This window comes from Phoca vitulina, unplaced genomic scaffold (assembly GCF_004348235.1).
Source record: "Phoca vitulina isolate PV1807 unplaced genomic scaffold, GSC_HSeal_1.0 scaffold8, whole genome shotgun sequence".
NCBI classification, from domain to species: Eukaryota; Metazoa; Chordata; class Mammalia; order Carnivora; family Phocidae; genus Phoca; species Phoca vitulina.
Genome location: NW_022589711.1, coordinates 6805709 through 6943052, shown reverse-complemented (window position 1 = coordinate 6943052; position 137344 = coordinate 6805709). Strand labels below are relative to the sequence as shown.

Sequence of the window (137344 nt, the reverse complement as noted above, 5' to 3'; positions counted from 1 at the left end):
TCGGGCTCCCTGCTCGGCAGGAAGCTTGCTTCTCCCTCTCCCTCTCCCCCTGCTTGTGTTCCCTCTCTCGCTGTGTCTCTCTCTGTCAAATAAATAAATAAAATATTTTTTAAAAAAGGAAATAAAGACTTTAAAGCAAACACTATTATACACGATAAAGTGGGCACTTGAAAATAATAAAAGGTTCAATTCTTTAGCTTGATATAAATCTCAAATTGTATGTACCTAATATCATCCTCAAAACACATAAAGCAAAGCATTGCCAGAGATACGAAAAGAAATAGACAAAGTCACAATTATACTGGGAGAATTTTTACACCTTCATACATAATATAAAGAAGCACATACACAAATCAATCAAGGATTTAGAAAAGTTGAACAATGCAATTATCAATTGTAATTAATTGATACTGATATCAAAATATTGATAATTCCTATTTGCTATTGATAGCAATTATAACTGATAATTCAATTTTTGACTATTTGTCTCTCTGTATCCATCTATCATCATATCAACAAGAACACTAAACAATTAAGAAAGCTGAACTTACACTGGGTCATAAAACAAGTCATTAAAAACTATAAAGATTTATATCACATATATCAGGGGTTGGTAAATTATGAACCACAGGCCACATTGAGCTTGCTGCTTATTTTTCTAAATAAATGTTTGTTGTAATAGAGCCACACGGTCGTCTATGGCTGCTTCCATACTGCAATGGCGGCATTGAGTGGTTTTGTCCTTAGGGCCCTCAGGATTTGTGCTTCTGCTAATTTCGTGATCTTGGCTCCCAATGGAGTAATTCTTTCACTGGGGGACCCAATCATTTTGTGCCATTAAATTGGAAATTGAGCCTACCACCTGGCCACTTTGAGCTCCTCATGCCTGTACATCAACAGGCAAAAAAGGCGGTAAATGTCCTGAGTGGGCAATTAATTCTGACTAGGTAGAGAAAATGGATTGCTACTACACGAGGCGGAAGTGGAATTCAGGAGTTCTCCCCGCATGTATCTCAGCATTCTGGAGTTCACAGCAAATGGAGTATTACTTAAAGTGTCCAGCAGATGGTGCCCAAGTAACATGCATAGTTAATTTGGGGGCTCCTGCAGGCTAGTCCGACTTGATTTGCTCCCACCGCCAGCTGTCCTTTGCCTTAGAGGGTAAAGTCTGCATTTGCAATTGAAAATGCTAGCTGGACAGCCTCCTGCCTCTATATAGAAGCTGAAAGTAATTGCCGGTTTTACTTTGGGTGTAGAAAGAATAAAGGTTAAACCAAGTATCTTCTAGCTTTTATAGACTTACTGATACAGTTTTTATAGAACCATAAAATATTCTTGAAATTAAATCAAAAGTGTGTGGGCATAAAGACAATACTTTATAGCCATATATCATATATTTTAATTGAAAAGTCACTTTTGAAAGATGTGCTCAATTTTTAATCCATACTGTGCATACGATTTTGTTCTACGGTTAGTGTTTAATCCTGAACAAGAACACTTGTTAAGCTTTATTTGATCTTTTATAGGAATTCCCCCATCAGCTGAAATGAATAGCTGAGATTTTATAAGGGATTTAATTTAAATTTACAAAGCTATAGATAATCAAAAGCACTTGTTCAATAAAGTTGAAGTTATAGTGTATAAAGGATTTAATTGTTTGGGGCAAAATGGTTGAAAGCAAAGGCTCAGGAGACAACCTGGGTTCATACACTTCTGTACAATTTGGAGCAAGGTTCTTAGACTGGCTTTATGCCTCAGTTTCCCCAGCTATAAAATGAAAATAATTATAGTTTCTTCTTCATAGTATTATCCTGAGATAACATGAGTACAAATAAAGCACTTAGAATATGTCTGGCACATAAGAAGCACTAAATAAATGCTGATAATATTATCACTATTATTTAACAAATTTAAATTTCATGAACGTGTGTCTAAAATATTAAAATTTTACTGTATAATTTGGACCACTCATTTAGGGTAAATGTGTCCTTATTTCTTATTTGAATATTTTATGCAAATCAAATTTCTTTGTGGGTGGAATGCAATGTTATTATCTTTCATTTAAGTAGCATGACAGAGTATATGTAATTAAATTTAAATGAATTTCAGGTAAATCAGGATTTAATTCAGGAATCAGAATTAATTTCCTCTTTCTATTTTATAAATGGTACATTCTGGCTCAGTATACCAATATTTACATTCTTGATAATTGAAATATAGTTGCAAATTTTATATTTAAATGTAATAAACAGTTTGGAATGCATACCTTATATATTTCAAATAAGGTATCCAATTTAATATATTTCAGTTAATTCTATAGCTACAATCATATAATTCTATAGCTATAATCATATAATCATACCATATAGCTGCCATAGTTATAAAAGTTTATTCAAGTGACTTTGATGGGAGCACCAGAAGGTTCCTTACTCCCCAACAGTCTCATTTAGGGAGATTGCTGCACCTGTGTTACATTGAGAACCTAGCAACAAGACCTTAACAATTTCATTTTGGTTATATTGAAAACATTTCAATACTCCTGACGTTAACATATACATTTAACACAATCCCACCCTGTACACTTATTTTACAACTGAAGAAATTTTCTGGTAAAAATAAATTTGCAAAACCAAAGAATGTATAGCCTACCAAAGAATGAAACATATTTTGATCCAATAGTTACTAAAGTATTATTGTACAGCCATAAGAATATATCAATTAAAAAGAATAGAAATTTTAGAAGTAGATACAACTGTATATGAAAATTTAGAATATAAGGAAGTATATAACACTAAATAATGGCAAAAGGGATTACTTAATTAGCAATGTTGTGATAAATGAAAAACTTATCTAAAAGAATTACATTCATGTATTTTAACATATTAAAAATAAATTCCAGTTAGATTAAAGGGGTAGATTTTTTAAAAATTCAAGTCTTAAGAAAACCAATTCTCTCAAAAATCCTGCAAGATTTTTAAGTACTAATTGCATAGCATAACTGGGGAAACTTAGCTCAAAGAGATTAAGTAACCTACCTAAGGTCACTGAGCTCATTAGAAAAGTAAAGAATCCAACACAAGTTCATTTGAATATAAAATCTGTAATTTTCCATTACAATTCTATATAAGGTGCTTAGAATAGTGCCTGGCATATTTTGAACTAGATTAAGGTTGTCATTGTTAGCCGTATCCACAGAGCTGGAGGAGTGTTGCAGAACCAGGTAAAATAATATGTTAGTATATAACATATAACATATAACATATAACAAAAGTATATACTTTTGCATAATGTTGCCAAAGTTAACTAGAGCCATTGAATGTTTAAACCTCCTGAACTAATAATTCTTGGTAATTCATTTCAAGGAAGTAATGAAAAGACGTGTATGAAAACACTTTCTGCACAAAGAGTCCTTTGTGACGGTAAAAATTTGAAAATAATCTAAAATTTACTCCATTACTTCATTAATTAAATTATGCCTCATTAGCCATAGAATATTGGGTAGTTATTAAAATAATTATGTAGAAAATGTAGCAAAAGGAAGAACATAAATGTAATCCTGGTAAAATTGCAACTAAATTCAGTAATGGTGCTTATAGAGAGAACTAGAACATAAAAAAATCATATATAGAGTGGCCATTAGAGGAGGATGGAATTTGGGTGATTTTTTTCTTTGCTTTTTAAACATCTTCTTTATGATTGTTCAATTCATAAAACTGTGAGATAATACATTCAGGTTATTTGCCTAATATATTTATAAGCATAATTATTTCAAACGTGAACATAGGTATATTTGACATTTAAATTCAAAATGATGTGACCTTTAAATAGATAGTGTTAGCTATTAAGAAGAAATAAATTTAACATATTAAATAATACGTATTTTCATTTTCTCTTCCATTTTGTCCAAATCAGATAAAAAAATTTTTTTCTCTTTAATCCTTAAATTAACTCTCAATTAACAACTAATCATTGCAGGGAGAACCCATGTCTAAATTTTTGTAGGATCTACTACAATTAAGGCTAGATAATAGTCTTGGAAGAATCTAAAGCTTTTTTTACTTCTCTCTGTTCATTAATGTGCATTTTAAAAGCCAAATTAATAAAACTCTTGCTTCTACGGCTCATCCTTATCCCACAAATTCATCTTGTTAATGTTAATGGGAAGATAATGACTACTTTCTTGTGTCGTAACCACCACCTTTTCTTTAATAGATAAAGATTGATGGTGATTCTGAGTAAGAGAATATTGGTCAAGCAGGGGACAGGGAAAGAGGCAGAAATTGTGCACAGCCTGTCATGACCCCTTTTCACGCTTTTAAATACATGTGATTTTATCATTTCTACTTCTAGGTACTTGAAAATCATTAGCTTTATTTCAAAAAGATGTCTTTTTAATAAGAAGCCTCGTTTGCAAATCTCTATCCTTTATAGAATTCCACTATCTGCTGTTCCCAAAACTGTAATTCATTGGATCTAAGATGTCAATGATTAGGCATTTACCATTATTTCACAGACCTCTAAGGAAAAACGATATTACCAACTAAACTATGAAACAATGTTTTCTTACCTAGCAGATGTGTTCTTTTATATGTACATAGAGAATATTTTTAGGCTTTAGACCGAGGTTTTATTTATCACTCTTGTGCCTACAAGAAAATGATATACAGAAGTAAACCAAATCAATTGACACATTTCTAAAACTTCTTTGTCCTCAGATCCAACTTTTATGAATCTCTCTTCCAGTCAGAGCTGCTGTGGTCCTCTTTGTCTGCACCCTATCGGCCTCTGTGCCAACAAGAACTGGTGTGGGTGGACGTTCTGATAAGTGTTCCACTGTTGTCCCAGTTTCTTCCAAACCGCAGACGCCCATTCTGCAAATTTTCATTGCAGTTTCCTTGAATTTTGCCAGATACCACATTCCTTCTTTCTCTTTTCCCTTAGGTATTTGCTTAAAATCCTTTTTCAGAGAGACCTTTGCTGATCACCACATATAAATTGCAACAACATCACTCATCTTCCTTTGCCTCTTCCCCTCAGCATTTCTCCCCATAGCATGCTATCTGACATCAAAACATTTCTTTATGTGTGTGTTCATTGTCCCCACAAACATAAGACTTATAAGTTTTATGTGGGCAGGATTTGACTGCCTTTTCTAATTTTTTTAAAAACTTGTATCCAACACCTAACACAGTGCCTACTCCGTAATAGATATTCAATGAATAACAGATGAATGACTAAATGACCATTCACCTGCACTGGAAAATTCAGAAAAGGTATTCGTAGTTGGCAGGAATTGCCCTCCCCTTGAAATGCTGGGTTTATGCACTGAGAAAATGTCTTCCTCTCTGAACCCTATTCTCTGATAACAACCCCACCCCTTTGTGCTGACACCATCTTCCCCCAGCTGTATTAATATCACTGTGCACTCAAGCTGTTCCAGCCTTTGGGCTTTGCTTGCACGGTTACCCTCTATTCTAAAGAGCTTGATGGTAAAACCGCTTCTGGTTGGGCGCCTGGGTGGCTCAGTTGGTTAAGCGACTGCCTTCAGCTCAGGTCATGATCCTGGAGTCCCTGGATCGAGTCCCGCATCGGGCTCCCTGCTCGGCAGGGAGTCTGCTTCTCCCTCTGCCCCTCCCCCCTCTGAGTTCTCTCTCATTCTCTCTCTCTCACATATATATATATAATCTCTTTAAAAAAAAAAAAAACTGCTTCTGGTCAATTCTTAAGTTTATCAGCCGGTGACTCTTCAAGTTACTTAGTTTCTCAAAAATTCATGGGTTTTGGGGCGCCTGGGTGGCTCAGTCGTTAAGCGTCTGCCTTCGGCTCAGGTCATGATCCCAGGGTCCTGGGATCGAGCCCCGCATCGGGCTCCCTGCTCCGCGGGAAGCCTGCTTCTCCCTCTCCCACTCCCCCTGCTTGTGTTCCCTCTCTCGCTGTGTCTCTCTCTGTCAAATAAATAAAATCTTAAAAAAAAAAAAAAAAATTCATGGGTTTGGTTGTGTGGACTTAGATTATAAGTGTAAATAGTATGCCAACGGGCATAATAAGTGCACTATAAATATTAGCTATTATTAAGTTTGGAGCTTAAAGTCTTCAGGGTTCTGTCCTAGCGTCTTACATGAGTTTGATGAAAAGTCTTCGAATCTATTGTAATAGATGTGCACTATGCATGACGCACAGAATGTACAGAAAGACACATGTGCAGACGTGTGTAATGTGGCTCAATAAATGTTCATTTAAAAAAGATAAATGTGGACTTTGCCCCACATATGTCTCTTTGGAAACCAAATAATGATTCAGGCAATGGTGGGGAAAGATAGAGAAATAAAGAATACAGTCCTGGGAGTGCCTGAGTGGCTCAGTTGCTTAAGTGTTTGCCTTCCGCTGGGGTCATGATCCCTGGGTCCTAGGATTGAGCCCCTGCTGGGTGGGGTGTCTGTTCCTCCCTCTCCCTCTGCCCCTCCCTGCCCCACTCATGCTCTTTCTATCTCAAATAAATAAAATCTTAAAAAAAAAAAAAAAGAATACAGTTCTGCTGCAGGTTTAGCAATACCTAGTCATGGGCAGATTATATGTTTTATATGTTTTCAAGTAATTTGCATCATAAAAAGCATGAAAAAAAACACAAAGAAAACGTGTTTAGGTTTCTGCCTACAGTATTTCCTTACCTGAAATTGATTGCCTCCTGCTATTCCTGTGGCTGGCTATAGTTTATCATTATGTTCTAACCTGTGAGCCTTCCCCAACTAATTTGGAAGGTGATCCATATCTTGATTCATTGTTCTCTAATATTGCATCTTGTTCATTTTCTTCATAGCACCATGCATTTTGTAGTTATTTATTTACTTGGTGTACTTGTTTCTTCTTGGTCTCTCCCTCTAGTGTATAATCCAGTGAGGATAAGGACAATTCACTACATTTCCAGCACCTACCAGAATGCCTGGCACATAGAAGTAGTCATTTAATGCTTGTTAAATACATTAATTAAATAAAGCAGTGCATATTTGAAGAAATTCTCTGGAAAATATTTGGAAATTTCTTTTTGCTAAATGATGTGCATACAACTTTGGGGGGTCAAAAAAATATGATCACAAATAAATTGTACCAGAAGATGAGCAGACTTAGTAGCTTCTCTTACACATTTGCAAATCACTAGTTTTTTGAAGAAAAATGAAAGCGTAGCATATTGGTATGGCGGCACAAAGAATCCTGGATTCAAGGAAATCTAATACTTTGCCCTGGTTTTCTTTCTAACGCTAATGGTGGGAAAGTCATTGAACTCTCTCCTGGCCTCTCTACCTCTGTGACATGGTGGATTTAGAATAAATCCTTTGAGGGGCGTCTGGGTGGCTCAGTCGTTAAGCATCTGCCTTCGGCTCAGGCCATGGTCCCAGGGTCCTGGGATCAAGCCCCACATCGGGCTCTCTGCTTGGTGGGAAGCCTGCTTCTCCCTCTCCCACTCCCCCTGCTTGTGTTCCCTCTCTCTCTGTGTCTCTGTCAAATAAATAAAATTAAAAAAAAAAAAAATAGAATAAATCCTTCGAAACTTGAGACCTTTTCTACTATTGCTTAGTTTTTAACTTCTCTGGTGTTGATTTTTAGCTTTTGTAATGCAGTCGAAAGCAGAGCAACTTGCACTTGCTTTTAATATATGGAATTAATAAGTGATTTGACTATTTCGACTATTATTTTTGAAAAATATGTAAAAGAAGCCGCATTTAAAATGGAGTCAAGAAGCCCTGAAGGGGGCGCTCTCGTGCACTACAACTCAATGAAAGAAGCATACTTCACATTCCCCAACTGAAAGAAACTTGCTTTACATAACCCAGCAAGAGGAAGGATTTCTCTATGCCCAGCCAATGAGAAACTGCCACACTGAGCCAATGAGAAGCCATCACCACCTGAACGCAACAAAACAGCCCCGCCCAGCTTCTTCCTTGCCCCTCTCTTGTGTTCTCCAGGCGTGTCTCTGCTTTGCCAAGGTTTGCTCGTCCCAAGTTGCAATTCCTCCGCTGTTCTTGAATTAACTCATTTTGCTGGTAAAATGACTGGCTCTTTTGTTTTTTAAGGCCAAGATGTTCTGCTCACTTCATTTTGCTATTGGCTGTCATTTTAGGAAGAATGCAGGGATGAAAAAGTTGGCCATTTTCTCAATGGTGTCAGATTCTGAGGTCTGAGCTTCATAGAGAAAAACCTGTGCATAGTCAATAGAAATAAACCAAGGCATTCTAACTTTAAAAATGTTTGATTCTCCCTGTCAAAATCAATACCTGCCCTTTTGCTGCTAAATGCTATTGTGATCAGTATGGAAATTCTGAAGAGATTTGGTTATGCTTACTACTGGGAAAAAAACAGTAGCCATGTTCAATCAAGAATAAAGCTATCAACTCCAAATGAGGTACCTGCACATACCTTTCCATGTATGTAAAAGAAAGCCAAGTTCACCTTTAACAGGCAGCAGTCTGTTGGCTGACTCAGGTGGAAAGTTGTTCCATCTATCCCTCCAAGGGCATATTTGGAATTGCGATCTGGTGACTGTTTAAATATAACTCATAAAGGTTTATACTCTGAGATGTTTCCATCTCCAGTTGCCTATCACTTTTCTATCCAATCTGGACAGCCACAGTGACACTTGCAAACATTTTCAATTCTTGCGTCTTAATATATTACAGGTTCTCTTTGTTGAGTGAATTCAATCATTCCTTTAAATACTCTTGTTCTCCTTTTGAGAAGCAGATCTGGAAAGACAGCCTCATAATTCTGCACACTGGCCGTGCTTTACATTTCTGGTTTCCAATCCGAGCTGAGCCCTAACCTTTAGACTTTTGAGATACGGCTCTAAATGTAATATGATTGCAATATTTACTGACTACTGAACCACATGCCAGGTTCTGTGCGTAACATTTTAATCCGGTTTCTAATTCAGTTTCTAATATAGTACTTTTGGTGCCCTGTGAGGTAAAAGTTAGGCTGAAAAACTGAGGCTAAGAAACAAGAAGCTAGGTGATTTGCGTAGTTTCACACAGCTAGCAAATGCAAACTGAGATTCTACCTCTGGTCTCAAATTCAAGCCCTGCTTTCACCCGGCCCTCAATCATCTCCTCCTTTCCTACGCTGATAAGTCATTTGGGGAAACGTGAGCCCTGGAGGTGCAAAGCTTGTGTTGAAGAATTATGTGCCTGTTTATAAACACATCTGCCTATTGACGAAACCGCCCTTTTTTTTAACATTTATTTTTGTCTACTTTAAAAACTAATGCAGGGGCGCCAGGGACGCTCAGTCATTAAGCGTCTGCCTTCGGTTCAGGTCATGATCCAGGGTCCTGCTCTGTTGGGCTCCCTGCTCCGTGGGAGGCTTGTTTCTCCCTCTCCCACTCCCCCTGCTTGTGTTCCCTCTCTCGCTATGTCTCTCTCTGTCAAATAAATAAAATCTTAAAAAAAAAAAAAAAAACAAAAACTAATGCATGCTTGCTATAGGGAATTTTGAAAATATATAAATACAGAGAATAAAAATCTTTCATAATCTCACTATCCAATGGGGACCACTACAAACATCTGATTATTTGCAAACAGTAAATAATTTAACATTTTAAATAATTTAACATTTTTATACTATAGTAATTTAATTAATTACATATACTTTATAGTTGATATCATCTATAAAGTCTATATCATTTAAAATTATATAATTATATTGTCATGTTCAGATATTAACTTTTATCATAAATGTCATTTTTTATCATGACATAATATTGCATCATGTGGATGTATTTATAATTAACTCAACGGTTGTCCTATTGTTATAATTTACTTTTTCTTTGTTCCAAATATATACATAATGACCCAGTGAAAATATTTAGCAATGAAGTATTTGACTTCATTGCTGTTTATTCTCTTGGGAGAGAATATGAATCAATGGTGAATTTTGTTATTTAAAATTAAATTTTAAATTTACATTTAAATTTAATGTAAACCCTCTTCAGAACTTTCTTGGATGGTAGTCTTGTTATGCACCACAGACAAATAACTAGTCTTAGTACCTAGTCTTTTTTCACCTATCTTTCTCACTTTGTTAACATTTGGACCCATGAGGCGAAAGTAATCATGGGTAAAACTGCTGGCTCTTTAGAACAAATAAATGCAGCAAAGCCAAGTACAAGTAGTCATCACATTCTTTACCACTGTGGATTCACAGTAAGTTAAAATGTGTGTGTGTACAGCTCTTCAGTCTTGACCCTTGAGTATGTATTTCTAATATTTTGTGTGATGAAATTCAAAGTACCCACAAAGCACTCCTGCTGCATGACAAAGTACGATGGTAGCTTTGAGGAAAAACACTTAGACAATAGTTTGAATGGAAGCTGAACTGGCCACTATTTCATGGAACACCATTTTTACACGAAAGAATGACTGAAGACAAAGTATGGTTATTCAGATTTGGATATCTGGCAGAATTTGCTCAAGAGAAAATAAACTGATTCTGCCATTTCAAGGGATACAACTGACGGTGTTTGTTGCCAGTGAAAAATTCAAGGTTTTTCGAGAAAGTTATATTTTTATTTTTTTTTTTTTTAAAGATTTTATTTATTTATTTGAGACAGAATGAGAGAGAGAGAGAGAGCACATGAGAGGGGGGAGGGTCAGAGGGAGAAGCAGACCCCCTGCCAAGCAGGGAGCCCGATGCGGGACTCGATCCAGGGACTCCAGGATCATGACCTGAGCCGAAGGCAGTCGCTTAACCAACTGAGCCACCCAGGCGCCCCAAGAAAGTTATATTTTTAGACTACCAGTATCCAGCATTATGAGCTTGACAGCTTTCCAATATTTAAAGAATTTTTTGATGACATTGGTGGTGATATCAATAAACTTTTTTTGATATTACATAATGATATGTGTCAACATTTGGAAGATATTCATTACTCAGGGAACTAATATATTCCAAATAACCAAGACATCATGTTACAAAATCATACAGTTATAAAAGACTCATTTAAAATGCAAGAGACACCAGTGAATTTTAATGTAGCACAAAAGGTTTACTGATAGGGCTTCAGCTTCTACATTGCAACTAACTTTTAAGAAACTAACAGAGTTTTGCTGTTATATCCAAGAAAAATACCCAGAACTACCCGAAAAGCAACAAATTAATCCACCTCTTCTAACTACATATGTGTGGGAAGCCAGATTTTCTTCATCTACTTCAATCAAAAGCATATATTATAATAGGTTGAACGCAGACGCAGGTATGGGAGTCCCACCATCTTTTACCAAACCAGACGTTAAAATGTAAAATAATGGGATGCCTGGGTGGCTCAGTTGGTTAAGCAGCTGCCTTTGGCTCAGGTCATGATCCCAGCGTCCTGGGATAGAGTCCTGCATCGGCCTCCTTGCTCAGCAGAGCACCTGCTTCTGCCTCTGCCTGCCACTCCTGCTTGTGCTCTCTCTCTCTGACAAATAAATAAACAAAACCTTTAACAACAACAAAAACAGATTCTCTCTCTCCCTCTCCCTGCTCCCCACCCATCTCACTCTCACATCTCTTTCTAAAAAAAAGAAAAGAAGATGTAAAACAATGTCAGTATTCTCCGAAAAAATTTTCATTCTTTAAATATAGCTACTTTTCATAAATAACCTATCATTAATGAAAACATGTAATGGGTTTCTTATTATCTTTAAATAAATTGATAAGTAAAAAATTTTAGTCTCAACTAATTTCTAACATAGTGAATATCCATAGAGATATTCCATATACACAGAAGTTAGTTAAGTACTCAATAATTTTGAAGAATGTAAAGAGTTCCCGAGTCCAAAAAGTTTGAGTTAGATCTCTCGGTCTAAGAGAAAGTCGCACACCAGTCTTCAGAGAGATATTCCTCACAGCACTGACCATGGGAGCAAGGAGTTGGACTTAGCCTACATCTTGTTCACTAGGTGACTAGGTAAGTCATAATCATCATAATAATTCATTCAATATACACCATGTGCTCTTGCTGTTCTAAGTGCTTTACTTATTATATGATTGAATTATGTCATCCTTACAACAAATCTATGAAGAAGGCATCTCTATCACTTTCATTTTATAGATGGGAAAGTGAGCCCTGAGAAGTTAAATGACTTGCTTTCATCTTCCACTTCTTAAATGGTGGAGCTGAACTTCAACCTGAAGTCTTACTTCAGAGTCTATGTGCTTAATCACATTCAAGTTCCTCTAAATTGTGGTATTTGCATAGAACAAAGCACCACAGAGAAGTCAGGAACAATAGGTGAGTACTGCATGGCCTCACAATAATAAGTTAAAAAATAAGGGGCGGAGGGAAGGAATTGTATTGTAGTGACTGCATAAGAAAATGCCATTTGTATACTTTTGTGTCACTCCGGATAAATGACTTACGGTGGGTAATAAATGGATTGGAAATTGAGTCAGTGGGGAAGTAAAAAGAAAAGAAAACAAAATAAAAATGGTGCTTCACAAAATGATGGTAGTATGCCATGAACTGAAGAGTACTGTTAATTCAATTTTTAATACCAAGGTTAACAAGAACAGTGAAAATACTGTCTACTCCAGACTCCACCCCGTATACGCACACAACCTACAGTTGCCTTGAGGAAAAGAATTCTCCCCTCTCTGCCATGGAGACAACCATTTGCTCAGCTAACTATGGGAAACACGCAGCTCTTTCTTTCCAGCTTTATTCTAATCAGCCTCAGAGATTCTGACCCTGATCTGTGAAGCCCTCAACAAGAAAGGAAGAGCTGAGTGCCTGCAGAACTTGTAAAGTAAGAACAGAATCCCTGGGAGGATAAGAATCCTCAAAATTGGGGCGCCTGGGTGGCTCAGTCGGTTAAGCGTCTGCCTTTGACTCAGGTCATGATCCCAGGGTCCTGGGATCGAGTCCCTCATCGGGTTCCTCTGCTTCTCTCTCTCTCCCTCTGCTGCCCCCTCTGCTTGTGTGCTCTCCCTCTCTCTCAAATAAATAAATAAAATCTTAAAAAAAAAATCCTCAAAATGAACCTAAAAAAATGGAATACTGTGACATAAAACATGCTCCACCCATTACTAAATCCATATGCCCTTTTATTCCATCTCTCCATGATTTTTTTTCCTGAGGAGGAAATATTTATTTCACAATTCAGCTAGTGTGAGAATTCAGCGATAGAATGCTAACTTTGCAGCAATGCTTTGCTTATGTCAAGGTCATTTTATTTTATACTTTCTGTTGCCTAGGCAAATCTGAATATTTTACTGTTTTTTCTTTGAAGCAAAGAAAATGGTCATTCCTTTCTTGAAAACTCATGCCTTCCTTCTTATTAGCATAGTCTTACCTTGAGCCTCCTTCAAAATGGAGAAACTTAAAATGGAATCCTGTGGGGCTCCCAGAGATTTTTCCCCCAATTCCTTTGAGTGGAGACTTCATCATTCCAGTTCCCCAATACACCTATAGCCCTCTCTCACCTTTAATAATAACTACTAATAATTAATTACCTTGGGGATCTCTGTCTCCTCCCACTGATCAGTGGATTGTGTGTCTATATGGAGTGTGTATAGAAATCTGTCTGCTTTCAGCTGCCAGAACACCAGCCTTTTCTGAGGGGACTGATTCCAAGAAGAGGGAGGAAAACACATGTTGAATTTAAAGCCTGAGCTATTTTTAGGCCTCTTCTTCCTGGCTTCCTCCTCCAAGGCACAGGTTCCAAGTTCCTTCTTTCCTTGTATCTGAAAAGCAAGGACTAACTCTACAAAGATCTCGTATTTTCCACATGGAATCCACACAGTGAGCATTTTAAAAGTACAGATGGAGCAGGGGCCCCTCAGGCTGAGGCTGTTGAATATGAAATGTCCCCAGATTGCACTTGAGTTTGTGTAAAGTTCTGGAAGAAGTGAGACAAAGTTTCTAAATCCCAAGCTGCAACCTCAAATTTTCACAGACACATTTGTTTCAAACTAAAATCTACAACTTCCTCTTTGCAAAGGGCCAGACAAATATGGTCTAAAGAGAGGAAGAAAGCCAAATAAACTGTATTCTAAACATCCCCCAGAACTTTAATTCTATGATGAATCATTTAGTCTAATCCTCATATAGAAATTGTCTGGTTCCTCACAGCTTGGCCCATTCTATGGGCAAGCCAAAATTTCCTCCAGGTATCATCTATGGGCCTTTTTTCTCCAGGAAACAGGCTTTCTTCAATCCTAAATCTCAACTCTTTTTTTTTTTTTTTTAAAGATTTTATTTATTTATTTGACAGAGACACAGCAAGAGAGGGAACACAAACAGGGGGAGTGGTAGAGGGAGAAGCAGGCTCCCCACTGAGCAGGGAGCCCGATGCGGGGCTTGATCCCGGGACCCTGGGACCATGACCTGAGCCAAAGGCAGACACAACGACTGAGCCACCCAGGCCCACCTAAATCTCAATTCTTTCCATTTACCTCTAACATTAATTTCAAGGTGCAGACAGAATCTCCCTTAGTCCTGAAACATAATTACCCATCCTTGTGAAATTATCACATTGCTTTATCTTTATCCCATTATTCAGAATTTCTAAAATTACTCCCTCTTAGGATGCCTGGCTGGCTCAGTCTTGGAGCATGCCACTCTTGATCTCAGGGTCAAGAGTTCAAGCAAAAATAAAATAAAATTACTCCTGTTGCTTCAGGTCCTAAGTAAATTGAAACAAAATATTTTCTCAGACCAATGACACATCTCAGGGGTCAGCAGATCTTTCTCAAAGGACTGCATACATCAGTACTTTATACAAGGCTACTGTTTGTCAAGTTATTAAAACTCAAGTGCCATCCTTAATATTCATATTCCCTTTTATATGTCATGTTTCTCATTTAGCCCTTTGCTGATTCTAGTTACTACGAAGTTTTTCATTTATTATGTTGCTTTATAACTAATTTGAAGAGTAAAATTTAGATTTCATATACTGTTATGGTTTCCTAATATTAGGAAGTATTAAGGGAAGTATTTCATTTGTTCTAATTTTAAGTCATTGCAATAAAATTCTCTCCATAAAGTTCTACTGACACCTGTTGTCCTTAACAGTTTTCTGTTCCGGACCGCTGTAATATTCTGTTTATAAACATGTCATCCCAGGGAGAAATGAGTTTTGTGCTTCTATCATAAAGAAGGGGCGCCTGGGTGGCTCAGTCGGTTGAGCCTCTGCCTTCGGCTCAGGTCATGATCCCAGGGACCTGGGATGGAGCCCCGTGTTGGGCTCCTTGCTCAGTGGGGAGCCTGCTTCTCCCTCTCCCTCTGCCCCTCCCCTCCGCCTGTGCTCTTTCTGTCAAATAAATAAATAAAATCTACAGAAAGAAAGAAGGAAAGAAAGAAAGAAGGAAAGAGAGAGAGAGGAAGGAAGGAAGGAAGGAAGGAAGAAAGAAAGAAAGAAAGAAAGAAAGAAAGAAAGAAAGAAAGAAAGAAAGAAAGAAAGAAAAGAAAGAAACATTTTCTAACAAAGCAATCCTGCAAAGTGAAGAGGGGAGAACTTAACTGAGTCAAGTGCAAACTGCCCCAGAGGCAGAGATCATCGCCCTCTACAGAAGGTCCCGCCACTGCCCATTCCGCCCCTTCCCCCCACCTCCCCCCGCCCGGCGCCGGTCCGCCCGCCTCGCTCCCGCCCCCTGCCTCGCCCGGGGCGCGCTCCCGGGAAGGGCCGGCTCAGGGCAGGGCGACAGCCGGCTAGGTCTGGCTGAGTGCTCGCGTCCTCCCAACTTCTGGGCGCCGGAGCGGCGGACCCCAGCCGAGAGGGAACAGCCTCGGTACCTCCCCCCGCCTCCCCTCGCCAGGCGCCCGCGGACCATGTTTTCCATCCCGCGGAGGTGGGGCGCCGGCAGCAACTACGAGCGGGTCCCCGAGGGGCCTGAAGCGCAGGTAATGCTCCTTGGTCCTGGGGACCCTGGGGGGAGGCGGGCGGTCTTCGCCACTCTGGGTGGGGAGAGGGAGGTGGGGGAGAGCCGCCGGTTCGGACGCTGGCCTGTGAACTGATGTTTTAGAGCCCCCGTTTTAGTAGTAATCACACACAGACGGACGGACACACACAGGCGCGCAGTCGTGAGAGCGGACACCAGTCCTCAGGATGATGTGAAATCTGAACCATCAAGATCTCAGTCAAGGTGGCTGCTGGAGGAGAGAAAGAGGCTTCTTTGAAGGGGTGAAACACTCCCCGTCAACAGAAACAAGCGTTTGAGAAAAGAATGAATGGACCTGGCATCAGTGAAGGAGGAGAGGTTGGGATGGAATTCCACCAGCAGTGGCAGAACCCACCGAAACTGCAGGGGAGATTCGGGGTAAATACCACGGGGTTAACTGACAGGTGTTAACTGACCGGGTACTGGGAGACTGCGGTTGGGGCAATCCAGAAACTGCGGACACTTAACTGTGCCTTGCTCTGCTCCCATGATTAACACGTGCTTCTTCCACAATAGAAGTCATGTGCTAGGACCCTAGTACAGGGCGACCAACCCTGCAGTGGTGTGTTAGGAGTAATTTCCCTAACAAAAATTCCACTTGTTTTGCTTTTCACCACTGTACAAGACGAAGTCTTAGAAATAGCCCCTCACATAAGTAGTTCTGTAATTCTAAAAAGGAGAAAGAAAAATTCAGGTTCAGGGGATCTTGTTTTAATCCTGGTTCTTGTTAGTGGCTCCAAGTGTCAAATATGACAGCATTCTTCTAATTACATATAAAATGAAACTATAAATGTTTTTAAAAGTAAAGCAAATTATATGTAAAGTATCCTTTTAAAAGTCTATAAAATATAGATGTTGAATAAATCCCTTGAAAATGTGAAAGAGCTCCACCAGGACAATACACCTTTTTTTTTTTTATTTTTTACTTTACAGGAGAGATGGCAGTTTTAAGCAGGGAAATGGGTTTAACATCATTGGTGCAACTACGGAAGTGGCCAAAGGCAGTGAATCACAAACTTAATAGGGTGGGAAATTATAAAACTCAAACAATTGTCTCACCCAAAATTGTAGTCAGTTCTTCCTGTAGGATTCCAACAATGTTTATATCCTTGACTATTATTCAACCTGGATAGCTTTATGGACCAGGAATCCATTTAGACAGGATTGAAAATACTAGTTTTAATCGCATTTTCTTTTTGTTACTTCATGATGCCAATTAAAAAAAAAAATAGTTGATGGCTTCAAAGCATATTGAAAACCTTATGTGATTACATTTCATTGCTGAGACTTTATATTTTGACATAATAGATCTCAGACAAAAATCCCACCTACTTATAAGCTAAGAACATGCTTTCTGATAGTTTCTAGGGTTGGCATGGTGACCTATGAATAGAATACTTCTAAATACTTGTGATTAGCAGGGGCCATTCATTCACCCCCCCCCCCCCCCGCCCCCAACATGTTTATTATGAGCTAGGCCCTGGGCTAAACCTGAAAATATAAAGATAAATTGAATCAGTTTTCTGTCTTCCAGAGGAACTAAGTCTAGCAAGAGAGAAGTACCTGTCAGCAAATGTTTTGATAGTCAGGAAAGAGTGAGGGTACATTCAGTGAAGACAGTTCTGAAGAGTCCCTTAAATCCTCCCTGAGGCATATGTTGAGATTGCTATGGTAACCCAGAACAAGAATATAAGCCCTAAAAAAAAAAAAAAAAAAAAAGAATATAAGCCTTGGAGGCTGGGATGGGAGGAAAGGAATTACCAAAGGCAGTAAATTTTTTTTCTTTCCCCAAAGGCAATAAATCTTAAATAGGATTGAAGTGCAAGTGAGAATTAGCCAGAAGTGAAGTAGAAGGATGTGGGCAGGAGGAAAGATATCTCAGTAGCTGCAGCGTGTAACAGAGTTGAGGATGTGGAATTACGACTGGAAGATACAATGGGCTAACTGGATTAGATCCTATCTCTTAAACTTCTTTAAGTTTCTTAAACTCTGGGCCTTAGTTTCCTCCTCTGTAAAATGGAGTTGACAAAAATGGTTTCACCACAAAGACATATATATATATATATATATATATATATATATATATATATACACACACATATATATATATAATTTTATTTATTTATTTGAGAAAGAGAGAGGAAGTATGAGCAGGGGGGAGAGGCAGAGGGAGAAGCAGACTCCCCACTGAGCAGGGAGCCTGTCGGGGCTTGATCCCAGGACTTGAGCCAAAGGCAGCCGCTTAACCGGCTGAGCAGCCTGGGAGCCCCACAGACATGTTGTATTTAATGAGATAATATACTTCATACAGAATCTGGCACATAATAAGTGATTAAGAAACAAATTATTTTTGCTTTCTGGATGTTTTCCCTTCCCCACGAGGCTGTCCTTCCACTTCCCCTAACTTCCTCCACCAATCCCAGAACCCTGCTCCAGTATGCACAAAGGAAGCTCCTGAAGTTAGGGGTTATGAGATACTGTTAAATGTAGCAGTCGCACAAACCATATCCTCGTGGGACCACATCTCAAGGTTGAACCCAAGGAAGATTGAAAGCAAAACACTTCACTAATCCTGGACCCTGGCTATGCTGTGGTCTCATGGTCTAAAAATTTCCTGCTCCTCCATCATCATCCAGAAATAACAGGACCTCTGTTCAAATGAAAATTGCCCTTAAGTCTGCCGTGTTAAGGTATGTTGATAGGACACCTGCTATACCTGCAATGGTAGATAAGTATAATAGATAAGAAAATGGACTAGAAAACAAAGGCCTGTAGTGGGCTTGGGGCAACAAGGGAAGTGGGAAACATTGGGGTCAGTTCGGTCTGCAGACCAGAAGTGCTGTCAGAGTGAGATAAGTGAGTTAGAAGGATTGAGAAATGTTTAATGGAGAAGATGGGAGTAAATTAAGACACTGAAAGATACTCTTGTTACGGAACTTGGACTGGATCGCCTGACGGAAGAACCAAGCGGCACTCAGAGATCTTGGAGGATAGGAGGTTTATTTAACGCCGGGGTGCTCAGAGGAGAGTGATCTCCAAAGGTCTGAGCCCTGAGCACGAAGGGGGTAATTTATACACTTCTACTTCCTCATACTTGGCACATTTGGCGCGCGCGTGAATCAGGGCAAGGAGAAGAACCCGCGCAGGAAGCAGAGCAGGGAGAAGAACCCGGAAGAGCCTCGGGGCAAGGACTGGGACTCTCTCACTGGCTGGGTGGGCCATCCTAGGACACAGATTTTCCTTATCACTCTTAGAATTGTCCTGTCTTGGTTTTCTACATAGAAGTTACTTTATAGCAATATATCAATAATGAACTCAGTGAGACCCATGCTATGAATTCAGTATTTATTGAAAAGTCATTTGTATATCCTTGGTGCTTGATAAGGCTTATTACCTTCACCAGATATTTTACCTGTCTACTGTAATTTTTTTCTGGGAGGTAAATTTGGAATTTACTGTGATAAATTCAGTGTAAGAAGCCTGGCCCACATCTAAGGAGGCTATTTACCAAAGGACTCAAAGGGCTTCATATAAGATGCTTTCTTTTTTTTACTTAGCTCATGATTCTCTGGATCAGTTGAGTCATGACCTGGTTTGGGTCAGCTTGGCTGATCTTTGCTGATCTCTTTCAGGCACTAAAGCCAACTGGAAAAGGATCGTCTAGGACTAATTTACTCCTATGTCTAGTACTTGTTCCAAGCCAGGATGACAGACCTGTCAGATGAGCACCTCAGTTCTCTCCTATGGGGTCTCTCATCCTCTAGCAGGCCAGCTCAGGATCAGACACATGGTGCACTCAGGGTTCTGAGCACAGCAAGCCTCTCGACACTTAGAATCGGAGCTCTTTTGGTGTCACTCTTGTGGCATTTTCATGATCAAAATTTTCAAGGGGTGGAGACTAGCGTTTACCTCTTGATGGGAAAAGCTGCTAAGGATCTGTAGCCATTTGCAATCTGCCACAGAAATACACGTGTTTTGGAGGTGAATACGATCTCTGCTTTGGTGGTAAATTATCAAGTTGGCAACTCCCTGTGAAATAAAATGTGACTTGCAGGTTAATTCAAGAATTTTCAGAATATTCTCCACAATATGTGCACTTATTTTCCAAATAATATGTTTGGTAATAGTAGTGATGATGATATAGTTCACATGTATGAGTTGTTGTTTTGGGCCAAGTATGGTGATGGTTTTACATCTGTCACTGCATTTACTTTTTGCAACAATAATATAAGGATAGATAGCAATTGAGTAAATGATTTATAGTAGATCATTACTGTAACTCAGAGAACAGATGTGGAGTGAACAATGTTTTCTCAGGACATTTGCTGTATAGGTTGGAATTTTGTTGCACAAATTCCTTCTAGGATAAGAATTTTTTAAAACATAGTGAACACTTTATGTATGAGATCAGAACTGGATTAGAGAGGGTCAGTGCTAAAATTGTTAAATATGGGACAATTTCTCATAATGAACTTTACTGTGGTGATCAGTTTTACTTTTTAAAATATAGACATTGGTGCTGACTCTAAAAATATAAAATGATTACTTTTGAGGCCTTTTTAAGCCCTTCTTTTGGTTGAACTCACCAGGTCAACAGGAAGAATTTTATGGTAATGTTGTAAACTCCCAAAATAATATGTAATTGTGATAAATAAATGTTTATATATTTATACCTTTATACTAAAATATGTAATTAAGCACACAGATGTAAACCAAATGCCTATTATATTCTCTTATTTTTATGTTTTTAGAAAAAAAAACAAAACTATCTTTAATTTAGTGATTAAAATGTTTTAAATTTAGCCTATATAGAGAGCTAAATTATGTATGTATACATAAGCAAATACATACATATATACAGTCATAGAAATTCAAGGAGATATATATATAGAGAGAGAGAGAGAATGAGAAGTAGAAATTTCAGAAATGATTTCCCTTTCCTACATGATTTCTTGCTATGTAAACAGAGTCATAATGATAATGTTGGGAGAAATCTTAAAATGCCTCTAGTCCAACCACCATTCTCATATCTTCATTTTATTCCTTAGGGATTATGATAGCAACACAGCTGCAACTATTGGTAGAGGAAATTATTTCATGTTTACTTTTCCACCTGTTGACAAAGATATTTCAAATTTGAAATAAAGGCATATTCTTCATAGACTACTTGTTATATTTTTCTTTTTAGAAATGCAATCCAGAGAAAAGTGCTTCATTCTTCAGTAGGATGACATATTCCTGGTTTAGCAGGTAGGAATTGTACTGATTTGTTTGTAGCATACCATTCTGAGGAAGATTCCAAGGAAAATGACACCTAAATGTTATTCCTCCAGTCTAAAGCATGGATATTTTTATAAATTGACTTTGTTAAGACTTTTTTCTTATTTTATTACAGAGAAATCACAAGACAGTAACATACAAAGTAGTTCCACAGATAAGATTGCTAATACTCCTGCAATATGTCTGTCCCTTCATAAGATTTGTAACCCTGTTAGGACTAAACAAGGAGAGAAATTTGAATTTTTTTTTTTTAAGATTCTATTTATTTATTTGAGAGAGACAGAGGAAGAGAGAGAGAGAGCACACACGAGCGATTCGGGGGGGGCACAGAGGGAGAGGGATAAGTGGAGAATCTCAAGCATACTCCGTGCTGAGTGGGGAGTTCGTGGGGAGGCTATCCCACGACCCTGAGATCATGACCTGAGCCGAAACCAAGAGTCAGGTGCTTAACTGACTGAGCCACCCAGACACCCCAGAAATTTGAATTTTTTTTAACATCCAGTATATATGTGCATATAATTTCACTTAATTCTCCCCCAAGTCTTATGAGATAGGCATTTACATATAAGAAAATTGAAAATTGAAGCTTAGGGAAAGGAATTAACTTGTCCATTGATACCCAAGAAGGAGCGCACCAAGTTGGTGTTGGAAGTCAGTTTCTTTGAGTCCCTGTTTCATGCTTTTTTTCACTTGGATAGTCTACTCTTTACTAGGAATGCTCCCACAAATATGTGTGTGTATATATATATACTGCTATTAAAACACATACATAGTCATTTTTATAAGACGTATAATGTGGTTTATCTCACAGAATAATTCATCTATAATGTGTGATGAGGGCTTTAACCCAGAATTAAATCATATTAAAAGAGAAGAATTGATTTTTCCAATTTTATAAATTCAGAAGCTTTCTTTAGAAATGTATTTCTTTCCCCCCATAACAGAAAGATTATGATACAAAAAACTATTATCTTAACTTTATGCCCCTTGTTTTAGGGTTAGTAGAAACAAAATTGCCCAATATGATCTACAAATATGCTCTCAATAGTAGATGAATGCTTAAAAAAAAAAAGAAAAAGAAAAGGTTGATCGTGTGCTGGATGCCCTGCATTATGCTAACCTTTAAGAATGCAGAGACAGGGGCACCTGGGTGGCTCAGTCCTTAAGCATCTGCCTTTGGCTCAGGTCATGATCTCAGGGTCCTGTGATTGAGCCACGCATCGGGGCTCCCTGCTTGGCGGGAAGCCTGCTTCTCCCTCTCGCACTCCCCCTGCTTGTATTCCCTCTCTCGCTGTCTCTCTCTCTGTCAGATAAATAAATAAAATCCTAAAAAAAAAAAAAAAAGAATGCAGAGATAAATGCCCTAGTTCGTATCTTCCAGGAATTCATAGATTTAGAAAGATTAAAAAGTATGCTGTCAATTACCCAAAAAAGGCAAAAGGCAATATAAGCATGATAGAGAAACACAGTTTTCAGGAATGCCATCTAACCACATTTGCACAGTTAGGGAATGTTTTACAAGTAATTAATGTTTGAACCCAACATGTAACAATGTAAGAGTGAACCAAGTGGCATTCCAAGTTGAGCAAATACTGTATGCAAACCAGAGAGGCAAGCGTGGACTGACCCCTCCCACACTGCAGCCTGTTGACGTTTAAGAGATTAAGCAGAGTGTCATGTAATTCTTGCTCGCACTTCAGAAAATCCCCTTTGCAGTTGTGTGGATATGGTATGTACCAGGTGAGAATGGAGACAAAGGGAGTGGTTAGGAGGTTCTTCAATTATGCTGTAAATTTATGCTTATGGTCTGAACTATGGTAAAGAGGATGAAGAGGAAGGAACAGATTCAAAAGCTAATGAACGATTAGATAAAGAAATTGAAGAACTGGGAAAAATGTTAATCAGTTTCTGGCTCAGATAACCACCCGATTCAGGTGTGGCGGAAAAACTGTATGTTCAGTTTGGAGAAGCTTCAATTTGAGATGTCGGACTCATCCCCGTAAAAAATATCTAATAGGTGTTTGGATATATAGGCTTTTGATCTATTGATACGGATTTGGGAGTCATTGACTGTATGTCAGTCGTTGAAGCCATGAGTATGAATGAGATCATCCAGAAGGGAGAGCCTATTGAACGGGATGAACAAACAGAACATTGAGAATCCTCAGTATTAAATGGTGAAAGGAGGGGTAATCTACCGAGGAAGCTAAGGAAAAGCATTCCGAATGTAGGAGACAAACCAAGGAAAGAGTGTGTTTGAAAGCTAAGGAAACTGTCAAAAAAGGAGGAAAATAAGGTGGTCAATAGCGCCAAATACTGAAAAGGGGTAGATTAAAAAAAGAACTGAGTATTCTTCATTGAATTTGGCAATGTAAAGGTCATTGGTGATTTTTATGAAAGCAGTTTAAGTAGAAAACTGATATACTTGGTCAGCAAATAATTGGGCAGAAGCAAATAGATTGCATTAAGTTATAAGAATTTCAAGTTAACACAAATCTAAGAATCACTTAAAGAGGATGGCAAAAATTTTACATCAATATGCTACATTAAGTTACACACTAGAAAAAAGAATGGTTAAATAGGAATTATGTAAATGTGGGCTATTTACATTTAATGATTTTGATTTTTCAAATTTGTGTATGTATAAATATATTTTCCAAACCTGAGTTATATTTCATTCATGTGTTGAGAGGAAGAGTGATGTCTATTCTGGCTTTAAAAATTTCAGACTATCATTTTTAAGTCACAGGATATCATAGAATTTAAATAATGCAAATAAAATTAATTTTAAGGAAATTAACTTTTAAAACTTTATCAGACTATAAAGACTATGCATTTATTTTAAATATTACAAACACCACTTTAGGAGGCCTAAAATATGAGCTAAAATTAAATTTAATAAGCAAGATAAGGCTTAGCAAATTTTAAAATATAACAACTCAATGTCTTGAACAAACCAATAAGCTGTAATTGTTGACTATCACATTTATTTTCTGTTAAGATTTAACATCTCAGAACTAGATAGGAAATATTTTTATAGCATGCTGCTATCTGGAACTGTCACTGGCATGAATCTAATTTGATTTCTTATCTGGTAATTAAACATTTGCAGCTAAAATATAGCTATTGTTTAAGAGAATGTCTCTTTGAAGACAGTGGTTAATTGTGTTCTCAGATCTTCTCTTTGAGTTACAGAATAAAGTCAGAAATTATTTCCTAGGCCAAATTCAAGCTCCCATAATTATATGAATAATCCAATTAAAATGTGCTCAGATGATACAAATAATCAGGGAATTATATGCTTATGATCCTTAATTCCTAAGGCAGGAACTGTCTAGATAGTTTTGATGATCAAATAATTATGAAGCCTTTATTAGCAAATATAATCTGTCATCAGTGTATAATAATCATTGTCATAGAATAATCCCCTTGACATACATGGAAAAATCTAGTTAAAGTTTTTTTTTTTTCTTTAAGATTTTATTTATTTTTTTGACAGAAAGAGACACAGCGAGAGAGGGAACACAGCAGGGGGAGTGGGAGAGGGAGAAACAGGCTTCCCGCCAACACGGGGCTCAATCACAGGACCCTGGGATCATGACCTGAGCCAAAGGCAGATGCTTAACAACTGAGCCACCCAGGCGCCCCTAGTTAAAGTTTTTATAGGTCACAGTTGAGTCACTGTTTTAACCAGGGATACACTATTCAGTCTGTCCTCCCTTTCCTCACATATTAATAAAACATATATTACCTATGTCGTATCTTGTAAGTTTTGGATAGACTGACCTTTTGCCATTTTCCATAACACAGTCACCCTTTTCCAGAAATGTTTTAAAAAGTGATTAACAGTAATGAAATTGATGATGCAACTATATATCTATGTTTTCCAAGTTTTCCAATGTTACTCATCTACAAAATTTATATTTCATCTCATCTTCCTAGCGAACTGCTACTGGTTTGCTGCTCTTAAGATCAGTTGGATGAGATCTTTACTCGCACTTGTTAATGTCAATATCAAATATACGCAAAATTCTCTCTAAGATCACAAAATTGAAAGCAGAGTGGAATATTACACTTAACGGCATTGTCTGCCTTTGGTTAAGTTAGCCTTGGTTTATGTCACATTTAAAAAACTGACCAGTCTCTGGAGTTCTTGGTGTTTAACCACCTGTAATAATGGGAAATTAATACTGCTCTACCTCTTTTAGAGAGCTGCGAGGATCAAATTAATTTAACTGAATGACCTTTGAAAAGAAGTATCAGTCTAAAAAATACAAGATGCACTTAGGAATCAAGTCCACAAGTTTATGGGACCTGGTGCATGCTACATTCCCCTTATTGGGACAGTCAGCTCTTGGTCCCAGTTCTTCCCAAAAAGCTGCCTCATCATTTGCTTTAAAAAGAAGCACTCCTTCCTCTTTTCCTGGATGCTTATGTGTGATAGAAAGACCAGCCAGGGTGATGAGAGTATTTAAATTTACCAAGGGAGAGCAAAAAGAGGAGGAGGAAGCACACACCTGGGGAAAGGCAAGTCACAGTAGTTAAACAGCTGAACCACGTGCATCACAATCAATTCATTTGAAGTGTCACTTTTAGATGCTGCATTATTTGGAGACTCAGCATGAAAGCCAGGGGTCACTTATCCCCGTGAACCAAAACCGCTGAGTTTTTCACAGTTCTAACTCAAAATGCTGAGGCAGTAAATGTTATTAAAAATGCTTTTGTGAAAATCAATGCAATCTTATTTTGAAAATGAATATTTATTTTGTGGAATGGAATAGAAAGACTTAATATGACATAAAAGTAGTTTATTGCTTAATGTGTTTTTGAAAGTGCACTGCAGGAAAATGTCCAGGGTATTTGAGCCGACAGAAACATGATTATCGAAGGTCCTTTCTTACTACATTTAAACCTTTTTGTTAAATGTGAATTGTAATATGATATTATGTAGTATAATAAAAGTGAAATTGAATCCAGTGCAGACTCTGGTTACCATAGGGTTTAAATCCATCTCAGGGTCAATCAATAGAGATTGTTCAGTAATAATGACAATGAAACCAGTCCCAGTGTGGAGTAGTGTAATACTTTGTTATGGTCTCTTGGACTAATAATGTACTTTATAATGGAAAGAACAGAAACTATTGAGTCAAAAGGCCTGGGTTTAAACGTGGGTTTAATTTCTTCCTGAACAAGTCCTGTCACCAAGCTCATAAACTGAGGATATCTGAACTACATCACTTAGGAACTTGGCTGGCTTTTATATCCTTTGGGTAAATACCTAGTAATGCAATTGCTGGGTCCTAGGGTAGTTCTATTTTCAACTTTTTGAGGAACCTCCATACTGTTTTCCAGAGTGGCTGCACCAGCTTGCATTCCCACCAACAGTGTAAGAGGGTTCTCCTTTCTCCACATCCTCACTAAGTGAAATAAGTCAGTCAGAGAAAAACAAATACCATACCGTACGATTTCACTCATGTGTAGAATTTAAGAAACAAAACAGATAAACATATGGGAAGGAAAAAAGAGAGAGAGAGAGAGAGAAGCAAACCATAAGAGACTCTTGACAGAGAACAGACTGAGGGTTGATGGAGGGAAGTGGGTGGGGGGTGGGCTAAATGGGTGATGGGTATTAAAGAGGTCACTTGTTATGATAAGCACTGGGTGTTATACGTTAAGTATAACTAATCACTAAATTCTACTCCAAAAACAGATATTACACTGTATATTAACTAACTAGAATTTAATAAAAATTTGAAAAGAAAGAAAAAAATCAAGGAACATATCAAGCAACAGAGTAGCCAAATAATAACAGCTGAAACAAATAGGTATTTATTTTCTTGTTATTGGGCAGAACGCTAGGAATAAGCGGGTAAACTATGTTATAAGGGGCCCAGAGTTTTTCTCTCTTTCCACTTCCCTTCCTTATTATTTGGCATTTTGCCGATGGTGGAAAAGTTGGCTTCTCTATGTCAGAGCATTATACCTCCAGTGCCGGCAGAAAGGAGGAGGGGAAGGGAAAAAGGAGGCAGAACATTTTTTCCTCTTGAAGTTTTGTGCCTCCTTTTGAAAAAGAAAGTTCTCCTCAGCAGACTTTTGTTTAGGTATCCCTAACCATAACTGAGTTAAATTATTAATGCTTAGCAAAAGATACTGAGATTACCAGGACTACCTTAGACCAATCATAAGTTATGACTCTGTGGCTGGGATAAGGACTTACCCTGAGTTTGAGAGATTTTCACCTGAATAAGTATCAGATTCCTGGTGGTAAGAAGATGATGGGGCAGAAGGATGGCTGTAAGGTAAGTATAATTTATTGTCTGCCACAACATTTGTGGTGTAACTAGACCATGAATCATAGTTTGCCAGGGACAGTCCTGATTTAGACCCATTGTTTTTGCATAATTATTCACAGTGTCCTTTGGGGTAAACTCACTGAATGGGGGAGAGTGGAAGTACTGAGATGCGCAGTAACTTGCCATACTTCTTTTTTTTTTTTAAAGATTTTATTTATTTATTTGACAGAGAGAGACACAGCAAGAGAGGGAACACAAGCAGGGGGAGTGGGAGAGGGAGAAGCAGGCTTCTGCCGAGCAGGGAGCCCGATGCGGGGCTCGATCCCAGGACCCTGGGATCATGACCTGAGCCAAAGGCAGACGCTTAACTAAGCCACCCAGGCGCCCCAACTTGCCATACTTCTTAAGGCATCTTAAGAAACAGCACTGTCACACTGGCTCATATTCTGTTGGCCAAAGTAGGTCATATGGCCAAGGCTAAAGATTATGGGGCAGAGACAGGTATTCCACATCTAGTTGGACAATTTGTAAAGTCAAGTGGCAAAGGGTATATAATGTCCCAGTGGAATAGGAGAAGTTGCAAATGCAGAGGTTAGATCCATTTCTCCTCTGATACAAGACAGAGGAGTTGTAGTTTTTTTTTTTTTTTTAAGATTTTATTTATTTATTTGACAGAGAGAGACACAGCGAGAGAGGGAACACAAGCAGGGGGGAGCGGGAGAGGGAGAAGCAAGCTCCCTGCTGAGCAGGGAGCCCAACAGGGGGCTCAGTCCCAGGACCCCAGGATCATGACCTGAGCCGAAGGCAGACGCTTAACCATCTGAGCCACCCAGGCGCCCCAGGAGTTGGGGTTTTGAAGTGAACACCTGACTGTGAAAGTTAGCTATGTAAATTTCAGTAAGGGAGTAAAGTAGTAGGTGCTTCCAATATGAGATGAGTAAAGGAAGTTAGTGTTTCACTGAATAATCCAAGTAATTCTTCTAAAAGCTACAAATGATTATTGCACATTATTGAACTGCAGGATATGTTGTATGATTTTTCACAATACAATCTAGTCATTGCATCCTGATTTAAAAAATAATTTATAAATCAAAGAATAAGATAAATGCATGCAAAATTATTTTTAACTTGATTATTGGTTTTGCTGAATTGTTTACCTTACTCTTTCATTTTTAGAATAATTGTTTTAGGCTATAAGAAACCTTTGGAAAGAGAGGATCTTTTTGAACTAAATGAAAGTGATTCTTCCTATATTGTGTGTCCCATCTTTGAAAAACAATGGAGGAAGGAAGTTTTAAGGAATCAAGAGAGGCAAGAAGTAAAGGTAATTAATTCTTAAAACCTAATTACTACCTAATTAGGTAGTACCTAATTACTACCTAAAACTAGAAAGAGTTCTTCCAAACATGAGATATTATTATTATGAATTTAGAAAGTCCTTAAAATATGTGCAATGACAAGCCATTTTCATAAGTACAGTTGGTTGTTATTGCAACGAATTTCTGTCATCAAATTATTCGGCAACCCCTCCCTTTAATATCAGGAACAATGTGTTGATATGTTATCTTTGGCTTTTTACCAGTATCTTTTGCTCAACTATCATGGCAAAGATGGGTTCTATATCTCATGGCCTCATATCTGTTGGTCCAACTAATAACATGGTGACCAAGAGCAAAGCTTATGGAGCAAGGACGGTTACTCCTTATCTGTCTAGTATCATATATACACACATATATATCCTCTTTAGAATTCCCAAAAAATACAATTTGAAGATAAAACTGTATTTATATTAATTAATTACATTAATGAAACAGTTTCAGCATTCACAAAATAAAATACAACTGTTTCTCTTGCCCATTTATACCACGTGGTGTAAATAATACCAGGTGGTCTGGAGACATACAGTTCCAATGATATATAGGTCATATTTTCAAGTTTAACTGAATTTATCCCTTCTTACCTTATTATCTCTGGAGTACAGTACTAATTTTATGGTTGGTGTATATATATATTTCATTTTTTACCTCTATTAGCTCTGTCCAATTTTCTCATTGTTTCTTATTTTCTTTCATTATGTAGGCATCCTTTCATAAAGAGGCACATGCCAGGAAACCATCTCTGGTCTATGCATTGTGGAACACCTTTAAGTTTGTCCTGATTCAAGTTGCTTTATTCAGAGTGTTTGCTGATATTTTGTCCTTCACTAGCCCACTCATAATGAAGTAAGTTGTAGTCTTGTTTTTTTGTTTTTTTTAATCTCCCCACAGGTAAATGATAAGCAAGTGTTCCACTCTCAAAGTTGTAATAAAAAAGAGTAGGGAAGGTCCTTATTGCAAATTTTATGTAGGATATGGACATTCTGTTAGCTTTGCTATAATACAAATGTGAATGATGGTAATATAGTCAATATTTACTGAAGTCAGCCATGTACTAAACACTGTTCTAAAATCTTTATATTAATTATCTTATTTAATCTTTACAACAATCCTATGAGACGGGAAATATTATTACACTCATTATCACGATGCAGAAAAAGAGGTTCAAGTAATTTGCCTAAGTTCACATAGCTAGAAAATTCCAGAGTTATGATTAAAAGCTAGGAAGTCGGTCTTGAATATATATTTAGAAAATGAAATGATACATACCCTTACTATTTTTCTTAGCTGTGGCCTTTTGGGAGTTGAACTTTATCAACCAGGGTAGTAATATATAAATATAAATAAATATAAATGCATACGTATATATATATACATACACACACATATACATAGAGAGAGACATAATATTTGAAGAATTTCCTTGATATTTCTTTAATATCTATATGCAAGGGTTTTTTTGTGTGTTTTGTGTGACCCTACTGAGAGAGGACTTTTGGAAGCCTGTGTCTGTTTTCTCCTGGACCCATGTATCTTTTCTCTTTGTTGATTTTTTTTTTTTTTGTATCCTTTCAACATAATAAGTCATAGTCATTAGTATGACTAGATGCTGACTGTTACAAGTCCTTCTAATGAATCATTTAACTAGGGAGTGGCCTTGGGGATCCCTGACAGCTATCTAGCCAATCCAAAAAGATTGTGTGAGTAATTGTCTACATAAGCCTGGAGTTAACAAAAATATTGGCCGGAGTAATAAACTGAGGAACTGTTCCAAATTATACTGGGTATGACAAACTGTTTTTCTGGATGAGACCACCTTAGCATGGATAAGGAGAAGTAAAGACATCTATAGACAAACAATCCAGCTATTCCAATTTGTGGAGTTAGTGAAGACAGGGAAATCCACCAAAGGACAGTGAGAAGGAGTGCTAGTGCAGAGAGGAAAACCAAGAGAGCATGGTGTCAGGGAATCTAAGGCAAGAAGGTGTTCCTTTGTTGTCAGAAAATGTGCTGTCATTTTTCACTCCAAGGTCTGTTTGGCTCCCTTGTCTATGGAAATATAAGCCAAATGTCTCCTGGATTAAAACCCCCCACAGACAAGGTAACATACCTCTTCTTCCCCTGCCTCTCTGCCTCTCACCTTTGTATATCACAGCTATTTTTAAGGAGTTGCCATAGAGTTCTCTCATCTGTGGCCAGAAATCTCTCTCTCAGAAATGTATTGACCAGCATCTTCCTCTCCTGCCCTCTTCTGGTGATCTGTTGCTGTAGTATTAAGATTGTCAAAGTTTAGTGGCATAAAACAATGATCATTTTATTATGTTCACACCAAAATCTATGAGGCAAACATGATAACCACTAAGCTAGAGAAACAAGGCATGATTTTATGGATCTGAACTTCAGAGAGGGATGGATTTTCTTTGATCCACCATGATGGGGGCCCTAGCTGATTAGCAGGGCAGGCGATAGCTCTAGAGGTTCAAATAGAGACGAATGTTTGGGGCCTTGGTTTTGGCTGTCAGCTGGGTTACCTTGGTTCTTTTTTATGTGTGCTGGTGCTGGAATGTCCACAATGGCTACTTAGCTTACATATTCATGCCTGGGCTAAGATAGCCAGATATCCATCTCTGTCTGTCTGTCTGTCTCTCTCTCCAAGCCTCTCCAAATGGTTAGCTTGAGCACAGAAGTCTCAGAGCAGTTGAACTTCTTACATAGCAGCTGGATTTTTTTCAGAGTGAACATGCCAAGAGGCTCAGACAAGTCTTTTTATGATCTAGGCTTGGAAGCCCCAGAATGTCACTTCTGCAACATTATTTTGGTCAAGCAAGCCCCTAAATCAGCCCAGATCCAAGGGGAGGAGACTTAGAATGGTTAGGTTTGACTTCTGAGTGGAAGGAGTAGCAAGAGATTCCCAGCCATTTTTAGTCATGCTCTGATTCCTAGTTTTCAATGTCTACTGCTCAAAAAACTCATTCTAGAATCTCACCGTGGCCACTTTTTTCTAAAATAGCTACAGGTCATGGTAATTCAGTGTCTCCAAATATTTGCAGTCTACAGGGTGCTAAATAATTACTAAGTCCTTGTCTATGGGGTAAGGAATGGTCTCCCTAATTTTGTGACACACTTTTGTAACAGACTAGCCTGACCATACCTGCAAAATAGTAATGTCAATATCGCATTGAAATCAGTTGGTTGATGTATCTTTCTTCCTGCCTAAACTATGAGCTCCTCATGGTAACGGATTCTGTGTTACTCAGTGTCAGCGTCCTTACTGCCTAGCACAGAGCCTGGCACATAGAACTCAAATACATTTCCTGAATGCAATACTGAATAAATGGGCTTATCCAAAGTCACACTTTTTCAAGAGATTCTCATTCTAGAGTAGCTGAATAGCCTTAATATTTCCACATTGAGGATTAAAGGATCAGAAATAATTTTATGGGTTTAACGTTAGAATTTAAATAAAAACTTGAAACATAAAGAATTTTATGAGTTTACATGATCATAAACTGAGCCTGGGGGAGCTAATTTTATAAGCTAATTTTGAGATGTATATTTTTCCTTTTGATAAGGGAAATTACTAGAGACTACTATCTTTAAGGATGAGAATACATTGTTGTGTTATCATGACTCATATGTGTAGTAATCAAATATATAAAAATAATACTTTCATTAACATACTATTAGAAGAAATGTTTCTTGTTGATTGTTATGCTTACTCATTTTCCCCTTTTCTATGAATTTTATTATTATATTAGTCAAACCAATGAGTGTTCATAAACGATATGAGGATTTTGGTTTTATGGTCTTCACCATTTCTTGATCACAGATTATTTTTAATATTTCCAGATTTATATGTGTAGAACCACTAAGGTACCTGTTGATAGTCATTTAGTTGTTTTATTTTATGAGAAAGGAAAAAAGTCTAATTGGTAGATATATCCACAATAAGAAGAATAGTGCACCTCTTTCAGGAAATTTAATTCATAGACCGAGAAGACATTTAGTAAGTTGCTCTTGTAAAAATAATTCGGTGTCCCAATGGAAGGCATCTGATACAGATCCACTAAGAAATACAGAATTTCCTGTTATTTCATGTAGGTGAGCTGTGGTATAATTCAATACTGTCCTTGAGAATACACAATGCTCTCAATAATTTTCAGTGACTAGAGGTTTTAATAGTAATTTTAGAAACACTGGTATATATTTGATTCCAAAGTACAATTCCAATAAAGTTAATCTCTTGAAGTACTTGGTTTATAAAGCAATTTGGGAAACACAATTGCTTTTAATTTTTTTACCCATAAGTTGTCCAAGCTGCAAATAAAATAGATCAAGGCTTAGACATTAATTTTTTATTTTTAAAAAATGTAAACTTTAAAAACATAAACTCACATAAAGAATCAGTTTTTAAAGTCAATGTTCTTAAAAAAAATTTAGATATAGTCTTACCTAATTACATGTGGCTTCCTTCTGGTTATAATCTTAAGTTAACTCAAAATGGCTGTTTACAATAACAAGCACATTTCTGCATTTCCAGAACTCAGAGTAAAAAAAAAAAATGTACATTTCTAAAACATCTAATATTATACTTTTTACCTATAAAATAAATAACAGGAACTACTTAAACCAACCAAGAATTGAGCCTGCAAAATAAATGACATATTAATCTGTAGTATCTGAGAGAATATATCCAAGTTGTTTTCACCATGATGTAGAGTATATGTAGACTTTTTACATTAGTATTATTATTAGTCACACAGATGCAGTTTAAAAAAAGTTGAGAGCATGTATATAATATTAACAATGACATAAGGCATTTTAACCAGTGTTTACAGTTGAAGGGCAATAAGCAACCAACAGAGCTATGATTAGAACTATCCCCATTGTCTAGCTGTACCCCAGCATTGACCATGATCATCATGACCATGCTATTGCCAAACTTAAGAGAAAATAAGGGAAGATAGAGTAGAGAGAAACTGGATATGGATAAAAGTAATAAGAGGTGAGATATAATTCAGGTCTTTGAAAAAACTGTGTGCCATTCTGAGAGATTCACTACTTAACGTTCTGTCATGTTTCCCTATATTTAACAAAATGTATGATTATGATAAAAAAGAAGCTTTAAAGGTCTTTGTGTCTCAACTTGTATGATGAAGTTAGACCAGAACAGTTAGTTGGTGAGATTTCCATATGAAAACTAGAAATTAACCGTGTACTCAGAAGCCTCTGAAAGTAACTGTTGATTCCATGTACTTTATATCATAATTGAATTAAAAATAAAGTGGGGGCGCTGGGTGGGTCAGTCATTAAGCGTCTGCCTTTGGCTCAGGTCATGTTCCCAGGGTCCTGGGATCGAGCCCTGCATCACTGGGCTCCCTGCTCAGCGGGAAGCCTGCTTCTCCCTCTCTCACTCCCCTTGCTTGTGTTCCTTCTCTCGCTGTGTCACTCTCTGTCAAATAAATAAATAAAATCTTTAAAAAAATAAATAAATAAAAAATAAAGGGGCGGGGGGAAGAAGCCAAATTGGCAAGAAGAGAAAAAGAGCAGGTAAACATGTGAGTGTGTGTAACATTTTGACAACATTTAACTTTCATAAGCACTTAACTACTTTAGATGTTTAACATTTCTTACCCTTTCTCAATTTCTATATGACGTTCAGGCAAATGATCATTTTCTGTGAACATCGCCCAGATTTTGGATGGAGTGGCTATGGTTATGCTTTGGCACTTTTTGTTGTAGTCTTTTTGCAAACCTTGATCCTTCAGCAATACCAACGTTTTAACATGCTCACTTCAGCAAAAATTAAGACGGCCGTAATTGGACTCATCTACAAAAAGGTAAAAAATTAAGGAATTCTCAGTTTGTAAATGGATTCTTTCCTTGCATACTTTAAAATAGGAGAGTACGTTAAAATGTTCCTAGGGTGCCCTTTGAGTGTACATTTGTTTTTCCTTAAAAGAACTTTGACTCATCAATGTTGGTTGTATTAATTTCTCTATAGGACTCTCTATAGTCCTTACAGCCCCTCCAACTTCCGGTGAGCCCTAATCCATGAAAGTAGATGATGGTTTCTGTCCGCTGTTGTGTCACTGAACTCCTCCCCCCAAAGTGAATGGCAATGAATGTTTTCATGTTGTCTATGTTTATGTATTAATAAAGTTTCTTCTTTTCATGATTATTTTCATTCTGCATACTACTTTTTTCTTCTTCCTCTGCTGACTCTACTTCACTTTCTCATGCAACAAAGCCATCTTTCTCTATATAATCATTATCTACTTCTCTTTCACTCTAAGCCCTGCCTCTGCACCCACTCACCCACCCTTCAGAACAACCTGGCTGATTCTTATACCTGTGATAACACTGAAGTTCAATTTGTTCTTTCTTGAAAATGCAATTTTAAATACCACTTCTTTACCATCCAGAGCCTTTTATTTACATCATAATTATAAACAATTGAAGAGTTTCTTCCTTCCTGTAGTTATCACCTGAGTTAGTCAATCAAGTGTATTTTGCATTCTTACTCTGTACCCTTCTGTAGATTGTGGGCCCTTTAAGATTTGCAATAGAAACCTCTTTACCTATTGTACCTTTATCATCTGGGAAAGTGACTTTTATACATTTTTATAAAAGTTGGATGACTGAGTAAATGAGTAAATGAGCCACTGCCTTCAAGAAATTGGGGGGAATTATTAGCATACATAATAAATGTGTGGAACTAAATGCAGGTTTTATAAGAGGTCAGATGAGCGGGAAATCTACAGTGATTGTGTGCAGTTAAAGAAGGTTTCACATAGAAAGAAAGACTTGAAATGGTCTTTGGGAGAGATGTAGAATTTGTATTAGTGGAAGGAAGTATTATAATTTGGGCTGAGCTGTGCATGAAGCGTATAGGCCATTTGGCTATATTGGGCCAAAATGGGGGTATAGAATGGCCTTAGCCCAAATGCAGGGACATGCTGCTATGGTCGTAATTCTAGAGGCTGTAAATTCCAAGCAATCCTAATATGGATGAAGGATATCAAGGAGTCTAAGAATCAGTTTAAATGTTAACACTTGTTTTTGATATACAGTCCATATGGAATAGGATTTCATTCAGTGATTAAAGCATTGGAGCTTGGGAATAGGATTTGGATGGATTTACAAATATAAAAGAGTGGACTGCAGTAGAAATTAGAACAAGCTGTCAAATAAAAAAAGAAAATCAAGCGTTGTGGGTGAGTCTATTACAAGGGCAGGGAGACCCCGGAGATAATAATGGAATAGGTAACACTGACTATAGGGATGAAACCATAGATTCCTTAGAGAGATTGTTTAAGAACAAAGAGCACTCTGGATCAAAGGAGTACAGCAATCAAGCCAGCTCAGTAGAGCTTGCTGTATGGATTACTGTTTAATGCCAAGTCCATCAAACAAGCAGTAGAAGACCTAGCCTGTGTTGTTATAACCTGTATTGATGCACTGAGATAGCATGTGCAGGTGGCACTGATGTAAGGCTGGCCTTTTTTCTTTGTCTCGTATCCTACACCTGTTTTCCAGAGAGTCTATCTCTGTGGGACTAATGAGGGTAGTTAGATTTCCATTCTCTTTACGGGTTGTAGAATTCTGATTTTTATCATATTTAGAGACCTTCAGTATCCAAAATGGCTTTCATAGTGGCACCAGATGACCCATATTAATCTGACATTGGCTCTACTTCATCAGGGACTTGTTATTAGAGTGGGGTAAACGTGGTCTCAGATCCTTTTCTTGGTGAGGAAGGGAGATGTTAGGACTTTCTTGTTCTCGACCCATCCACATGACTGCTCTAGTTTGGAATAGGAATATCATTTTTAAGGTTTGTGGGAAAAACATGGGCCCCATTCCACTTGATCACTTTAAGAGTTCATGAGTCTCAAAGCTCAGATTTTGTTACCTGTTAGCTCACAGGTGCAGGCCCCATGACAATTTTTGAGGACTAAGAAACGGGATATGCTTCAAAAGCAGCATCAGTTAGTCCTGGGTTTACTATGGGAAGTCTGGGGGCATTCTTCCACCAAACAATAGAATCTTTGTGATTTTAAAAATGGGTAAAGGTGATCAGAAGGTACAAAACTTCTAATTAAACAATAAATGTCATGAGGATGTATTGTGCAGCATGGCAATTATAGTTAATAATACTGTATTGTGATGGGCACTTGGGTGGCTCAGTCGGTTAAATGTCTGCCTTCAGCTCAGGTCATGATCCAGGGTCCTGGGATCCAGCCCCGCATCGGGCTCCCTGCTCAGCTCAGAAGGGGAGTCTGCTTCTCCCTTTCTCTCTCCCTCTGCCTCTCCCCATGCTTGTGCTTTCTCTCTCTCTCTCTCTCAAATAAATAAATAAAATCCTTAAAAAAAATACCATATTGTATATTTGACAGCTGCTAAGAGAGTAGATCTTAAAAGTTCTAATCACAAGAAATAAAACTTTTGTAACTATGTGTAGTGATGGATGTTAACTAGACTTGTGGTGATCATTTGACAATGTCATTTTGTATTGTATATCATTTTGCAATATATACAAATACCGAATAATTTTGTTACACACCTGAAACTATATATGTCAATTAAATATGTCACAATTTTTAAAAAAGGGGGGAGGTAGGAAAAACAGGAGAGATTTGGAGCATGGGGTGCTGACAAAGAGAACAGGTTTGAGTTAGAGACCAAAGTATTGTTTTATGTTGAAGGAGGTATCTGAAAAAAAAAAAAAAAATGAAATAAAGTAAAATAAAGCAAAATACAATAAAAACTTCCTGACTTCTAAAACATTTTTTTAACTAAACAAAAGTAATATATCCACATTATCCAGTTTGGCAGCCACTAGTCACATATGACTCTTGAGCCCTTGAACTGTGGCTCTTAAGACTAAGGAAGTGAATTTTTAATTTTAATGAAATTTAATAACAACACATAGCTAGTTGCTACCATTATTGGACAGTAGTGCAGTGTCTAAACTGTCTATATTTGTAGTTTAAAGATTTGTTCTTAACCTTAATTGGGATAATTCTAAAATGCAAGAAAATTAATAAAATTTAGTACATTTAAAAAAATAAAAACATGTAAGTGTAGTCAGGAAGAGGAGAAGCAGAATCCAAATCCTGCACTTAGAGTCAGAAAGAGAATCCTGGCATACTTTTTTTGCGTACAAAAGAACTGAAGAAGAATGAGTTCTTATAAATGTTATGAGGGTCCGCCTTTAGGTCCACCACATCTCTTTAGAAGTATAGTAACTGCTGGTTTAGAATCACTGGGTGAGGAATTTTTAGGACCCTTCCAGCTCTAAATTCTGTGATTTCTATGACTTATAGCTAGGATGGTCAGGAAAAATGTAATGATTAGTATTGCATAGTACTGCATGATTTAAGTCAGAAGGATGAATTGCACGAGGCAAAGACTCTACTGTGGAAATATATTGTGGGAGGGAGTACACAGATGAATACATGGCTTGCTCAGAAAATGATGAGTAGATTAATTTAGCTAGAGATAGTATTTTTATGAGTAGGATGGTGGGGAGGGGTAGGATGGTAAAATAGAAGGGATTGCAACTCTTTTTTCAAAAACTTGAAAGATACATTGTAAAAACGGACTTTAATTCTAGAGGAAATTGGAACTCATTTGAGCCATAGGGTAGATGGATGATCAGGAGAAACTAATGAAAATAGATAGGGTCGGAAATAAGGAGTACCTTAGAACTATTTCAGTAGTTCTGGAAATAAAGATATGAACCAGGACCATGGCAATGAGTCTAGAAAGGAACAAATATATAAGAAGGAGAACGTGAAATTGCAAACAGATTTCATCATCCAATGATAAAGTGAGATATTAGTGAATTGAGTTCAGGGATAATTCAAATATTTCCAGTCAGTAAGAGAGGTTTTTGAGGCTGGAGCCTTATCTGGTTCATCTTGGTCTTGTTAGAGTATAATTCAATAAATGAAATCAATGAAGTTTCAGGAAGTGATAAGTCACATAGTTGTGCCGTGTGTGTGTGTGTGTGTGTGTGTGTGTGTAGACTAGGTAAAGAAAATATTGTAGTAAAGAAATCTCAAAATTGGATGAAATTTAAAAATAACAGAGTTTTGTGAAAGTGATTATGATTAAAATATAATTGTAAATGAAAATTTGTTAATTGTCATTTTGATTGAAGAATATTTATAAACTCCCAACTTTTTATACGGTTTTAGATTTTACAGTTGATTTTTTTTTCTTTTTACCTCACTCTGGCTTTCTCTCTTTTATCTCTTTAAATACTCTTTACTAGACAATTCTGGAACACGTTGCATCATCCAGTATAATTGTGGTGTCATATTGCAGTATTCTTCCAAATTGTTTCATATAACAAAGAGGCAGTTTAGATTGTATAATTTAGCAATAAGCGGTAACTAAATTCCCCTTCATGGCTTGTGAATTTTGTCCCTTACAGAAAGGTAGAAGTTTATTTGGCAGAAAAAAATATTGAAAGAGAAATCAATGCTCCTGATGTTAAAAATGCCATGCAGAACAAGATCCAATTATATAGTGCCCTTTAGTCTTTTCCTTAATATTTTGAAAGCAATTAATTTTTAAAGAAAATTTTCTCTTGTATACTGAAGAAAATATGTGTAATGCATAAAGTAGGAAAGAGAAAATGGCAGCCATTCATAATTCTAGATTGCAAAGATAAGCATTGATATATTTTCCCCTAACATTTATTTTACCTGCATACATATATATTTGTAATATACTGTTTTATAATCTGTTATTTACTTCATAATATATCATGACCAAACATATTGACAAAATACATTATTATATGATTTCTTTATGATTCTTTTTTGTATTTAATCTGTTTGAGGGGGGCGCGTGGGTGGCTCAGTCCGTTAAGCACCTGCCTTTGCTCAGGTCATGATCCTGCTCCTTGCTCAGCGGGGAATCTGCTTCTCCCTCTGCCCCTCCCCCTGCTCATGCTCATGCTCATGCTCTTTCTCTCTCTCTCAAATAAATAAATAAAATCTTAAAAAAAAAAATCTGATTTTGTTTTTAAGTACATTCTTACATATAAGCATAAATTTAAATAAATGCATAGCAGAAACTTCCGTATATATATTAAACTCTTTTCCTACTATTGTCATTTTTTTCCCTATTTTGCTTTCCACCTTGCTTACCATCTTCACTCATTAATACATATGGTTCACTCAATACATATCAAACTACCTTTTCCACACATTCTTTATAACCATTGCAACATTGTCTTCTGATAGTAGGTATGACAGGTAAAGTTACTGCCAACCCCCACCTCTTGCCCCACCATTTTAGGATAACCTGTTTTGTTTTGATTTTTCTGTGTTTAGGTGCTTGTAAGTATTTCTTTTTAAGGATAATTTTAACATTATAGAATTTACAAATTTCACCATGGTGAGAGGAGGTATACTGTTTTCTAATTAGACTGCTACTTCCTAACTGCTTTTGGTTTGAAATCTTTCCTTCATTCAGAGAGATTGTCTTCTAATTTTTTCTTTAATTATTTCTTCTCATTCTTTGCTTGTAAAGTAATTGTGTTATGTGTTGCGTTTTGTGTGTGTGTGTATATGTGTGTGTGTGTTGTGTTATGTTTTATCTGTATATATAATACACATATATAATAAACACATAATATACATATATAATAAACACATATTAACATATCTGTTGCACTCTGTTGCTGTTTTAAGCACTATTATGTGCATAGAAATAGATATACAATCAGTTCTAGATATAGAGGTAGCTGTAGATATAATGCTCGTGTGTGTGTGTGTGTGTATACATAAAATATAAGGAAACTTAAACTCAGAACAATGAGTAACTTCCCCATAGTCAAAGAGTTATGAAACAGAGTAACTGGCCCTGGAACCCAGGCATTCCACTCTAGAAGTTGTGTTATTCATTATTCTGAATTTATAAAGAAATATAAATGTAAATATATTAATATTTATATTAATATGTTTATGTAATATATACATAAATGTGTATACATTTATGTCTTTTTTTAAAAAATTTTTATTATGTTATGTTATTCACCATACAGTACATCATTAGTTTTTGATGTAGTGTTCCATGTTTCATTGTTTGCGTATAATACCCAGTGCTCCATGCAGTATGTGCCCTCCTTAATACCCATCACCGGGCTCACCCATCCCCCCACCCCCCTTCCCTCTAAAACCCTCAGTTTGTTTCCTGGAGTCCATAGTCTCTCATGGTTCATCTCCCCCTCTGATATCCCCCCTTCATTTTTCCCTTCCTTCTCCTAATGTCCTCCATGCTATTCCTTATGTTCCACAAATAAGTGAAACCATATGATAATTGTCTTTCTCTGCTTGACTTATTTCACTTAGCATAATCTCCTCCAGTTCCATCCATGTTGATGCACATGTTGGGTATTCATCCTTTCTGATGGCTGAGTAATATTCCATTGTATATGTGGACCACATCTTCTTTATCCATTCGTCTATTGGAGGGCATCTCAGCTCCTTCCACAGTTTGGCTGTTGCGGACATTGCTGCTATGAACATCGGGGTGCATATGGCCCTTCTTTTCACTACATCTGTGTCTTTGGGGTAAATACCCAGTAATGCAATTGCTGGGTCATAGGGTAGCTCTATTTTTAATTTTTTGAAGAACCTCCACACTGTTTTCCAAAGTGGCTATACCAACTTGCATTCCCACCAACAGTGTAAGAGGGTTCCCCTTTCTCCACAACCTGTCCTACATTTGTTGTTTCTTGCCTTGTCATTTTATTAACCATTTTAACTGGTGTAAGGTGGTATCTCAATGTGGTTTTGATTTGAATTTCCCTGATGACTAATGATGTTGAGCATTTTTTCATGTGTCTGTTAGCCATTTGTATGTCTTCTTTGGAGAAGTGTCTGTTCATGTCTTCTGCCTATTTTTTGACTTGATTATTTGTTTTTTTGGGTGTTGAGTTTGAGAAGTTCTTTATAGATCAACAGGAAGAAATTGACAACCTGAATATATATTTATATCTTGTGTGTGTGTGTGTGTGTGTGGTTTCCTGAAATTTCTCCATGCTTTAAGTCTTTTTAAAAAGTCATTTCATTTTAAAAATATGTTTTCTCGGGGCGCCTGGGTGGCTCAGATGGTTAAGGTTCTACCTTCAGCTCAGGTCATGATCTCAGGGTCCTGGGATCGAGTCCCACTTCCTCTGCCTGCCACTCCCCCTGCTTGTACTCTCCCTCTCTCTCTCTCTGGCATATAAATAAATAAAATCTTTTTAAAAAATATGTTTTCTCTAATTTCTGGGAAAAGTTTTTGAACATATCTACTCATAGTTTAAGAATTCCATTTGTTCTAATATCCATTTGGATTTTTGGTGCCTCCATTACATTTTTAAAAATTTGACAGTTGTGCTTTTAATTTGAAGTAATTTTTCTATTCTTACTCATTTTTAATGGATATCATGTTCTTTCACTATAAAGATTACAGAGATATATATATTTTTTATGTTTCTTGTGATATGTTTTTTCCAATAGGAGGTCATTCATTTGATTCCTTGGCTAATTTAGCTACTTTGAACTCTTCAATCTGCTAGTATTTTCATAAATCCTAAATACTATTTATCTTTTCCTTCTAGAAGTATGAGAGGAAATATATTTGTTTATAATTATAAGTTGCTGGTGGATTCTATTAGAGATCAATGGACCTCTCTGAAGAAATGTTAGAGACTTAATGAAATGAGAGTTCCTGTGTTTGGATTTCCATTGTTTCACTTGGCTGCATTAGGTGGTCAGTAACGTATCAGGAGGAGGTTAAAGAGCTACCTTTGGAGGAGACATGGCTAAAGCTTCATTGTCGTAGGGACTAGTATTTTTTCCTTTTTTCTCTCTTGTGGCAGTAGTAGTCATTCTGTTTTATCATCAGCACAGCTGTCCCCCCTTACTAGTCAGTAACAGAAATGTTTCCAATTTACTGCATAGAAATTTAAATGAGGATTGAACACTGCAGTAGCCATTGAGCTTGGGGGATCCTGGCACCTCGTGAACCTCCCAGGGCTGAGCAGTCCCTCTGGTGGGCCCCGTGGCCTCCCCCTTTGCATGAAGCCCTCCTGCTTTAAGCTTCGGAATGTTAGAAGAGGTCCACTGAAGCCCCTGACTACTTATTTTCCACACGAGCCTTTTATTGGGGGGTGGGGGTGGGACTTTGTATTATCCATTTATTGAGAAAACAGACTTTGAGTGCCTCCTGTAGTTTCTCATTTACTCTTGCGAGTTCCACCTCTCTATCCTGTCTTTAAATCAGTATAGTGGAAATTCCTTTAAATTCTTGGCATATGAATGGACTTTTGCCTGGCTTCCAGTACACATACCAATTCTCCACGACTTTGACAATTTATTTATGCATTTCAGCGGGAATTTTAAATGGGTGGAGAATTTAATAAATGAATTTCTAAGATCAACCTTAGTAAGAGTTACCAGTAATTAAGCTTGGGAATATTGAATTCAATATACAAATATTAAAATAACGTGCACAGAAAGTGAGAATTGGGCTTTGGAAGAAAAGATACATTTCCATCTGCTCCAAGAAGCCTTTCCAGTATTTTTATCTCTCTAAATTCCCATGGCCCTTCTTAACTATTTTTATGCTTACGATCATCCTGTGTGGGAGGTATATGTGGGTGGGTGGGGGGGTGGACTCCACAACCAAATTATAATCTTCTTGAGAATTGGGACAGTGTCATTTTTAAATTTTCTAGTTTCAAGCATAGTACATAGCATCAGTATTCATTAGATATTTATTGGATCATTTATGTACTTTGTATTGATAAAATTTAGAAGGTTTAGCATTATAGGGGTGCCAGCGAATAGAGGGGATCCCCAATGCTAGAAATCTAGAATAGATTTTTGTGTGTGTGTGAGTTCTATGCCCAATGTGGGGCTTGAATTCATGACCTGGAGATCAAGAGTCACATGCTGTCCTGACTGAGCCAGCTAGGTGCCCCTAGAATAGATTTCGTTTTGCAATTTTGTAATCGACAACTTGTAGAGGGCTTTTGGTGAATATATTTGCTTGAGAATCCAAATGTTACTCTCTACCAATATGCAGTGAAGTTTAAAACTGTGTGTTTTGATCAGTAATTGTATTTTTCTTCATCTGAAAACATTTTTAAAAGTTTCAGTATTTCATAATCCTAACACATAAATAATCTTTTAGATTTTCCTAAATATATATTGAAAATTGATATTAAAAGTTACCATTGTTTGACAATAAAGATGCCCCATGATCTACAGAACTCTTTAAATATTTTGCCTCTCTTTTTTCAGGCCCTACTTTTATCTAATGTTTCTCGAAAGAGGTTTTCAACTGGGGAAGTTATTAACTTGATGTCAGCGGATGCCCAGCAGCTCATGGACTTGACAGCAAACCTCAATCTCCTCTGGTCGGCCCCTTTTCAGATCCTGATGGCCATAGCACTTCTTTGGCAAGAGCTGGGCCCAGCTGTGTTAGCCGGGGTAGCAGTCCTTGTGTTTGTTATACCAATAAATGCTTTAGTTGCAACTAGAGTAAAAAAGCTGAAGGTAAGAAAAAGACTGCCTCATGTTACATATGTCAAACAGAAGCTGAATTTTCTGACTGGAGTTGACAATAACCATCTAGTTAATTCTGTACATGTGGAAATAATCCAGATTTATCATTCATTCATTCATTCAACCAGTATTGATTGGACATCTGTGCCAAAGTACAGCAGTGAGGAGAACTGGTAAGTTCCAGCTTTCCTTAAAGCAGACAGGCATTAAGAAATAAAGAACATAATGCCTGGTGTTAATTTGCATACAAAGAAATATAACTTAGGCTAGGGTGATAGAGTAACAACGAGAGGGCCATTTCACATACAGGGGCAGTAAAGTCCTCAGGAAAGAAACAATGTATCAGCAGGGTAAGGGAGGAATCCATGCGGATGTCTGAGAAAAAGATTTACGAAGCAGAAGAAACAGTGTGCACACAGCCTGGAGGTAAGGGTATGCTCATTTTGTCTGAGGAGTGGGCCACGGTGAGCAGGGCGTGACTGCATACAGCAAGTAGATACTAAGTGCTTAACTGAATCCATGTAAATAGTCTTCCTTTACATTCAGTCATCCATCTTACTATCAATACATTTTTTGACATCTGACATGGACCAGACGGTGTGCACTATGCTGTGCTGTAGGAAAGGAGAGACAGGACACAGTTCACTGCACTGAAAAGCCACGCACGCTGTCAGGGGAGAGACAAATGGTTTCACGTGTTAAAGTAACCACACAGGTGCAGATGTATTGCTTATGACACTTATTTTATTATTTTAAATGGATCAAAGATTAATAATATCTATGTATGGAATAATATCTATGTATGGATATGGAAATATGTCAATCATATGTTAGGGGAAAAAAGAAAGAGACATATGTATGTATGTACATGTGTATATTATGCATATATGTACATAAATATCCTTAATCCAGTTTTCAAAATGTGAATATACCAATGCACGTGGGTGTGATAGAGAGGCATAAATGGAGTTATATAGATATAGATATAAATGGACTTGTATAAGCATAGAAATAATCTAGAGATAAAGCACCAGTCTTTTAAGAATAGTTACCTATAGGGGCGCCTGGGTGGCTCAGTCGGTTAGGTCGTCAGCTCTTGATCTCAGCTCAGACCTTGATCTCAGGGTCGTGAGTTCAACCCCACACCCAGCGTGGAGCCTACATTTAAGGAAAAAAAGAAAAGTTACCTGTAAAGTAGAATTAGATGGAAAGAGGGGAGATTTTTCACTTATTACTTTAATACATTTAAGTGATGAAGGTTTATGCCTTCTTTTATATTTTTCTGAATTTTTAAAATTCAAATTACCAAATAATTACCAAAAAGATGACTAGTCTTTAAAGGTGAGAGCTAGAATATACCATATAACTATGAAATAATTATGAATTATTAACACACTAGTATTTAGAATAACAAGCTTGTTTATAATTTTAATAAATACTTTTAAACTAGCTTTTTAAAAAATTCTGTATTTTAAGTAATTTAGATTCAAATATTTAGGAATGGAAATAGATTTGGGGGACCTTAATATAGGGCCCTAAAACTTTCAAAGAGACTGCAATATTATGTACAAATATGCTAAGCAGAAAATATGCCTTTAATCACACAAACAGTATTATGGATGTTAACTTATAAATGTGTCCTTGGTTAGATATACAAATATTGTACTTATTATTATTTAAATCATAATTATGACAATATTATTGGAAGAAATCCTTAAGAAGCAATACGCAAGGGCGCCTGGGTGGCTCAGTCGTTAAGCGTCTGCCTTCGGCTCAGGTCATGGTCCCAGGGTCCTGGGATCGAGCCCCACATCGGGCTCCCCGCTCAGCGGGAAGCCTGCTTCTCTCTCTCCCACTCCCCCTGATTGTGTTCCCTCTCTCGCTGTGTCTCTATCAAATAAATAAATAAAATCTTAAAAAAAAAAAAAAAAAAAAAAGAAGCAATACGCAAGCAATGATAAGTATAAAATAATATAAATGTTAAATATTTGAATAAATATACAGTAATTACATAAGATTTGCCAAAAAAGAGTCAGTATTTGAAAATATACATTTTAATCACAAGTATTAACACTCAAGATAGTGTACTTACAATATACAGACCTTTATTTTTATTCCTGTGATACTTCTCTTATAATATATATGTATTATATATGTAAATAATTGATAGAGTTTGGGGAATTTTATCCCATTTTAATAGAAGATGGATATTATTTTATTATTCAATTTTAAACAAATTACATCTAAATAAATATTATATTTTCTACTATTTTGTAAAATACACACCTTGCTTATATTCTGCTGACTACTTTTAAGTTTTAAAATATCTATTTATAACTAATTTTAACATTATCAATAGAATAATATTATATGAATATTTTAAGATGGTTTTCAACTAAATATTATATAAAATAGAGAGAATAGCCTGTATTTTGAAAAATAGCTGTGGGCCATGTAAGTTAAATTATTAACAACCTTTGTCAAATATGCCTTCATTTTTTTCCCCTTAAATAGAAAAGCCAAACGAAGAACAAAGATAAACAGATAAAACTACTCAATGAAATCTTACATGGAATTAAGGTAATATACAAGGAATATGACTTTAATTTCACTATTTAGAATATAGCCATGTTAGTCAATAAATGAATTTTTATCATTCTTAATATCAAAGTAATTATATAATTGTATATAACATTCTTGGCAGAGTATTTCAGATTTCAGATGTATAGGAATGCTTCTTGCTAAAATAGTATTTAAATAAAACCAAATAAAATGCAGGTGTTTTCTCTTTGTTTCTCACCCAACAACTGAACACAAATATCCCAAAAGACACAAAATGTGACTTGTTTGAAGGGATTGGGTAGAAGAGATGGAATGAAGCAGGCAAGAGTGGCCATAACATCATCTTCAGTGTGAAGGCAGATTTATATGGGGGAATGATGACATATCATTCAGGTTCTTTTATGTGGAATAGAAATGATCATACAAATGTGATTCTGCAAAAGGTATGTTATAAATTATTTGTTCCATAGGAAAGCTACACCCCATGCCATTAATATTTTCTCTATGATAAAAGAGTGAAACCAACCTCATGAACTTTTAGATAGATGATAGAGATTCAAATCCTGTTGCACCTGGATTATGCTTTATCAGATGTTTCTAAAGGGCAAAATTTACAAAGCCCACATGGAATTTCCTTCTGGAATTGATAATTGCATAGGAAATTTCCTCTGTCTGGTGCATCTATCACTATAAACATAGGTTATGCCCATTATATGTACACATTGATTCACTTTAGAAATCAATAAAAATTATGCTGTATTGTGCTGTGTAGAACTTTCACAACATTGAAAATTACTAAAGTGAAAAACATTGTTAGATAAAAGATACCCTGAAAAGAGACTGATAATCATTTATTTATCTAAAATTAGGAATAGCCTTAAGTAGCTCTGAAATTTAACTCAGATTAAATTATTGAATAACTGAGATTATGTAATAAGGTCATACACTCCCAAAGTAATGTGATCCAAATGCATCTTGTACCTCTCAGTGGGTTAACTGATAACCCCTGTATTCATAAAAAGGACAGCAATGTATGTTTATAGGTTTTAAATATTGATACTCTTAAAAGGAAATTTATACTATTAGTAGGACTAGGACAGTGTAGATAAAATAAAGAACATCTCCTAAAGATACGAGCAAAGTCTAAAATTTGAAATAGCAGTCCCAGCAGTGAATACACTAGAATACTGGTAGAGGACCAAGTATAGGCAAATTGAAAGTATAGCATAGTTTAAAGGTGTGGGGGGTCGGCATCCCAGGGGTAAGGATAACAGATACCATGGCCTCTCTCTGATAATGATAATAGCTACCATTTAGTGAACATTTTCTATGGATCACACACTGTACTTACCACTTTATATCTGTTTCCTCATATAATTCTTATGAACCCCAAGAAAATAATTTCTCATTCTCATTATCCAAACAAGGAAACAAAGTGTGCAATTAAGGGTCATGTGTAAGTTCACAGAGCCAGTGGAAGATTTTTAGGGTTCTCCAGAGAAACAGAACCAAGAGGATGTGTGTGAATATATATATATTCCAATTTACAATCTCAAAACACCAGTCACCTTTCCAAAAATGGCTTCAAGTCCCATGCCGTCAGTTTCCAAGAAATTGGGAGTCCAGGGAGAGGAGAGTAGCTATTAAGAAATGGGGAGTGGATTGAAGTGAGAGTTGGACCAGCAGGAAAAGTACCAAGATTAAGCTAAACGGAAACTGCTATGGAGTTCATGCCAAGAGCTGGGATGTTGCCAAAGTCTGACTCAAGAAGAAGCTATTGGTGGGTAAGGACATAAGGCTAGAGAGAGATGGTGATTTTCCTCTCCCAGCCACCTACCCCATCCCCCGCAAAAAAAAGCCCACAATTCAGGGAAACATTTTGACTCAGCTGAAAATAGGAGCATTTTACTTTATGAGTTTACCATATTTTTTTTTAACTTTTACAATTGTGTGTGGGGGTATGCTGTGTATATTTGCATGTATGCATGTTTTTATTTTTTCTATGATATTGATTATCAAATAGTTATTGTCTGATTCCTTTACAGATCCTCAAACTTTATACATGGGAGCCCTCCTATAAAAAGAAGATTATTGAAATTCGAGAGCAGGAATTGGAAGTTCAAAAATCAGCTGGGTATCTTGCTGTATTTTCTATGCTGACATTAACTTGCATTCCATTCTTGGTGAGTGCGTATAATATTTCCTGTTTTGATTTTCAAATTTGATTCGCAGATTCACCTCCAAATTACGTGGAATTGCAGTGCCCAAAGTGAAATCTATATCTGAAATAAAATTTTCAAGAAATGCAGTCATTGACTTATGTAGATTAGGGACTGGAAGTTTTAAAGAAGGGGAAAATATGTGCATTCTCATTGGTCTGTATTTTTTACACATAATAAGATTTTACTTCTTTGTAAATTTCTCACAGAACAAACATGTGCTAGTCTGTTCTTAAACAATATAACCTGCCTTTCAGAGTTTCATTTCAGCTCTGGAATGTCTTGATTTGTGTGATTAATCCCTTTTAAGCAAGACCCAACACACACCATATAGAGTTGGGAAGAGAATTAACATTCATTGAATGTTTCTCCTGCATGCCAGATAAGTTATAGAGACTGCCTTATTTCATTCTTGCAATAATAAGGCCTTTGCTTTTTTCATTTTACAATAGGGAATGGAAGTCCATTCTAGTGTGGGAAACATCCTGAAAGTTATAAAATTGATATTTGGAGGCAAATTGGTATGAACTGAGGGCATTCTCCATCATACCATGTACACATTAGGAATCCCATGCTATTTAAACTAGAGTATAAATTGCCTTGAGGTATGAAGCAATGATGAAAGCGAAAGGATAACGAAACCACATAGAACTGAAGCATCAGTTTTTTGGTTTTTTTTAAGATTTTATTTATTTTCTGACAGAGAGAGAGACAGCGGAAGAGGGAACACAAGAAGGGGGAGTGGGAGAGGAAGAAGCAGGCTTCCCGCGGAGCAGGGAGCCCGATGCGGGGCCCGATCCCAGGACCCTGGGATCATGACCTGAGCTGAAGGCAGACGCTTAACGACTGAGCCACCCAGGCGCCCTGAAGCATCAGTTTTAATCAAAGTTACCATTCCTGGTGGTCATAGAGTCAGGAGAAATTCCATGTGTCTCTTTTGTTGGTAATTTAAAATATTGTTATTTTTATTTAAACAAATATGTGGGGATTATGAAAATAAAAGCAATATTTACATTTGGAATTCTTTGGTAAAAATGTCCAAGAAGCATTTGCTTAAGGTAAGTCCTAGGTACATGATACTCAGTACATTCTCATGCATATATGAACTTTTCTGCCTTTTCTAAATGAAACTTACAAGAGTAAATATAAATGTTATGAGCCATAATTTATTCATACTTTCTTCAGTTAATTTTATGACTCACAGAAAGTATAATCATTACATATGAATCAGAATGTATACACACACCATTGGAAAATAAATTTACATAATATACCATCTTGAAAAAAAGATCAATTAGTATACATTTTATTTTAGTTTAGTTTTTAAATTTATTTGTCAGAGAGAGAGAGAGCACAAGCAGGGGAAGCAGAAGGCAGAGGGAGAAGCAGACTCCCCGCTGAGCAAGGAGCCTGAAGCAGGACTTGATCCCAGGACCACGGGATCATGACCTGAGCCAAAGGCAGATGCCTAACCAACTGAGCCACCCAGGCACCCCAGTTTGCATACATTTTAAATGGGAGTCATAACTCTGGTAAGAATACAGTGTCTTACAGAAGGGAGCTGGACCGCGTGGTCTCAAGGATGCCATGGTCTAAGATACACAATTGTATGATCTGTATATCTTAGTGAACTGAACATTTATTTTATATTCTTCAGCAATCGTACTGAATAGTACTGAATTTTGGTAAACAACAATAAAAAAGGTTTTAAATTTTTCCCCTAATTTTTGGAACCTTAACTCATCCTGTCATTAGCACTGAGTAATTGAAGGAAGGAACATGTGTCTATTTTTCAGGTGTCCCTGGCAACATTTGGCATCTATTTCTTATTGGATGAAGGAAACATTTTAACAGCCACCAAAGTGTTCACATCTATGTCTTTGTTTAATATTTTGAGGCTTCCTTTGTTTGATTTACCAATGGTAATCTCAGCTGTGGTCCAGGTACATCCGAAATATGCTTAAACTAAAAATCATTCATCTACTGGAGTCTATGGTTTTGCACATTTTCTTTCTTTCTTTTCTTCATTATTTATTTTGCTTTTTGTGGTGGTTTTACACTGCTTTCAAAATTAATCTCCCTGAATTAATGAGTAATAGAAAACATTAAAGAATGGAAGGAATCATGTCTTCTTTGCCTATGCTTTTCTTCTATCAAAATGACTTTTAACTATTTTAATATAAGATTTTGTTTTCTTTGCTAAGTGTTAGTTTCTTTTATTTAGCTTTTTAAAAGCTGGGGTCAGACGCCATGCCGTCAAAAGGCTCATTTTCTGTTTTCAATTGAAAAATTTTTAGCGAGGTGCTTTCCATGGAACTGGATAGGAATGTTTTCCCAGGGTTCAGCAACATTTCATCTGCACTGAGTGAATAAAGCAGGGAGACAAGTGCATTGCTAATATCAGTCTGCCAACAAACCATGCATGAGGTATTTGGTTCAGCCTACCTTCACTGTAATCTCCAGTCTCTGGAGACTCTTTGAATACTATAAGGAGTAGAAAGCTGCTAAAACCACAGGGAATGTGAAGAAGTGAGTTCCTTGAATCCTCTGCCCTGAGATTTTCTGTTAAATTTTTTGAATGTCAGGTTTGGATTGCCTGGGTGTCCCCCATTGAATCCTTTTTCTGAAGTCTGAGTTCATAAACAAAGTGAAGCTTGGCTTATTAGAACCAGCTCTTTGATCTAAGAACTTTGCCTTTAAATTTTTATATTTGAATAAATAGTAATTTACAGTTACTTCATAGTAACTATAATAGTAATAATGATATTAAATTATATTAATTATATTGAAATTATAATAATAGTATATTATTTGAATAAAGAATTAGATAGTGAATACCAAGTAATCCACTTTTGTTACAGCATGCCTTTTTTTGTTGTTGTTATTTTACTAATAATGACCAACAGAGGGCATAGAAGTACTATTGATGTGACGCTTTTAACACTTGTTTCATAGCATTCTTCTCTTAAGAAAAATGCCATTCTTAGAATAAGTTTTGTTTTGCTTTTGAAATTAGAATCCAGCTAAAGGTCTGGTATCTCAAAGTGTTCTCCAACTCCTAGTGGTACATTTCTGCCTTCACTAAATAAATACAGAGAGCAATTATCAAAACAAAGAAAGAGAAGGAAAGAGAGAAGCAACCCTGCATACTAATATGATACACTTGGTAAACAAAACCATGGCCCAGTTTCATCTTAACCACTAACAATAGATGTCTTCTAGCGTCGAGTGAATAAAAATGCACTAGAGATTTCATGTAAGTCAGTTTCAGGAAAACAAAATTGATTTTATTTATCCTAATAGTAGCTAAGCATTTTGTAGCTATTTTACTGAAACCCAGTGTTATAATTGCCAGAGCTATCATTTAATATTCAGAAGCCAAATTCATTCAACAGTTCTGATGTTGTTTTTAAAAACTAATCTTTCTATAATTATTAATTAGTTATTATGGCTTTCCTAGAGTGTTAAGAAGGAATTTTTGTTTCTTTTTCTCATGCCTTCCTGCATAAATGACATCTTTTTTGATCTTTCATTCTTGAAGCTGTTCTTTCTTTTTAGGAATGAGATTATGTATAAACATTAGAACAATTCAAGCTATGCTTGCTGAATATTTAATCAGTATCTTCAATTTGCATCACAAATTTTTAATCGTGCTGTAAATCTTTTTAGTTGAAGTTCTACTTGACCCCCAAATAAATTCTGTGTTTATTTTGATAGACAACAATATCATTGAATCGTTTGGAAGACTTTCTCAACACTGAGGAGCTTCATCCTCAAAATATTGAAACAAACTACATAGGAGGTCAGCATTTCCTCTGCATTCAATATTTATTTGACTTCCGGGTTGAAGATAATTGGCTCTAAAATGTATTTATTTTTCTTCTCAGATCATGCCATTGGTTTTACAAATGCTTCCTTCTCTTGGGGTAAAACAGGGATTCCAGTACTAAAAAAGTAAGTCATGGTTTGGGGAAAATGAAAAACAAAAATTTTTTTTAGCATTAAATTCTGAAGTGTTCCATATTTTTATTTCTTAGCGTTTTTAAAGGAAAAGATGACTATATTGAAATTTACAAGAAGTTTCTTTTTTAACCTCTCATAATACCTTCTGTTTTTATGGATTTTTTTTTTTTTTACTCTTGTTTTCTATTCATTTCCTCTGTTTCCTCTGCAGCATTTGTTGTTTGCATTTTGTAATGGCTGGGTATTCATAGAATAATTTAGTATCATAGGAATAGCAGCAATTTCAAGGACAATGCTCAGCACTCTAACTTATCTGGGAATAAACATTAAAAATGTAACAAGAACTTCCTATATCATCTCTCTCCTTTTCTTGTCATGCAGCTTGAACATAAAGATTCCAGAAGGAGCTTTAGTAGCTGTTGTAGGGCAGGTTGGATCTGGAAAATCATCTGTGCTTTCTGCCATTCTGGGGGAAATGGAGAAACTTACAGGAGTTGTTCAAAGAAAGGTAAAGCCAACAATACATTCATTCCACATCTCCTAGTGTAATAGGCTATGGCCAACACATGGTTAGCATCAATAAGAATTTATCAAATCAAATTGAAGATGCAAGTATTTAATGGGTATTTCTAGTTTGTAGCAAACATTTCAATTTCCACAAAAATTGATTAGCTATGGATGGATTAGTAATAGCATTCTGTCCTCCAAATACTTTAGTGAATCATTTATGAATGCTTATGGTAATTGTTTGATGATATTAACTGAATTGCAACCAATTATAGAGAAACTAATGCAATTTATATTTTAATTTGATTTGGTTTCTAATTATCATTCATTGCAAAGTTACCTAAGTAATTACAGCCACATTTCTAAGAAGTCTTGTAGTTGCTCAGGGGTAGGATCTTTGACCCAGAAAAAAAAAATCAGAAAAATAATATATATATATTTTTTATTTTATTATGTTATGTTAGTCACCATACATTACATCATTAGTTTTTGATGTAGTGTTCCATGATTCATTGTTTGCGTATAACACCCAGTGCTCCATTCAATATGTGCCCTCTTTAATACCCATCACCAGGCTAACCCATCCCCCCCACCCCCCTCCCCTCTAGAACCCTCAGAGTCCATAGTCTTTCATGGTTCGTCTAAATAATAATACTATTTTTAAATACTTTTAATTTCAGCCCTTGGACTATGGAGAGGGCTACTCCAAGCCTTTTGTTCTGTTCTTAAAAGTCAATGGGAATAAGAATTCAACAGGTTCTTAATCAACTGTTATTTTTTTGAAACACTAGACTATCTAATGAGTTTTAGATTTAATTAACTCTTAGGTAAAATACTAACCTAATTCCTCCTTGTCACTTCTGACAAGATGGAGAAGTTCTATGGATGTGAGACCAGTTTCTTCACAGTTTTTCTCTCTAGGAAGAATCAACTCCAACTCTTTCATTTTTCTTCATAATATGTATTTCCTCATATCCTTATGTTTTTCCTGATTCCAGTCCTCTAATGATTAGCCCTTTATTTTTTCTTTTCTCTTTCAGTATTATTATTATTACTTATTTTAGGATCAACTATTGGTATCTGGGACTTTTTCTGATAAGATTATACTTAATACCACTATTTAAACCTTAAGTATACTGTCTTTGTACCCTTATGTTCTTCATAATGATTATAGTCAGTCATTTGTCTATAGTTGAAGATGACTGTAACTTATCTTAGGCCAGTGAATATCCTTTAAAAATATGATTGTCATATTGACTTTATTTTCATTTATTTAGTGTCTTCAGCTATTTTTACAGAGCAGTTATTGCACACATACTATGTGCCTGGCACTTAGTACCAGGGAAACAGGCATGAATATGATATACCCCTCTTTTTACAGAGTTTATTGTCTAGTGAGGGAGATACTAAAATCAATTATGACAAGTGTTTAAATCAGATATAAAAAAATGAATCAAAGTATAAAAAACAACAAACTCTGAAGAGTTAGAAAAATTATCAGATTTTTACTTGATCTTAAAAAAAATAATTAGGAATTGATCAAGATAAAAACAATATCAATTCTGGATTTCATCTAATGCATTAATGTGCAAAGACCTAGCCTGGTTCCTGGCACAGAGTCTGCTAGCTCCCTGTGAATTTTTATGGTTATTGTTATCTTTATTATGATTGTTAAAGCACTCATGGTAAGATTTAAAGATTATTTCTGATCCTTTGAAGGTTTGAAAGTAAGAAAATGTTCATGGTGATGCAAGAAATTATAACAATGCTGTTACTAATCACAAGACAGAGAGGACACCCTTTGTTTATATTAAGCGAGAGTTGTGGAAGAGAGAAGATATTATCTGTCAATATAATTGACAATTTTGTCCTTCGGGAAGTTCTTTGGTCTGGAGCAATGGCAGGATATGAGGATATGGGGATAAATTATTTCGCAAAACATTTTTTTTTTTTTAAGAGAGGGAGAGAAGGGCAGGGGAGAGGCAGAGGGAGAGGGAGAGAGAGAATCTTGAGAATCTTAAGCAGGTTCCATGCCCAGCGCAGAGGCCGTCTCGGGGCTCAATCTCACGACCAGGAGATCATGACCCAAGCCAAAACCAAAAGTCATACGCTTAACTGATTGAGCCACCCAGGAACTCCTCAAAACATTTTTAATCCTGAATTTATAACTGTCATTCTTATCATCTCTAATTTAATAATAATAACGAACTTGTAACACTTAGTGTTTACAAGGTGCTTTTATGTTTTATCTTTCTGTTCCTCAAGATTTCCTATGAACACTTTTTTGAGGCATATCATATCACAACATTCAACCTTCAGTCTCCTTGTTCTCAATATCAAAGGTTCACACCAGGCACCATTCATGCAGAGTTTTCAGTATCCAGTGTTCTTTAATGGAACCTTAGGGATTTGGAAGACAGTTTTTGAATTAGCAAAACTTCTATTATGGTTTCATTATTAAGAATAAAATGAAATAAAAACACATTTTCATTTGTATATGAAATTAAAATAATAATTATTCTAAAAATTAAAGGAAGAATTTATACCTCTGTGAAAAGGGATCAACTCTTCTTCAGCTCCAGTCATACCAACACATCAAGTCTATAGCTCTCAATGTAGTATTTAGTTTCTGTTTTATATTTTGCACCATTGTTCCTGTTCTTCAGTCTTTTTTTCGGTGTTCTTCCTCTGTTCCCCTTATCTTGCTAAGTATATAAGTGTTCAAAATCTCTATCACTTGAGAATTGATTTAATATTATTTTAATCAAAGGTTATTCAGGGTAAGGCAATTCAAGAGCAATTACTTTTGTGTTCAAGATCAAGTCAGATCAGAATTACATTGTTTGGGATCAAAAGCCACTCCATGTCTTACGTGCTCAACAAAGAAGAATTAAAGTTAATCTTTGATTTTTAAAGTACCTGGAGAAATCTAAAGGCTAATAGTTACATACATATACGTAGGTTAGTAGGTCAAAAAGTACTTTAAGTGTCTTGTATTGTGTAGTCAAAATAAATTCTCTAAAATCAGTGTATGGATAGAGTCCATGGGACAGATTGAAAGGTAAGTCTCTAGTTTAAATATTGTGGGTCCTCTCTAAGAAAAGGAGGGTTAGTTAAAAGGATATATTATACAGTAAACTGTCATATATTCAGGAATCATTTTGAGTCATAAAATCATCAAAAAATAAGCATAGGAGCAGTGAGTGTGTGGAAGATATGGATGTGCCACCCAGATACCCTGTCTAGCAAGGGCTTGCCTCCCAGCCCTGGGAGTACACACAGCAAGTTAGCTCCTTCAGGGTTGACCTGCTGACAACGGCCTGGCTGAGGGCCCACAACTGAAAGCCAGGCCAATCTAGCCTAACATGGAACAACTCTGATGGGTAATACTCTACATCTCTCTAGAGGGTTGGACAAAGCTTTGTTGGATCTGGATCACGGTGTGACTTCTCCATCCACCCAATCCTCCTACCTTCTTTCCTTCCACAAGAATTTATCCCAAATAAACAACTTGCACTCCAGGCTCAGTGTTATGCACTACACTGTGTTCCCCCAAAATTCATATGTTAAAGTCCTAATCCCAAGAATGTGACTGTATTTGGAGATAGAGTCTTTAAAGAGGTAATTAAATTAAGATATAATCGGGTGGGCCTTAATCCAATATGACTGGTGTTCTTAAGAGAAGAAGAAATTAAGACACACATACCCACACAGAGGGAAGGCCATGTGAAGACTCAAGAAAAGGCAGTCATCCACAAGCTAAGGAGATAGACCTCAGAAGACGTCAACCTTGCAGACAACTTGTCACACTTCTAGCCTCCAGAATTGTGAGAAAAGAAATTTCTGTTGTTTAAGCAATCCGGTCTGTGGTATCTTGTTAACGGCAACTGGAGCTGACTAATACAATCAGCCTCTGCTTCCAGAAAACTCCACCAGAGACAGATAACTTTGATAGAAACTACAGTGAAAGTAAATAAGAAGTACAAAGTAACTCATTTGAAGGGGCCTCTACGAAACATGTATAAAATTAAAATGTAAATAGGATATACTTACAGTTAAGAAATAACCTAGTTTTTTATTTTTTTTATTTTTTTATTTTTTTAAAGATTTTATTTATTTATTTGACAGAGAGGGAGATAGCGAGAGCAGGAACACAAGCAGGGGGAATGGGAGAGGGAGAAGCAGGCTTCCCGCCAAACAGGGAGCCCGATGTGGGACTCGATCCCAGGACCCTGGGATCATGACCTGAGCCGAAGGCAGACGCCTAACGACTGAGCCACCCAGGCGCCCAAGAAATAACCTAGTTTTTTAAAAATTCAGTTTAAAGTTAAAGCAAAACTGGACTGAATATGTTCCTTTAATGTAGTATATGCAACTTTTTCTTTTCCCTTGTTAAGAACATGTCTTTTATTTCTTCCCTTTTTAGGGTTCTGTGGCTTATGTTGCCCAGCAGGCCTGGATTCAGAATTGCATTTTACAAGAAAACATTCTCTTTGGCTCCATCATGCAGAAGCAGTTTTATGAGCAAGTATTGGAAGCCTGTGCCCTCCTTCCTGATTTGGAGCAGTTACCAAATGGAGATCAAACTGAGATTGGAGAAAGAGTAAGGAAAATATAATTTATCATATGCAGGAATAAAACTCCATTCAGCCGTGCTAATAAAATATTTATAGTCTTTTTCCTGAGGTCCTAGAGAGCCATACACAACTATAATTTTTTAAAAATCATTACAGAATTCCTATGAAAGAGATGGCAATATTAAGGACAAATAATTATCTGTAATTGACTATTTGGAAAACAGATTTAAAATCAGCAGGAAATTCTGTCGTTAGGATCTACGTGGGGGAATGAAAGCCCACCAACTGGATCATCAGCACTTTGTTTTCATTGCTGGCTCACTATCTAACGAGTGAATGGTAGTTTGTTTTTTTTGTTTTTTTTTCCCCTGTGTCTCTTTGCACAAAGTCAAGCCTAGGACAGTAGCAACAGAGCGCCAGTCTCCAGTGGTGGCACCGAGGCCAGGTTCTAAAAAGGCTCAGGGACGATGCTGTCATTAATGTGCCTTCTCCGTGTTTGCTCATTCTTGCTTAAGAGGATCTTGTTTCCCATAGTCTTTGTTCTATTTTATTTTCATTGCATTAATGAATAGTCATTACGCTGCCCAGTGTTTTGGAGTTAAAACAAAACAAAACAAGATAGCGTGAGCCAAAGCATGAACCCCGAGAGATTATCTCCGACCCGTGACTAAAATCTCCATTAATTAAACATGAATGCAAAAGCAGCCTCTGCCTGCGATTCATGTGTGCTGTGAAGATGAGTAAATAATCCTTGCCAAGTGCTTCGAATTTCTGAAAAGAGAGCATAGCATTGTTAGGCATTTTTACCCCTGGCCCCCTGTTGTTTAATAGTCCTCTTACATAAATTGATAAATAAAATAGAGAACAAAATCATAGAAAGTGGGCATATTAAAAAAACTCTAGAATGAGGCAAAATTTACCTCTTACGTAGACTTATGTTGGCTTCACTCATAGTCTGTTACTTTGCAGATGTATTTTCTCAAGTTATTAAATAGATTTAATATTTTTCCCCACCTCTCTGTTTTTTTTCTGGTGTCTTCACGTCCGCAGGCAAAATGGCACCATGGCTAAAATTATGCAGAAATGTGACTTCTTCAAACTTGTTCATACATACTGAATATTATGCCAATAAAGCCAATCACTAATAATATGAAATAGTTGATAATATGTAACTAAAAAGAATCTAAAAAAGAAAAATTTTCAAAATATGAAGTATATATTTAATATAGGCATAAATGTTATTGCTGTTTATAACTTCTACTTTTTATTATTAAGTGTCTCCCAATCTGATGATATACTTTAAAATAAACATGTAATTGAATATTTCAAAAGGCAATCTGTTTACAACTGTTAGGAGACAAGCAAGATAACAAATGTAGAATTTTCCTCACTTTCCTTTATCTTTTCCTTTGGCATTCTTCAATTGACCACAAATATTTATCAATGTATTATTATATGCCTTTATTCTGCTGTGGGGTACCCAATGGTGAGCAAGAGAGCTATCACCCTGCCTTCAAGAGATTTTCAGTCTAGTGGATCTCTGCCAATGAAATTATCAGTTGTCCTTTATTAATATTAATCAACAGACAGTCTATGTGCTGGGAATGCAAGGATGAATTTAGCTCATAGTCTTGTGAGGGAGACTGATGTGGATATAGCCATTTCTTGCAATGGGATGAGTAAATGGAGCACCATCAGGACAGGAATGGAGGGAAGGAATCAGTTTACTTGGAATACTGGGTGGAAGATTGCTTTCAAAGAGAACTTCCTAGGGTGAATAGCTTTTGAATTGAAAAGGGAAGATATGGGCTCCCTAGCAGAGTGACCAGCCTCTGCTAGTCTGGTTGGCAGGCAGCATTGGGAGAGTGGGTGATGGCAGATGAGATGTGGGCATCACAGGTGTTTAAACAAGGTGATTTCATAATCACAGGATATGCAGTGACAAGGCAGAGGATGCACTGGAGAGAGGAGTGATTGGGTGATGATAGTGAGGTTGATTGCATCTGTACTTGGTGTTGGATTTGTTGTAAATATTTTACCTTCATCTTATTAAATGCTCATGACACACCCATGAGTTAGGGGCTATTATAATCACACACACAGAAGCACACACACACACATATATATACACACATGCACACATGTATCATATTACTTTATATATTTTTTTCATGCCTGTCTCCCCTGCTAAACTGTGACCTCCTCATGATAGAGGCTCAGTTTCATTTATTTCTGAATCCCAAGTGTTAGCGTAGCACCCAGAATATGGTTATACAAAGGAGGTATTTGTTGAGTAGGCGGAGGATGAGAAAAGCAAAAAAGCAATGGCATTTTATAATTAGAGGTAACTGGCTAAGTTCTGTGCTGCAAGGAGGGCTTTTAAGCCAGATCTATAAACACTAAATATAAAATAAATCAAGTAAATTGGGCCTGGCCCCATAATTCTCTATATGTGGCTGTACATGTCGACTTTAATTCTCACACGGAATGATGTATATTCCTTATTCTTGCTTCTTAGAGTTGTACTTTTGCCAACAAGACTTGTACTAATCTTTCTACAGAATAAAATAGGACATGGTGATTACTGCTTTGGTAATTTAGCTATTAGTCTCCATTTTCTATGTGTCAATTTAAAAATGATCCCTGGTGTCGGTATATGGTTGGCAGCCAAGTCTTATTTAATATTTCAGAGGCATGACTTTTCAGAGTTAGGGGATTGGAAATTGCTTTCTCCTTAATTGTTAGTATCTACTTTTGAGAGCAAGCAGTTAAGAGAAAGTAGATACATCTGTTAATTTGCACAAGTTAGTAGCACTTGGAAATAGGGGGTGGGGGTAGGCCTTTGGATTTTGTAATAAAGAAGGGTTTGAGGGCTAATCTTGAGTTGTTTTCTATCCATGCTACAGAAGAGAAATTGGATGTCACTATACGTGCTTTGAGATTTACACATTTTTGGTCTTGGTTTTTTCCTCCTCCTCCATCTGCAGGGTGTGAATATAAGTGGGGGCCAGAAGCACCGCGTCAGTCTGGCCAGAGCTGTGTATAGTGGGGCTGACATCTACCTCCTGGATGATCCCTTTGCTGCAGTTGATGTCCATGTTGGAAAGCAACTTTTTGATAAAGTGATTGGGTCCTCGGGTATTTTGAAAAACAAGGTAGCTGTAGTGTCACTTATGCTTTTGGGGGGAAAGGGGAAGATGATAATCTGCATAGCATTGTGCCTAAAATTCCAACATTTTGTTCATTTGTTGAAGTAAAGTAGTGATATTTCATATGAAAAAGGGGATATCATACTGACCTTTTTACAGATAAACTTTAATGAATATTTTTTAAAGTTTTTTTTTTACAAGTTTACTCTGACAATAATTTATGTGATTGTTACCTTATAGACTGATACCATACTCTAAGGGGATTTGTATGTCAGAATGAATTGGTTTTAGTTTACTTGATTTTTTTTAAATGGTATTTTCATACATAGCACTTGCAAAAAAAGTATTATTTTACTGATTATTTATTACTTAAAACTATGGTATTATTAACATAGCAGTAACAATTCACCTCTCTTGTGAAAGGGCCAAGAAGAAAGGAATTAATATTTACCAAGTGCATACCATGTCTGACGCTAAATTAGTTCATTTAGTTCTTATAGCAAGTCTCTGAATAGGTATTATTATTCCTGTTTTACCTATGAGGGAACTTGGGACTCAAAATGATTTGATACAGGGAGCTTAGCTTAAGAATAGCAGAGATTTTAATAACATGTAGAATTGTTGAATCACTATGTTGTACCCCTGAAACTAATGTAACATCGTGTGCAAACGTACTTTAATTAAAAAAAAAAAAGAACAGCAGAGATTTTAAAAAGTCTGTCTGACCACAAGGCTGTACTCATTCCTTCATAATATGCATTTATAGACTTGTTAATATAAGGCACTCTGGAAAACGTTAAATAAATGCATAAAATGTTAAAGTATATATCTAAGTAAATAATAGATAAATGTCTTTACTTATTAAAATGAGCCCAAGATAAAAACCTCTGGTTCAATCCTATGGGTATGTGTACAATAATATGGAAAGACTTAAAAATAAATACTATGAATTATGACTGGAATCAAACACTTTATTGTAATGCTATAGGACCTTTAAAAAGTAAGCATGAATGACAGATATGAAATTTTTAAATTTGTTATGAAATTGATTCGTTTTTAATGAATGAAGACTACCTGAACCAGAGGGTTAAAACACTTGCAATCTTTTGTTTGTTTGTTTGTCTGGTTTTTGTCTAACAGCACATAATCATTCGTTGTGAAATACATATATGCAGCCTTATACTGGTACCTACTAACAATTACACTCTAAAATAGTAAAAAAAAAAACAACACACACACAAAAAACAAAAAATTGCAGCTTTCTTTAAAATAGATTATTTTTCCTTTTTTTTTTTTTTTTGGTAACCCAAGAAATAAAACACTGTTTTTCAGACTCGTATCTTAGTGACACATGACCTCACACTTCTGCCACAGATGGATCTGATTGTTGTAATGGAGAGTGGCAGAGTTGCACACATGGGAACATACCAGGAGCTGCTGTCGAAAACCAGAAACCTCACAAATTTGCTTCAGGCCTTCAGTGAACGAGAAAAAGGTGAGACACAATGAAAAATAAGCCTACGATGCCGTGTGCCTAGCCATTCCGAAAGTCCATTAATTGTGTGATTTCTTACAATGCCTTTTTCTTCATTCATCCTGCTTAAGTCAGGAGCTGGGCACCTTCCTTTCTCTAGAAAAGAAACAAACGTTAGGACACATCAGCTAAAAATTACCCTCATTTATGATTTTTTAAGCAAAATGTTATGCCCCAAGATCTGTTTGTTCATCTCTGAAATAAGAGATTAGATGATTTATAAGCTCTACTGCGGGTCTAGAATATAATGGGTCTAAACATTCTACTTTCTTTAAAATTAAGAACAGGGAGCATAAATCCATGTCAAGTAAGTAATAAATATTTTAAACATACTGTTGCATGCTGAGGAGGAGAAACGAACAAACAGAAAAGGAATCTGAGGAAAGACAAAGGGGAATGATATTTGTCTTAACTTTTATGAGATAACAATTGAGTTTACCTACTAATTTTTGTTACTATACTCCTACCATTTTAAATTAAGATTATACATGTTTATGTAAATGAAGTGGTTTGATCCTTACCTAATTAAGACACAGGGATGTTTGAAGTCGAGTATTAGCTTAATATTCTAGAGGTCAGTTATTTCCCATCTTTGAAAGTGTAGGGGCGCCTGGGTGGCTCAGTTGTTAAGCGTCTGCCTTTGGCTCAGGTCATGATCCCAGGGTCCTGGGATGGAGTCCCACATCGCATCAGGCTCCCTGCTCAGCAGGGTGTCTGCTGCTCCCCCTGTTTGTGCTCTCTTGCTCTCTCTGTCAAATAAATAAATAAAATTAAAAAAAAAAAAAGAAAGTGTAATGTGCGTCATCTCTTTTTCCATCTATAGATGCTTTCTCAGGTAGACCGCTATGATACTTGTCCTATAACTTCCCAGAATACCACTGAGAAATGACTATAAAATCAGTTACCTACTTCATAATTTCAGGGTAACAGAGGAAATACAGAGCTATATCTCAGTATTTCCTATATGAACTCATATCCACTAATCACTTTACACTGTACCTAGTTATAAAAGTCATAAAAATATGAAACCAGTTTATAACAGGATCAGTGCAATTTATTATTTGTTGTGAAATCAAAGCGATTTTGTTGATGTATTTCTTTTTTTGGACCTAAGCTAATACACTTTAGTTATATACTACTATTTTTTGTCTTTCTTGTCTTTATTCCTTTCTCAAATTCAAATATTCTATCTGTAGATGCATTCAGAAATATCTGATGCATCATCAGATGGCTATGATCATTCTTTTTTTTTTTTTTAAAGATTTTATTCATTTATTTTTCTGAGAAGAGAGCACGAGCAGGGGGAGGAGCAGCAGAGGGAGAAGCAGGCTCCCTACTGAGCAGGGATCCCGATGCGGGACTCGATCCCAGGACCCTGGGATCATGACCTGAGCCAAAGGCAGATGCTCAACCGACTAAGCCACCCAGGCGTCCCAGCTATGGTCATTCTTAGTAAAAGAAGCACCTTCTCTTCTCTTAATGGCTAACAATTTTTAAAATGATCTCTTATCTTCTTGGCCAAGCTAAGTAATAATTTATGCTTACTGTATGTATAGGAAAGAGATGACTGTGAGTGTCTCCTAGGATGAAAATGTGGTCTGTCATTTTTCTCTATTCCCAGCTTTTAGGTAGCTTCATGCTAGGCACATTACAGGTCCTCAGTAGCTGTTTGTTAAACAGGTGAATCTGCTGGAAGCATGTCTCCTCAGGAGTTAATGGGATGATTTGGAATGCTATGAGCCAGTGTATTTTTCATGTGGCCATTTATTTTAAAGGCCACATGAAATATAAGTTGTATTACTTTGGAAAATATAGCTCGAAAAGCAGGCAATGCATAAGTTTTATGGTCAATATTTAATTTACCATAAAATATAAACAGTGTATCTTTTGAAAGTTGTGGAATTTGCTCTTGTTTAAAATCCCAGTTTTTGGAAACAAATATCATGCCTTCTCTTTTATTTCTATATACCCTCTTATGTACATGAATCCTCTATGGTAACAAATGGAAAGCAGTATTATTCTTGAAGTTGGCCTGACATTAATAGATGTTACTACCTCACTGTCAGAAATATGCCAGAGTTAGAAAAATGCAAATTGAACTTTTTTTTCCCTAATGACTTCAATATTGTGTCTTCTCTATTAAAATTCAGGAAGGTGATGAGTAGAGATAATTTTTGTACTAAAAATATAATACATTTTTTAAAAAGGATATTTCTGGGATTTTGATTTTTTTGGATGCTGAATAAAAAAATGTAAAGGCTTTTTAAAGGCCACCATAAAATTACACATGATGATACTAGATGTTAGATAGGTATTTGTAAAGGGTCAGTCATGTATAGTGTAATTCCCTTAGGGCCCACACAGAGCAAGGCAAAAGTAGATTTTGATGATATAAACCACCCCATTAAATAATAGTTTCAAACCAGGTTACATTCAGTGTCAAGTTCTTATTTATTTATTTATTTATTTGAGAGAGAGAGTGCACGTGAGCACGAGTGGGGGGAGGAGCAGAGGGAAAGGGACAAGTAGACTCTGTGCTGAGCCCAGAGCCCAGAGTCCTACACGGGGCTCCATCCCAACAACCCTCAGGTCCTGACCTGAGCCGAGATCAAGACTCAGATGCTTAACTGACTGAGCCACCCAGGCGCCCCCAGTGTCAGGTTCTTACAGTGCTGCTCTTAGATCTGGACCAGCATGACCTAGTACTACACTCTACCTTGTTCTGGCCTTTCTTAGCTGCCTTTCTGGTCAAGAGCCCAAGGATTGTGCCCATCAGGGGTCTCCTTCCAATCTTCTACTTTTTGAGTATTCCAGATATTTTGGGGTTCCAGAATTCTCTGCCCAAATAACATAAACTTGCTCCTCAGTCCTATCCTCCCAAAGGCAGGCTAATCTACTGGCATTTGCCACTCTTTGGCCTGAGGAGGTTTTTCTTTCTTGGAGGGATGGGTTAGGGTGAACAAAGCCTGGACATATGGGCTGGGGTGTCCCCAGACATGCAGCAGGATGGGGTTGGGGTGGGAGAGAAGGGGACAAGGGACTTTACTGGGACTATCTCACCTAGGACTGTTAGGTTTCCAAGGAGCTCTTAGGATTTCAAACACTCTCACATGGACCTTAGCTTTCAGGTGGTTGGGAAGGTGTATTGGTTGGGATAAGCAATAGAACTTATTTATGATAAGTTGGTTGGCTCCATCTGTTACTGTTAAATAATTAGGAATATGGTATGTGGGCCTTCATTTATATTCTTGCCCTGGTACCCACCAATGTGAGGTGCAGGCCTGTCCCTGTGGGGCATTTCTTTTTCTTATTTGTATAAGTAGTAGGGAAAACTCACATTATATCTGAGAGCATTTTTATTGGGATTTAGGGGAAAAGGATTACCTAGACAAGGAGTGGAATTTGAGAGGTATGATCCCCAGTACTGAAACACCCTGTGGTCTATCATTTATGTTTTAATTTATCTTCTTTGATCTTGAGTCTGTTCAAGAATTCTTTTAAAAGGTACACAATGCTTCCATTTTAAAATTCAGGTTAACTTAGGTGACACCAGAGTGGGAGTAAAAGTAAGCACAATTTTGTGGAAAAAACACTGGGCCAATTTTAGGTTGCCCCAGGCTCTAGTTCTGACTCAGAATAACTATGTGAGTCTTCATAGAGTTGACTTTACACCTCTGGTTCTTCCCATTTATGAAAAATGGGACTGAACTAAGTCTTTTTTTTCCTAGTGGCTGATGTGGAATTGAACAATGCACATTTTTATCATTCCCTTGCCTCCAAAACTACTTACGACTTAGCCACTTTTTCTTCTTTTCCTATCATCCTCACCTTTACTATTAAGGTTAATAACAGATAACTTAGAAAAAGTAGTTTTTATAGTATAATTTGGGTTTGGATACATCAGATCTTGGAGACTCCATCCAGCTCTGAAAAATCTACAAATCTCACCTTAAGGGGATATTATATTAGAGAATCAGTCAGAGGTGAGAAGAAAAGTCAATGAAGAAAGATATGAAGAGTAATGATAAATTTACATATTTATAGGTTTAGTCTAGGCTACTTCTTTTTTTTTTTTTTAAGATTTTATTTATTTATTTGACAGAGAGATACACAGTGAGAGAGGGAACACAAGCAGGGGGAGTGGGAGAGGGAGAAGCAGGACTCCCACCGAGAAGGGAGCCCGATGCGGGGCTCGATCCCAGGACCCTGGGATCATGCCCCGAGCCGAAGGCAGACGCCCAATGACTGAGCCACCCAGGCGCCCCTAGGCTACTTCTTACCCACGCTAACAATCCTGGTGATAGCTAGGAGGATGTCATGGGTAGTAAGTCAATATATTCACAACTTTTACCTTTACTTAATCCTCCCCGAAACCTCCTGAGACCGCATGGTCATGATTTTACAAAGATTAGGTATCTTGCACAAGTTAAGACAGATTGTAAGTGGCAGAATTTGAATCTGATACTACATCTGTTTCATGCGAGGCCAGCCAAACTCTTAAACATTTTATCAAATGTGTAGGAACAAGTACACTGACTTGGTGTGAAGAGACAGGAAGGGGTGTGTGGCTCAGCTCACTCTTGTTTGCTCTGTCTCTGTCTCTCTCCCTTCCTCTCTGTCTCTTTGATAACTGTTGGTTTCAGGCAAGTCACTTATCCTATCTGAGTTTTATTTTTCCCTTGCAAAATATGGATAAGCTTAACTATTCTCTTTATCTTACAAGCTCATTTGGTACTCAAATGTAATGTATGTGAAAGACCTCTATAAATTGCAAATATATAAATTTTAAAATTATTATTATAAACTATAAAAATGAAAACGGTCCTTAGGCAGGAGGGGGCTGAAACATCTCCAGATCAAATTTTCATTCTGTGAGACATGGAATACCATGTTTCGTAGAGATGGTTGGTGTAAGTCAGATTTTTCCATTAAGGGCTATTAGATGTTTACTTCTAGAAATAAGAAAACATAGAATTCATAGAAGAGATTGTAGAAATTCCCAGGTCCAGTTCCTTTTTTTTAAAGATGAGAAGTCTGAAATTCAAGGAGTTTAAGTATTATACTGTAAAAAAAAGACAAAACTCAGCCAAGCTCTGAGATGTTTCCCATCAAATTCATAAGCAGTAACTTGAACCTCAATCTTGTAGTTCTAGATGTGAGACCTTGGTTTGTGTGACCTGCTTAACTTCTCTGTGCCTCAGTCTTTTCATCCCTAGAATAAAGGGATAGTTATAGTATCTTCCTCATAGGGATCAAGAATATATATACATATATATATATATATCATTTAGAAAAATGCTTGCCATATAGGAAGCTATTATTAGTATTAGTGACATTAGAAAGAACATGACAGAGATTTGGGGAATTTACCATTGTGTTTCATTAGTAATCTTCATAATAATCAAATTGTCTATAAGGCTTCATTAAATTGCATTTTTCTTTTAAAAACTAGAGTCATGTTCCTCTTGGGCAAATACCTAGCCATTCTGTGGAAGTCCAAAACAAGTTAACACTCCTCTCTAATGTCCAAAAAAATAATTTGTGTAGGCTTTTTCATTATGAAATCTTAGTTTTAGAAGATGTTAGAAGATACTTCAGGTGAAGGGGAAGTAATGGGAAAAATGAAAGGGCTCCCTGTATACCTGTGGATCCAGAACCAAAATTTCTCCAACGGTATAATCTTTCATCATATCTCTCTCTATTTTATGCATTGTTTGCTTATATGTATATGAAAGCACTCACCATCTTCCTCTCCAGCTCATGCTTTAAAGCGAGTCAGTGTAATCAACTCCAGAACTATACTGAAAGACCAAATCTTGGAGCAAAATGATAGGTGAGTATTAGGATAATACCAGGCTCACTGGGATTATGAATAATTAATTACAATCCTTTTAACATTTAAAATGCTTCCTTTATAAAGGATCTACACATTATAATGGCTACAATATGTACTTAGTGGTCTCCAGGTTTTAAACTCTTAAGTTAGATGGATGTGTCTAAGGTTTTAAGAGAGATGGATGTGACTTAGTTTGGGAAATACATGCTCGTTAGACTCTCAATAACTTCTAGACAAATTCTAGTAGCAGAATTGTGTGTGTGTGCGTGTGCGCCCTGTCCCCAACCCATAACAGTCATACCCACTGCTGATGTGAATGTGAAATAAGCTTTAGATGTGAGAATTCTACAATGGACTGGTATGGGTATCAGGCCAGGATATGTGACCTAGAAATAGGGACTTGGTGTAGGAATTGAAGAATCTGTTAAATGAAGCAAGAGAGAGGAAAAAAAGAAGAGAGGGAGGGAGAAGTGAGGGAGGAGGTGGGGGAGAAGGTATGAAGGGAAGGAGGGAGGGAGGAAGTGAAAGAAGGATAGGAGAAAGTGAGAGAAATAAAAATCATAAAACATTGACCCTGATTGGATTTTGTTATATTATACTTCTTTTTTTTTCAAAAGTGACTAAAATGAACAGTAATTAAAGCAAATTACCCTAATCTGTTATTTGCCCCAGTATTCCCCACAGCAGTTGCAAATAGGAGACTGAAAGAAAAAAAAAATAGGAATAAACAGAATTATAGGGAGCAGCCACTCATCAAAATTGCTAAAATGGAGAATCGGGATGGATTATAAGGAAGCAAGCACTTTGGGATCCATTGGCTCAGAATTTTGTAGATTTGACCTTGAATTAAAAAATGGACCTTGAATTTATTTATTTATTTTGAAAAGAGTGGATATTCCTAAGGATGTGTGGATGATGTGGATGTTGCAGGTTTGAGTTTTGCGTCTATATCAGATTCAGCTGAGTCAGTAGATCAACTAAATCATTGTCTCAGATATCCATACAACTTGCTCACCCACCTTTTGCAGGTCTTTGCTCAAATATTACCTTATTGATGAAGACTTTGGGTTTAGCCACCCTATTTTGTCACAGTACTCCCCAACCCCTTCCAGGCTTATTTTTTTTTTCTTATAATCCTTATTAATTTTCAGTATACTGGAGAATTTATTTACTTTTATTTTGTCTTTCACTTCTGGGTTTTAAGCTTTATAACAGCCTAAATTTTTTTCTATTTGTTCATTGCTTTATTGTCATCTAAAAAGTTTCAACTAAACACTGAATAAAAAGCTGTGTTATATGTTATAATAACATATAAGCTGATGTTCAATAAATAATTGTTGAATGGATGAATAAGTAACTGAATTCTGAAAGAACGCTCAAGGATCTTTTAATCCATCATTTATTCTATTTTATTTTTTTGACCATTATGACATTACCTTTCATTTAAATGAGTGTCCGTTTTTAAGGATCCCCAAGAGAAGTGAATCTAGAAGCAGTGAACCAGACTTTGAAATTCATGTGCTATAGGATCTACACATCTCTAATCCTTAGGAGAATTTTCACCTGTGTACAGTTTCACCATGTAGTCAATATGTAACTTGTTTAAAAGCTTAGAACTTAAAAATCAGTAAGTATTGCTGTTAACTTAATCATACCCTTCTCTCTATAATAAATCAGTTGTCCTTATTTATAAAATCATTGTCAGTCACAATATCTAAATTGAACCCCTTGAAGTTTTTGTGAATCATTTTTGGAAAGTTTCTTCTTGAAACAGGAATCCCAATCCCTATAAAAATTTATTTACAGAATTGATTTCTAAACATTTCTCAAGTTGTGGAGGCTCAGACTGAAGCCAGCATTCTGAAACTTACTTCTACAGTGATTGAGTACATTGGGAAGATCGCCTCAATTCCAATATGTTACATTCTTGTCAACACAACGAGTATCAAGCTTACTTCTTAATAACTGCGATGAAAATGTTATTGGAGGTCCATGAATTCCCCCATGCTGATCTTTTCTTGTTTGTCATCATAGTATTTAAATCATTTTTTATCTTGTGTTTGAGAGACCAAAACAATTTTTCCAAAATATGTGCATGTTTGGCTACTTCCTATGTATTTCCTAGTTTATTATTTTCTGTGCTACTTCTCATCCTAAATTTCATTTTTTATCTGCTTTACTGTTTGGTAAGATAATATTACATGGAGAAAATTTTTCTGACTTTTTAACCTAACTTTCTATTTTTTAGAATTATCCAATTTCCACTTAGTGCAGCATTAAGATAGACTAGGGGCTGGAAGATACACACAGGCAGGAACTTTACAGCAGTTAGAGAGTCTCTACAACGGGACATACTGAGATAGAATGCAGTGATTCTTCCTCATGGAAGAGTTAGTTCATGGGGAAAGTGGCTAACTGCCCATCAGGAGGGGGGTAAAAAGGGAGTTGGACTAAATAATGTCTGAAATTTAAGACTTAGAATTACTTTATGACACGTTAGTTCAATTCGCTAATGGGGACTAAAATAATTTGAACTGTTTCTACATATTGCTTTTTACTTCCTGGTTTAAATTTACATGGTATATATTAATTATTTTATTTCTTTAAATATTTATTAATATCTTCCTCGAATAAAATAAATCAGGAATGTGATTTCAGTATTAGACTGCCCCCTTCTGTCTTTCATGTCACTCTTTTAATCACTTTAATCCTCCCATACATATTCCATACTTTGCAACTGCATGCTCAGTTCAGGGATAATGGTTTCAGTATGTTAATTTTATATCTTTTACACAAAAATATGCAGACGGGTATTGTGCCAACTTTCCTGAGGTTTTCTGAAGGACAACACAAGACTCATTTTTAAAACTTCTCTACCAGCATAAAATAATTTGCTCTTTTAAAATTCAGATGGAATCTGTTATTCACAGTAGAGTGCCCAGAACCAAATGCAGTATTTTTGTGGAAAAAGAATAAGTAACATTGTAGTTTGCAAAAGCAATGCCCTCCTCTATGGTGTCCAATAAATTCTTGGTCTTTGTTAGTTATGTCTAATTAGGATGCTTTAATTCCCTTTTAACAGTTGGGTTTCATAGCATTTTATATCCAACTACATTAAGAATTAATTTTTTGGCTTGACACCAATGCTGAATTTGCTTATTCAAACAGAAGCCATGCCAAGGGCTTGACGGATGATGACAGTAATTAACCCAAATCATATACCAGGAGCTGTTCCAATGAAAGTGTCTGTTAAATAGTGTATCTTTTCCTGATGGTGAAGCTGATTCTACAAAGGCCATGTATTACAACCTCCCACAGAATGTTTCTTGACACTAGTGCCAGAGATAGAAAGGGAAGAGCCACCAGACTGATCAAATAAAGCCTTTCTTATTCTGGTAAATAAAATGGAAAACATGGAGAAATGGGGGGAAATTAAACTCAATTCAGAACTTAACATACCCCATGCTTCTGTGTCCCTACAAGGAACAATGAGAGATGTGTAAAAAGAATGATCATTACAGCAAAAAAGTAGGAAAAATCTACAGCCACTACAACTACTGAGTTTCTTAAATGAATCTTAATATAATAAAATGAAAAATATAATGCAGTTATAGAATAATATTTTAGGTTCCTTGCATACTGAGTTACAAAGACCATGTATAAAGTTGTTTAAAAGTTGAAGAATGGTTTTAGAATAACATGTGTATTATGATACTACGCTCATGTGGAGGAAAGACTGTGGCAATATTCACAAACATGTTAGCACCGAATGTCTCTGGAACATAGGATTATAAATCTTCCTTCTCCTGCTTCTCTTTTTCCTCTTTTTTTCTCTCCTCCTTTGCCATTACTTTTCTTCATGCTGTTAGGTATTTTCCAACTGTTTCTCCAATAATACAGTTCTAGAGGAATTGACACATACCACGTGATTGGTTAGAAATGTACCAAGATTGAGACAGAGGAAGTGTTTGTGGCCCTTTACAAAGCCAGAGAAAGCTTTAAAGGAGGTAGGAAAATATCTGGTTCAGTTTAGGGTGGTATAGAGATAAACAAGCAAAGAGATGAAGTAAGCATCTTACTGTAGAGATCTGGAACTCAAGGGAGAGGTATGGACTAGAACAAGCAATTTGAGAGTCACCCACAAAGAACATTAAAGAAAATACAGAGAAAGGAATCTAAAGAGAAACTCACGGAGGGCCAGAGAGGTGTGAGAAAATACAAATTCATGGTGGTAGGGAAGTTAAAGGAAATGTTCCTTAAACAAGGGAGTGGTCAATGTTGTTAAATGTCATGAAGAGTTTAAGTGAAATATTTTTTAAAGTATCCCATGGATATAACAATAAATATTTTACTCATTTCATCAAGGCACCATTGATGGAAACACTTCCAGCCAGGTGCCAGACAGTTGAAGGAGGCAAAGTGGTTTAGCAGAAAAATGTTTGGCTATAAAAGGAAGGCAAGAAGTAGGATGGTAACTGACAAAAGACATAGAATTGAGAGTAGTATCATTTTTGTGGTGATGGTTTTAAGATGAGAAGAATGTGTTGTTCTCTATGGGCTGATGGGAAGGAGTCAGGAGTAGGGAGGAGAAGATGAAGTTTAGAAAAAATTGGGAAGAACTCAGGGTTTCTTAGATTTGCCTTAAGATGAGAATCCCTTGGATCATTTGTTTGAAAGGCAGGTTTCTGGTGGGGGAAATCCTATAATCTGTATTTCTTTTTTTTTTTTAAAGATTTTATTTATTTGACAGAGAGAGACACAGCGGGAGAGGGAACACAAGCAGGGGGAGTGGGAGAGGGAGAAGCAGGCTTCCTGCGGAGCAGGGAGCCTGATGCGGGGCTCGATCCCAGGACCCTGGGATCATGACCTGAGCCGAAGGCAGACGCTTAACGACTGAGCCGCCCAGGCGCCCCTATAATCTGTATTTCTAACAAGTACCATCAAGTGATTCATTGACAGGACAGTGTGGAGACACTATAGTTAATAAATGTGTTTTGAGGAAATGGGACAGAATGGGATTCAGATCATATGGTTATTCTTGATCTGAGGAGAGAATTTCCTTTGTTTGCTGTAGGAGAGAATTAGAAAAGGCTGCGTAGAGGTGCATGTAAATGTAGAGATTTGGTGACTGACTTTCCTGTCTGCCCTTACTTTCTCCATCAAGTAGGATGTGGGGCCCCTTCTGAGAGTCATGCAAGAATTTCTAAGCACTATTAAGAGCCCAGGTAGAGGGAAGATGTTAATTCATGGTGGAACCAATTTACAGAGCTGCATGATTTTTTTTGAAGCAAGTGTGATGAAGATTGACATGTGAGTTCTAACATGGAGGTTTAATGGAAAGAAAGCAGAGCCTGACAGTTCAGAATATTACCACAGTTTGGATAATATTGTAATCATGGAGTACAGGCTGGATAATGAAGTCAAAAGAGAGACGTAATAGGTTTGCCTGGGACTGAGAGTTTCTTGGAATATGGGACAGTCAATGCTAAAATCAGGAATATCTGGGAAACTAGAATCATTGATCATCCTAGGAGAGCAAGGATGGTAGGAAAGTTGGATTCAGGAACTGGAAGTCTAGATGGAATTAAAACCAAATGTAGTGAGAGTTATTGAATGTACAATTTAGAAATAGAAGGGGTTATGGCCAGAGATTGAAATGTTTAGAGTTGGGTTTTCCAAGGTGGGTTAGTTCCTGATTATAAGATTCATGGCTTAACGTCGTGACAGTTGATGATCAGAGTAGAATGCAGAGGAAGGACCTGGAAGTATGAAGGTCATGAGATTGAAAAGAGATTGAGTTTAATAAGCTGTCTATGTAAACTATGACATCACCCAGGATGGTGGCAGAACAAAGTGGGACGATGAGCCCGATGCCAGTCTTTTTATTTATTTGCTTGTTTGTTTGTTTATTTATCCGAGAGAGAGAAAGAGAGAGAGAGAGAGCACATGAGCAAGGGGAGGAGCAGAGGGAGAGGGACAAGCAGACTCTGCGCTGAGCACGGGGCCCACCATGGGGCTTGATCCCATGGCCCTGAGATCATGACCTGAGCCAAAATCAAGAGTCAGATGTTCAACCAACTGAACTACCTAGGTGCCCACTTTAAAAAAAATTTTTTTTTAATTTTTATTCTTTTTTTTAAGTAGGCTCCACACCTACTTTGGAGCTCAAACTCACAACCCTGAGATCAAGAGTTGCATGCTCTACTGACTGAGCCAGCCAGGTGCCCCTTGGTGCTAGTCCTGATGGGCCAGGAGGCAAGTAGATGAGAAGGCATAGAGGATGGTACAACTGGGTAGCATTAGCTTAAATAATCTAGGGATTTGGCTCAAGTTTGAAGGATAATTATCTAGAAGAAGCAGTAAAAAATCAGACTATATGTTCTGACTTTAAAATATATGAGATATTGGCAAATAAACAATCTCCATTTGAAAAGATTAAAGGAACAATGTTATCAGGGCAGAAGATTATGCAGTAAAATGGTTGATAATGTATAACTTTAAAAAACGTGGTTGATCTGAAAACTACAAAATGTACATTGTCTTGCTTTATTAGGCCCTCACTGGATCAAGGAAAACAGTTCTCAATGAAAAAAGAAAAGATCCCTATTGGTGGGGTAAGCACCAGAATTACTAGTATTATTTGTTATTAACCACACAAATGTAAGAGATTGCATTGCATTATTAATAAATATCATATATTTTTCATTTGAGGAGGGTTACTATATAATAGTTAGAAGAAATTACATTAAATGGAACTGTTGGTTTATTATAGTGGTGTTTAATTAGGATTACATGTTACTTAGCTATGTATATTCTTTTTTACTAATGATAGTAACCAATATTATTTGAACATGCATCATTTTTAAGCACTTAGGACTATGCTGGCACTTTAGATGTACTTATAAGGTGACTACTGTTAAAATTCCAACTTACAGATGAGTAATCTGGGAGTTAGAGGAGTTAGTAACTTGACCAAGATCACAAAGCTTAGGAAAAATGCCATGTAGGATTTAAATCTACTTTGTCTGACCTTTAAGTACAGTAATCTAATTCCATATTAATTTTTCCTTTAGATGAAGTTCTCAATCATTCTGAAGTACCTCCAAGCCTTCGGCTGGCTCTGGGTGTGGCTGAGTGTGGCTGCTTACCTCGGGCAGAATTTGGTGGGCATTGGACAGAATCTATGGCTTAGTGCCTGGGTAAAAGAAGCAAAACACAAGAATGAGTTCAGAGAATGGAAGCAAATAAGAAGCAATAAACTTAACATCTATGGATTACTGGGATTAATGCAAGGTAAAAAAAAAAAAGTCCAGGGGCTTTTTTTTTCTCTTTCTGACCTAATTTATTCAAATGCAAGCATATGGCATCATTTTATTTCAAATAAAACCTATGCCATATTTTTCAAATATTTTGAGATAATTCAAATGCGTATGCTTTTAATTCATCGTATTTGAGAAAGTAAACCAAAACTTATGTGTATCCACTACATGGCCCACACTAAATAATGTATTTGTCTCATTTATTCTTGACAAAAAGTATTTGGAAAGGTGTTATTATTCCTATTTTACAGCCGAGGAAAATGAGGCCCAAATGCTAAGTCATTCAGGACCCAAAAGTCTTGACCACATGGCTACTCACTGTATGTGTGAGACCTGTGATTGATATGAAGATCAATAAGTGAGTCAGTTACAAACTACATTGTAAGTAAAGTCTAAAACTACATGGCAAGCAATAAGTGCTATAAAAGTAATAAAAGAAAACCTGTGAGGATACAGAGCAAGAAAAAGCCATATTTGAGAGTTAAGATAATTTCCAAGGAATAGTTGTCATTTGAGGTGTCCCTAAAAGAATGATTTGAATTTTGTGAGACTGAGGTCACAGAAAAGGAGAGGTGACCGATGCAGAGAGAAAGATGTGAGTAAAGACAGGGGTAGGGAAGAAAGGGGGCTGTAGGCATGAGTGAGGGAGCCAGTTTGAGTGGTCTTCAGGTTATTGGTAGGGCAGTAGGGGAACTAGAGGTGGGAAGGTAGTTTGGAGATGTGTTGGAGATGATAGTTGGAAAGGCAAGTGGAAAACTTTGAGAATTTGAGGGAAAAGAGGTGGATTAGAGTTATTTTTCAAACTAAGAATGAATTAACAGTGATGAAAAAGAAAGATGGACTTTTATTGGAGGGATTAAATCAGAGACCAGGGAGAATTTGGGATTGATAGGGAAGGAGTAATCAAGTATCTTCTAGGTGGAAGTCTGGATGGGAGATAATCTACTATAGAAAAATCTCTTCTCTGATCTATCTCCATGTCATCCAAGGCACCTAGTCCAGTGCTAACCAATGAGTAGGGAATGGAATAGGATTGAATGAATAAAGGATGAAGGAAAATAAATGAACAAACAAATGAATGGTCAGAGAATGGCAATGCAGTTGGAGAAAAGGGATAGAGAGGAAAGACACTGCAGTGAAAACATACATAAGAATGGGTGATTTGAAGCTAAGAAGAGGGCCTCATTCATGGTTTTGAAGTTCATTTTGGGTAACTGGGGAATGATGAAGACAAAAATAAGGAAATTGGGGGGGGAGTCTTAATACGTGGGGCAGAGAATTCAATTGACTTCAACTAAATTCAATGGTGAATTCAATTTTGGACACATTTAATAGAAAGTATAGATGCATTTTTCTACTTTTTTTTTCTCCCAGTAGGCAGATTTAAATGCATATCTGGAAGTTTGGGAAGCAAATTTCATTTATTTGTAAAATGGAGGGCTTAGACTAAATAATTTCTACATTCCTCCAACCTCTAACACTCTATAGCTCTGTGGTTCTACCGAGACGTTGAGTCATTCTCATAGAGATAACAAGTGAGCCATAGAGAAGATATGATCACTATGAATGAGGATTAAGAGCCACAAGGGTGAATGATGGTTACTTGGGGAATGCCCATGTACAGCCAGGTAGGGGATTGGCTTCAGAGAAATTGAGCAGAGATAAGTTCCTGATCAATAGATAAACAAAAAAACAAAAAAACCCCACAAAAGCACAATAATGTGAAGGCTTGCTCTGTTCCTAGAAACCCAAAGCATTTTATAGAGGTTAGATACATGAAATTGCCTATATTTGACATTTTATGACACACAAAAATGGTAATTTCATATGGTTTAAACTAATTTATTAATTCATTTAACATATATTCTAATGAGGGACTCCTTAAGCTTGGGCATGTTAATTAAACTTTTAGTTTTACCATTTATAGAAGGTACATAATTTCTACCTAAATATTGTTCCAGTGATTAAATTACCTAATATGTATAGAGCTTACAGAAAAGTGCTGAGCGTATAACAAGAGTGCAGTAAATGTTAGCTATTATTTAACAATAGAGGAAATGAATACTATGCACAAAGTCCTACAGATAAAAGTTTCAGAGCCAGGTTTGAATCCATGTGTACCAGATTCCCCAAACTATGTTCTTAACCACTAAATTAACATTTCCAAAAGTTTTACATGAAACAGTAGACATGCTCCACGAATATAGGGATCTGTACTCCCAATAGGTCTGGAAAACTGAGGACTATATTTTTCTGTTCTTCTGAAATCTTTTTTTCCTTTCACTAGAAGTTTCCAGATATTTTTCAGTAAACTGATCTGTTTAGTTCTATCTAACCCAATGTTTCTCAAATCCGTTTGACCATGGAAAAAATGTTTCTTCTTGTATTGGCCATTAATATCTTGAGCAACTTGTTTTCCATAGAATATACTTTGGAAAACTCTAAATGATGATACACTGCCTTCCAAGTGAAAAGTATGATGTAACAAAAGCCAAAAAAAAAAAAAAAGAAGAAAGAAAGAAAGTTAAAGAAGTTCTCACTGGTTCTGAAATGCTGCAGAAATGTTAAAAAGAAAAAATTGAGAAAAGACCCATGATTGTAGTCAAAGATGCATCATCTAGAAAGAGATAGAAAGAGAATACAGACTGTAGGTAGTTGAACAATTCATAATTAAGGAGTAGATACATATTGCCCTTCAAAGAAGTTAGGTGATTTGAAAGAAAAAAAAAGGATATTCAAAAGTATGGTAGAAATAAAGAGATTTTTAAAGTACAGACATTTTGTGTATGTTTATAAAAGAAAAGAAAGGCACCTTGAGGGAGAATGATATCCAGGGAGAATTCAAACGAGAAAAAAATATGTGGAAGTCATGCTGTCTAAGGATATTCATAAGGGAAAACACAAAGAGATACATGCATTTGGTAAAAAAAAAAAAATGAAGATAAAATAAAAAGTATGAAACTTGGGGCTTTGCTTCTCTTCTCCTTTCCCATCTTTATTGTGTGGCCATAGTATTGCTTATAAGTGTCTCCATCAAAAGTATGCAAATATTGTGAGACAGATTTATATTTATTTTGCCATTCTGTTAACAATATTCATTGGGGAAAGAGATGTTGTTAATGACTAAAACGAGATATAAAGAATATTTATAGTATGAAAGATACAGTGTGTTTGGTTTTGAACCAGTGAGAGTCAAGTTTATTGGCTTGCAATTCGCAACTCATTGAGGAAAGAATAGATATAGCAGTCTAGAATTCTGAACAGCAAAAGAAACATCCATATATACAAATATCTCTATATCTGTGTCTATCACATCTACATATGAGAGTTAAACTCATACCAATCCAGGAGCTCATGTTACAACTTTAGGGGAAATTCAATATAATTTGGAGAGGATAAGTGAGCAAATATCATTTCCCATACTAGACAAGCTATGTCAGTTTAATGTTCACAATTTTACCATTGTAAAGTCTTACTTTTTTATCAGAATTTTTAAACTTTTTATTTAAATTCCAGTTAGTTAACATACAGTGTAATATTAGTTTAAGGTATACATTTTTTTGATTTGCCATATATCTTTTTTTTATCTTTTTCAAGTTTTTAAATTCCAGTTTGTTAATATACAGTGTAACATTAGTTTTGGGTGTAAAATTTAGTGATTTATCACTTACATACAACACCTGGTGCTCATCACAACAAGTGCCCTCCTTAAAACCCGTCAATAATTTAACCCATCCCCCCTCCCCCCAGCTCCCCTCCAGTAACCCTCAGTTTGTTCTCTACAGTTAAGAGTCTGTTTTCTGGTTTGTCTCTCTTTGTTTTTTCTCTATATTCATCTGTTTTGTTTCTTAAATTCCACATATGAGTGAAATCGTATGGTATTTGTCTTTCTCTGACTAACTTATTTTGCTTAGTGTAATACTCTCTAGCTCCATCCATGTCATTGCAAATGGCAAGATTTCATTCTTTTTTTCTTTTTTTTTAAAGACTTTATTTATTTATTTGACAGAGAGAGATAGCAAGAGCAGGAACACAAGCAGGGGGAGTGGGAGAGGAAGAGGGAGAAGCAGGCTTCCCGCTGAGCAGGGAGCCCGATGTGGGGCTCGATCCCAGGACCCTGGGCTCATGACCCAAGCCAAAGGCAGACGCTTAACGACTGAGCCACCCAGGTGCCCCAAGATTTCATTCTTTTTTATATGGCTGAGTAATATTCCAGTGTGTGTGTGTGTGTGTGTGTGTGTGTGCCACAACTTCTTTATCCATTCATCAGTGGATGGACATTTGGCTATTGTAAGTGATGGTGCTATAAACAGTGGGGTGCATGTGTTGTATCCCTTCAAATTAGTATTTTGGTATTCTTTGGGTGAGTACTTAATGCAATTGCTCTATCATAGGGTAGTTCTGTTTTTAACCTTTTGCTGTTTTCCGGAGAGGCTGCACCACTTTGCATTCCCACCAACAGTGAAAGAAGATTTTTTTCTTGTTCTCCACATCCTTACCAACACCTGTTGTTTCTTGTATTGTTGATTTTAACCATTCTGACAGGTGTGAGGTGATATCTTATTGTAGTTTTCAGTTGTATTTCCCTCATGATGAGTGATGTTGAGTATCTTTTCATATGTCTGTTGGCCATCTGTCTGTCTTCTTTGGAAAAATGTCTATTCGTGTCTTTTGCCCATTTTTAAATTGGATTATTTGTTTTTTGGGTGTTGAGTTTTGTAAGTTCTTCATATAATTTGGATGCTAACCCTTTATCAGATATGCGATTTACAAATATCTTCTCCCATTCCATAGGTTGCCTTTTCATTTTGTTTATTGTTTCCTTCACTGTGAAGAGGCTTTTTATTTTGATGAAATCCCAATAGTTTATTTTTGCTTTTGTTTCCCTTGCCTCAGGAGACGTATCTAGTAAGAAGTTGCTATGGCTCATGTCAAAAAGGTTGCTGCCTATGTTCTCCTCTAGGATTTTTATGGCTTCAGGTCTCAAGTTTAGGTCTTTAATCTATTTAGAATTTATTTTTGTATATGGTGTAAGAAAGTGGTCCAGTTTCATTCTTTTGCATGTTGCTGTCCAGTTTTCCCAGCACCGTTTGTTGAAGAGACTCTCTTATTTTTAATTAACTATCAGTAGATATAGGAAATATTTTGTAATGAGGCAACAGATTATGCAGTCTAATCAAAAGGATTTTTTCCTGATTGGATCTTTGTGTAGAGTGGTCTTCAATCATTAAAATATGAATCTTCTCGGGGCACCTGGGTAGCTGTCGGTTAAACATCTGACTCATGATCTCAGCTCAGGTTTTGATCTCAAGGTCATGAGTTCAAGCCCCATGTTGGGCTCCACTCTGGGTGTGGAGCCTACTTTAAATAAATGAATGAATGAATGAATGAATAAGAATCCTCTCTAATTTTTCTTTCATTTTTAATTTTTTTGCATTAAAAAATTAAAATTTTTCTGAAGACTTATTTATTACATGTAATTATAAGTTTTCTGTAAGTGGGTAAGCCTAAGAAATGAAAATGTATAATTTCTGTTTTTTTCAGTAGACCACAGCTGCATCTTACAGAATCTGGTACAATGAAGAGCAGGCTGTATTCACTTACATCATCATAGCTCACAAAATAAAAAGGGCAGGAGTGCTTTAAAGCATAAGCAGCATTGTCTGTCACATGTTAATACCACAGGCCTACTATGAATAATATAGAAAGCTAACATTTAAAAAGAAACTAGAGTTCAAAGCACAGTGTTAGATCTATATTTTGTAACAATAATAAAAATTTTAACCTCATTTTCTAAACAAGAAATAGTTCTGAACATTTTCTTCCTAGGTCCCAGCTATTCTCCTTAGAATCTTTAGGATACTCTAAACATCCCCAATCTATTATTTTTTATGCCTCATTGTTAGGAACTTCCTTTCTCCAATCCAATGTGAAAAATATAGGCACCTTCTTTTCTTTTTTTTTTTTTTTAAGATTTTTATTTATTTATTTGTCAGAGAGAGAGAGAGAGAGCACAAGCAGGGGAAGCAGCAGAGGGAGAGGGAGAAGCAGGCTCCTCACTGAGCAAGGAGCCTGATGTGGGACTCGATCCCAGGACCCTGGGATCATGACCTGAGCCGAAGGCAGACGCTTAACGACTAAGCCACCCAGGCGTCCCTAGGCACCTTATTTTCAAGGTGCAATGTTTAAAGACTACACTGCTGCTTCTAGTTTAACATGAGTGAGTGGATCATCTACTTTACTTACCTCACAAAATTCCAGTGAGATGACAGTGAATAAATATAAAAGGAAAGACTTCAGAAGCTTTTGGAGTGATAAATTTCTACATAAGCAATTAAACTGATAGTTGATCAAGGGTAGAAGAACCTGCAGCCAGAAATGGATAGGGGAGAAGCTATAACACAAGAGGGAGGTGTTCATTTGGGCAGTGGAGAAACACTAAACTCATGGTCACAGGTAGAGAGTAGGATTGAGTTGCATGGAAATAGTCAAAATAATTCACTAGACCATTGTTCTCCTGGCCCATCAGTCTCTCCTACAACACCCACCACCATCACCACCATCATGTTCACAGCAACTGGCATTGTAGCAATACAATGAAAACTAGAAAGCTGATATCTAAAGAGGAAATTTGGGTTCCTAGTGTGTGTGGCCTACATAGAAGAAATCCTCCTTAAATGGCTTTTGGAAAAGCTCCAGTCTGGAGTCACATCTGCCCACTTCTGTGGAATTTGAAGCAATCCCTTCCATTCAGAGGAAAAAAATGTTGGGGGGAATTAATGTGTGCAATAGCAGAAGGAAGCCGCACCAGATACCTCTATTAATTAACCATGTGTTTATCTCATATGTTTAAACTGATAATGGTGGATGGCCTTGCATTTTAATCAAACCAACAGTATAAATAAGAGCTAATAAATAAAGCAATGGAGTCCAGAAATAAAATAATCCTATTTGAAATAGAAGCTTAAAATGTCAAATTAGTGTCTTCAAAGATTCAAAATATTATATCCACAAAGCAAGTGTGAAAATGTGCTGAAATAAGTTCAATCTTAGACAAAGAATTCTCGAAACATTTAAGGAATTTAAAGAGATTAAACAAGGGTGCCTGGGTGGCTCAGTCGTTAAGCGTCTGCCTTTGGCTCAGGTCATGATCCCAGGGTCCTAGGATCCAGCCCCGCATCGGGCTCCCTGCTCAGCGGGAAGCCTGCTTCTCCCTATCCCACTCCCCCTGCTTGTGCTCCTGCTCTCGCTATCTCTCTGTCAAATAAATAAATAAAAATCTTTAAAAAAATAAAATAAAGAGATTGAACAACTGTGAGAAGATAAATTAGAAGAAATTATTCCAGATGCATACCATCGAAAAGAGATGAAAAAATGATAAATAAGAAAATTAGAGGAACAATCCAGGAAGTTCAACATTCACATAAGTCTTTCAGTAAATGCAAGTGAAAATGATCAAATTCATAATACTTAACATTTCCCATAACTGAAGAATGCAAGTGTCTGATCTTGCAACCATTCCAGTTTAGAGTGGAAAGAAAGGGGGTTCCAAGAGAGTAGTTTATGTTGCAAAGAGAAGGGGGCTAAATAAGGTGAAGGAAATAGTAGAATATCTGATGAGTTGAAATATATTCAGAAGAGATTTGCTGACTATTGAAGTGTTTGGGAATAAATTAGTGCTTGTTGCATAGGAAACTAAGAATATGGAAAAGAGTGGTGAACTTCATGCATAATATATGCTTAGTGGCAATATAAATATTGAATGTTTATTTGAGGAAAGAGGGTGACAACCTGTTTTTGAAAGGGGAAAAAGGAAGTTTGGGGGGAGTGAGGTAGGAAAAAAATAGAAAATATTTGAAGCTAACAAATCATTTAACAGCAGCATGTGATATTATTTAAAATATAAAGGAATTAGCTGAAATAATTTAAGATGGTCAGGGTCAACTATCATTGTTTTGTTTTGTTTTACACATACTTACAAAGGAATAAGAATCATATTGGCAATACACTTTTGTTAGCAATTTTGTGTATTAGAGAACAATGGAGCAATTGTGTATCCCCTATGACTCTGAGCAAACTAGCTTAAGTAACATGGAAATTTATTGACTCCCCAACCTGAAGAGTCCAGGAATAGTCTTTGTACACACTCCATCCCTGTGCTCAGATGAAGTGTTCACTACTCTATTTATCAGCTCTGCTTGTTGTCCTCATTGGCTTAATTCTCAGGCTTCACATGGTGTTGGAAATGTTCTCTCGCAAAGAACTTCCTTCCATAGAAATCCATGAAGTTAGTCTCCTTGAAACAGTTTGAGTCACATATCCATCTTTAACCAATCACTGTAACAAAGCATGTCTTCTTCCAGCCCTACAAGTTCTCCAGTTTGAGAACTTTTTGTCCTTTCATTTCTCCTCACGCATGGATAGCTCTTTTATGAGCTTGTCTCTTTCTTACCATAGTTTGTCAAATGCGGGTAAAAATAGTTATATTGTTATAGCATCAATAGGTGCTTATAACTATTTCCAATCTCTTCCACTACAGCTATATGTCTATTATTTATATGTCTGCCTTTTCAGTTGTTGCAAGAACAGCCCTTCCACCAACCAAATCTCAGTAGCTTAATAGACCCAAATAAATAAATAAATAAAATAATAAAAGGTTTATTCCTTATTCTTGGGACCCAAGTTGAAGATGCAATCCATCCACCATTATAAATATTGGCAGGCACTGTACAAAGGTAATAAACTTTAGCAGTTCTGATACCAGCAATTAAGTGCTGTAACCGGGTATTACGTGTTGTTTCTCCTTCAACTTGTTCAGAACTCTTCATAAGGTCCCATAAATCACAAGGAGGCCAGAAAGAACAATTCTACCATGGACCTAGAAGCTAGGGGAACTATAATTATTTGGCTAGCAGCACCAGTGAATACCGTATTGCCCCATAGGACATCACAAAATTATTAGGTTGCTAGTATTCGGTGAACCTTGTTCTGTTATGTTTTGTGCATTTCTGTAGAATCTAAGCCCATGAATAAGGAGAGCCCTTCTTTGATGAGATGGCAACCCATCAGAGTGTATATTTATTATCAATGCACCATATACATCTATACTTAATTTGGTCCACAATTACACATTGTTAAGTTTGCTCTTTGAGTTTTCCATTTAAAAAATGCTATGATAAGCAACTTTTTGAGAGTTAAGGTACAAAATTCCTTTAAGAGGTTAACATACCCCTGATAAGATTTTGTGTTTAGGTCTCTTTGTCTGCTCTGGAGCCTATATACTCACCAGAGGATCCCTGGCTGCGTCTCGAACTTTGCATACTCAGCTATTGGATAATGTGCTACACCTCCCGCTCAGGTTTTTTGAAACGAATCCCATAGGTCAGATCATCAATCGGTTCACCAAGGTCAGTAAAGCCACACCTCATTGAATAGCATACCTAAAAATGGTGATCCATATTTAGTACCTTGTAATAGTATTTGTAAATATATATAAATATATATATGTATATCACCCTGAAAAGATGGATTATGTTTAGTATAGATTTCCTTATTATTTTATTTATAATTCTTGGGACATTTATAGTTGATGTATAGCAGCACCACATCTTACACACATAATCAAAATAACCCTTGAAAATTGCTGAAAGGATCCAAAAAGCATATGTGCTCTGGTGTCTACGACTCCAATTCTTACATACATTTAGCTTGAGAATCGCTGGTTGGGGCTGAGAAAGTAAAGAAAATATAAGTCTATATGAAGATAACTGGATTTTAAGCATTCTGCTTTTAAGAAAACTGTGAGCTCACTTCTGGTAAATGGGGGATAGGTGGGGCTTCCCAGAGTGTCTCTGCTTACCTACAGGGTTTCCCTCCTGGTGTTTACTATCAAACACTTAAAATTGCACCGTCCAACAGAAATGTAATGCAAGCCTCATAGGTAATTTTAAATTTTCTAGTAGCTGCAATAAAGACGTAAAAAGAGACAGCTGGAAATAATTAATTATAATAATATATTTTAACATAGAATGTCTGAAGCATTTCAAACTCATTTAAACTTGTTTAAAATTATTAACTAAATATTTCACATTCTTTTTTCTACACAGTCTTCAGAATCTGATTTGTATTATTTGCTTATGGCACATCTCAATTTGCAGTAGGCACATTTCAAGGGCTCAATAGACACATATTGCTAGTGGTTCCTGAATTAGATAGTACAAGCCCACAACTGTAAAATATGCCAATATATTTGTGTGTACATGTAAAAAAGTTTTGGTATGTGTATGGGGGGAAGTGAGGATAAAACATGAAAATCAAAGTGAAAGTACCTAGCGTAATAAATGTTTGGTGGAATATTAAATCTTGCCTCATCATACCAATGTACATGCTAGCTTTTAAAATGTATGGAAGAACTTGATCTTCAGCATTTTTATCTCTCAGTGGACATTTCTCTAGGACCCTACTGAATAACTGTCACTTTTGTACAGTAACATGTCAAATGCTTGGGTCTTAAACGGATGAGAATATGGGAAGGTTGTTCTAAAGACAGGTAGAAAACTTCATATGGTTATGATGCTCTTATACTATTTGGTATATGAGATAATCAGAGAATTCCCAAAGCAAGACTGAGATTAATAAAATTCCATCTCCACTCTTTGTGTCAGTTTTGTCATGAACTGAGTAGTCGTCCATCCCTCTAGGTTGGGTATCTTCCTACTCTCTGGGATTTCTTAGGTCATACCTTATGCCATGGATTTGACAACATAGATTTGATTAAGTTATATGTGAATTGATGCATGACCTTCCTATGATCTTCTTTCATTGTCCACTCCATCTTTCAGTTTCTAGTTTTGCAAATGAAGATTATTTTGTTTTCCTGCCTCTTAGAATCTTGACAGGATCCAGCTACCCAAAAGACCACTGAACATGTTCTCAGTGGATAAGAATGGCTCACTAGTATTTTATAGAGTAGTAGATAGTGGTAGGCCAATGCCCCTGAACACCCAACTACTGGGGTTTGGACTCTGTTTTTAAGCAGAGTCTGACATTAGTCATATAAACTAAGTGCTGTGTAGTTGTCATTGGGAAATGCAAATTGCTTGATCATGGTCATTTGTTACCAGAATGTGTTTTTAACTATTACAACTCACCACAGGGGAAAAATATACGAGGGTGGATTGGGGAGGGCAAAGACCATGTAGTTAGACTTATTTGATCATTAGATTGTCACATCTGGGTAATTTTTAAAAAAATGTTTACATTAAACGATATATTTCTTTTCCTCATTTTAAATCATGAAAAGTTAAAAATAAAGTGACCTGATATCATTTTTTTCAGGACATGTTTATAATTGATATACGTTTCCATTACTACTTACGGACCTGGGTGAATTGCACATTGGATGTTATTGGAACAGTTTTGATCATTGGGGGAGCTTTACCACTCTTCATTCTGGGGGTTATTCCCTTGGTGTTCCTCTATTTTACTATACAGGTAAGTACCTGGATTTTTATGTGTATTAATAACATAAGTTCACAGTCAAGGGTTCAAGTTCAGACCCACTTCAATGGCCCATTAGTTCACATTCTCCAAAAAGCAGATTCCAAGAAAGGATTCCATATAGTAGAGAGTTCCCAGGGAATGCCTGTAAAAGATAAAGGAGAGGGAGCAGCAGAAGGATGGGTGAGCCCTCAGACAGTGATGCAGGTCTGATTCTGGTGGGGGAGAGAAGAGGATTGGGTAGGAAAAATGTTGGATTACGGGACAGGTCCATGAAAGATTTATTGCATGAATGGGACGTCTACAAGCAGTGTCGCCCACTGCAGTGTCCCACGTGTCCCTGAAATGGGCCTGCTTTAGCACCCCTGCCATACTCAGTCATTGGCTGGAAGCAACCTGTGGGAAACATGGCCTCCATGCTCATAGAGTAGTAGATCCAGAGGGGCAGGGGCTGGGCTGCCAGTCAGCCGTGCCGCCGGCCGCAGCAGAACTGAGTTGTGCATTTTTAAGGCCACCACAGAATCTATATGGTATTTACATGTTAGCAGACAGTGAATTTGCCTGTAAGTCCAAAAGAGAAACCGGTAACTGCCTTTTTGTCCTATTATCCCTAATATCGGCAAAGGATTCCTAGAAGAAGGAAACAGATCTCTCATGATACATATCTTTATATTCCAATTAAAATGTGGTCAACCACATTCCAAGATTATGTCCCTGGGAGGCTACAGTGTAAAAGGAAATGTTTTAACACATATTTAATTTAAAAATGAAAGTATTTTGAGGCTCTTTACATAAAAGGATGCAGTTCTTGTAGTTCAATGCTTTCCCCAAACTAAAGTTTTAAAATTCATATTGGAGTTTAATCTGCCCAAACCAGAATGTTAATCATGTTCTCATTTCTACACCTATGCTATTATTATTCCTCCTACTTCCTATGTTTTCCCTATTCTCTCTGCCTGACTGGATCTTACTTACCCTTCATGGCCTAGGTCATATTTCATTTCTGTGTGAAGTATTCTCTACCAAAATAGTGCAAAGAGATCAGATTCATCCAGGTAATTATGGATTTATTATACTGGTAGTATTATAAGCTATTTTTTTAGACTACAGATTGTCTCACCAATGAGACTGTAAGTCCTCCAGGGAAGACACTATGTCTTAGAGCTAAAAGAAAAAAATTTAGAATATGAGGGATGGTATTGAGAATCAATTGTATCTCCTTAAAAAAAAAACCTCTCATATCACAAATGAAAATGTATGTGATAGTCTTGTGGTTGGTAAATTATAATAGGATGACCAGGAGTGGAAATGAGTCCAGAAACCATATCTTGTTAGGGGACACTGTATAGGATGAGCCCTGAATGGGAATTCAGGAGCCTCAAATTCTACTTCCCTGACTCCTATGCTTGACACATCATTTCCGTTTCCAGGCTTCCTTGCTTTCCCCTATAAAATACGAGATTTGCTTTATATCAGTGCTACTCAAAGGATGGGCCCTGGACCTATGGACCATACCCCAGACGTATTGAATCAGAGTCTCTAGTTTACCTCTTTTTTAAAAAATCACATTTTACAACGTGTGTGTGTGTGTGTGTATTGTTATTGTTGTTGTTGTTAATCACATCCTAATAAAACTGGGAGGAAATAAAGAATCTATCAGGGTGAGGCCCAGAGTCAAAATTTCTTTATGATATTAAGTCCCCTTGAAGTCCCAGAATGCCACAATCCTCTGTGTTCTCCAGGGTACTTGCACAGAGCAGAGTCAACTGCAGGTTGACATGTAGTTTCACATAGGTTTTTGCTCAGCTTGTTCATTTTTACCAAAATGAAGACATTTTAAAATCAGGGATTTTATGTAAAACTCCAGATCCAAAGATTTTCTTGAAAAAAATTGCAAGATGTGGAAACTCTTGATTTTCATTTCCAGTTTGTAGCAATTATCTGGGGCTGATGAATGATGGCCCAGTTAACTCAGGGCATGCTCCCTCCAGCTCTCCAGTCTCCACTCATCCCAACTAGTCTCAACCAAGCTAGAGGAGAACTAGCTAATTATATTGATGGCTGCACTGGTGGGGGTTTTTTTTTGTCAACAAAATAAATAAATAAATAAATTTTTCCTCATGATTATATTTAGGTACAAAAATACTATTGTTTGTACACTTGGTTGACTTCCTTCATTTAATGGGTTAACTCCCTAGTCACATTTCCAACCTGTGACATAGAGCTTCTTCCATAGTAGGTACTCAGTAATGGTTGTATGAAAGGATTATCGAAGTGGAGCTTTGCCCAATTCTGTTCTAGTTATGCTGTCCAGAATTTGGGCTTTTTACTGTTCCAAGCGTGTATTCATTTCTTAAGGCTCCTGTATGTAACAAATTTGGTAGCTTAAAACAACAGAAATTTTATTCTTTCACATTTCTGGAGGCTAACAGTTCAAAATCAAGGTATAGGCAGGATTGGTTCTTTCTGGAGCCTTTGAGGGAGCATTGGTTTCATGCTTCTCTCCTAACTTCTGGTGGCTGTCAGCAATCCTTGGCATTTTCCTTGGCTTATGCACATACTACTCCAGTCTCATCTTCACATGGCTTTCTCCCTGTGTCTTTGTCTTCTCTTTTTCTGTCTCCTACAAGGACACTCAGCATTGGCTTCAGGCCCACCCTAAATCCAGGATGATCTCATCTAGAGATCCTTAATGACATCTGCAAAGATTCCATTTCCACATAAGGCCACATTCACAGGTACTGGAGTGAAAACTTGAACTTCACTTCTTGGGGTTACTTAAGTGTCTTGCCATTTTCACACCATTGAAGCATTTCTGCTACATCTTTCCAACTGCCTCTTTCTGTCTTTGGGTTAGAGATACTATGTGGCGAGTTCTCGGCAGATTCGACGGTTGACAGGAGCGTCTCGCTCTCCTATCATTTCACACTTTAGTGAGACTTTATCAGGGGTGTCTACTATCCGGGCATTTGGACATGAACAGAGGTTCATCCAGCAAAACAAAGAGGTGGTGAATGAGAACCTGGTCTGTTTCTACAATAATGTAATTTCAAACAGGTAAGTCATATCAGTATACCTAGTTCAAGACCAGTCTCTTTTTAGATGTCTTGTGCGCTAACTTTTAAACGGAAAGAGTGTTTTGTAATGGCATTTCATCAAATTATTTAAAAAAAGAAGAAAACCTTAAATGTTTCTTTTTTTTTTTTTAAAGATTTTATTTATTTATTTGACAGAGAGAGACATAGCGAGAGCAGGAACACAAGCAGGGGGAGTGGGAGAGGGAGAAGCAGGCCTCCCGCAGAGCAGGGAGCCCGATGTGGGACTCGATCCCAGGACCCTGGGATCATGACCTGAGCCGAAGGCAGACGCTTAACGACTGAGCCACCCAGGCGCCCAAACCTTAAATGTTTCTAATATTTAATATACATTTAAGTTAAAGTGCATCTATTTATATTAAAATAAAAAGTACATGCTACTTTACATGAAAATAAGGTCCCAAGTTTTTTTTTCTTTAAAGATTTATTTATTGAGGCACCTGGGTGGCTCAGTTGGTTGATCCCAGGGTCCTGGGATTGAGTCCTGCACAGGGCTTCCCCTATTCTTTGGGGGGTCAGCTTCTCCCTCTCCCTCTGCCTGCCACTCCCCCCTGCTTGTGCTCTCTCTGTCAAATAAATAAATAAAATCTTAAAAAAAATTTAAAAATTTAAAAATAAAGATTTATTTATTTGAGAGAGAGAGATAAAGAGAATGAGTGGGGAGAGGGGCAGAAGGAGGGAATCTTTAAGCAGACTCCCCACTGAGCATGGAGCCTGATGCAGGGCTTGATCCCGTGACCCATGAGATCATGACCTGAGCCAAAACCAACAGTTGGATGCTTAACCCACTGAGCCACACAGATGCCCCAGGTCCCAAGTTTTTGAGGGTTATATAGGATGCTATTAGAATTACTAATAATATGACTCTATGTTATATTTTGTATTTGTAGAATATATTTTATTTACATACAATAATTTATATTTTAAATTTGAGGTTATTTCACATAAAGGAGAAAAATGAAATATTAAATGGTAGCTGGACACGTTTTAACTTTTGGAGACTAATTTTATCATGTAAAAAAGGGTATGTAATTGGAAAGGTGATCGATTTTCCAATAGGATTTTAAAATATGATGCATCGTTTTAGCTGGTGTTCTTTTTTGATTTTTAATTCTGATTAAGTTTTAAAAGCAAAGTTCTGCAAAAGTAAAGTGTGTTTTTATGTAGAGGGAATCCTTTAATCTATCATCACTGCAACGATCCTATTTTGATTGAGTTCTAAGTAAGTGAGGAAAAAAAGGAAGCAGCTATTGATGTTTACATTTTCATTTCCCAGAGGAGAGTTCATACTAAGTGCACCAAAACTTTTGCATCTCAGCTGAGGAGTGTCTTCCATTATCACAGGTGGCTGTCTGTTAGACTTGAATTCCTTGGCAACTTAATGGTATTCTTTGCTGCACTGCTTACTGTGCTGGCTGGCAGTTCTATAGATTCAGCAATAGTTGGTTTGTCCATATCCTATGCCCTAAATGTAAGTAATAATGATTTTGTGGTATATGATATGTTTATAATCCAATTAATTAAACTCTCTTCTCCTTTGCCTGTCTGAATTATATATGGTATTAACTAAGTAATGAGAGACAAATCAGGATTGCCCTGGAGGCTCATTTCTTCCTCTGTTGCTACTAGCAGGAAGCTGGCTCAGCAGTTCTAAGTGAGCTCACAGAAACAACAGGCTGAGTGTTAGAAGACTCAGAAACTCCTGGGGTTGCATAGTTACCTAGAAGTTTCCTGTTCTCCTATCCTTACAAATTTATAGAATGTAACAGTGGTAGGGCCTCTCTCCACCGTGGCCTGTCCTTCCAGTTTGCCCAGCCTAACCAAGGAGATGATGCAAACTCTGGGGAGAATATAGGCTCTGGTGGTTCTTTGCTTGTACGTTTTTCCCTAATAAGCCCTATTTTATATTACACTGGAAAGCACTAGTGGTATCAGTGTGTTCATGACCTCTTTGTAAAATAGAATATTCCTTAAACTACTAAATATACTTACACATTATTTAGAAGATAAGTCTAGATGATTTGAGTACCTACCCTTCATCTCTTATCCAAAATGCTTAAGGCCAGTTGCATTTCAGAATTCAGAACTTAGGCTTGTAGAAAGGAAATATGATACACATACCATAGTCAGTGTTTGGGGCAGAACCCCATAATCAAACTACTTGTTCTGCAGTGAAATACATGCATGTTTACCCTAAGTGGGTTAAATAAAGACTTTAAAGAACCCCAATCAGTTCTCAAGTCAGGTTGGCCATCAAATGATTTGGCACCAAACTTGAGAAAAAACTGAATTGGCAGAGTTTTTTGACTTTTAGAATTAGGCTTGAATTACAATCTGTATTTGTGGGTATGGTGAGAAGAAAGTAGAGTTAAAAAAAAGAAAAAGAAAAAGAAAAAGAAAAAGAGGAGACAGAAGTGGTCAAAACTTAGGAGAATCCTCATTCCGATAATGAGGAATGCCGAAGGTAATATTGTGCACAACTTTTTTCTCACTTGGGGTGTACATTTCTTTCTTTCTTTCTTTCTTTTTTTTTTTTTAGATTTTATTTATTTATTTGAGTGAGAGAGAAAGCACAAGAGGGGGGGAAGGTCAGAGGGAGAAGCAGACTCCCTGCTGAGCGGGGAGCCCGATACGGGACTCGATCCTGGGACTCCAGGATCGTGACCTGAGCCTAAGACAGACCCTTAACTGACTGAGCCACCCAGGCACCCCGGGGTGTACATTTCTTGAAGCAGATCCCATCAGTATTGGTATTCATCATTCCTTACACCAAGTAGGGTGTATGTAATTGGAAAGGTGATTGATTTTCCAATAGGATTTATTGGAAATATCTATTCTGCCAAAAAACCATTATTTATGATATGTATGAGTTTAATATACTTAAACACTTGTGTGTTTATGCTTACTTCTAAAGTTGTTGAATAATCAGAAGAGATAAAGCATATGAAAACCATGAAAAGTGAAACTTTATTAAGTATTATTAATATTACGTAAAAGACTAAAGAACCACTCATGAAGGTTGGGTTTTTTTTCTCCAGATTACTCAATCTCTGAATTTTTGGGTGAGGAAAGCTTGTGAAATTGAAACCAATGCAGTTTCCATTGAAAGAGTTTGTGAATATGAAAATATGGATAAAGAGGTAAGCACTCCTAAATAACCAATAAATAGATGCAGGATTAAGATATTTTAATGCACCTTAAATTGACATTAAAAAAAATAAATCTTAAACAAAACCTGCTTTTCCAAATTCATGTTGTAATATTCAGCATTTCAATGAAATTAAAACTCAATCTACTGTTAAATACACCATTATTTTATATATCACTGAAATAGAAAAAAATATCAGAGTTAAATAAATTGCAATAGTACATAAATTGGAAGATATGTTGTATTGTAAAGATTAAATATGATTACCTGTTTTTAGAAGGCACAATGATTTGTCCTCTACCAATGTAGAGTAAAATATGCAACCTAAGATTATAACTTTGTGAGGATTTTACATTGTGAAAAGTGTCTTAGTATTGTCATTTCATAATTGAAGTCTGTGCAATTTTTAAATTAACTACATCTTTATTATTTATACTTTCTGTTCCATTTACTCATCATTAACGTCTCTGTGGATAGAAAGGAGGAGGAGAATATATCAGTCTGTTTTGTTCCCTTTAATTAATTATAATTTAGAAAGGAGAAGGATTAGACTATTGGCAGAGTATAATATTTGAGTTATCTTCATATTTTACTAATGTGGGTTACTTCTGCCTCCCAGTTCCATGAATTAACAAGGCAAATGTTAAAGTTGACTTGACTTTCTTTATCTTCTTCAATCCACCTATAAAGGTATCTGAATCATGAAATGTTCCTCTTTTGCTTATGACTCTCAGGAAGAGGTGTCCCTCCTTCAAATAGAAACCTGAGTTTCCACTTATATTTTTGGTAATATCTGTTCATGTCTTCTGTCCGACTTTGCTCCATTAACCACTTCCTTTAATTTCTACATCTCAGGACCCTGACCCCCTTGCCTATAAATAGGCTAAAATATTATCTACATCCTCCAACTCCTACTTAAATTTGGAATCTTCTCCTAGATTCTTCCCCAGGTCTTACCTTCCTTTTTCACACAAATTTCACGGAAGATTAATCTACCTTCACAACCTCCAATTATCAGTGTTCAGTTTGCTCAGTCTGTTGCCATGTGGTGACCACTCTATAACTTTATTGTTTTCTGTATCTTCTAATTTTTTGTATATATACTTTTGTATATAAACTTTTTGTTTATGTACATATAAATTTTTAATATATATTCTTTTCATATTGAAAAAACAATAAAGTGTGTAAAACACATACACCCACACATTTTTTAAAATCATCTTCATGTAATTTGATGCAGGTGTGACAAATACCGTTACGAAAACTCTTGACGTGGAAGAAGTAAATTGTTCATATAATTCTGTTTACCCTTCTGTAACCCCATTTCTCTGCACCTTTTTACAGAAGAATTTTCTGGAATAGCCTCTATGTCTCTCATTCTATTTTGGACTCTCTCCAAACAGGCTTTAAATCCCACCACTCCACTGAACCTGCCCTTGTCAAGGTCACCAGTGGTCTCCTGTCAGTCCTCACTTGACCTGATCCATCCTCTGACACTGGTGATCGCTCCCTCTGATGAAGACACTTCCCCTCGCTGCCCAGACACCACACTCTTTTGCCTCCTGTTCCTCCAACGTCCCAGGCAGGCCCCTGTCTCAGGACCTCAGCATGTATAGTTAGTTAGTTGTCTGCCTGGAAAGCGCTTCAACCCATATCCACATGGCTTGTTCCCATATCATGTCCAACCAAGACTTCCCTATCCACCCTATGTAAAATTACACCGCCACCACTAACCTTGCCTATCTCCCATCCTCTGAAGCTTTATCACTGTCTGACATTCTACATATGCTGTGTGGTTCCTTCTGTCTCTCTCTGGCATCCTGTATGCTCTCTAAGACCAAGAATTTGTATCTGTTTTGCTCAATGATAAATCTCCATCAACTAAAGCACTGACTAGCATAGTAAATACTCAATATTTGGGCAATGAATGAGTGACAAACTGTCCCCCATCTCAGCTAAAATTTCAAACAGGTTACCTTCAGCAACTTTGTAGAGTTTTAGAAGATTCTTCTTAATAACTGTATAGGAGATGGGCAGCCTTGTTACCTTCAAAAACTTATTTCTAAGCTTTTCTTTAACTAGCTGAGAAGTTTTATGTTGGTAATATTTAAAACTATTTTCAGGAGATCATAATATCCATGAATGTTTTCTATCACTTTTGTTTATATACATGATAATTACTTTTTGGAGGAAAAGGTATTTTTTTTGTGATTATTATAATATTTCTTTGTTTTAAGGCACCCTGGATAATGTCTAAAAGACCTCCATCACAATGGCCCGATAAAGGGATAGTGGAATTTATTAATTATCGGGCTCGATACCGAGATGATCTTGGTTTAGCATTACAAGATATCACTTTCCAGACTCATGGTGAAGAAAAGGTACTATATATATTTCAGAAGTTTCACTTTCCCTTTTATCTGAATTCATTCATTGTTAAGGTCAAACTATGATATGGTATTGAATAGAAGATGGTCTTTGTTCAAATTTCATGTAAAAGTAATAAACTCATGTGGTTGGTATATACAGAATAAGTTTTTCCTCTTTAAAAAAAGGTATTTTTAAATTGTGCATACTATATTATGAAACATAATTTTAGCATACTTTGTTTTTTCAGCTTTATTCAGTTATAATTAACAAGTAAATATTGTATATATTTAAAGTGTACAACATGATGGTTTGATATATATAGTGAAATGATACCACGATCAGATTAACACATCCATCACCTCACATAGTTACAAGGTTTTTTGTTTTTGTTTTGTTTTGATTTTTTTTGGATGTGGTAGGAACACCTAAGATCTACTATCTCAGCAAATTTCAAGTATACAATACAATACTATTAACTATAGTCACCTCACTATACTTTAGATCGCCAGAACACATTCTTCTTATTCATCTGAAAGTTCATGCCCTTTGACCAACATCTTCCCATTCTCCCCACCCCTCAGTCTCTGGTAACCACCATTTACTCTGTGGTACTATGAGTTACACTTTTTTAGATTCCAAATATAAGGAAGATAGTACAGTATTTGTCTTTCTCCATCTGGCTTATTCCACTTAGCATAATGTCCACCAGGTTCATTTATGTTGCCACAAATGGCTGGATTTCCATCCTTTTTATGGCTGAATTATTCCAGTGTATATGTGTGTGTGTGTGTGTGTATATATATATATATATATACACACACACTTTCATTATCCGTTCTATGGACAGACACTTTGGTTGTTTCCATATCCTGGCTATTGGGAATATGAACATGGGAGTGCAGATTTCTCTTCGAGATACTAATTTAATTTCCTTTGGATATATACCTAGTAGTAGTATATGTTACTTTTACTTCCTTTATTAAGTAAAGAGCAATAATAAGACAATAAAATTAAGTTACCTAAAATACAGTAAATCTATAGGAAAGAATATTTGTGTAGTCATTGACACCATGTTTTCTGGGATTATTAGTGAGAAGGGAATACACTTGAGATGTAATTTGGTTAATAAAAGCTATATACAAAACTGTTGATAGTATATCAGTTTTCTGTTCTAAAAAAAAGCAAACAGGTAGACTACATTAGCAAAAATCCTAGAAGAACAGTAGTAAAGCATATATCGTGGTTCTCTTCAGGTGACAGGATTGTAAATAATTTCCACTGCTATAGTTTTTCTCCCATTTTTCAAAATGTTTTATGAAAACACATTATTTCCTTAGGAAGATTTTACAAGTAAATAAAAGTAAAAAATGAAGAAAAAAATTGACAACAGTGACCTACTTTTCCTTTTTCAAAGACCTGGCTTTTATAACCCCAAACATCTCTTTTTCTAACCCTCTAAACCATGTCCACTGCAGTAACATCAAGGATAAAAAATGTCTTTGGAACAAAGGAAGTCATTGTGGAATTTTGATTATCCCAATTAATTCAACAGATTCCTGATGTTTCTGGTATAGTGTGTCAGATTTAAGATTTAAGATCTTTTATCAGGGCAAACCAACCTCCTTAATGTTTTCTCTGCCTAATGTGCCCATTAAAACCAAGACACAAATCAGCACCCAGAGGGATTGCTTTAGTCCTCATGGTCAGAGGAATATGTGCAGTCACTTGATGTTTATGACAAGTTGATTATTTTGTCCATGAATCTAAGATCCTCAGATGTTACCCATAGCCATCCTCAATAGTTTTAATGCCAGAGTTATTTTGATACACCAAGGAAATTTACAAACATCCCTTTGGATTTTCTATCCTGGCAAAGGGTTCCTGTCCCCTTTGTTTGTTTGTTTGTTTGTTTTATTTGGAGAAGGAGAGTAGAGAAGCCTCATTTTGAAAGGACCAAGAAAACCACCCCATTATCAGAGTCATCTTTGGCCGCACTCTGAGTAGCTAGTCCCAGGATGGTTCAGGGGTGGTTTGCTCTTCCTGGGGCTGTTGGCATGCTCTAGTCAGGTGCTCATTAAATTACTCAAAAGTAGAGAAAAGACACATATTAACCTGAGCCTTTCCAGGGAGTAATGAGTATTTGGATAAAGACTGATCCTTAGAAGTCAACATTATGTCTTCCATGCCAGGCAGGGCGATTCTGTTTGGCAAAATTAAATCCCGCTGACCCGATACCTAATGTATTTGTTGTCAGTGCAAAGGTCCCAGTCCCTTACCAAAAGCACAGTGCAAACTGTTTATGATCATTTCATTACAGATTGGAATTGTGGGACGGACTGGAGCAGGCAAATCAACGCTTTCAAATTGTCTATTTAGAATTGTGGAAAGATCAGGAGGCAAAATTATTATCGATGGTATTGACATATCCACTATTGGACTTCATGACCTTCGGGGCAAACTTAATATTATTCCACAGGTAGAGTCTATTTTGTCAGTAGACTTTCTTAACTCCCTTTAGTTGATCTTCTTTTTTTTTTTTTTTTAAATGTGTTCCTTCCAAGCATCTAAATTCATTTTTAGAAGCCAGAGCATTTGAATGTGTAATGAAAAATCACTACATAACTGAATCCTATTAAATACTCTTACTCTAAAACATTCTTCCTAAATGCATTTATCCATTTGAAAAACTGGTATGTTGCTTTAAGTTTCCTTCATAATAGTAAATGCAAACAAAATTTGAATGAAGAGATCAGACTGAAATGCATTGGTATTTTTTGAAAGAAAAAAAATACTGAGGCTTTTGCCTAATTGGTAGAGGGAGTGTAGAATTTTGCCTCTTTGATTTGAAGTTTGAAAACATTTTAAAAGATGAAAAGAACAATAATTCAGTTAGATCATTTTTTTCAAGTCCTTTGATTTGTCTATCTATGGCATCAAAAGAACTTGATCATTAACAAATATGCAAATTGGCTCAAGAATATGCATCTACAGTCAAAGATGACTTATTCAGTTGAGTTTGAGAGATTTAAGCTGAGTATTTATGAGATACCTTTGTATTTACCTTGAAAAAATATCTTAAAATATAATCTCTTTTTCATATTGTTTAGACATATGCTCGTATTCATGAATTTACTTCAAAAGCAAATTTGAATGGAATTCTGGCAGAGAAAAAAATTTAATGAAGAAAAGAGATATTAGTCATTCCTCTCTTATAAATAAATACAGGTGTAGTAAAATACAGTTTCACCAGGCATGTTGGTATATTGGAAAGAGCGTGACTTGTCCTATTCAAATTCTACTCAACCACTCACCTTCTGTGTGGCTTCGAACACGAGCTCTTTGGACCATCCAGTTCAGTCTCTTTAAATGGGGATATTGACTTCCATCTTTCTGAGTTGGTGTGCTGATTGATAATATTATATACATACTATAGTTTGCATTTATTCTGTTCTGTGTTCTATCTCTGACTAAATGGCAGCTACAGCAACTACCATCATCATTATTGTGGCTGATGTTGACATTGTTAATGAGAAGGAGAAAGAGGATCAGGAAATTTATAATGATTTAATCTCACTTACAGCTTACCCTGATTCTCTTCTGCTTTTGTTTTCAATATAAAGTGAATTTTATAACTATTTAGGTTTGATCGTTTTGCTTTTTATTTTCTGAATCTGATTTTTTAAAAATGTATTTGTGCCTCATGGGACAGTAAGATTACTGGTGACAATTTTATTCTCTAGGATCCTGTTTTATTTTCTGGTACCCTTCAAATGAACCTGGATCCCCTAGACAAGTATTCCGATAGCGAGCTGTGGGAGGTGCTAGAACTGTGTCACTTAAAAGAGTTTGTGCAGTCCCTTCCCAAGAAGCTGCTCCATGAGATTACAGAGGGAGGTGAAAACCTCAGGTAAGCTGCTAAGAACAAAGCTTGGCCAAGTTACTCATTCCAAGGCTCCTTAGAAACTTTGAGTTAGCCTCAAAGAGAAGTCGCTCCTCCTGAGTCACCGAGGACCTCCTTTGGTCTGTTCAAAGCACACAATTGCTGATTCCCTCTAGGGAGGAGGGACAAGGAATATAATGGTAACCACTGGCTGGGAAACCTCTGGTGAAGGAAAGAAGGGGGAAGAAAGGAACGATCCGGTGTGGAAAGTTTGTTTAATTGACTCTTCTTTTTTGAAGACTCTTATTCAAATAGCTTTCTTCCTTAAAAGTGTTGTAAGGGACTCCTTTCTCCTTCATGGCTGTTTGATACCCAATGACAGTCCCTTTCACGTGATCAGAGACCCAAGGAAAGTGAGCTAGGTCCCCTCAAGCCCTGCACTGCATGACTCGGTCTGTCTGATTGCTCTCCTTACCTCTGTCTGTTTCTGCCACATTGGCCTCCTTGCTGGTTCCTGAATATGCCAGGCCAGCTCTTGCCTGCCTCAGGGATCTTGCACCCGCTGTTCCCTTTGCCGGGAACAAGTTTCCACTGGAAATCTGCGTGGCCCACTCTCCCCTTCCAAAGGGTCTTGAATTAAAAGGCAACGCCTTCAGTCCAGTGAGGGTTTCTTTGGCAGGCCCATCTAAAATGTCCACCCCAGGCCCACACTCTATACCCTCCCTTTTTGTGTGCTTGAATTCTTCTTATTACAATGCATTTTACTCATGTATCATGTTTATTTTTTTCTGTCTTCCCACGAGAATGTAAACTCCACGTAGAGATTTTTGTCTCTTTTGACAAAATAAATATTTCTTGAACAAAAGAATGAATGAATATGTGACTTAGAAAGAGAGTGAGTAGTGATATAATCAGAATTTTAGAACAGGAAGTGTGTAACCATAAAGTCCATTGTAGAAATTATTTTACTTTTTTTTTTTTTTTTAACAGTGTTGGACAAAGGCAGCTTGTCTGTCTTGCTCGTGCTTTGCTTCGAAAAACAAAAATTCTCATCTTGGATGAGGCAACAGCCTCCATTGATTTTGAGACTGATAACTTGGTGCAGACCACAATCAGGAAAGAGTTCTCTGACTGTACCATCCTGACGATTGCTCATAGACTGCACTCTATCATTGATTCAGATAGGTATGCTTTATTTGTTTTCAGAAAAAAAACATATCTATATCTCCACAGGGATAGCCACTGAATATACCAAACAACTAATTGCCACTAATAAAGGATTGTACCCGTATTGAGAGATACAAAATTTTCCTTAATAGTAGGAAACATATTTTCCAAACAATTAGAAGAATATGTTAATGCTAAAAGAATATTAGAAAACTGGAGGGGCGCCTGGGTGGCTCAGTTGGTTGGGCGACTGCCTTCGGCTCAGATCATGATCCTGGAGTCCTGGGATCTAGTCCCACATCGGGCTCCCATTTCGGGGGGAGCCTACTTCTCCCTCTGACGCTCTCCCCCCTCATGCTGTTTCTCACTCTCTCTCTCTCAAATAAATACATAAATAAAATCTTTAAAAAAAAAGAAAACTGGATATACTTCTTGAGCTCAGTAGTACCCATATTTTGTAGTGACATATCTCACACGGTAATTTACATTTTACATTAGCAAGAAAAACAAGGGTAAGCCGGAAAACTGATTAAGGTTACCTGACTGGATTCTTTTCACATTGCAGGGTACTTGTTCTAGACTCTGGAAGGATTACAGAATTTGAAACACCACAGAATTTGATATTCCAGAAAGGACTTTTCTTTGAAATGCTAACAGAAGCTGGAATACCAGAAGACTCAGTGACAAAATAATAAAAACTTTTAGCTACAGATTGAATATACTGAATAAAAAATAGATTCGTATTTTAAAAATAACAATGGGGAGAACTGCACAAAGGCAGGCCCCTGGCTACATGTTCGCATAAATACCAAAAAGCATCAGAGTTCCAACTATCCTGGGCTGCACCCAACCTTCTCTCTTCCACTCATGCCCTCTGGAATATCTGCCTTCTCCACATTGCCCGAAGTACTACATGCCATGTATCCTTTAAGTCTCTGACTTCATTCAGGAGTCACCTTCTCCATGAAGTGTCCCTTGATTTCCCCCCTGCTCTCCGATCTGATCTAGCTGTCCCTTTTCTGTACTCTCACCATCCCCGTGTGCATACTGGTGTCATGACAGGGACCATACTCTTATTTTAATTATTTTAGTCTGTCTTCCCACTAAAGCTACTTGAAGGCAAGTACCCAGTGTCAGTCATCTTTGTATGTTGGGTTCCTAGCATAGTGATTTTCATCTAGTTGATACCCAACCAATGTTTGAAGAATTAATGACTTGGCATTTTCGAGTAATATAATACAGGTATTTATAGACAGACATAATATGTGTTGAGCTACTGTACAGTATATAAAATGATGGGGAATCACAGAAAAAATATTAGGAGTTATTCAGTTGCTTTTTAGAAATAATATATTAACTGTATTTTATGGTATACTTTATTTTAAAATAATATTTTATAATATTTTTTACTATTGACTTTGAGTAAAAAACAGTACTTTCTATGCAACATTATTTTTGGCTGGATTAACCTCAGTGACTTAGGTATCAGATAGTATACATTCACAAGAAGATTGTTGGCTTGTAATACTAATCATATTTTGAAGGACTTTTTAACTTAGTAGTTTTATGTAATAGAAGCAATATTATTTCTTGAATTGCCCTTCAATTTGAAGTATTCAAATTTAGTGGTATTTTCCTTTTAAGATGATTTTAATAAAATATTTTAACATGTTCTTGAAGACCTATCAACTGTTTCTTTTATTCACCTTTTCTCCTTCCTGTGCATAACCATGTACAACCTACCTTCATCCCCTACAGGTATTTATGAAAAGTTGCCTGAAGTTATAAAACCCTATATTATCTAAAGCCTCCTCCCATTAGAATCTAAGCCACTAGAAGTGTTATCCTTTCTTTACAATCCCTGAAGTGCCTATCAGTATGTTTTGTACTCAGTAAATAATGAATAAATATCTGTTGAATTCCATTAAGAAAGGGATCTAAACTCCAACAAATGGTGCTGGGAAAATCGGACAGCTACCTGCAAAAGAATGAAACTGGATCACTTTCTTACACTATGCACAAAAATAAACTCTAAATGGTTTTTTTTTTTAACGATTTTATTTATTTATTTATTTATTAGAGAGCAAGCGAGAGAGAAACAGCATGAGAGGGGAGAGGGTCAGAGGGAGAAGCAGGCTCCCTGCTGAGCCGGGAGCCCGATGTGGGACTCGATCCCAGAACCCCGGGATCATGACCTGAGCCGAAGGCAGCGCTTAACCACCTGAGCCACCCAGGTGCCCCTAAATGGATTTTTAAAAAGACCTGAATGTGAGACCTAAAACCATAAAACTCCTAGAAGAAAACATAGTAGTTTCTTTAACACTGGCCTACCAACATTTTTCTAGGTATGTCTCCTTAGGCAGGGAAACAAAAGCAAAAATAAACTATTGGGACTATATCAAAATAAAAAGCCTCTGCACAGTGAAGGAAACCATCAACAAAACGACACAGCAACCTACCGAATGGGAGAAGATATTTGCAAATGATATATCAGATAAGGGGTTAATACTCAAAATATATAAAGAACTTTTACAACTCAACACTCAAGTAATTCAATTAAAAAGGGGAAGAGGACCTGAATTGACATTTTCCCAAAAAGGACATAGACCTGGCCAACAGACACATGAAAAGAGGCTCAACATCCCTCATCATCAGGGAAATGCAAATCAAAACTAGAGTGCGATATCACCTCACATCTGTCAGAATGGTTAACATCAAAAAGACAAGAAATAATGAGTGTTGGCAAGCATGTGGAGAAAAAGGAACCTTATGCACTGTTGGTGGGAATGCAAATTGGTACAGCCACTGTGGAGAACAGAATGGAGATTCCTCGAAAAATTAAAAATAGAATTACCATATCATCCAGTAATTTTCCTACTAGGTATTTACCCCCCAAAACCCGAAAATGCTAATTTGAAAAGATATATGCACCCCTATGTTTTTGAAGCATATAGTCTTCCAGTGTTTTCATTATCAATAACCAAGATATAGAAGCAACCCAAGAGTCCATTGATAGATGAAAGGATAAAGAAGATATATATAATGGAATATCACCCAGCCATATAAAAATGAGATTTTGCCATGTGCAACAACATGGCTGGGAGGGTATAAAGCTAAGTGAAAGAAGTCAGTCAGAGAAGGACAAAGACCATATGATTTCACTCATATGTGGAAGTTAAGAAAGAAAACAAAGATGAGAAGAGAAATTAAAAAAAAAAAAAAAAGACTCAAATACAGAGAACAAACTGGTGGTTGCCAGAGGGGTGGTGGGTAGGGGGATGGCTGAAATAGGTAAAGGGGATTCAGAGGACACTTACTGTGATAAGCACTGAGTCATGCAGAGCATTATTGAATCATACTGTAAATTTGAAATTAATATAACACTGCATGTTAACTATACTTGAATTAAAAGAGAGGGATCTAGATATTTCATTGTTAAAAGCTTATGTTTTAGCCTCTTTACACCGATAGTAAATCAACCAGAGACTCTCCGTAATTTATTTTTTTAATTTTTATTTATTATTTTTTGAGACCCTCTGTAATTTAAAAAATCTAATGGGAAATCGACAGTAGACTGGATAAATTATAGTATAGTCACACAGTGGAACTCTATACAGCTATGAGAATGAATGAACAACAGCTACAGGCAACAGCATGGATGAATCTCATGAATATGTTGAGTGAAAGAAGCCAACCACAAAAAAATATTAGTATGTGATTCTATAACTCTGTACATAAGTTTTTTAGAAAGGAAAACTAGTCTATAGCACTATTAGAAGTCAGGATACTGGCTATTCTTGGTAAGGAAGGAGGGGTAAAGTTTGGAGGGGTACACCGGTGGGCTTCTGCAATAATGATTATATTCTGTTTCTTGATCTGGGCCTGAGTATTGGTTCAGTTTGTGAAAATTCATCAAGCTGTATACTTAGGATATGTGCAGTTTTATATATACATATACACATATATGTATAACATATAATATACTTAAAGAGAAAAATAAAGCAAAAATAAAATAAACATCAAAAATGTAATATTATATATAAATGATGGAATCATTAAATTCTACTCCTGAAACCAATATTACACTATATGTTAACTAACTAGAATTAAAATAAAAACAAACAAACAAAAAAGACTAAGCCAAAATTACTCAAAGATAGTTTCGTCATGTTTTAAGAAGCTATATGTTACTATAGTAACACTGTATGTTAACTAACTAGAATTTGAGTAAAAACAAAAAAAAGACTAAGCCAAAAGTACTCAAAGATAATTTTGTCATGTTTTAAGAAATTAATATTACATTTTCATTTCAATTATGTTCACCAAGGTTATTCAATCACTGAAGTACACTGGAAGCAAAGTGCAGGGTACTCCATATGACTGGATTACAGAGAGGTAGTTCATTTGAATTTTGTAAAAAGAAAACACCTTTAGTCAATGATTGATTTGTTTAAAGATATTAACTACAAAATATATTAAGAAAATAGTGATTATAATTTCAATATGTAGAAATATTTACCTTAGCTGATAGAAGGAAAATGCTAAGCAGGATTAATTTGAATTCTTTTAGGGATAATGATATTTACTGAAAGCATACCATATGCCTGTAATGTGCAAGGCATTGGAATCTTTTGTTACTTCAGTCTTCACTAAAGAATATAAGAAAGGTATTATCTACCCCATTTTGTCAAAAATAAGATTTCAAGAGGATCTTGGCCAATAATATGTAGAATCCGGGTCTACATGGTGAGAAAATTGATGGTCTTTCCAGTTCCTACTAATATGTCTCATTCCTGGGAGAGCCAGTTAAAAAGAGTCTGGTGGTTAAAAATGGGGGAGAAAGATTTTAAACCAATAGCTTTGTAAGCATAGTAAATGGAATTAAAGTTTGGGGGCAGGCTGCTTTTTCAAATATATCATTAGCTTGAACCATATGAAATAGCCATTTTTGTAGGTCAAAATGGTTTAATAATGGCAATTTCATATACTTTTAAACATAGCTTTGATATCAAACAGTATTATGAAGACATAATGCTATATTTTAATACACAAATAATTATAACTGAGCTGTAGGGGCTTGTAGGAAAAATAATCAAGAAAAATAAAATAAAATATAGTAAGTTAGAGAGTTCAGGATCTTGGGACAGGGTGCCTGCCTGTGTTAAAGCCCACTCCCACCACTTTCCAATTGTGTAAACTGGGACAAGTTTACTTACTCCTCTGGGCTTACTTGGGAGTAACAGTTTTATCTACCTCCTAAAGTTTTGAAAATTAAATCACATAACATGTAACACTTAGGACAGTGTCTGGCATGTAGAAAACATTCAATGGCATGTTAACTATTATCTAAATATCAACAGTCACAGCTCCTGTAATTGTAGTCTCATATTTACAAACATCATGGAACATACTGTTAAGTGAATAAAAAGGACAAAATCGGGCCAGTGTTTATAAAAGTCTATTCTGTACAGAGCAATTTTGGGATAACTGGAGATTAAGATCTAGTCCCCGGTGGTAAACAATATAGTATCATATTATTATCAGGTTATTATATTATGTCACGTGAGAAGGCACCAGTCAGGACAGATCTAGTTCCTTCTAGTTTTCCTAATTCGCATCTTGCTAGCTGTCATTTTGCAAGCACGTAGGCCATCTGTAGAATACTGAAATCAAGACTTACGGCTATCCTGTAAGCTACATTTCTCTAAATGTGCTTATAGAGATGAAAGGTATCTAGGTAATTCATGTGACTGCTCTGCGGCTGAATTAATAAGGTAATGAGTATGAATGGGGAAAAGGCTGACTGGCTTCTCCACGATTGCTGGCGAGGTAACCAGAGTTGCTCGCTTGTTATGTATAGATTGGCCAGTCTGAGCACACAGTTAGTTACACAGTTGATCAAAGCTAGGAATCTTTGGTTTATCTCCTGAGCGTGGCACAAAGAACAAAATAAATATGAATAGACCTAGGAGTAAAATGTAAAAATAGGTCATAACTTGAGAAATATTTGTGAGATTTTTAGAAAAAAAATCTGAAAGATTTGACAAATATTTGCTCCACAATGTTTAGAAAGAAAATGCCACACATGCATTGTTTTGTGTGCACCAACGGAAGTGATATAGGATCAGTTTTTGAAGCCATGCTTCAAAAATGTAACTCATCTTTAATATACTTATGAATGACCATTGGTTTATTGCCGATATGTGTAGTAGAAAATGTCATGTGGTGATGAGAGAGCAAGGCTGACATAAATGATTTGGAATGAGTGACAGCGGAGTACAAACAGGAGCTAGGTATACATATTGATAACACTTCAGTTGCCACTGATTCCCTCTGAACACCTGCTTTTAGCTCTGTTCTGAGCCTTTGTGCAACATTCTCCTGGTATTACAGAACAGCCATCTGCTTTCCCTGTATTGCCATATCAGTGATTCCACAGAGGTAATGGATATGAATTAATGTTGACCATGATGTGTAAAGTCCTGTTGTTTCATGTATTTTGTCTGATTATCTAGTCAAATGAGTTCCTTCTTATTCCATCTTGGCCAAAAACAGAAGTCCAACAAATGACACTTTGGCCAAATGTTTAACCCTATAATAAGGGTCATAAGTTTAAAAGCAGAAGGAAGAAAAGAAGGAAAACAAAGAAAAAAGGGTAAACAACTAAGGGGTTTATTTTTATGTTTTTATTTTTTATTTTTTTAAGTAATTTCTATGCCTAAACCTTGAGATCAAGAGTTGTATGCTCTACCAACTGAGCCAGCCAGGACCCCCTGTGGGGTTTATTTTTCTTAAGTAGAAAGAAGTCTCAAGGTAGAGAGGACAAAGCTGGCCAGGGTGGTTCCATAACACCACCAGGCTGCTTCTGTCTTTTGCTCAAACATCATCCATAGCACATCTTGGTTGGTAGTTGCAAAAACCCATTGCTTTATCCCCAGCATCATGTCTGCATTCCAAGAAGAAAGGAATGGTGAGGAACAAGACATTTAATAGCACAAACGTGTAAGCTTAAAAAAGGGAGGGGGGTAAAAAAAAAAAAAAAAAAAGGGAGGGGGGTGGTGCCTGGGTGGATCAGTCGGTTGAGCGTCTGCGTTCCGCTCAGGGCATGATCCCAGGGTCCTGGAATCGAGCCCCCCATCAGGTCCCTGCTCAGCGAGGAGTCTGCTTCTCCCACTCCCTCTGTCTGCCTGCCTGCCCACCTACTTGTGATCTCTCTTTCTCTGTCAAATAGATAAATAAAATCTTAAAAAAAAAAAAAAAAAAGCCTATGGGGTTTCTATCTACTGATTTATGCTTACATCTCAGTGGTCAGAATTGTATCACTAGCCACCCTAGCTGCAAAGGAGGCTGGGAAACAGTTTTTAAAGCAGTGGATGTTGTTGCTCTAAACAACACAAGTAGGAATGAAGAGAAAAGATACTGCAGTAGCATTTAGCAGATTCTGCCATAACTACTTTTTGCCACAAAGTCTTTTTCAAGACTTAGCTCAGCAAAATAACTTGAGTTTAGCAAACTGGGAGACAGAGGAAGAGTAGCGATTACAACTAACTGAGATCCAGATTCCAATTTCCAATTCTATATAGGCCATGTTCGATGATTTAAGGTGAATGGATGAACTCTTAACAGGAGAAATGTGTGTGTGTTTATGTGATATACATATGTTAATAAAGTTACAAGGAGGTCTTTTACGTAAGCCAAATGATAGTTAATTCAATGAGGTGTAAAAAAAACAGCATTTGGTCCTGCTTTAACACCCAAGTAATGTCAATTTTTTAACTTCATGTCTGTTAATTCATATTACCAATTAAGTAAATGCTTTACCAAGGCAAATTTATTTTCTTTCATACTTCATCAGGAGAATTTTCAATAACTTGCAGAAACTTGAGAACTACAGAATCAGGAGCTTGAGAATTTTAGCTAAAATAATAACCTATTTTATTGTGCCATTTTCTTACAAGCCCACATAAATTGGCAAGTCACTGAACTTCTTTGCTTATTTCCTTATCTTTCTACCATAGCCATTTGTAATATTGAGTATTTTCTTTGCACTAGGTACTCACAAAAACCAATGAATTAGTCCGAAGTGTAAGGGACTAAATAGCATTATCAAAATCTGTAATTTTAATATCATCAGCTAAATAAGAAGTCTTTCATGGATACCATCCAGTAGTTTAGTAACTGAATAAAATCGGTACTATGGGGTTGTATTATGTGATGGATAAAGCAGCACAGCACTGCGTTTGAGCATGGATTGGACTTAAATCCTGATTTTGCCGCTTATTAGCTGTATAATCCTGGGGAAATTTCTTGACACATCTGTGCCTTAATTTCCCTGTCTGAAAATGGGGATAATAGTACCTACTCATAAGTTTGCTAGAACAAAACTAAATTGGTTTTCACTAAAACTTTTTTAAAAATATTTTTATTTATTTACTTATTTGAGAGAGCGTGAGAAGGGGGTAGGGGCAGAGGGAGAGGGACAAGCAGGCTCCCCACTGAGCAGGGAGCCCGACACAAGGCTTGATCCCAGGACCCTGGGATTATGACCTGGGCCGAAGGCAGTCGCTTAACTAAACCACCCAGGCACCCTATCACTAGAACACTTAGAACAGTACTGGTACATAATTAGCACTCTATTATCTATTGGTCAACAAATTAATCCAAAACTTAGTGGCTTAAAACAACAAAAATATATTGTAGTTTCCATGGGCCAGGAATCCACTTAGCTGGACTATTCTGGTTTAAGTCTCTCATGAGATTATACTTAAACTTCAACCATGGCCACATTATCTGAAGGAAGAGAGGGCTCGCTTTTGAGAAGGCACTCACAGCTGGAAGGTGGTGCTGTCCGCTGGGGTGCTTATTCACCATGTACCTCTCATCATTAGCAGGGAGTCACCAAATCTTGCCCAAAGTCAAGGGAAGATCACAAAAGGAGATGAATACCAGAAAATGGGTGTCATTGGAGGCTACAATGGAGGCTGCCTACCCTCAATGGGGTACTGTGTTTTTGTTGGTTAAATAAACTAAATATGGGAGTGTCACTATATTTCCTCATTTGAGTCCCTCAGCAATGGTGGTTAGAAAAACTATGAAGGAATCACAGGAACTATTGGAAAGTCAAGTCTACTATCTTTATTTAAGGGCTCATCTGAAAAGACTATATTAATCAAATGAATTTCCTTAGATATATAAAATATGTATATATAGTTTTTGTCCAAAGAGTAAGACAAACTTTATTAGAAAATTATTAAGTATTACTGAATCAACCAAAGGATTACAGTAGGATTATTCACTAAGTATAGATTAATTTAGGTCTTTGCTCCACTATAGTCAAAGGTCATGAACTGATATTCAGAATTCCGGAGCTACTGTTCATATGATACAGGAACTGTCACTTCTAAATTAGGAAAATAAATGGAAAAGGGTACAAGCAACCCCAGAGTCAGGATGCAGGGGAGCGGGCAATAGCTGCTGAGCTCACATGCATGAGCATCACAGCAGCTGTCCCTGCTTCCCTTTTCACTTATAAACCTCAAATATGTACTCTGGCCTAGCTGTGAATGGAAGAGAAAGTACACAGTTTAAAAAACAAACTGCAAAGTGGTATTTATTTACATTAAAATGTGAATTACCTGTATACACACAACTTGAAGAGGCACAATCTGTTATGCACAATAACTATATAATCTTCCGTACATGTCATACACAGTAGCATCTGTGAAGTCAGTGGTTGGAGTGAAAACACAGTACCGCAACATTCCTGATACAAAATAAATTACTCATTCACATATTCTAATCATACAACAGTTAATATTTAAAAAGTTAATGCACTTCAAAAAACACTAGTTACATGTACAACCAGAATGTATTGTTTTATGAAAAATGTCTTAAGATTATTAGGCATAAATGATCCCTTTCGGGATCCCTTTCTCTTTTAAATAAATAAACTACATTGATTTCAAGACCATTTATATATAGGCCCCTAACATATGACTGACAGACATTACTTCGTATTTTTAAAGGTGTAACTATACTAGAGAATATGCTAAACTATTGCCCCCAAATTCCAACACTGCCATCCTATTTTTCAGACACATTTAAATTCCAATTTTAGTATATGAGATTAGCTGCCCCGTTCTGCAAATTGTTTCCACTAAAAAGTGATAACAGATCTTCCTGAACTATCTCATGTATTTGAGAGAGTCAAGACTTTTTTTAAAAATGTTAAAATGCTTTAGGTTAAAGCTGATAATATAAGTGGAGATTTTGATAGATTGAACACTTTTCTCTTAAGACCTTTGCAAAAAGATCTCTTCCAATTCTAAAATCTATTAAAGATTCATATCAAGTCCAAGAGAACACTGGAATATTTTCGTAATGCAGTGAAGGATTCATCTTTGGCATTTCTCTGTTAGTTCTAAAATAAAATATGTCAACAAACATTTTTTATTTTTCTATCTACTTACTAGACATTCTGTACACAAAACTATGTGATTGAAATTGTGTTTTAACAGCAATCTCATTGCTAACCTTTTTTTTTTTAGATCTGCAAAAAATATTAACATTCAGCTTTTTATTCTCAGAAGCTGAAATGTTTCGATGTTGCTGAAATGAGTTTGCTTAGTTCTGTTTTTCAGTGACTGGAAATTCAACATCCTTTAAATTCAACAACAGATAAAACAGACATACTTTTTACATTAACAAAAATGTTGACCAGAATGTAATCTTCGAATATTAATATGAAGCATGCATGCATTAAGAAAAAAAAAAAAGTCTTCAAATATGGCCATCACAGAAATATAACTGCTTGCTACATTTTCTTTCTTGGTCCCTGTAGCATTTCTAAAAGGAAACAAACAAAAACAAAACGAAACTGCTACAAATGCTGATTTGTAGAAATTCTTCCACATTGCCTCCCACATTAGATTGCCACATTATTTCCAATATTCAAAATTTTTTTACTCGCAACACATACTATCCTTAAGGCTAAAAACAGTCCAAGTGTGACTACTGTAAAATGATAGTGGGAAACAACAATAAGGATTTTACAACTGAGCACGTTTTCCTCATTCAAAACCAGTATGGGGAAAAATCTCAGTGAAAACTGAATCAAATATGATTTGATAGTTCAAATGCAAGCTACATTCTCCAGGGCTTACTGAAAATAAACAAAGAAACAAAAACAAAAACATAAATACTGTAGCTAATTACTGGTACTTACCAGTGTCTGCAAAGGTCTTGGGTAACAAAAAAGAGCTAGTAATGATGGCTTTATTGTGACATTAAGATGTGTAGAATGAAGTTATTAATTCCCTACTGTTTTCTAACCAGGCAGAATCATGGAAATCCAAGCAGAGAATGATGCATAGCAACTGAAGGAACCGGAGTATAAATTGGTTACGTTTACTGTCTGGTATTGAAACATCTGAATAAATCTACAGCTATTTTAGAAAGAAAGTAAGTTGATACAATAAGGAATTTTAAAAATCTGGAGAATGCAGATTATGTAAATAGGACACGTAATTGAATTTGTGAAAGTAAATTTATTTATGGCAGTTACTGAACATTATATATATATGCAGCTTATATTACTAATACTGCTATCTCCCAGCCAATGTAAAAACCTGACACCAATACTGTCCTTCAAGTATAGTTTAAACTAATAGTTACATGTGATAACCAAGCAAATCAATTACCAGCTCCCGCTAATACAATTTAGTAAGAACTGGGAATTGTAATACTGGTACCAGGCAATGTTTACAGAATGTAATTTTAAGTGCATATGGTTATCTACTTCCAGATTCCAGAAAACAAAACCACCCATGCTCCTATAACAGTTTTACTTCAATTCTATCATTTTAAAAGTATTTGTTGGAGTGAGATCTCTCTGAAATCAAATAGGATCAATCTGGTCACATTTAATCCTAAAACAAAATGTTATGTAAAATTCTGTGTATCTAAATGTTACCTTTCAGGTAAATTTGTGAGATATTTTAGAGATTTTTCTTTATTGGAGGAGGTGGTCTGATAAGGAGGAAGAGCTCATCAGACAATCACAAATAATCATCCCTCCATCATTCAGTTGAAGTTGGTCTTTTGTAAATGCTTACTGGGAATTTCTAAAGCACTGACTTGGAGAGGCCAGGAGCCTCCATCAATCCCTGCTTGGATAGCCACTCCTGTCACCACTGCCAGGTCAGGGTCTACAGAAGTGTTGGGATCCTTTCCAAAGAACTCCTGAATGACTTGGCGGATTCGAGGAATACGAGTAGAACCCCCAACCAAAACCACCTCATCAATCTCAGTCTTTTCCAGGTGGCCTTCTTTTAATACTTGCTGAATGGGTACAAGTATTTTCTGGAAGAGATCTTCATTAAGGGTGTCAAAGAGCTTCCGTGATATTTCTGTTTCAAATAACACCTGACTTTCTCCGCTTTTCTTTTCAGAAAGGCCAGCTCCAAACACACTGTTCACATGGTGGCCATCAGTGGGAGAAAATCTGTCCTTTGGCAGTTCAGTGTCACTACTCTGAGGCTCCTTCTTGTCCTTTTCCTCCACTGTTAGTAATACTGACAATTGAGCAGACTGATGAAGAGTCAGATTTAATTTGACCATTTCCACAGCTTGTCTTAATCTGTGAATTTCCTCTTTCCTAGAGGGTAGAAAGCCATACGTTTGATAGATCTGTTTATATAAATACTGAAGCAGTCTTTGATTGAAGTCTTGTCCTCCAAGTTTATTGTTTCCTAAGTTAAAAATAAAAAGGCGTGTTATATTTATGCATTTGTACGCGTATATGCATATACATGTCTGTGTAGTATGTATGAAAATGATGTAGGGCGCCTGGGTGGCTCAGTTGGTTAAGCGACTGCCTTCGGCTCAGGTCATGATCCTGGAGTCCCGGGATCGAGTCCCGCATCGGGCTCCCTGCTCGGCAGGGAGTCTGCTTCTCCCTCTGACCCTCCCCCCTCTCAATTGAAATACCCAAATATAAAAAAAAAAAGATAATATAAAAAAAAAAAAAAAAAAAAAGAAAATGATGTAATGAATAACAAATCTCTTGCTTAATGTACTTAACTATTTAGATTTTATTCATACAAAGACTGATTAAAAATAATTGGATTAAAGTAATTTTAACTCAAATGTATATTATTAAAAAACAGTGCATATCGGGTGCCTGGGTGGCTCAGTCGTTAAGCGTCTGCCTTCAGCTCAGGTCATGATCCCAGGGTCCTGGGATCGAGCCCCACATCGGGCTCCCTGCTCCGCGGGAAGCCTGCTTCTCCCTCTCCCCCTCCCCCTGCTTGTGTTCCGTCTCTCGCTGTCTCTCTCTCTGTTGAAAAATAAACAAAATCTTTAAAAAAAAAAAAACAGTGCATATCTGGTTAAAATTTTTAAAAGATTTTATTTATTTATTTAATTGACAGAGAGAGAGACAGCGAGAGAGGGAACACAAGCAGGGGGAGTGGGAGAGGAAGAAGCAGGCTTCCCGCAGAGCAGAGAGCCCAATGTGGGGCTCGATCCCAGGACCCTGGGATCATGACCTGAGCCGAAGGCAGTCGCTTAACCAACTGAGCCACCCAGGCGCCCCTCTGGTTAAAATTTTTAAATAATAAAAAAGGAAGTATCTCTTAATGATATCCCTAAATAATTTTTCAGAAGATAAAGGTTGACAAAAGATCAGCTTTTAATAGCAATTTAAAAACACTGAATATGATTACTCTCAAGAGAAGAAAGTCTTTAGAATTAAAAAAGTACCAGTAGGCATTTTATCTTTTTTTTTAAATCCTTTTGCTTGCTAGATTAAGAGCTAAAATTAAAAAAAAAAAAAAGGAGAAAGAGAGATTTAAAAGGAAAAGATTAATGTTAACATAAATCCCTGGCACTGAATTTGGTTTTAGAGTCCAGTTAGGAAAAAGAAAAATGCAGAAGTTAGACAACCTATAACTTATAGCTTCACTTTTTAAACAGGCTCCATTCTTTAAACTAAAACAAAATACTTAAAAAAAAAAAAAAAAGATTTAGAATACAAAAACCTATAATTTCCTAGAGAATACTATTATTAGATTTTCTAAGCATATCTATTTTGTAAAACATGTTAGCAAATGAAATAAACTGATCACTCTTCATTTTAAAGGATTTTTCTTGCTTTCGTTTCCTTCACCAAAGCCATGAAGTCCTACCGGCTCAGTGAGCCACAACTGGCGGTGATATATTTATTTGCCTCAGGCATTTTTTTTTAGATTTCAGTTTTTGTTGTTATGATATATATATAAATGGTGGTTATAAAATTACATATACAGACTACCAAAATGAAGTCAAAGTATACTGAAAAAAATTTTATTTTTATTTTATTTTATTTCTATTGATTTATTTGAGAAAGAGAGAGAGAGAGCACATGCGCAAGCAAGGGGAAGAGCAGAGGGTGAAAGAATCTCAAGCAGATCTGCACCAAGTGCGGAGCCCCACGCTGGGCTCGATCTCACAACCCTGAGATCATAACCTGGGCTGAAACCAAGAGTTGAACGCTTACCCGACTGAACCACCCAGGCATCCCCTGAAAAAAATTTAAAAATAAACACTTAACACATTAGGTGTGCTAATAAGGAAAGCATTATCTGAATCTCTTTTAGTCTCCCTGTATTTTTCTTACCAGACATTGCTCGGGTTAGAAACATTCCTCCTTGTTTATTTAGCAATGACACATCTAGAGTTCCTCCACCCAAATCTATCACCAAGACATGAAAGACATCAGCCTTGTGGAGGCCATAAGCCATGGCTGCCGCTGTGGGTTCATTTATCACCCTCAAGATCTTCAGTCCTGTAAGATTGGTTGGAAGGAAGAACAATTCATCAGAGGACACCATTCTCAAAATTCCTTCCCCCTCAACGTCATACCATGTTAGTGTGTTTTATGCGACATGAACTCCACTGAGTAACAAAGACAGTAGTCACAAACCCATCAAAAATAATGAAATGGGAAGGATAAATATTGGTTGTTCTAAATGGAATCATTAAAATCATTCTAAAAAATTATTAATATAAGAAAAGAAAAGCCCAGATTCAGTGGAATACATCATTCTAGTCTGTATTATTTAATATTTAATTTTAAAAAATCCTAGCCCCTTTTAATTTTCATTATTTTACTTGGGAATATAAGAGCAATAAAACTTTAATCATTATGTGCTATAATAAATTGCTGTGGAAATGAAATAAGCTTACTATGCTCTTCTTTTTAAAGTGACTTTGAAGAAAAGCAGATAAGTAAACAGATGAGATTATTTAAAAAATCTAGATGAAATGTTCCAATAGGTAAAATGACTCTTAAAAAAGTACTTAAAATTTAAGACCCTCAAATGTAAATCTGAAATATACAGCAAATCTGATCTTGAAAGTAATGCTAAACAGTGAAAGTTCAGGCAAAAGGTCAGATTTCCTTGCGCAAACTTCCTGCTTTAACCTAACTGCCCCAGGTCATGAGTGGTTTGGAAAGTAATACGGCATTTATGTATCAGGAGCCATAAAAAAATTATTCAAATTCTGAAGAATTTATTTAAATTCATACCCTTTCCCTTAGCAGTTTGACTTCATCACTCACTCTGCTCTGGTCACACTGACCAACTTACCACCTTCAGATGTACCAGCAAATTCCCATTTTATGGCTGCTACACTGACCATTCTCTCCTGCAATATTCTTACCCTATATATCAGCTTGGCTAACAAACGTGCCTCCTTCAAATCTGCTTAAACGTCACTTTCTCAATGAGGCCTACCTGACCACTCTAAAACCTACAAGTCCCCCCCACCTCCTGATCACCACCAGCAATCCTGTTCCTGTTCTACTCTTTTTTCTTCCATTGCATGTTACTTTCTGATATACAGTGTATCAGAGTTTTCAACCAGGAGCAATTTTTCCCCTCTGGGAGCATTTGGCAACATCTGAAGACAGAAGATTATCACTACTTGGAGAGGAGAGGGCTGCTAGCACCTCATGAGTAGAAGCTGGGGTGCTGCTAACTGTCCTATAACGCACAGGACAGTTCCCCATAACACAGAATTATCTAGCCCAAAATATCAAATAAGGCTAAGAGAGGGAAACCCCACAATATACTTATTTTTAATACAGACTTTCTGTTTCCCTCCAGTAGAATATAAGTTCCATGAGAACAGAGATTTATCTGTTTTGTTTATCAAGGCACTCAATATTTATTGAATGGTTTTAAATGAGTTCTCTTCCACCTCAGATTTTAAAAAAAATACTACATTCATCATAACATTAAAGAAAGTTTATAGAAAAAATTCCTCATTGCTAACATGCACCCATGTTCTCAGTCTTTATTATATGCCTACCTAACTGGCTGTTTTCATAGTATGTTGCATTTTACATTGTGCTATAAAATTTTCTTAATTTCTGTTTCTAAACCTGTATCAAAATCCATCGAATTTACCCACTTTGGGTTTATTTATGTGCCTCGTTAGGTGGTTTGCAAAGTGATACACCTTACTACAGAAGATTTTCAACCTAAGAACACTTTGAGAAAAATATAACTCAAGCAAGGGTGATATTACCTGCAAGGTTAGCAGCTTCAATTGTTGAATTTCTCTGTTTTAGATCGAATTCTGCTGGTACAGAAATAACAGCATTGGCAACTGGCATTCCAAGATATTCCTCTGCCATTTCCTTTAACTTCAACAGTAGTCTAGAGCCAACATATTCTGGGGAAACGGTGATGGTCTCATTACTTGTCACAGAAAACTCAACCATTCCATTTTTGTTTAAAACCTGTGAATAGGATTTGCCAAAAAAGAAAAAAAAAGAAAGAAATGTAAAATCATACATATACACATACACATATATACTTAAATACATACATACATACACACTGGACTTATTCAATAAAAAACTTAACTTTATAAGGTCATAAAATTTATTTATAATCTATCATTTACTAAGATTAGAGGTTATTAAAAGCTATACTTTAAAATCTATAAAGTGAATCTACAATAACAGCAGAATAATAAAATCCATCACCACGCATATAAATGGAATATAGAAGATTCTCAATATATATCTGTTAAATGAATGAAAGAAAAAAAGATGAAATATAAGGAATAAAAGTTGCTGGATCATGTATTTGACTTAGGATCTTCTTTTTTTTTAGTTAACTTGTTTCCAAAAATAATAGATACCTGAAAAAGTGTTCTGGCACATATTAACAAGAATAATTTTAGTACTTCATTATGTTCTTATCCAAGAATCAAATATCACTTACATTCTTATTTCCATGAAAACATGTATTAAGTCATTATCCCTGCTAATGTGGTTGTACATCTAAAAAACTAGATTAATTCTAAAACATGCTATCCTACTTTCACCAACAGACTAAATTCATATCAAGAGTAAAGAGAATTAAGTCTTCTAAGAAATTGTAAGAATTTTACCCCGGTCATTCTAGACTACATAATTAGATTTCAATGAAGAAAACTTGACCATCTACAAACCTATCTGGGAAAAACAAAAATAAGCTACAGATACTATTAAAATGAGGTTCAAAGACACTATACTGTCAGTTCCCACATGAAACAGGAACAACAACAAAAAAATCACAACACTTAGAAACTTAACACCACCAAGAAAACTCAAACTAACTCTTGGTTGGAAAACAGTACAGGGGGTCCTCAAAAAACTGACAATGGAACTACAATCGGATGCAGCAGCTCCACTCCTGGGAACACACCCTTATGTGGAAGAGCCACCTGCACGCCATGGTCACAGCAGCATTATTTACGATGGCCGAGCCATGAATACAACCGAAGTGTCTATCAACAGATAAATGGATAAAGTTGTGATATACATACACAATGGAATGTTATTCAGCCATAAAAAAAGAAGAAATTCCTGCCGCTGGTGACATGGATGGACCCTGCGGGTATTACACTAAGCGCAGTTAAGTCAAACAGGGAAAGACAAACGCTGTATGATCGCTCATATGTAGAATCTAACACAACAACCAAACTCAGAGAAAAAGAGATTAGACAGGTTACCACAGGCAGGGGATGGGGGGAGAGTAGGGGAAATGGATGAAGGTGGTCAAAAGGTACAGATTTCCAGTTATAAAAGAAATAAGTACTGGGAATGTAATGTCAACATGATGACTATAGTTAATACTGCTATATGGTATACTTGAAGGTTGCTGAGAGAGTAAATTCTAAGAGCTCTCACCACAAGGAAAAAAAATTTTTTTTCTTTTTTTGTATCTATACGAGATGATGGATGTTAACTTATTGTTCTAATAATTTCACAATATATTTAAGTGAAATCATTATGCTGTACATCATAAATTTATACAGGGCCGTATGTTGATTATATCCCAATAAAACTTGGGAAAAAAATAATTCCTGAATCAGTAAGTAATGTACTCAAATTCTTAATTTTGAGGAAATGTATAGCTCTATATAATTTAATCATTACTTAAGAAAGACTTATAAATTGATAAAGGATCCTAAGAAAAAACCTAAAAAAGAACAAAGAAATAAACCTAAGAAATGCATGGGACAGATTTATTTTCTCCTTTGAAAATGCATAAAATATTTAAGAATTTTATTCAATAAGCAGCACTGATACAGCTATCAATTTTAAAAGCTATTCACTTAGAATTCCACTTCACAGTTTACATGAAAAACCCTCTATGGAAAAAAACACTTAAATATTTAAAAGATATGGGTGGGGGGATGGGTGAAATGGGTGATGGGGATTAAAGAGTACACTCATCATGATGAAAAAAAATGTTTTAGACAAAAAATAAAATACTTAAAAGAAAAAACTGGCAAAACACAAACCTACATATAGTCATGTAAAAGCATTAGCAATAGAAGTGGATAGGATGGGAAAGGCCATTGTAAGCATGGTAAGAGTCTATAACCATTTTTTAAAAATTTTTGAGATGATTTTGCCACATAAAAAATTTAACATTCTTGACAGCTCAAAAGCAAAATTATATACCATCAGTTAAAAAAAAAAAGAACATAAAAAACACTGTAAACATATCACAAAGTATTTTACAAAGGAAAAGAACCCCCCCCCAAAAAATAGGACAATGGACAAGAAATAGATCACTAAAAAAATAAAAATGCCAATTAACAAATGTTTAAAATATCTGACCTCAGTAAAAATCAAAGGAATGCTAATTAATACAAAAATACCATTTTTCACTTATATATTGGCAAAGATTAAAAAATAGTAACTGGGGCGGGAGGGTACCTGGGTGCTCAGTTGGTTGAGCGTCTGACTTACGGCTTCAGCTCAATCATGATCTCAGGGCCCTGAGACTGAGTACCGTGGCAGTCTCCGTGGAGTCTGCTTGAAGATTCTCTCCCTCTGCCTCTACTCCTACTTACACTTACTCTGTCTGTTTCTCTCTAAAATAAATAAATCTTAAACAAACAAACAGTAACTAGGGAAGATATAAGCCCTCTAAAAAAAAGTAAAGAGTACACAACCGTTTCAGTGTACAATTTGGCAATATAAATCAAAGTACTTAAAGAACTCAAGTTCTTCTACTTCTAGAATTCAAGCTAAGGAAATTATCAAGAAGTACACAAAGATATATGTACAAGAATATTCACTGAAGCTGCAACGTAAGTGAAAAACCAGGGGAAAAAAATGTGCCCTTACTGAGACTGGAAAATTAAATACTGGAATAGCCATTCTAAGGAACCATGTCATATTGTTGAGTTTCAAACAAGTCATAAAATAGCATGCCTACTGTGATCTCTTTTAAAGTATATAAATATGTATATCCTACTACACACAACACCTATCCATCTGTCTAGCCATCCATCCATCTATCCATCCGTCCATCCACCCATCCATCCATCCATAGTACATGGGGCATCATTAGCCTTCTTGCTACAATGAAAGAGCTAACCAGGCAGGCAGGCAGGCATCCATCCATCCATCCATAGTTCATGGGGCTTCATTAGCTTTCTAGCTACAGTGAAACAAAGATCTAAGCAGATATTCTGAGGATTGCAAAGCAAGAACATAGTAAGGCTCCAAGTCCATGATAGAGCTGTGGAGCCAATGAATTAAGTCATCCTGGAATTGCTGTAGGACTGCTTGTCATAATGTAGCTTCCATGCAGAGTAAGTAAGTTGAAACAGAATGTTTTATAGCTTGAAGCCAAAGCATTAATTGAAACAGTATGCTTAACTAAAATTAAAACAGATTTTAGCTTAATCACTTACCTTAAATGGGTATCTGCCAACTTCAGCCTCCAGCTCTTCTGGGGTAAAAATCTTGCCTATGAATCTCTTGGCATCATATATTGTGTTCTGAGGATTTGAATCGGCCAGCTCTAAGCTTTCATAACCCACATATACATCATTGTCAGTAAAGGACACCATGCTGGGTATACTGATATGCCCATTTTCATCTGGAATGACCTTTACTTTTCCTGTGCCAGGAAAAAACACCCCAACAGAACAATAGGTGGTACCAAGGTCAATGCCAATCACTTTAGGAGTAGGCAATGGTAAGTACTGTTGTGCCAAATACCCAGCCAACAGGAGAGTCAAAACAGCTGATCCTGAAATACAGGCAAATGAAAAGATGTGTTTTATTAAACTAGTACAATATGTTAAATTACTATAGCAAAGTCCTTTTAATAACACTCTTTGAGAAAAGACTAATACACTCTCAAAATATTTTCTTTTATAGTACTAAAGATAACACTTCTCTCAGACATCAAGTTTTTCATAATGCAAAATGACTATAATACAGTTAAAATGAAGGAACAACAAAACCAAAAAACCCCTGTAGTTGTATGTCTGTGTACTACACCTACGGGGGAAGAAAAAGTAAAAACATATAATTAATTGTGCTAATACTGACAGGAAAAGCCATTCATCTCTGGCAAAAGCTAGATAAATATAGTATAGATATAATTCAATTTCTTGATCAATTAATATTTAGATATTATAGCTTTATAAGCAGCTTTAGTTATCATTTAAAAGAAACTCCATTATTAAATTTCCACAGCAAAAACTCTGTTATTGGAGGACTAAAACTTTTTATCCCCTCATCTCCTTTTTCCTTTCAAAAGGATGAACTGGATAAATTGGTAAAATGATTTTGAAAGTAGTTTAAATATGAAACTGCCACTTTACAACAGAACACAGTTAACTTTTTCTGTATTTAAATACAAATTAAGAAAATACTTCTTGCAGAAGTTAACATTTAGGGAAGGAGAACCATAAATGTGTAACCCTAAATGCAATATAAAGCTCCTTGAAGGCGGGTTTTGTTCACTTTTGTATATCCCTTGCACTAGGAATGGCTCCTAGCAAACAGCAGATGCTCAACAAATACTGATTTAAAAAAACCACACACACACACAAATATGAACAAACGCCATGCAGATTGGAAACGTAAGGAATGAAGAAAGATGCCACTTCGAATTTAAAATTAATATGTTATTTGGTTTCAGGAGATTATGTCCATACGTGTTATATACGACCCAGAACGTCAATTTGTAGGAGTCTGTTTTACTAATTGTGAGCTCATCCTCATCAACACATAACTCAAAAAAAAAAAAAAAAGAAAGAAAGAAAGAAATCAAGTGCCAACCCCACTTTCCTCTTGCTCCTACGTGGAAAACTTCAGAAACATTTCATTATTTTCTCGTTCGGGGAGGGTTAATCACTAACTCAGATTGGTGGAAAGTGCATCAGACTATACATCCAAGAGGCCTGGCTCTCTCAAAATGCAGCATCCCACGAGTCTACAGCTCAGGCCGCCGGTACTGCTCCTCCCCCTTCCTCTACAAAGGGGTCTTGGAGATGCACGTCCTTGCAGCCTCTCAAAGGCCCCAATTCAACCAACGATTCAAAATCGACGTTGGTTTGAAAAGAACCCTTCCCGAGGCCCGACGTCCCTGGGATGTACGCAGAGGGTCGCCGCCGGCCCTACATGGCCTACTCTGGCCCAGGCCATTTCTGGACGAACCCTCAATCCGGCGCCCCGAGAAACCAAAAACCGCCTCTAAGTCACCTTTCCCGAGGCCTTCCCACTGCGCCAATTGGATCCGGGAGGTGACAACCACCCCTGCCCATCCCGGCCTCCCCAAACTGCTCCGGTGCCCACAACAGCCATAGAGAACCCCTGGTCACTGACCTAAGATCGTCATCTCTCCAGCCATCACAGTCCCGCCGAAGAGGCTTGGGATGACTGTACCAGACGTGAGGGACCGCCCCCACGCCATCGCCCAGCCCCGAGGCTTACTGGGTAGTGTAGTTCTCTTGCTCCAACGCAGTTGGAGAAGCTACAGCTCTGACCAGAGAAGAGACTTCATTTACCATCAGGTCGCGGGGCCGAGAGCCTCCATTCAACCGCTGCCAGTGACGTCTGAGCCGCCCTCCCACGCCCGGATTACGGAGCCAATTAGGCTGAGGTGGAGGAGAGCCAAGAAGAGAGACTGGGGTTTATAATCAAACCTGAAGAGCCTGGAACCAAGTTGAGGTAAAAACACACTATCTCTTTAGCGCCGCCCCACCGCTTTGCATTCTGGGAAGTGTAGTTCGGGCCTGCCCCCGTTCGCGGTAGGGAGAGCGAGGACCCGTAGGTTATTGCTTTCTTTAGCCGTGTTCTTCTCCCAGGCCTAGGTTCAAGCCTTTGTCTTTCGTTCTTCCTACCTTTTAAAGAATGATCCTTTGCCTGGGATCTAGATTCTGGATGGGGTTCCTCTAAACACCTGTCATAATTGGCAGGAATTGCTTTCGTGGACAAGTCCTGTAGCATGTAATGGCCATTTAGGAAACTTGTGAAGTGTTTTTCAGATTCTAGTCTATAAGAGACCTTTTTTTTTTTCCTTCTTGGTCACTGGTAGTACTTAATGGCTCTTTCTGAAAGTGTTTTGTCTGTCATTGCTGTTAAAGTTCCCCAGAAGTATAATCCTGGAGAATTGAAATATGTTTCCTCACCTTAGATGTAAATCAAACAATCCGTGTTGACAACCGGTCAACCTGCTGGGGGTATATACTACTGGCTTTTTGACTAAAAAATGTATATGAAAATATTGATGGTTATTGAAGTTGAAGTATAGTTAATGGGGATGCATTATAATCTCTCCACTTTTGTACATTTAAAAAAATCTTTCATAATGTAATCTATAAAAAGTGTGTGTATGTCTATAGTGAGTACTGTTCAGTATAATTTCTTTATGAAGAACACATAATTCAAACACTCAAGTCATGAATATTATTAGGTATAGATCATATTAACCAACATTTATTGACCGTAGTGGTAGCCCCTGGTAACAACCGGAAGGAGAGACAGAAGGTAAGCACCTACATATAATTTATTATGGTATATACTGTGAAAATAAAGGAAATCTCATCATTTTTAAAATGGAGCAGGAGAAGCCTTGAAGGGGGAGCTCTCTGGGACTACCACGGGTTGTCAATTGCAGACCCCAGGAGGAAAAGCCATACCTTGCATCCTCAGCAGGAGGAAGCTTAATTTACTGCCCCAGCAGGAGGTAATAAACTTTTCTCCTTGCCCAGCAATAGCAATAGCCAATGAGAAGTTCAAACTCTTTAGGGGCGCCTGGGTGGCTCAGTCGGTTGAGCATCTGCCCTCAGCTCAGGTCATGATCCTGGTGATCCTGGTGATCCTGGCGTCCTGGGATCCAGCCCCCGCCCCCCTCGGGCTCCCTGTTGTGCAGTGGGGAGTCTGCCTCTCCGTCTGCCTTTGCCTCTCCCTCTGCTTCTGCCTCTCTACCTCACCCCCCCCCCCCCCCCGCCCCAGGGTTTGATGGCTCTCGCGCTCTCTCTCTCTCAAGTAAATAAAATCATTAAAAATTAAAAAAAAAAAAGTTCAAACTCTCACTCTACTACAATGGACTTTTGTTCAGGGAAGTCCTTCACAATTTTGTCCTGTCCTCCATAGAAACAAGCCCCTCTCATTTGGTTCTCCAGACTTGCCTATGGTTCACTATAGTTTGCTTGTCCTGAATCGCAATTCCTCTGCTATTCATACCACATAAGCTCATTTTGCTAGTAAAATAACTGGCTAATTTTAGGATTAACAAAACCATAATTGTGTATGGATAGAAGGCAGAAACAGAACTGAATAAACACTGTAATTTAATCTTGAAGTCAAGAAGACTTCAAGATCTTTATACTAATGTTATAAAGAATAGCAACCAAGAGAGTTGGGAAATAAGGGTGAGGGCAGGGATATGGAAAGAAATGTGGATATACTGTTTTCTTCATTTTTCTTAGCAGGGAGTTCATAGATATTTAGAATGGAGAATTTGAGACATAGGAGCTTAAATAGATAATTCAAGGTTATGAAGGCAACTTTCTGAAGGACTAAAAAATGATAAAACGTATAAAAGAATAAGCTATAGAGAAAAATAAGTGGGACAAAATTAAAATGTGTACTTTTTTTCAGTTTTCCATAGAGAGGTGTCAATGTATATAATTTAAAGGAAAATTTAAAAATCCATATAGCAAAATATATGAACAAAGGAAGCAATAAGTCAAAAATATATCAGATGACAGATTTAGGCTCAATTTTTATTATATGCATAAATATAAATGGGATAGACTAAAAACTGCCAGATTGCCTTTTTTTTATATAAAGTTGTAACTATTTATTAGAGACTTTTAAATAGATAACTAAATGAAGTTGGTAGCTGGAAAATATCTTAGAGGGCATCTGGACCCACCCCCTTATTTATAGAGAGAAAAATAGAGGCCAAGAGAAGTCAAGAAAATTATGATCTCAATTAGTGTTCATTCTCTTAATAAATTATACTTCACCTTCAATTTAGTGATTAGAGGTAATCTTTAACAATAGTAGCTGGAGTGAAAAATTATCTAATTATATATCCCGATATTTCTCATTATTATTTCAGAAATGTGCTCTGTTAGGAAAATCATTGCCAAATAACAAAAATCTTACAATATACCAGTCTAATTCAGGGGACAAATTATCCTTGTTGTTGTTTAATTCACACTTATTTCTCTTCTCTCATCTATATAAGAAAAGTTCATTGAATGGAAAATTGATCCAGTTCTCTGCACATTCATTAGAAGAATAAGTGTATTGAAATTACAATTTAGTTTGAGTTACATTGTTAGATTCTATGGAACACTGTAATATTTAAACATAAAAAATTACTTCTATGTTAAAATTATGCCATAACAGGACAAATCTCATTTATTGAACCAGAGTATTTATACATCTTCCCCCTTGTGCTAGACTGCTCTGGTTCCATATATTTCTGTTCTCTGGGAATTTAAAATTTATTGCATGAAGATTTTTCATGTAAACGTATTAGGAAATAAATCTGATTTGTAACCAAGAAGCTGGTACCGGTGTTGTTTTTTCACAGAACCTTATTATCGTACCTCTGAACTTTTGAAGGATGAGTATGTTTGCCCTTTATTTTAAAAATAGCTTATATTCTGGTTATTGTCTGTAAGTTTCAAATTAATTTAAGTGGATATATATATTACATACGTTTACAATAAGAAACAGATTGTTTTTAAAAAATCTATTTCCGATTAAAGCAAAACATAACAAAATCTTGAAGTCATATGAACGTATGAATACTTCTTACATGATCAAAAATATGTCCCAAACAACAAACCAGCACCAAACTTAGAATTATTACCAGTAAAATTGAGACTGAGATAAGAATACTCATTTACAACTATTATATAGCATTGCTTTGGAATTAACAGCCTGTGCAAGAAAATACAATAGAAAGTATAAATTTAGGGAAAATAAAAAGGCAAATTTATCATCATTTTCTAATTTTATGATTATTGTCTTAGTTCGGGCTACTATAGCAAAATAATACAAGCTGGGTAGTTCATAAACAACAGAAATGTATTTCTCATAGTTCCGGAGCCTGAGAAATCCAAGGTCAAGACACTGGCAGATTAGGTGTCTGGTGAAAGCCTGTTTCCTGATTCATAGACTGCTGTCTTCTCTGTGTCTTCACAGGGTGGAAGGGACAAGGGAACTCTCTAGGGTCTTTTTCATAAGGGTATTAATCCCACTCATGAGGATTCTACCCTCATAATCTAATCACCTCTCAAAGGTCTCACCTTCTAATACTATTATATTGAGGATGGGGGTTCAACATAGATTTGGGGGGTGGGGAGGAGTGGAGACACAGTCTGTAGCGATTATATAAATTAAAACACACACTAAAAATGTCTGAGAAACAATAAGAATTGAATAGAGGGCTCCTTTAATAATATTGTATAAGAATAACTTTTCTATATGCAAACAACATCCAGTTAGAAAAAAATATGGCAGGAAAGATTACATTTATAGTAGCAAACAAAATCCTTAGAAGTACATTTAAAAATAAAAGAAGAAAGCTTTAAATCTCTCCTAAAAATCAATCAATCAATCAATCAATCTTTCCTAAGACTAGAACAAAATATTGAAGTAAATAAAAAGACAACACCTTTTTGAATAGGAAAACTCAAGAAATTTATTATAGAAAATTTTAAACATACATAAGGCAGAGACAGTTAGTGACCATGCCCCTCATCCAGATTCAATAATTATCAATTGGTAACTAATCATGCTTTTTTTTAAACAAAAATACAAGAGAACAAATCTACACCTTTATTTACTTTTCATTAAATTTAAATCCTTAAGGGGTACAGCATCACACGGATTCTGTGGCCAATGGGTTTAGCAGGAAGGTTGCTTCGGAATTTGGCACGAACCATGCCACTGTTTCCATGAGCACGAGTTACTTTTCCCCAGATTACTCTGGTTTTGTTTGGTTTGCCACCAGGAGTCACTGTGCTGTTCTTTGCTTTGTACACATAAGCACATCTCTTGCCTAGATAGAATTCCGTTTCATCTTGAGCATAAACACCTTCAATTTTAAGAAGAGCTGTGTGCTCCCTCTGGTTCTGGAGACCCCGCTTATAGCCAGCAAAAATGGCCTTGGACCACAGCCTTCCAGACATTATTTGGCATTATAGGAGTCCTGTTCTCAGCAGGCCTCCACAGACTCCAAGATGGCGGAAAAAGAAAGGCGAAGCCTAACTAATCATGTTTTATGTCTATCTGCCCTATTCCTCAATCTCATATTACTTTGAAGCAAATAGGAGATAAATCCTTTTATCCTTAAATATTTCAATAAGTACATGTAACAAAATTTTTAAACACAAAATAATATTGTCAAACATAAATATTAAAGGTAATTCTCTACTATTAAGAATCTAGTCAGTGCTCAAATTTCCAAATGCTTCATAAATATTGTATTGTTTTCCAGTTTGCTCCTTTGAATTAGAATCCAAAAGTCAACCACTTGCACTTTTGAAAGATTTTATTTATTAATTTGACAGAGAGAGACACAGCGAGAGAGGGAACAAAAGCAGGGGGACTGGGAGAGGGAGAAGCAGGCTTCCCGCCGAGCAGGGAGCCTGATATGGGGCTCAATGTGCGGCTCGATCCTAGGACCCTGGGATCATGACCTGAACCGAAGGCAGACGCTTAACGACTGAGCCACCCAGGTGCCCCTACCACTTGCAATTTTTTAAAAAATAAACCATTTGTCCTTCAAGGCTTCCTACAGTCTGAATTTTGTGGATTGTATCTTAATCGTATAAACATCTTTGTCTCTTTTGAGTATTTAGTATAAATTGCTAGTTAGATGTGGAGGTTTGCTCTAATTTAGGCTATTTTTTTTTTTAAAGATTTATTTATTTGACAGAGAGAGACACAGCGAGAGAGGGAACACAAGCAGGGGGAGTGGGAGAGGGAGAAGCAGGCTTCCCTCTGAGCAGGGAGCCCGATGCGGGGCTCGATTCCAGGACCCTGGGATCATGACCTGAGCCGAAGGCAGACGCTTAATGCCTGAGCCACCCAGGCGCCCCTAGGCTATTTTTTTATATGGCAAGACTACTTTGTCTTTGATCATGTTTTTCCATTAAAAGGCAAATAAATGTGTGGTTGCCTCTCTTTTCATCGATGAGTAATGTCCAAGCTCGTTAATTTATTAAGCATTGAAAAACAATGATATTCTATATTTCCTTCTTTGTTAGCTTAAAGGGGTACTTCTCTCATTTACTATTTGATCACCCATAGTATAGTTTATGTAGAAAGGAAAGATTAATTCTTGATTTGTTCTCTTTATTTTCTACTTTTAAAAATATTCAGCTTACTAGCATCATTCAATGATGACCAATTATTTTGTTGTTGTGACAGTTGTTGGGTGGTGTTATAAGATATGTGCCAATCTATTGTAATTATTATCCTTTTAATACTTAGAATATCCTAACTTTGGCCAGTGGCAAACATTTCAAAATTCACTCTTGAGTGCTTTTGACAAAACCCTAGTAGGCTTTACTTTTTTCTGTGTTACTTACTCTGAAAGATGCCCTGGGATCTTCGTATTCATTTTTTGGGGGGGCCTTATAATTAGCCATACCTCCAAGGACCCCTACTTTCTTTTACTAGGATGCAGTATTTAGAGACCATAATTTGTGTCCTAAGGGACTATTTTTAAAGATACTAGTTCTCATATTTTTTAATTAAGTGAAATATCAAATAAAATGTCAGCAGGATATATTTGACAAAATAACAATAAAATTCATTTGGAAGGTTTAAGAATAAGAATTTAATGGGGGAGGGGTGCCTGGGTGGTTCAGTCGTTAAGCGTCTGCCTTCGGCTCAGGTCATGATCCCAGGGTGCTGGGATCGAGTCCCACATCGGGCTCCCTGCTCAGCGGGAAGCGTGCTTCTCCCTCTCCCACTCCCGCTGCTCACTTGCTGTGTCTCTCTTTGTCAAATAAATAAATAAAATCTTTAAAAAATAATAATAAAAGAAATTAAAAAAAAGAAGTTAATGGGAGAATGGCCCTTTCACATGCTAAAACAAAGGACAAAGCTACACAAATCCAAACAACTTTATACTACAGAGGAAATAAGAAATAGACCAAAGAAGAAAGTGGCATTTCTTTCAAATTGAGGGGAAAGGGAGAGGCAAATTATTCAATAAGTGTTATTGAGACAACTGGCTATTTATATTATGTTAACCATGAAAGGAGTATTACATGTTAACATCAAAATCCAAATGGATGGAAGATTTAATTCAAAAAGTATAGATGGCTTTATTCATTAACTTGGGGTGGGAAAGGCATTTCAAATTAAAACTTGAAACCTAGAAACTGTAAAGCAAAACTGAACTAAACAAAAAAGAGAAATTTGATATATAGAATTTTAAATTATTTATATGTAAATATATATGAAGTCAAGACAGATGACAAACTGAAGAAATATTAAACACACATGATGTACAAGAGAGATTAACTTTTTTACTTTATAGTAGCGCCTCAAAGTATAAATATTTACAACCCAATTGAAAAATCAGAAACAATATGAATAGGCAATTAACAGAAAATGAAAATGTGTAATAAACATGAAAAGATATTTTAATCACATTTAAATAAATGTAAATACAAATAATAGCATTTCATTTTCAGCTGTTTAAGTTGAATTATATGCCCCCCTCAAAAACGATAGGTTGAAGTCCCATAACCTGCAGTACCTTATCTTATTTGGAAATAGGATTATTACACATGTAATTAGGTAAGATGAGGTCACACTGGAGTAGAGTGGTCTCTTAAGCTAATATTATGAAAGAAAACAGCCATCTAAAGATACAGAGACACAGAAAGAATGCCATATAATGACAAAGGCATGTCCTGTTACTGAGAGTGGTATGTTAAAATATCCACCTATGATTATGTTTTACTGTTTACTGTGTGTGTGTGTGTATGAATGTATGTTGAAGCTGTATCCATTATTGCTTTATCTATTTCAAAGCTCTTTTTTCTAGGTACATACAAATTTAAGATTGTTATCATCCTTTATTATCATGAAATAATCTTTTTTATGTCTAGTAATACCTCTTGTTTGGAAGTCTGCTTTGCCATAGGGCTAGAACTGGAGTGCAAAACATAAGGAAATGACTCTGCATGTTTCCAACCCTGAGAATAAGTGCCTCCTTAAATTTTGGGCCCTAGAAGCTTCGTTCTTCAGGAGGCACTCACTCTCTCATGCAAGTATCTAATGTACTTGTACTTGCTTGTCTTACCCTGGTTCCACTCCTCCTTTGTCTAATACGAATACGGCAACTCTAGCATTCTTTGGGATAGTGTTTGCTTAGTTCATTTTTTCCCATTCTTTATCTCTTCACCCTTTTGTGTCCTTATATTTAAAGTGTCTCAGATAATATACAGTTGAACTTACGTTTTAATTAAGTTTGACAATATTAGTCTTTTAACTGAAATGTTTAGTCCATTCACATTAGATATAATTATGGATATAGATCTATACATAAGGTTGTCTACCAATTTTTTAAAATGATTTGTTTTAATTTTTGTTCTTTAATTTTTTTAATTTTTATTATTATTTTTTGTAAGTAGGCTCCATACCCAGCATGGAGCCCAATGCAGGGCTTGAACTCATGACCCTGAGATCAAGACCTGAACTGAGATCAAGAGTCAGCCACTTAACCCACTGAGCCACCCAGGCACCCTTGTTCTTTTACTTTTCCTCTTTCCTTAATATCAACCAGTATTTTAAATCCTTTATCTATATATTATATATATATATATTAGTTAAAACCCTTGTATTTTATTCTTTAGTGATTATTGTAGTGATTTGAACAAATATCCTTCATTTATATACAGTTGGTTCTCTTATCAGTTCTTGAAGACTGCAGAAATCTTAGAGTTTACCATTCGCACCTTTGAATTATTGATATGTCATATTTTGTACATAGAGTATGTAATAAACCTCATAAGGCATACTTACCACTTTTTTTAAACCATAAGTTTTCTTTTGATTTACCCACATATTTAACTTTTATAGTGTTCGTTTCTTTCTTTTTTTTTTAAGATTTTATTTATTTATTTGACAGAGAGAGACACAATGAGAGAGGGAACACAAGCAGGGGCAGAGGGAGAGGGAGAAGCAGGGAGATTGGCAGGCAGAGAGAGAAGCAGGCTTCCCGCGGAGCAGGGAGCCTGATGCGGGGCTCAATCCCAGGACCCTGGGATCATGACCTGAGCCGAAGGCAGATGCTTAACCAGCTGAGCCACCCAGGCACCCCTCTAGTGTTCTTTATTTCTTTCATGTTTTCATCTGCAACCATTTCCCTTCAACTTGAAAAAGTTCCTTTCATATTTCCTGTAGTGCTGGTTTGTTGACAGCACATTCTTTCAGATTTTCTTGAGGAGGGACTGAAAACATCTTTAATTCGCCTTCATTTTTGAAAAATATTTTTATTGGATATAGGATTTTCGTTGGCAGTTTCAATTTTTTCTTTTCATTGCTTTAAAGATGTCATCCAATTGCCATTGTCTTCTATTGTTTGTTTCGGAAAGTCAGTCATAAGTCTTATTCTTGCTTTTTGAAGGTAATGTGTCTTTTTTTTCTCTACCTGATTAAAAAATTTGTTTGTTTTTGAGCATTTTACCTATGTCTTGCCATAAATTGTTTCTTTATATTTATCCTTTTTGGAGTTGGCTGAGATTCTTGGATCTCTGGTTGATGCCTCTCATCAGGTTTGGAAAAATTCTCATCTGTATCTCTTTAAATATTGTCTCTGTCCCTTTTCTCTTCTTCTGAGATTCCAGGTACACATACATTAGCTCATGTCCTATATGAAATTTTTGTCTTATATTCATTAATACTCTATTCTGTTCTTTGTATTTTTTTCTCTGTGTGCTTCAGTTTGAATATTTTTCTGTTTTTATGTTTACTAATAGTGTCTTTATTGTGTCTAGTCTGCTATTAAACAAATTCCATGAATTCTTAAATTCATATATGTATTTCTTCAGTTCTAGAATGTCTCATTTGATTTTTATATTGATTCAAATTATATGTTGAAAATATCCATCTTTTATTCTTTTTTTTTTTTTAAAGATTTTATTTATTTGACAGAGAGAGAGACAGCAAGAGGAGGAACACAAGCAGGGGGAGTGGGAGAGGGAGAAGCAGGCTTCCCGCAGAGCAGGGAGCCCAACGCGGGGCTCGATCCCAGGACCCTGGGACCATGACCTGAGCCGAAGGCAGATGCTTAACGACTGAGCCACCCAGGCGCCCTCCATCTTTTATTCTTTACATTATCTATTTTATTTAAAATTATTCTTGTTATCTATTTTAAAGCTCTTGTCTGTGTATTCCAATGACATTCATGGAAGGGGATGGTCTCCTTATAACATCTTTTTTTTTCTCTTTATTTTCAGTTACATTTTCCTGCTTCTTCCCATGTCTCATGTTTACTTTTGCATGCCAAAGAACCATAGAGAGAGGTTGATGTTATTTTCCCTCAGATAGCATTTGCCCTTTTCTCTGTCACACATGCAGACTGAGGGGAAATTATCTCAGTTCACACGGGAATTTAGCTTGGTAGGTGCTTAATTGTAGCTTAAGATAAATTTAGTACTTGTCAGGTTTCATATATTTCCAGTAGAGACATTTCCTGTGTTTTTGCAGACCCCTGCCTCTAGAGGGGCTTTGTCTCCTCAGCTTTGCAAAAAAGCACTCATATTTGAGGCTTCTTTAGATTCCTTTGCCAGTGACCTCCCAAAACTCTGCTGGTTTCTCTTTCTGTAGCAGAGTTTTGTTTTTTCTTTTTTTTTTTTTTTAAGATTTATTTATTTATTTATTTGATAGAGGGAGACACAGCGAGAGAGGGAACACAAGCAGGGGGAGGGGGAGAGAGAGAAGCAGGCTTCCCCTGAGCAGGGAGCCCGATGCGGGGCTCGATCCCAGGACCCTGGGACCATGACCTGAGCCGAAGGCAGACGCTTAACCATCTGAGCCACCCAGGTGCCCTGTAGCAGAGTTTTTTATTTAAGTCAAGCTGGATCTTTCATATGTGCACAGATTTGGCAAATGCTCCCTATGAAGAAAACTGTTGCTGGTCTCATCTTGCCTAAGAAGAGCTATTCGGTCTCTGCAAACAATTCTTCTAGTCCTCTTTGCTTTTTCATTACTCTGATGCCCTTACAAACTTGATTTTAGATGTATGCATTTTTTTTTCCTGTTTGCTGAAGTGGGGCTTATAGCTTGCGCCTACATTTTGCATTCTACTCAGGTGTTTTAAATAGATAATTTAACTTGTTTATTAACTTTAATTGATTAGTCATTGCTGTCGTGAATACTGTGATGCAAAGGATTTTGAAATCACATTCAGACTCTTGGGGAATGAGAGCGATAATTAATTAACAAAATCTACCATGGGTTTGGATATGGGGGTGCGGCACACATGCTGTTCCTATGTCACTATTTACTACTGTGTGCTAAAAACTCTGGTATGTGGTGAATGTGCCCAAGACAAAGGAAGATGAAGAAGGAAACAGGCAAGTACAATACAGACTGTGAATGGAGGCTTCACGAGAGAAGAGGCCTTGTTGTCTTGTTCTTCATCATATTCCCAGTTCCTAGAACAGTGAGTGCAAAATACATGGCGGCTGCTTAAAATGTATTAACTGAATGAATAAACAAAACAAGTAAATACAGAGGGGATATGAAAAGGTACGGGTGAAACCCTTCACTAAGTCTCAGAGATCCAGCTGCTTAAAGACAATGACTATGTCTAGCTCATTTTAATATGAGCTTGCCGTACATGGAGATTAGATGGTTATAATGAGTGATTGAATGAATGTGTATTGGAACATGTCATCATATATAGTTCTAGTGTTGCTAAAATAATTGAATTTATCCATTTATTCCATGAACTATTACTGATTCCCAAATTGTGTCAAATACTATATATACTGAGGGCAATTTTCACTTAAACTAATAATAATATGTGAATTTATACAAATAATATGATTATATCTTTAAAATGTTTTTGCCAAATACTGCATAAACAGCATATCCACCAAACTGACAAAATAATTGTATAGGCTTTTATCTTCTTAATGGGTGTTACTATCTTCTGCCATGAAGCTGGTCATTCAAAAATTACACTACCTTGAACTTGAAGATCAAAACAAATGATCAGACTTATAAGAGACAAACTGCTTCTTTCTGGACAACTAATTATTAATGGTGAATTTGTATTTAAATATGTATTATTTAAGCGGTCTTTAAGTTATACAGTCTATGATTTGCTAAATAGTTTATTTAAATGATGACTAAAACATAAAATAATAATATTTATTTACTTCTATAATAACTGCTTTATATGTGTTACAAGCTTTATTTCTAAAAATGGATTTGGGGATAGCTCGATAAGTTTTTACAAATAGGAAACAGATTTTGAGAGTTAGTTAAGGCAGAATTTGAAGCTAGGCCTATTTATTAAAGACACTAACAAACAACCTATCTTCTTGTCTTAGTCAATTTGGGCTGTCATAATAACAAAATACCATAAATTGGGTGACTTAAGCAACAGAAATTTACTGTCTCATATTTCTGGAGACTGTGAAGTTCAAGATCAAAGTATCAAGGTGCCAGCCGATTCAGTTTCTGGTGAAAGTTCTCTTCCTGGCTTGTAGATGGTTGCCTTCTCTGCGCATCCTCACATGGTTCTAAGAGAGAGAGAGAGAGAGAGATTTCTCCTATAAATTCATAGTCCTTTCAGATTAGGGCTCCACCCATATAACCTCATTTAATCTTAATCACTTCCTAAAAATACTATCTGTATATACAGTCACATGGAAGCTTCAATATAAGAATTTTGGGGGAATGCAAATTCAATCCATAGCAGTTTTTAAACACTGTAATATTCAGTTTTGTAATTAGTACTGTTATAATTTTCAAATAAGGATGAAACAATTTAACATTTTGAGTTATTTTTCAGTTACTTTTTTTGTCTTCTGGGTGTGATTTACTTTGTGACCTACAATTAATAACTCCATGAGTAACTCTCTGGCACATAGTAATAGTTGGTGAAATATGAATGGATTCTACCACCTAAGAACAAGTTTATGGTCACACAGACTTGTGTTATTACATGATTTTCAATTTTTTGTCTCCAAGGTATGAGTAGATTATACATTCTTTTCAAATCAAATGACACATCCTTTAATTTTTCTTGCTAGGAGCTCTAGAATTCAAAGCTTAAACTCAGCTTTAGGCTCCTAAATTTGATTATGCCTTATGATTTGGCACTTCAAGTGTCTAATCCTCTTTGCCATCTTCATTGTTCCTCAGCCCATCAAAATATTATGCAGTCACAGAAAGATCATTAGATTTCAGATATGCTTTTGAACACATGAAGAAAACCGTCCTGACATTTAACAATTATTTTTCTTAGCTGGACCAGTAGGGAGTTAATATGGAGTAGAGAATATGGCAGCTTTTCAGGTTTTTTTTTTCTTTCAACAAAGAATGCCTTAAGAAAAGTAGTCTTTCGAAGTATTTAGTTGGTTTTCTATTGCACATACGTTAGGCCTTAAATTTTTACCTAACATAAAGAAGAAACTCAATAGAGTTGCAAAATTAAATAGCTTCTAGCCTTAACTACAGACAGGCTGGAGACAAAGGAGAGAAGGGAAGGGATGTAACAACCTGAGATTTTAGTAATAACTGTTGAAAGGTTTGTCTAATTTTTTTTTTTTTAAAGATTTTATTTATTTATTTGACAGAGACAGAGATAGCGAGAGCAGGAACACAAGCAGCGGGAGTGGGAGAGGGAGAGCAGGCTTCCCGCCGAGGAAGGAGCCCGATGTGGGACTCGATCCCAGGACCCTGGGATCATGACCTGAGCCGAAGGCAGACGCTTAACGACTGAGCCACCCAGGCGCCCAAAAGGTTTGTCTAATTTTTTACCAAATTTGTTGTACTAAGTACATCAAGATACTCAAATTGGGACGAAATCCACTAGCTTGAAAGAGATAGCATCTGTTGTCTGGTAGAACAGAAAGAATTCTGGGCCAGCTAGTAGAAGACAGTTCCAGAGCCAGCTCTGTGACACTGATTACATATTGATTGTATCTCTTTAGTAGAGATGGCCTTGGAGTACCTTTTTCTTCCAAAATGTAACCAATTTTCTTCTCTCCTTCCCTCCTTCCTC

General features: G+C 36.5%; 3 protein-coding genes across 8 annotated transcripts; 1 reads left to right on the top strand and 2 right to left on the bottom strand.

Moving 5' to 3' along the window:
* The first annotated feature begins 15650 nt into the window (after positions 1-15650).
* Positions 15651-103183, top strand: LOC116633737 (multidrug resistance-associated protein 1-like). Of its 6 annotated transcripts, none has more exons than XM_032406305.1 (28): positions 15651-15871; positions 21098-21159; positions 28659-28806; positions 29562-29704; positions 34521-34698; positions 44173-44427; positions 46951-47016; positions 49044-49181; positions 51014-51160; positions 52935-53019; positions 53105-53171; positions 53562-53688; positions 58114-58290; positions 61252-61419; positions 62746-62908; positions 68705-68780; positions 75337-75397; positions 75857-76076; positions 85355-85509; positions 87440-87595; positions 90459-90658; positions 92041-92167; positions 93735-93836; positions 96082-96225; positions 98532-98690; positions 99955-100121; positions 101085-101279; positions 101827-103150. In XM_032406305.1, exons 1-28 carry the CDS (start codon positions 15800-15802, stop codon positions 101951-101953), a joined length of 3885 nt encoding a protein of 1294 aa, XP_032262196.1. In that variant the 5' UTR covers positions 15651-15799; the 3' UTR covers positions 101954-103150. The 6 variants fall into 6 exon arrangements, with proteins under 6 accessions (XP_032262196.1, XP_032262197.1, XP_032262195.1 ...); XM_032406306.1 differs by lacking the exon at positions 15651-15871 and adding an exon at positions 15885-16287 and having other exon boundaries at positions 62788-62908; positions 101827-103183; XM_032406304.1 differs by lacking the exon at positions 15651-15871 and adding an exon at positions 15885-16287 and having other exon boundaries at positions 101827-103151.
* Positions 103184-110844: 7661 nt separating this feature from the next.
* On the bottom strand, positions 110845-123541 carry HSPA13 (heat shock protein family A (Hsp70) member 13). The gene is made up of 5 exons (XM_032406303.1): positions 123439-123541; positions 121512-121852; positions 117834-118047; positions 115918-116085; positions 110845-114010 (listed from the first exon to the last, which is right to left on the bottom strand). Exons 1-5 carry the CDS (start codon positions 123524-123526, stop codon positions 113343-113345), a joined length of 1479 nt encoding a protein of 492 aa, XP_032262194.1. The 5' UTR covers positions 123527-123541; the 3' UTR covers positions 110845-113342.
* A 4377-nt stretch (positions 123542-127918) lies between these two features.
* On the bottom strand, positions 127919-128285 carry LOC116633496 (60S ribosomal protein L35a-like). Its single transcript, XM_032406103.1, has one exon. It carries the CDS (start codon positions 128268-128270, stop codon positions 127938-127940), a length of 333 nt encoding a protein of 110 aa, XP_032261994.1. The 5' UTR covers positions 128271-128285; the 3' UTR covers positions 127919-127937.
* Positions 128286-137344: the final 9059 nt, after the last annotated feature.

Bases quoted from the DNA above. Each gene is read 5' to 3' on its own strand.
- LOC116633737 (XM_032406304.1), top strand. From the start codon at position 16,195: ATGAATGGACCTGGCATCAGTGAAGGAGGAGAGGTTGGGATGGAATTC. The intron at 28,807-29,561 runs GTAATTAATTCT...TTCATTATGTAG, and splicing joins AAGAGAGGCAAGAAGTAAAG to GCATCCTTTCATAAAGAGGC. The intron at 53,020-53,104 runs GTCAGCATTTCC...TTTTCTTCTCAG, and splicing joins TGAAACAAACTACATAGGAG to ATCATGCCATTGGTTTTACA.
- HSPA13 (XM_032406303.1), bottom strand. From the start codon at position 123,526: ATGGCGTGGGGGCGGTCCCTCACGTCTGGTACAGTCATCCCAAGCCTC. The intron at 121,853-123,438 runs GTCAGTGACCAG...CCTGTATTTCAG, and splicing joins TGGAGAGATGACGATCTTAG to GATCAGCTGTTTTGACTCTC. The intron at 114,011-115,917 runs GTAAGAAAAATA...TTTTTAACTTAG, and splicing joins TCTAACCCGAGCAATGTCTG to GAAACAATAAACTTGGAGGA.
- LOC116633496 (XM_032406103.1), bottom strand. From the start codon at position 128,270: ATGTCTGGAAGGCTGTGGTCCAAGGCCATTTTTGCTGGCTATAAGCGG.